The 141,204-nt window shown below is 52.0% G+C and overlaps 3 protein-coding genes and 2 long non-coding RNA genes across 5 annotated transcripts in view; all 5 read right to left on the bottom strand.

The window, feature by feature from the left end:
* The window catches only part of LOC142823743 (uncharacterized), a 12,016-nt gene extending 4,451 nt beyond the window's left edge, over positions 1–7,565 (bottom strand). The window contains exons 1-5 of the mRNA XM_075915060.1: positions 7,349–7,565; positions 5,842–5,886; positions 3,724–3,921; positions 2,749–2,817; positions 1,330–1,379 (exon numbers count right to left, since the gene is read on the bottom strand). Coding sequence (XP_075771175.1) covers positions 1,330–1,379; positions 2,749–2,817; positions 3,724–3,921; positions 5,842–5,886; positions 7,349–7,565 — 579 coding nt within the window. The remainder of the gene's footprint in view (positions 1–1,329; positions 1,380–2,748; positions 2,818–3,723; positions 3,922–5,841; positions 5,887–7,348) is intronic.
* A 6,553-nt stretch (positions 7,566–14,118) lies between these two features.
* On the bottom strand, positions 14,119–18,660 carry LOC112546744 (uncharacterized). The gene is made up of 4 exons (XR_012898906.1): positions 18,554–18,660; positions 17,596–17,642; positions 16,750–16,781; positions 14,119–14,362 (listed from the first exon to the last, which is right to left on the bottom strand). It is a non-coding gene; the product is annotated as an uncharacterized LOC112546744 (long non-coding RNA).
* A 25,629-nt stretch (positions 18,661–44,289) lies between these two features.
* LOC112545205 (uncharacterized) lies at positions 44,290–76,096 on the bottom strand. Its single transcript, XM_075915472.1, has 10 exons — positions 75,966–76,096; positions 70,487–70,850; positions 70,070–70,108; positions 69,344–69,637; positions 67,041–67,091; positions 63,510–63,593; positions 62,274–62,298; positions 45,910–45,959; positions 44,919–44,950; positions 44,290–44,510 (listed from the first exon to the last, which is right to left on the bottom strand). Exons 2-10 carry the CDS (start codon positions 70,515–70,517, stop codon positions 44,442–44,444), a joined length of 675 nt encoding a protein of 224 aa, XP_075771587.1. The 5' UTR covers positions 70,518–70,850; positions 75,966–76,096; the 3' UTR covers positions 44,290–44,441.
* On the bottom strand, positions 49,715–51,993 carry LOC142823823 (uncharacterized). The gene is made up of 3 exons (XR_012898933.1): positions 51,856–51,993; positions 50,931–51,224; positions 49,715–49,760 (listed from the first exon to the last, which is right to left on the bottom strand). It is a non-coding gene; the product is annotated as an uncharacterized LOC142823823 (long non-coding RNA).
* Positions 76,097–79,798: 3,702 nt separating the features above from the next.
* On the bottom strand, positions 79,799–111,056 carry LOC102462465 (butyrophilin subfamily 3 member A2-like). Its single transcript, XM_075915467.1, has 14 exons — positions 109,739–111,056; positions 104,316–104,406; positions 102,472–102,819; positions 99,935–100,219; positions 96,339–96,440; positions 96,061–96,117; positions 94,170–94,196; positions 92,089–92,115; positions 90,980–91,006; positions 88,958–88,984; positions 88,051–88,086; positions 86,383–86,409; positions 85,276–85,731; positions 79,799–80,666 (listed from the first exon to the last, which is right to left on the bottom strand). The coding sequence occupies exons 2-13, from the start codon at positions 104,383–104,385 to the stop codon at positions 85,283–85,285; spliced, it is 1,482 nt and encodes a 493-aa protein (XP_075771582.1). The 5' UTR covers positions 104,386–104,406; positions 109,739–111,056; the 3' UTR covers positions 79,799–80,666; positions 85,276–85,282.
* Positions 111,057–141,204: the final 30,148 nt, after the last annotated feature.

Here is a 141,204-nt window from a genome sequence, read left to right as displayed (position 1 = left end):
GCCTCCCCTAGCTAGGGCTGATCTGGGACACTCGAGGATACTTTACAGAAGGATTTAATTCAGCTTTTGAAGATGCCCAATGAAAACTGCCTGTCTGAGTTTTCAACAGAGCTATTTTGTCACGGGCAGAATCGGCTTTTGACAGAAAAGGTCAATGTTTTATTTAAAAAATGAGCAGCCCAAAAATGAAATATTTTGGACAGGCCCCAAAAATATTCTGATCAATAATACCACCATGGTGTCTCATGGGACTTGTAGTTCAATGGCCTTGTGTTGATAGTCTCTTCTACAGGCTGTCTGGACTTCAGTTCCCAGAATGCACTGCAACCCGGAACTCCTTATACTGCCTACTGAGACCACGTTGGGCGCATTCTGGGAGAGCTAGAGAGCCCAGCTCAAATAGAAGACCAGGAGTAGGAGGTAGCTTTATGACAGCTCCCATGAGGCCCTCTTGCACCCAATTCAAATCTAAATATTTTATTTTACAGTTGAAATATTTCAATGTTTGATATTCCATGGAAAAGTTGAAATTTCCCACAGAAATTTTTGAGAAAAACCAATAGATATATATATATCTAAATGTTTCACAGGAAAACCCCTGTTTTCCCACCAGGCTGAGCATTGAATAATTCATTGAGTTAGTTTATAATACAGTGGAACAGAGCCCAGCCAGTTGTGTGTGACTTTGCTTCCCAAGGACAAAATTTCTCTCTGGGATGTGACACTAATTGCTCAGGGCTTCCAAAAACCTTAGACATTTCCGGGAGTATCGAACAAGGTATATTGCCAGCTTCACACACTCTGGGACAACCATATCTCCCACATGCATATCTCAGCCTTCATCATTGGGCCTCACAATTGAGCAAATGGATGGGCACCAATTCCTTGTCAAGGCCCAGTCTGTAGGACTTATAGCAGTACTGTCATATCCTAGTGCATTAGCACAGGGCACATGGATTGGACAGCCCCCAGGCAGCTCCAGCTCCCAGTGACAGGGATGGACACTTTCCATGGGAGCTTTCCCTGGGATGTGACCTTTCCAAGAGGGAGAAGTGGTAACATCCCGGGCAATGCAGGGCTGGGGATCATGGGCAAAGGGTGGAACAAAGGAACCTCAGGGAAACAGCTGTCTGAGCCCTGGGACCCCTGAGGACTCTTTATCCTCATTCACTTTTATCACAGGCAGTTTGTTGTTGTAACTCTCAGCCAGACACACTGATCTGGGATCTGCCCATCCCCCACCAGTTACCACATTTACCGCCAACCCCCATATTTCTATGCCATGTGCTGGTGCCCCTGGTGACCCCAGTGCTCTACAAAGGCTCTTACATTCATGCTCGTCTTCAGGAGCGCTGCAGGGGTCACGCTGGACTCGTTCCCTGTGGAGAGTAAGAAGGACAGAGGGTGTCAGTGACGCATATTGGTGAGAAGCTGTGAGAAGCTTTCTTCCCATGGCTGGTTCTCCTGCCAGGACCGTACAGCTCCCTTCAGCTCATACGCAGTTTCTTTGCATATTTTTCACCCAAATGACACTGGATTTCTGGCTCAGGCCTGCTCACACTGTCAGGGCTGGAAGCTGAACATTGATCCCTGAGGCCGAGCTGTACAGCCGAGAGTCAGGGAGAGGGTCCCAGGACTGAGCGGCTCTGTGTCCTGTCCCCTGCCACCAGTCCCCACTGGCTTTACAGGCAGAGTCGTTGCACTGGGAACCCAGGCTGGGCCGGACACTGGCAGAACCTGGAAACTGCCTCTTGCCTCCCCACACCCGGTTCTCTCTGTGCTCAGACCCCATGGACTCCCTGGCTGTCCCCGCATCACGCCCATCTAGACTGGGCCTGTAGATTTCCTGGTCTCCCTCTTAGGGCATCATGCAATTGATTAATTGGCTTGGGCCCCGTGGCCCTCAGAGGAGCTGCGGCTGGCCTCCCAGGCGGCAAAGGGTCAAAGTGGGGGAGGGAGCAGGAGTCTGGGGGAGCCCTGAGTGGAGGACGTTGGCTGCAGAGCAATGGGGAGTGGCCCTTAGGCAAGGTCTGAGGGGGTCCCCGGCAGGTCTCTGTGATGGGAGGGTGGGGAGGGGCCCCTCTGAGCCCTCTGACTGGGTGGGGCAGACAGCGAGCCAGTAGCAATTAGCAGCTCCCCTGGCACTGGGGGCAGCTGGGGCCCAATGAGCTGGTCTCCCAGGCTAGGTCGTTTGGTGCCATTTTGTGGCCGACCAAGTGCCGCCTATGGGGGGGAGGGGAGGGCAAACATGGCAGCCACTCTGGGGCCTGGCGATTTGGCCCCTGTTGCTGCAGTTGAGCCCCACACCCCTTAAATCACTGCTGAAGTGCTGGGTGGTGCAGGCCGGGCACGTCTCGCCCAGCAGCCTGGCAATTCTGTCTTCAGCCCGGCCGACCAGCCCCAAACCCTGAGCAACCAGTCACTTTCCTTCCTTCACACCCCTGGGGCAACTACAACCTGCGCCCGCTGCTGCCGGCGAATGGGACGGGAACATGTCTCTGGCAAACCCCTTCCTGAAAGCGTCTCCTTGTAACCCCCAGACCCCACTTCCACCGGAGACTTCCAGCTGCCTTGGGCTTTTTGAAAACTGCTCCAGAACAAAAACACACCCCTCTCCCCTCACCTCGCCCTTCTCCTCTCCCCACACACACACAGCAGGACAGCAGGAGACAGACAGACAGCCCTTCTGCGGGGCAGAGAGAAGGGACCCTGACTGGAAAGGAGATGGGAGAGGGAACAATCTCCTACCTTTGATCCCTTCGCAGAGACCCAGCTGGAAGCAGCGAGACAGAGTGATCAGAGACGGGGCCACATTTCCTCGCGGGCAGAGGGAGAGAGATACTGAGTGACATGGCTCCAGCCCCTCATTGTACTGACACAGAGCCCCAGCCCCACGGCGTGTCCCAGCGGTCTCCCGCACCGGACCCACTGACTGGCCCTGGAAACAGCGTCCCCAAATCTCACAATGTTAGTTCCACCCTCCCAGTGTTTCGTATTCTACTCAAAGCCCCAGGTCTGAGAGTTGGGAAGTCAGTCAGAAACTCGGCTTTTATTTAAAAAGAGTAGACGTATAACCCTATTGCTTAGGGGGAAAAGCCTGAAAATGTGACTTCCAAAGTCCCCACATTGGTGACTAGTTGGCAATCCCATAAGCTCTGAGCCAATTGTGAGCTGGTCAGGGTGACTGGAGGCTGTGAGAGCTGGGGGCTGGGGCCCTGTGAGGAAAGGCTGTAGGGCAGAGCTGTGCGCAGAGTTGTTAGGGTCTGATGCAGGAAAGCCTTAGAGACCTGCGTGTTGATAGTCCATCCACCTGGCTGAGTCATAGTTTGTGACCATCTATGGGGCAGAGACTCTCCCCTTCATTGCTGATCTGTGCAGCTCTGGATACAGGGGGGTCCTGACTCCAGACTGGGGCTCCAGGGCACGACAGTAACGTACCTAATAAATATTGTACAGCACCTAGCACAGTGGGGCTCTCACCCCTGATTGGGGCTCCAGGGTGCTACTGTAACACAAATTACTAATCACAAGGACAAACTCTTTCATTGTCTCTTTGATCTGTGCATCCACCCAGCCTCCCCAAACCAAATGATCATTTCACTGGGTCTATCTCATCTCTCTCCCCTCATCCCAGGCACACTGGGAACAGGGGATCTCAGGGGTGTCTCTGCCACGACTGACTGTACATTTGCTAACACGGCTCGGCCTCACTCTCATACCCACCTTTCTTCCTCAGCAAACAAAGCGCCACAGCCAGCACCAGGACAGCAGGGACTGCAATTCCCAACAGGAGCTTTAGATCCAGCCCTAGGAAAGAACCTCGCTGTGAATGGCCCCTCCAAGCAGCCACCGGCCAGTTCCCACTGGCTGGACCTGGCTGAGTCCTGTGGTAAGTGACCCCTGACGTTTCCATGAGTAAACCTGGAAGCTCACCTCACGGTTACCTGCAGGTCAACATTATCTGCTGTTCTTAGGGAGTAAAAGTTCACTGAAGCTTTACAACCAATTTTTCTTGCCAAAGTTTATTTTTATCCAAACATCGATTACAGGAAAACAAAATTTCCCCCCAAGCAGTTCATGTGCAAGGACCTTCTTTGTCTTTCCCTAAAATAATTTGGATACGGAAGACACCGTTTTGCTTGGTTTAGAACCAACAGGCTTGTTCCATTTTAGATTTCCAAATGCAGAAGTGGAAGACAAACGTCCCTTGGAAAGGAAACAAAGCCAAACCCTCTGTGTTTCCAGCTGACATTTTAGGTCATGTTCTGAACAAAGAAACTGCTAAGTCAAAGTAAGACCAAAGGAAAATGTTTGTTCAGTTTCATGATTTTTTTCCCCCATCAAAACACTGACATTATCCATGGCAAGTTTTGTTCATAATTTTTTCTAGAAATAAATCTGGTTCTACCTTCCCGCCAGGGCAAGTTCCTCAAGCAGGAAACATTCCTGTGGGAACTGCCCTGCTTCCAGGAAGCATCACGATTCAGCGCAGCACAAATAACTTTCCACAGGTGCTTAAAATGAACCACATACCTAGGTGCTGTCCTGGATAGGGCTGGACTTGAGCTCATACTTGAGAGCTTCCTGGGCATCCAGCAGACACGAGTGGGGCTGATCTACCTGAAAGTCACACACCTACTGGGTGTGGATCCCTGTCCCATGTAGCAGCACTTAAATACTTAGAGATTCCATGAGTCTGCTCTACAACTGACTTTTAGCTCAAGTTGTAGAGCTGGGGTGGGGAACCTCAGACCCGGGGCCCGCATCCAGCTACTGGCTTGACTGGATCCAGCCTCAAGGCTCAGGCTCCCCACAGCCCCGCCCCACAGCCCCTGCTGTCCTACTGCAAGGAGCACACAAAATCTACTAGGCTGCTCCGCTCCCCCCACCCCCTGTCCCTGGACTCTGGAGTATGAAGGGAATATTGGCAGTGTCTGTCTTCTCATTTGGGGGCCAGGTCAGTGTTTTTGGTGGGGGTTTTTATTTGCTTGTCACTTGCACTAAGCTCCAGCGCTCCCAGGTTTGGGTCTGCTTGTCGGTGCTACATACCCAGCGGAGCAGTTTTCTGTGGAAAATGCTGTTTCTTCAAAATAAAAACTTTTCAACGAGGTCACTTCAGTGTTGCTAAATTTCTGTTCCATGGAAAAATCTGAATGTTTGACTATTTCTCCTGATTCAGGATGAAAATACAGTTCAGGAAGGTCAGAATTTCTCAGGTAGGGGTTGGTTTGCTGATGCGGACACTTTGCAGGGATTTGGGGCAAACAGCCAGGTTTGGGCTCTGATCAGTTCAGTTCCTGGGGCTCAGTTTTTCCCTGGGAACCAGACACTGGTGCTGGGCTGAGGTTCCTGGCAGAGGCGTTTGCCCACAGGCCGGGTGTGACACTCTGGGCCAGGCCTGGAGCACAAAGCGAAACCAGCTAATGACACGGAGACAGAACCTGGGATGGGAGCCCTGGTGGGATGATGTGTCTGGTGCCAGAGCAACCTCCCACCCAGTGAGCGCAGGGAAAGGCAATAACTCACTGGCTGCTGGGTTAGCAGAGGGGACAGGGAACTCCGGAGGAAACTTGCCCATCCCATGAATTTAGATGCCCCCTCTGAAAGAGCCATTTTCCTTCCCTGTGAAGATATTGCCTGGCTCAGCCATGCTGGGTAAAGCCTAGGAGAGCTGCAGGGAGAATGTTCTGCGTTGGAAGATCCCATCACCCTGTTGCATGTGGTGTATTTCCTACATCCATCGCCATGGCAATCACACGCACAGTGGGGGCTGCCCAGGCCAGGACCTACTTTGCCCTAAATAAAGACCCCACAACACAGAAACACTTCAGGAGCATTTACCTGGGGGGAATGAATCACCATCACTGTCACTGCTGGAGCTGTCACCTGGGCCATAAACACACAGGGTGAGTCACAAATTGGATCAGAGTCAGCAATGGGAGTGTGTGTAAGACAGGGGAGGTGTCAGCTGACAGCCCAGTGCAGCATCAGAAGCAGCCCATGGTGTGGGGGCCGCTCCAAGCCAGCCATGGAGAGAAAGGGGAGGGAGGTGCTGCAGCCCGGCCTTCTTTAACTGGTTAAACTTAATGTTTCAGCAGGTAACTAATTAAACAGGATTTTACATCCTTAGCAGGTTTAGTCTTGAGAGAAGAAGCCGGGGAACATGGTAACAGTCTCTAAAGCTGCTCAGGGCTGTTACACAGGGGCCGGGGATCAGTGGTTCTAAGGGCCCACGGAGGGCAGGGCTAGAGGCGATGGGGCTAATCTGCAGCAAGGGAGGGTTCGGTTCAGTAGCAGGGAGGAGAAGCTCTGGAACCGGCCTCCAGGGCAGGGTCTGGAGTCCCCGTGGTCAGAGCTTAGTAACAGGCTGCACAAGCCCCGTGTCAGGGCTGGTCAAGGTTCACTCTGTCCTGCAGGCCTTGGCGGCATCTCAAGGTCCCTTCCAGCCTGACATTTCTATGATGATCCCGTCACCCTGCTGCCAGGGCTGGGCCAGCCGAGATGAGCTGTGTGAAACATGGGACGGGGTGAAACACACAGCAGGGGTGGGGTGAAACAGGGCTGGCCTTACCATGAGGCAAACTGAGATGACTGCCTCAGGTGCCAGACTGTGGGACGGAGGGGAAGCGCCACTAGGACCCAGAGTATAGAAAATTGTGTCTGCTGCTGGTGCATATGTAGGCAGCAGAGCAGCACCCTGAGAGGAGTAGAATAGGAAGGAGGCAGAATTGAGACCTTTCAAAATTTTGGCCCAAGTGAGGAATCATGGGGGTGTCATTTGAGCTTCCCACCTCAGGTGCCAAAATGTTGTCGGCCAGCCCTGGGGTAAAACCCAGGATGGGGTGAAACCCAGGACAGGGTGAGGGTGAAACACGGGACGGGGTGAAACACACAGCAGGTGTGAGGGTGAAATACGAGATGGGGTGAAACACACAGGAAGGGGTGAGGGTGAAACACGGGACAGGGTGAAACACACAGGAAGGGGTGAGGGTGAAACACGGGATGGGGTGAAACACACAGGAAGGGGTGAGGGTGAAACACGGGACAGGGTGAAACACACAGGAAGGGGTGAGGGTGAAACACGGGATGGGGTGAAACACATAGGAAGCGGAGGGGGGGAAGGGGGGGTTGCCTGGGACACACTTTGCACAAAGACGTTTTATGAGATATTTTGTTTCAGATTTTGGAAATTGATGAATGTCAGTTTGGATGGGGAGGGGGGTGTCATTTAATTGCTGTTCTCACACTGTCATTAACCCCATTCCCAGGATGCTGAGTTTCTGCTGGGCAGGGCTAAGATAGGATATGTCACCCACAGACACGCACGGACGCACAGCTCACACCTTACCAGTGACACTGAGGCGCTGGGTGTGGCTGAGCTGGGATCTGGTCACCTGATTGTCGCTGTCCTTGATCTCGTACCCGCAGGAGAAATTCCCAGAACTGCCCCCGGACACCACATGCTCATAGTCGTAGGTGGCCTTCTCCTTTGAGCCCGTCTGGACTGAAACCTCCTCCCCGTCCTTGCAGAAGACGATGCGGGTGGCCAGGTGCCAGGAGGACATGAAGCACCTGACCCGCACAGAGTCCCCCGGCCGGGCCGACGTTTGGTTCAGGTAGAGGGTGGGGGCAGGGAGAGCACCTGGGGAGGGGAAGGGGTCAGAGCTGTCAGTGGGGTGTTGCTGGTGCCTGGTGCTGTCAGTGGGGCAGGAGGTAAGTAGAAGAGGGTCTGGGCCGTGTCTCAGATGGAGGCTTTGTCCCCAACCCAGCTGGGCAGATGGGGGACGAGCTCTCTCTGCTGACCGGAGGCTTTACCCCAGGAGCTAATGGGCTGTGTACAGGCCTCAGGGCTCGGTCGGGCTGGGTGCCAATGCCTGGTGCTGTGCACTGTGCTAGAGCAGGCCCTGCTGAGGTCACTGACGGATGCAGCTGGGGCAGGACGGCCGGGAGTGAGGCCAAGGGCTGGGAGCTGGTGCTGAGGGAAGGTAAATCCTTGGGTCAGAGCTGGGAGGCAGCAGGGAAGGGAGAGGTCAGTTGGGAGGCCTCTGCACCTTGCTCAGACTCCCACCCAGGCCTGCCCGTCTTCCCAAGCCATTGCTGTTGGCACCGCATTCAGCAGCGAGAAGCCAAAGGGGTGGTGGCTGGAGTGCCCGGTGGGGGAGAGGTAAAGGCCCTGGGTGCATTGAGGACAGACAGACAGATGGACTCACCGGGAGCTGAGCAGATCTTCTGGCTGCTGGGGCTCAGCGCTGGGAACAGAAAGGAGACGTGGGGTCAGTGCCAGGCTGGAATCTCCCCTGCGGTGAGATACCGGGGACAGCTTCTGGGGTCTCTGTTCCCCACACTGATTACAGGCTCCATTTTCTGCCCTGCCTGTCCCACCAGGGGCACCCCTGCCTGTTCCATGAGGCTGTGCCAGGCACCGTGCAGAGCCCTGACCCCCAGGTTCCCTCCTGAAAAGAGCTGAAGTGACTTGGGCCCAGCCCTATAATGAGTCTGACCCCAAGACCCAGAACCCCTGAATTCTGGGTGAACTCATAACTGGAGCCCAGCCTCGAACCCATCTCAGTGTCTCTGGCCGTCAGTAACAGGGAACCCTGGGGCTGGACTCTGATAACCCCCTGTGGTGGATAGGAGGAGTGCTGGCCAGCATTTGGTGACTAAAGGGTGAAAGTCAGATAGCTATGGGGGTGTTGGCAGGGAGCCAGAAGAGCCAACAACAGAGGGTGTTGAAATTTGAATTGAATAGATCTACCTGCCTGCTGTTCTCTTTGTGTGAGTTTAAGGCTGTGTCTACACTACACCCTAAACTAGAAATAAGATAGGAAATTTATGCTGCACAAATTGCATTTCTTATTTCAATTTTATTTTGATATAGCTTATTTTGAAATTCAGCGAACCTACATGGTGCCAAATTTTTTAAAATAAAGTGCTATTTTGAGCCATTCCTTATCCCTCGTGCAATGAGGTTTACCAGGATGGCAAAATAGCGCGCCCGTTATTTAAAAAAATATTTTGAAATGACGGGCAGCTTGTGTAGACACAGGGTAGCTGTTTGGGCTCTCTCCAGTATCCCAAAATAGCCTTGCAGTGTAGACATACCCTAAGGTAGGAGCTGGGGGAAGCAAGGTGAATTGAACCTACAAAGAGTACTGGGCATGGAAATGGACTGGGCTTCGAAGTATGGATCACTACAGATCATGAGTAGATTGAAAAATGTATATTTAGTTGCGATTAGGTTATTTTTCTTTGTTTTGTTGTTTGGTTAAACTCTGTGCTAAGCCCATGTGCCTCCCTCCTCCCCCTCCCCCCGACACACACACACACACACACACACACACACACACACACACACGCTATATCTAAGCTGCCCCCAGAGATATTATTTTTCTCTATGTTTTATTTTGTTTTTCTCAGTTGCTCTGTAACATCTAGCAACCAAGTAGTCTTTATTAGTATATCTTTTAGTTTTGTTAATAAAAACATCTTTTTTAAGGCGACGCTATGATTCTTGTATCCTAGAAAGCAGCAGGAGGTCTGTGTACGCAAGCCTAGACTGAGAGGTCATCTAGCAGAGATTACAGTTTGTTTTCTGTTTTTCTTTTCCAAGCTCTCTTGGGGGAAAAGAGTTTGGGGATACCCCCTTGGAAGAACTCAAAGCCTAAGAAGAAAGGTGGGTTTTTTATTCACTTGGCAGAGGCAGCTACCTCCCAAGGTGAAGGGATCTGTGACCTCAAGGAAGCTGGTTTTTATTTTTAAGCAGAATGCTGTTAAGGCAAGGTCTTTAAGGTCTCTGGCAGGTCTGTACCTTCTGCACACAGAATGCCAGAGTGGGGAAACAGATTTGACCACCCTCCCCCTCCAATGGCAACAGCCTCCCTGCTCTCTGCCTCCAGGCTGCGCTGACACCCCAGAAGCATCTGAGCCCAGCCCGGCCTGACCCCATGGGCCTGGCGTGGGGAGCTGGGCCCAGTGACACCCCAGGGGTGGGATCCAGCCAAGTGCCAGGTCCCAGCTCCCCAGGGAACGCCGCCGCCCTGCAGCCTGGGGCCTGGGTGGGGAAACAGGGACCCGGGGAAGGATTTAGGTCCCAGGGGACAGTAACTGGCCATGAGCTCCCAGGGCACCGCGGGGCAGCCGGGCTGATGGGCCCCTGGGCTGTGTAACGAAGGGGCAGGGAGCTGGCGGGGAGGGGGGGGGATTTCCCCGGCCTGAGGCCTTGGGGAGGCCGATCCTGTATCCTGCGCCCGGCTCTGGCCCCGTTTCAAAGGCTGCTGGCAAAGTGCAGGGCAGGGCCAGAAAACGCTGCTGGGGGGGGGGGGTTAAAGGCCTCCCAGATGGGGCTGGGGCAGCTCCGTGGGGGCGGGTCAGGCAGCCGGGCTGTCACGGTGTCTAAGCTCCTTCCCGGGTGCCGACGGGCCCTTCAGTGCGGCAGGGACAGGCCGAGCCAGAGCCAGGGCCGGACGCTGAGTCTGGCCCAAGGCCAGCAAGGAAGGAGGCAGCAGGTTCTCCCCGTGCGGGGGATTCACCCGGCGCCGGCTCCCCGGGGCAGTGGGGGAGTCACCGCCCGGCCGGGGCCTTTCCGGGGATGCTTGAGTCTCACACCAGTGACTGGGCTGGGGGCAGGGAGCTGGGGGAAGGTCTCTGCTCTGGGCTGTCGGGTCAGACTGGACGGGACAATGGTCCCTCCTGGCCTGAAACTCAGTGAAGCCGGGACTGTCACCCCAGCCTGGGCCGACTGGTGAACCTGGCCCAGCCCTGAGCGCTGGTCCTGATCTGAGCTGACACAGTCAACATAAGAACACACGAAAGGCCACCCTGGGTCAGACCAAAGGCCCCTCTAGCCCAGTATCCTCCCGTCTGACAGCGGCCCCAGAGGGCGGGAACCGAACAGGGAACCACCCACCAGTGATCCTGCCCTGTCATCGCTTTCCTGCCTCTGACAAAGAGAGACTAGGGACACCAGCCCTCCTCCCCCCGACAGCGCAGCCACCTCTGCTGCTAGAGGGGATTTGCCGACTCCCTGGGCTTTCTTGGCTCCATTTTCTCCCACCCCCTGCGAGTTAGCCCAGGCTCTCACACACTCACCGAGCAGCAAGAGGAACAGAGACAGGAGCATCAGGGCTGCGGCAGGAACCGAGAGGGTGGAAATGGCCAAACGACGTCGGCTTCTGACGGGGCTTGGAAGGGACAATCTGCAGTCGCTGTCTGCTCCGACCTGCCCCCCGCTGCCCCTCTGGGCTCACAGCAGAAAGCCCCCCTCCCCGTGCAGAGTCTCTGCCAGCCCCTCAGGGCTGGGCTGGGAACCCAGATGCTGTCGCTGCTCTGATCCTCGTCAGGGCATGTGGCTGAGGGAGCAGAGACACCGCGGCCCTTTTACTCTGCCCCGTCCTCTCCTCGTGTCTGATCGTCAATGTTCTTCATTTCCTGTCCTCTACATACCCGACCACCAACAACGTCTTTATTTAGCGCCGGAAGCCTGAGAATTAAACACACGTAGTTACAGGACTCAGTGAAACCTACCATGTTAGATGTAGTCCTGGCCTCGCGGGAAGGTTTAACATGAACTACACTGAGCTCATGTATAGGGCTCAAAGTGCTGTATCCGGGAAACAGGAGGGGAAACTGAGGCACAGGAAGGTGGGATAGAATTGGCCTGAAGTCACCCAGCAGGACAGAGCCAAGAATAGATGTCAAGTCTTTGTCTATACATTCAGCATTAAAATACTGAGCTCAAATGTTCCCTCTAATTATTTCCATCCATGTGTGCCATAAATGTTGTTATGTGCACCGAGGCATGTGTCAATGTGCACCACTAGTAGAAATACCTGTTACCAGCTATGGACCCTGTGTTCCTCAGCTGGGCTGTGTGTGAAACTCTTCTTTGTGAGCCTCCAAGCACACAGCTTACAGGGAACTGCCAGGGACCTGGAGGTCTGGCCTGATTTGCATCCCTGTTCGGGAACCTTTGGGGCATTTTGGTCACTGAGGCATCAGAAAATGTTGTGATCCCTGTGTGGACAGGAAAGGGAAGGAGACTGGAAGTGTTGTTGCCTTGCACTGAGTGGACAGTGGTAGGAAAGGTTGTTGGGGTCCAGGTTCACCTGGGAGATGAGTGAAAGAGAGGGATGTGAGGTGGATTTAGAGTCCAGGAGGTTGGGGGGTCGCTGTGGGTTTTTTCTCTTGCTCTGTCTGGAGGGGCACATGAGCTATGCTAGGTATTTAAAAAAATTGAGAGGGAAACCTAACTTCTTTCATACAAATTGTAGGCCTGAAATGTTTATCATTTTTAGTCAAATTGTCTGAACCAATCTGACTCACCAAATCTCTTTTCATTTAATTTTGGTAATAAAGAAAAAGTCATCCATATTTCACTGTTCCTGATTTTTGTATTTGTAACAAGATTTATCTTATATATATGTAGTCCTAATTAATTAGTTAATTAGCTAACAAAGTAATTCTTCAGTCCAGAGAAAAACCTCCCATGGATTACTCTTAAAAAGCAAAAGAAGACAATATTTTTACTGTGCTTTTCACTGGACAAACAATGTAAAATTAATTAACAAACACTCTTACTAAAACTCATGAAGGAAATTTAAGATACTTCTCTCCGTGAACACTATCTGGTTAAATTTAATTTTTTATTTGTACTTATATGTTACAAAAATAATACAGTACCTGTAAAGTATGAAATAGTTTTGTAATTCAGTAAAAAGTAGGCTACAGAGCATCCTTGCTATAAGTCATCTCGGTTGGTGTACATCCATTCCGCACAAAAGTCATTGAAGTTTATAGGAACTGATGCATTATAAGATCTTCCATTTCCCACTCTTAAATCATGAAAAAAAAAAACCAGAACAATTTGCGCAAATGGAAGCCAGCCATTGGAAAAAATTCCTTGGTTTATGTTGTTTTTCTATGACTATGTTGACACTACAGAGTTTTTGCACAAAAACAATTGTTTTTGCGCAAAAACTCATGGCGCATTCACACCTCAAGCATGTTTTGTGCAAAAAATCGAAAGAACAGAGGAGGTTTTGCACAATTATTATTCCACTTTCTATGAGGAATAACTCCTTTTTGTGCAAAAGTTCTTGCACAAAAAGGTGTGTGGATGGGGAAGAGTTTTTTTTTTTTTGCTTTTGCAAAAGGAGCCAACTGAAAAAAGCATAGGTGCCCTGGTGGCCATTCTGTGCATAGCAATCAGAGTTTCCTTTTGAGAGAGCATCCATGCAGCCTGGATGCTCTCTTGCGCAAAAGTGCATCGCTTTTTCAGTGCGCTTTTGCAGTGTGGACACTCTTTTCCACAAAAAGCTTCTTGCACAAGAAGCCTGCAGTCTACATGTAGCCTATAAGTCCAAGTTTTTTGGAACATATCTTGGACTTACAGCAAGGATGGCTTGTATTGTTATTATTTGTATTGTTACTAAATTTTATAAAGTGAATTCCTAAGCTCATACCTTTTATTCTTTTTAAGCTTCATTGTAAAAAGATAAGCCCTCTGCAATCCTTGCAGAAAATCCTCAGGTTACTAAATTGTGGCTCTCCACAGGCTTTTTTATAATACCTGTGTGAAAGCACTAGCCAAGGGGAGGTACTTTTGCCCACCCAAAAGTTACCTGAGCAGTTTTGGGGAGGAACTGTAATTTGCTCTTTGTTTGTACCACTCCTGGCACAATGAGGATACAACCCAGACAGTCTCGAGGTCCTATCACAATAGAAATGGTAAATCACAGTCATGCAGAGTGTTTCAGTGAAAGGTCCCATCTGCTGTTCATTATTTGGGTTTCTGTTGTTAGCTTCCCCGGATTTTAATCTCCCCTCAGTATAAGGCTCCAGTCAGGTGAGTAACAAAATGACTGGCTGGAGAACAGAGACAGGGGCTAATCCGTGTGGGGTACAAGGATGTTTCCCACTACTGGAGGGACACCCCCTTGGATGTCTCACATGTACATAGGTTGTTAAGCAACACACACTCTGGGTATTGTGGGGGTCCTTCCTCATGATTTTATGCACTTGGGTTGGCAATGCAATCACAGCATGGAGCAGACCCGGGAGCTGAGCCGTCCATACAAAGAGTCAGAGGGTAGGACACAGAGTTTGGGCATTTCCCCCTGTTTTATTGAGAAGGAACATTGTTTCCTGCACCACGCCGGGTGCTGCACATTGTCCAGTTGTGGCCCCAGACAAAGTCCCCCACCTCCTTGCTGCACAGCCTCTGATTTTGGGGGGGGGGGGCTCTGTGATGCTGCTGTGCACTGGCCAGCCCTGTATGTTAGCAATAGGAGCGCTAATGATATCTGCTTCGCTGCAAAGTGACGTTCACATATGTCGGATTCTCTTCTGTCAGGGGCCATAGACACTGTAAGGTAAAACACGGAAACATTACTGTTCTGCTCAGCTAGTCAAAAGCCAGAGAAATGAAGCTAGAAAATGCCCCTCAAAAATGTGTACATCGGGGCATTTCTAATGGTATCTTGTCTGGAAAACACCAGTGACCCCACTTCCTAGATAAACCCTCTGAGGCAGGCTTCACCCTCTGCAGCCTTGGCCTGGCCTTTTCCTGCTCCCCAGAGTTCCTGTGACACCTACCAGCTGGGCAAAAGAGCCCTTCTCTCTTCCCTTTCTTCACGCCAGCCGCCCCATAAGGAGGTGGTGCTGGGTTCTCCCAGCGATGGGGTGTTATTAAGTGAAATAAGGATTCTTCTGTGCTGTAGGCAGTGTTGTTTGTCCTGCCTAGTTTTGTATTTTGATCACCGATGTTGTTAATGGGAATATTTAAAACGATTATTGACACCTGTTGTTATAATATTGTTACGCTGGATATTGGGTGGCTCCCAACAAGCCTGACTCTGATCTCTGGGCAATCATAGCACGTTGCTCATGCTGGTGGCTCTGATGAGTACCTGCCATTCAGGCTGCACAAGGCAACCATTAAATGCCTCTTTGTTTAGTGTCTGCTGAAGCACTGGGCAGCCACCAAAAACACCTCAGAAGTCCATAGATTAAGCAACAAGAAAGCCAGTCCTGACCAGAAGAGCACTTGGAGCAGGACCCTGAGAAAAAGCTGAGAGAAAGAGAGAGGCTACGTCTAGACAGCAGCTCTTTTCTGGACGCGTTCTTTCGCCATCCCTGTAAATCTCGATTTACAAGAAAGAAGGGATGGCTCAAAAGAGCAGGTTTTTCCGAAATGTGGTGCCGTGTAGATGCCCTGAATTTTGGAAAAGCCTCTTTCGAAAGAAAAGTGGGAGAAGACACACAGATTGCAGTTCAGGTATCTTTTTCCAACTTTTCTTTGTAGTCTAGATGTAGCCAGAGACAGAGACCGAGTGTGCGCGCGTTTGGGAAGAGTGCTGGCGGGACAAAGATTCTGCCTCCCGGTGTTTGATTCCTGTTGCGTCCCAGGAACCAGCACTTTGTAGGTTCACTGTAAAGCAAAGGGGTTGCATCCAAGCCCAAACCTCTCCTCTCACCAGAGCTACCCTGGAATCAAACTACCGACTCGCTGCTTGGATCAGAAGGGAGACCAGTCTGTACCATTTTAATAGCAGTTAACCAACTTGTGAATTCACACGGCGCATAAACAGCTCTGCCTGTCGCACCCTGTCCCAGAGACACGCCTGAAAAGCCCTAAGGGCTAAATCCGTGTGTATTAGTGTAAGAGAAGCCACAGCCACACCAGGGGAATCTCTGCAAAGTGAATGACACTCCATCCCTGAGACCATTTATGTTCTCTGCCCCAGGCTTTTAGAACAAAACTGTACCAAGAATGACGTGGTGATGAAACCTTCCTATTGACCTGATTGGTCTGGACGTCTGTGGGGACCAAGGTGTAGTGGAAGTGTGGAAGATAATTATGATATCAAGGAGATTAGGTGATATACAGCAATCGTTCCTTTTATGCCTGCATCTCCCTTCAGGCCTGGATGCCCTAGGCAGCTCCATTTGTGCTTTTTACCTCTCATTATTTTCTTATTATTCGCAAAGGGTCAGCTGCTTGCTCAAGATGGTACAGGTAGGAACGCACTGTTTACTTTCAACAAGTTCTGGGATGGGTGCCAAGGCCATCCACATGGTACAGGAATCCGGGAGAGTCTGGGATTATCACATAGTTATCTGTGTTGAAGGTTTGCCACCCGATAAAGCTAATTTTTTGACTTAGGAAAATATGCAATGTATCAACAATTTTGTCAGGATCTCAAAGCAACAGGTGTGAGTAATGTAAATCCAATAGTATATAAATGCCAGGGATATTTCTAATATTCGAACCTGAAGCTGCAGGAGGTGCTATGTACCGGCCACTGGGGTCTGTCTGTTGTCCTTCTTCAGGGGGTTCCCGACAACAGAAGGGACGTAAGCATTGCATTTTATCCTGAAATTTGCTTAGGCTTAATAAGCATTGTACTTTCTTAATAAGCATTGCATTTTATTCTGAGATTTGCTTAATAAAGTCTTTAAGCCGTCACCCAAGTTATGGGTTTATTGCCTCCAAATCCTTTAAGGAAAGAACCATTGCCACTTGGCAACACACAAGCCTGACTGGCCAGGCTCCAAGCAGATGATGGAGGCAGCTACCTGCTCCTGGGCAGAGATCTGGGGCAGCAGCAAGGACACCAGAGTAACAGATACAAGGACCCCTGAGTAACAGATACACATTCCGAGCCCACGGGTCCCTGCCAAGTGGGAACAAGCAATCCAATTGCTCTCCGCTCTCACCTCACTTTGTCCTTAATAAAAACCACAACTTACCCTGGCTTTTCCAGGCCGATTCTTCGAGGTATCTGGGGAGAGAAGGACAGTTAGTTGCACATGGTCACCTGGGTATAAGTGCATTTAGGGGAAGGTACCTCCTTGAGCATGAATTATAACCACAGGGCACCTGCTCCTCCCCCAGCTAGGGCAGAGCTAGCCTGGGCTCCTCTGAGCACCATGAGGCCTGATGCTGATCAGTGTCACTAGGTGGTACCCGAACAGGAGGATTGCAGGTGGCCATTGAAGATGTCCAATGGAAACTGTCTCTCTGGGTTTCTGTCCAAGCTGGTTTGTCACAAACAGATTTGGCTTTCAGAAGAACATTTCAATATTTTGTTTTAAAAAGTGCCCCCAAACTGCCATATTTTGACCGGTTACCACCAAGGGGCTGCATGGGATGTGTAGTCCAGTGTCCTCTTGCTGGTAGTCTCCTCTACAAGCTGGAGTGGCTGGGCTGCATCTCCCATGATGCACTGCAGCAAGAGAGTCTCATAATGTATCATCATCAAGAGGGGAGAAAGTGATGCATCATGAGAGAGCCCAGCTCAAAGAGGAAACCATAGTCATGAGGAATCTGAACTACAGCTCCCATGAGGCACTCTTGCCCCCGGCTCCCAATGCCACGGGTGGGGCATTTTTCCGTAGGAGCTTTCCCTGGGATGTGCCTTTCCAGGAAGAAAGGGAAGGAGTAACAGTTGACTCAGTCCCCTAAGCCCTGGCAATGCAGGGCTTGGGGTCAAAGGAACCTCCCCCCGCCAAATAACACATTTAACCCCAGTCCCCACATTTCTCCCTCTTGTGCAGGTGATCCCAGGAGCTCCAAAAGACTCCAAAAGCTCTTACACTCATGCTCCTGTGCGGCGCTGCTGGTGTCACGCTGGACGTGTTCCCTGTGGGGAGCAGTAAGGATGGGGGGGTCAGTGAGGCCATGTGCTCTCGCTCACGCTGGTGGCAATGAGTCTGTTTGCAGAGACCCAGCTGTGAGTAGGTTTCTGCCCATGGCTGGTTCTCCCACTAGGACCTTCCATCTCCATTCAGCTCACACGCAGTGGAGAAGGAGCAAGCCCTGCTCCTGGGTAGCAGGTACCACGATGGTTGCACCATTCATGGAGGGAAGGTCTGATAACAAGACTTGCACATCCTGTTCTACTCCAGCTAAGCGGCCAAGCCACCAACCACACCAAACCTGGTTAGGTCAACAGGGAGCTCAAACACCCCACGGCTTAGCTCTCCCCCGTGGGGAAGGAGGGCCGGAGCGCTATAGCTGCCCCACCACCGCACAAACCTGCATTGAAATCACAGCTGCTGTGGATGTTTCTGGTCGGATCCATGTGTGGACGTTCCGAGCCTGGCCCTGAACTCGCTGTCACTGACGGACCTAACGCTGGGTGTTACCCACCCCATCTGGAGGGACTGGAGACCTTTGGTTCCCAGCCAGGCCTGGTCACTCCCAGCCCCAGAAGAACAGGCCTGGCTCTTGCAAAGTGGCTAAATCAGTAGGTGCCATTTTGTGATGGTAAAACGGAGTCACTTTCCTTCTTTCACATCCCTGGGCAAATTTCATACATGCTCACTCTGCTGCCCCTGGTGAATGGGACAGGAACCCACTTCTGTGACAAACCTCTTCCTTAAAGCATCTCCTCGTAACCCCCCTATCCCACCCCACCAGGGAGCTCAACCTGCGCAGGGCTTTTCAAAAACTCCTCCAGAAAAAACACACACAGACCCCACAGCAGAAGAGCTGAGTTACACTGTGAGGCTGCACCAGCCCTTCAAGTAAGAGGGAATAATTTCCTCCTACCTGTGCTCCCTCCACAGAGACCCAGCTGGAAGCAGCGAGACAGAGTGATCAGAGACGGGGCCACATTTCCTCGTGGGCAGAGAGAGAGAGACAGAGACTGAGTGACACGGCCCCAAGCCCTCATTGTACAGACACAGAGCCCCCTCCCCACAGCCCGGCCCAGCGCTCTCCTGCACCAGCCCCACTGACTGGGAGTGGAGTGGTCAAATTTGATGACTTAACTGCCAGTCTCCTGCCATTTTATGTTGTAGGAAACCCCAGGGCAGAGAGTCCTGGGGATCAGAGAGTCTTGATTATCATAAAAAGAATTATAACCCTCATTCTGGGGGAAAAAAGCCTGAGGAGGTGACCCTAGAGACCCCGTTAGGATCACCCCAGCAAGAAAATTCAAAGCCCCCTGCACTGGTGACTTGTTGGCAGTCCCATGAGTTCTGAGCCAGTCTCAAGCTGGCCAGGGTGACTGGAGGCTGTGGGAGCTGGGGGCTGAGGGCGCTGTGAGGAAAGGCCTCAGAGCAGAGCTGCACCCAGAGCTCTGTGTTCAGAGTTGTTAGGGCCTGATGCAGGGAAGCTCCTACACACGGGCACAAGGGCCCTCCCTGGCTAGGGGATGCCTCCCTGACCTGCAGCCTCAGTGACCTGCATGTGGATATTCCATCCAGAGAAACGCGTCTGCTGATCCATAGACTGGGACCATCTCTGGGCAGCACTGGACATAGGGGAGTCCTAGTCCCTAATTGGACAGCACCGAGTGCAGTGGGGCTCTTATCCCGGACTGGGGCTCCCAGGCACTACTGCCACACAAATAACTAATCACATGGCCAATCCCTCCCATCGTCTGTTGATGTTTTCCCCAAGCCAGCTGCCCCAAAACATGGTTACACTGTGTCTTTGGTATCTCTCTCCCCCCATCCCAGGCATACTGGGGATAGGGATCTCAGGGGTGTCTCTGCCACGTCTGTCTGTACATTTGTTAACATAGCTCAGCCTCAATCTCACACCCACCTTTTCTTCCCAGCAGATAAAGCACCACAGCCAGGACCAGCACGGCAGGGACTGTAATTCCCAACAGGAGCTTTAGATCCAGCCCTAGGAAAGAACCTCGCTGTGAATGGCCTCTCCAAGTAGCCACTGACCAGTCTCTACTGGATGGGGCTTGCTGAGTCCTGTGGTAAGTGACTCTTTGGGTATGTCTACACTGCATCTGACGAAGTGGGTCTTTGCCCACGAAAGAAAGCTTATGCTCCAACACTTCAGTTAGTCTATGAGGTGCCACAGGACTCCTCGCCGCTTATACTCAAAATAAGAAACGCAATTTGCACTACTCAAATTACATGTCTCATTTTGAATCTATTTCAGAAGCGGTTATTTTGAAATTTAGCACATCTACACAGCACCAAATTTTGTAATAAAGCTCTATTTTGAGACATCCCTTAACCCTTGTGGAATGAGGGGAATCAGGATGCAGAAACATCCGAGGGTTATTTTAAAAAATATTTTGAACTAGCCAAGTAGCCCGTCATCAGACGGGATTTTCAGGTCTCTCCTCCACGTCGGTATTCTCTCCTAAGCCTCCAGTCTCTCGCTCCGTGTCTCTTTCTCTCTATCTCCTCCTCACTGCTTCCCTCTCTCTCTCTCTCAGCTCTCCTCTGCCTTCTGCCTCTCTCTCAGTCTCTTTCTTTCTCTTCTCCCCCTCCTGCCTCTCACTCTCTCTCCACTCTCCTCTGTCTCCATTGGGAATGCACGCTCATCCAGGCCCCATCCCCTGGGCATGTACGTCACTGCCCCACCCCCTTCTTCTCCCGCTGTGGTACTTTGGCTGACTTCTGATGATGTGTCTGGTGCCTCCTGCCAGAACAACCCCCCACCCAGTGAGTGCAGAGGAGGCAATAGCTCACTGGCTGCCGGGTCAGCAGAGGGGACAGGGAACTCCAGAGGAAACTTGCCCAGCAGAAGGGTGTGGGATTCCCCCTCTGACAGAGCCACTTTCCTGCCCTGCGAAGATACAACCCAGCTCAGCTATGCTGGGTAAAGCCCGGGAGAGCTGCAGGGAGAATGTCCTGCTTTGGATAAGCCTGACACTCTGTGTCGTGCTGGTGTGTTTCCTATATCCATCGTCATGGCGATCACACTCAGACTGGGGTTACCCAGCCTAGACCCTCCTCTGCCCTAAATACAGGCCCCAAAACACAGAGAGGCACCAGAACATTTACCTGGGGATGAGGAAATCCTAGTACCACCACTGCTGGAGTCATTACCTAGGCAATAAACACACAAGGGCCATTGTCATGACAATCACACTCAGACTGGAGACCTACTTTCCCTAAATTGAGTCCCCAGAACACAGAATCTCTTCAGAAGCATTTATCTGGGGGGAGGAGGGTGACCTCCCAGCACCAACCTCCTACAGAGAGTCCTGCGACACGGTACGCCCCACCCCTCCCTTCCTGCAAAGCCTCCGTACCTTTTTATTGGGCCCCTGTTCTGTGGGTCCCCCCGGCATCCCCACCCCTGGACTCCCAGCCGGCTGCAAAATCTGCAGCCGGTCTGTTTTCGGACAGCACCTAGGGAACAGCTGTACACGCTCGTGCCCCGCACTCTGCATTTTCCCACCCTCGTGTCCCACCCCGATTGTAAGTGGCGGGACTATTTAAGATTCGTTGAGGGTGGGAGACCCCAATGGGCCAGTGTGTACTCCACCCTAATTCCACGGCCCATCGGGGACATTAGCTGGCGGCTCCTTCATGGAGCCGTGAGCACGGGCGTGTACTTGGCTCGGTTCACCCCCATCCCGGAAGCCTGTCCCTTTTGCAGCGTGAGGGAAAACCTGGCGCACGCCTACCTCGAGTGCGCCAGGTTGCAGCCCCTATTCCGGCTCTTATTGAGGTTCTGGCTGCACTTTTCCCCTCACCTTTTCATTTATGCACAACCTATCTGTGGCCCCACAAAGTCGCAAGATCTCCTTGTCAACCTACTCCTGGCCCAAGCAAAAGGAGCCATATACAATACCAGGAGTAAGATGTTAGACGAGGGGGTTCTCTGCGACTGTGGGGCCTACTTCCCTTCCTCCCTTGCGTCACGTATCCCGGTACAGTTCCTCTGGGCGGCGTCCCCTGGCTCCATCGATAGCTTTGAGGAGCAGTGGGTGCTGTCCGGGGTTCTCTGATCAGTGTCCCCATTTGGTTCCCTTATTTTGAACCTGTGACCCGAGCTCCTTGATCCTTTCGTCATCATTTGTCCCCTGTAATCAGTTGGACCTGGGTCCAGTTGTCCCTCCCATAAGGCTGGGGAGGGGCTTTTAGAATGTAGACAGGCTTCGCCCGCCCACCTTCTCATGGTTTTCAAAGAGACCCCACTACAGTGTGATTGTTGTGACTTGCAGTTTTAATGAGGCACTTAAACTCAGAAGAACTTAGCGGCAATATAGACTCTTTGGACAAGCCTGACACTCTGTTTCGTGCTGGTGTGTTTCCTACATCCATCGTCATGGCGATCACACTCAGACTGGGGTTACCCCGCCTAGAACCTCCTCTGCCCTAAATACAGGCCCCAAAAAACAGAGACGCACCAGAACATTTACCTGGGGATGAGGAAATCCTGGTACCACCACTGCTGGAATCATTACCTAGGCAATAAACACACATGGGCCACATTAGCAAACCTGCGGGCGATTTGGAGAGTCCAAAGAAGAGCAACAAAAATGAGCAAAAGCTGAGGAAACCCGACCTGTGTGGAAAGGTTAAAGACACTGGACAGGTTCAGTCTTGGGGAAAGCAGCTGGAGGGGCTAGAAATGGCGCAACCATCTCTAATTCTGCTCAGGGCTGTTACACAGAGGATGGGGATCAATTGTTCTAAGGGCCCACAGAAGGTAGGACTAGAAGCGACGGGGCTAATCTGCAGCAAAGGAGGGTTGGGTTAGATAGGAAGAAAAACTTCCTTATTCTCAGAGTAGTGAAGCTCTGGAATAGAATTCCAGGGCAGATTCTGGAGTTCCCATCATCAGGTTATAACAGGTCGGACACTCGCCTTGACAGGGGTGCTCTAGATTTATTGTGTCCTGACTCAGTGCAAGAGGCCAGCTTTGATGACATCTCAAGCTCCCTTCCAGCCTTTCTATGATCACCCTGCTGCCAAGACTGGGACATCTGAGTGGGGACGGGTAAAACGCAGAGCAGAGGTGCTGGGTGGCGGGTGGAGGGGGGTAAAACACGGATCAGGAGCAAAGTAAACCTGTAAAGACAGTTCTGACAAACTTGGAACAAAGCTGTTTTATTCACTATTGGTTTGTTTCAGATTTTGAAAATCGATGAATTCTAGTGTTTGGATTTTAGGGGGGATTCATTTAATTGTTTTTCTCACTTTGCCATTAACGCCTCTCCTGTGATGCTGAGTTGCTGCTGGGTAGTACAGAAATAGGACACACACACACACACACACACACACATTCTCTCTCTCCTTACTAGTGACACTGAGGCGCTTGACAGTGCTGAGTTGGGATCCATTCACCCGACTGTTGCTGTCCTTGATCTCGTACCCGCAGGAGTAATTCCCAGAGCTGTTGCTGGACACTGAATGGATGTAGTCATAGGTGGCCTTCTTTGAGCCCATCTGGAATGAAACCTCCTCGCCGTCCTTGCAGAAGACGATGCGAGTGGCCAGGTGCCAGGAGGACATGAAGCACCTGACCTGCACAGAGTCCCCTGGCCGGGTCGACTTCTGGTTCAGGTAGAGGATGGGGGCAGGGAGAGCGCCTGGCAAGGAGAAGGGGTCAGAGCTCTCAGTGGGCTGTTGCGGTGGCCTGGTGCTGTCAGCGGGGCAGGAGGTAAATGGCAGGGGTCTGAGCCAAATCTCAGATGAAGCTCTGATCCTAGCCCAGCTGGGGAGATAGAAGATGAGCTCTCTTTGCTGACCAGAGGCTTTATCCCACGGGCTAACTGGCTGCGTACAAGTCTCAGGGCTCAGCCAGGCTAGGTACTGCTGCCTGGCGCTGCACATTGTGCTAGAACAGGAGGCACTGCGGTGAGCAGAGATGGACACAGCTGGGGCAGACAGCTGGGAGACAGGCCAAGGGCTGTGAGCCGGCGCTGTGGGTTGGTAAATCTCTTGGGGTCAGAGCCGCGGCATTTCCTGTTTCCCAAGGCCAGAGCCCAGGAGAGGGATGGGCCAAGGATGTCCCAGAAGAACTGGGAGGCAGCGGGGCAAGGAGAGGTCATTTGAAAGACCTGTAGGACCTGCTCAGACCCCACCCAGCCCTGTCCCCTTCGTGTGCCATTGCCGCTGGCACCGCGCTCAGCAGGGAGCAAGTCGAGGCGGGAGGGGGGAGGGAGGTCTGGATTCCCAGGACTGGGAGGAGTAAAAGCACTGGGCACATTGAGGACAGACAGACAGACAGACATTTGGACTCACCGGGAGCTGAGCAGATCTCCTGGCTGCTGGGGCTCAGCGCTGGGAACAGAAAGGGGACGTGGGGTCAGTGCCGGGCTGGAATCTCCCCTGCGGTGAGACGCCCTGAACAGCTGATGGGGGCTCTGCTCCCTCCATGAACACAGGCCCCAATTCCTGCCCTGCCCAACTCCCCAGGGCACCCTGCCTGCTCCATGGGGCTGGGCCAGGCACCGTGCAGAGCCCTGACCCCTGAGTCGCCTCCTGAAAACTACTGAGGTGATTTGGGCCCAGCCCTGTCATGAGCCTGACCCCGAGTCCCAGACCCAACCCCCTGAATCTGGGGGAATCCAGAACCAGAGCCCAGCCTGGAGCCCAGCTCAATGTCTCTGGCCCATCGGTAACAGGGATCCCAGGGACTGGACCCCGATATCCCCCCACCCTCCAATGACAACGGCCTCCCTGCTCTCTGCCTCCAGGCTGCGCTGACACCCCAGGAGCATCTGAGCCCAGCCCGGTGTTAGGCCACAGAAAATTGGGCCTAGGGCGGTTATGCTAAGACAGACCGAGAAGAGTCCAGCAAAGGGTTCTGGGTAGTCCCTGAACAAAATTTGAGACATGGGTTGAGCAAGGGCATGAAATAAGTGAACAGCTGCATTTTTGTACTTGCTGAGCTGAACAGCTTGCTTAAGAAACTCATAAGAAAACTCCCTGTCTCCTCGTTGCCTGGTACTTGCTTTCTGTCTTAATAAGAAAGTTGCTAATGTATCAAGGCCACCTTGTATAGTTGGCAAGGTATGCACCCATGCTAGAAGTTTCTCACTAACAAAGGGGGGTGGGTTGCTTAAGTAAATAGTCTATGACGCGACGGAACTGCCTATATAACCCCACTTGTTGTAGAAATCGGGGGCTGGTTCTTGGTAGAGACGGGCCGCTCTCTATTGTCGTGTGCACTCTTCAATAAAGAGCTTTGTGATTAGACCTTGCTGGTGTTGCCTGTCTCTTTGCGGTCAGACAACGAACTGAAGCCATCTGGGTTAGAAGTCCCCGACACCGGCCTGACCCCATGGGCCTGGCGTGGGGAGCTGGGCCCAGGGACACCCCAGGGCTGGGATCCAGCCAAGTGCCAGGTCCCAGCTCCCCAGGGAACGCCGCCGCCCTGCAGCCTGGGGCCTGAGCCCAAATCACCTCAGCTGTTTTCAGGAGGTGACTCAGGGAAGCAGGGACCCGGGGAAGGATTTAGGCCCCAGAGGACAGTAATTGGCCACGAGCTCCCAGGGCACCGCGGGGCAGCCGGGCTGATGGGCCCCTGGGCTGTGTAACGAGGGGCAGGGAGCTGGCGGGGGGGCCGATGCTGGCAAAGTGCAGGGGGGGGGCAGGGCAGAGCCAGAAAACGCTGCCGGGCTCCCCGGGGCAGTGGGGGAGTCACCGCCCGGCCGGGGCCTTTCCGGGGATGCTTGAGTCACACACCAGTGACTGGGCTGGGGGCAGGGAGCTGGGAGAAGGTCTCTGCTCTGGGCTGTCGGGTCAGACTGGACGGGCCAATGGTCCCTCCTGGCCTGAAACTCAGTGAAGCCGGGACAGTCACCCCAGCCTGGCCCGACTGCTGGTTCTGGCCCAGCCCCAAGTGCTGGCCCAGAGCTGGGTTGGGACAGTCCCACTCCTCCAACAGCGCAGCCCCCTCGGCTGCTCTTTGCCAACTCTCTGGGCCAGGGGCTGCTCTCGATTCTGTGTCCTCCCAGCCCCCCACGAGTTAGCCCCGGGGTCCCAGATACTCACCAGACAGCAAGAGGACCAGAGGCAGGAGCATCGGGGCTGTGGCAGGAACCGAGAGGGCTGGAAATGGCCCAGCAACGTCTTCTCCTGATGGAATGGGGGGGATGAGCTGAAGTTGCTGTCTGGGCCGACCTGCCCCCTCTGCTCCTCTGGGCTCAGCACAAAAGACCCTTTTCCCCATGCAGAGTCTCTGCCAGACCCTGAGGGCTGGGCTGTGAACCCAGACACAAGCGCTGCTCCGAGTCCTTGTCAGGGCCTATGGCTGAGGCATCAGGGACACCGCGGCCCTTCTGCTCTGACCGGTGCTACCCTCATGACTGATCGTGACTGCTACCTGTTTCCTGTCCCGTATACCCCACCACCAACAGCGTCTGTGTTTATCACCGGATGCCAGAATCAAACACAGATCAAATATATTGACAAAAACCTCTCTTCTGATTTGCTAACAGTGGACTTCGTCAAACCTACCCTGTAGGATGCAGACCTGGTCTGGCTGGAGGGTTTAGCATTAACCACACTGAGCTCATGATACCATCTACAAGTTTTGTTATTCTATATACCAGACCATTTGTTGTTGTTTTTTTTCTTTTATCCAGGAGAGAAATAGATGGGGAAACTGAGGCACAGGAAGGTGGATGCGTGAGAGGCCTGAGGACACCGAGCAGGACAGAACCAGGAATAGAAGCCAAGGCTTTTTTCATTCCCCGGAGCAATGTTCCCTCTAAGTTTTTCATCCATGACACAATTCCTTTTGTTTTGTGTACCAAGGCATGTGTGGATGTAGCAACACATGCTGCTGACTGTGGTCACTATGCTGATCAGCTTGGCGGCATTTGAATCTCTCCTGAGGGGCCACCTAAGCGCCCAGTTTACAGGGAACCCTGCTGCTGATCATTAGGGTTGCCAGAGATCCGGTTTTGAACCAGGCAGTCTGCTATTTGAGGGTTCTGTCCAGGAAACACATTGAGAAAATACCGGACATATAAAATGTCTGGTATTTCCTAATTAGGTAAGTTTTATTTTTAGGAGTATCAGTGCATAGTTGCGAACTGCCTGGCTGGTAGACACACTCGTGCTGTGTCAATGGGTATGTCTAGACTACATGCCTCTGGCGACAAAGGCATGTAGATTAGGCTACCCGGCACAGGCAAAGATCATCGGCACAGCGCAGCAGCCGTGTTTATTTTAATGAAGTGAGGATTATTTAAATCCCCATTTCTTTGTCTATGCCAGGTAGCCTGATCTACATCCCTCTGTCGCTGGAGGCAACTAGTCTAGACGTACCCAGTGTGTCTACCAGGCAGGCAGTATGCAACTATGCTACAGTGGGTGCGGGGCCGGGTGGGATGGAATCCCTGGGGCCGGATTCATTCGTGCGACTCTGGAACTGTGTGTGAGATGGACAGCGCCCCAGGATCTGTACACGCCTGGGTCAGCCCTGCTTCCCACTGGCCAATTCTCTCTTCCTGTTCCCCCTGACCATGGAAACCCTGCTCCTCCTGACCCCCTCCAGGCCAGCCCTGCTTCCTGCCAACTGGTTCTCCCACCGCCCTCCTCCTGACCCCCCTCGTCCCCCCGTTGACTCCCTCCCAGCCATCCCCACTTCCCACTGGCTGGTTCTCCCCCTGATCTCCCCTGGCTAGCCCTGCTGACCCTACACCCCCGCCGATGTCCCCCATCTAACCCCACTTCCCTGACCCTCCCTCGCCAGCCCTACTCCCCTCTCAGATGGTCCTCCCCCACATCTGAGATCAAGCATGTCCAATATTATTTTGAAGCCACCTGGTAACCCTAATGATCGGGGAGTCTGCCCTGGTTTGCATCCCTGATCGGGGACCTTTTGGGGCATCTTGGTCATTAACTTTTACTCTGGGGATCAGGAAACACTGGGATCCCTGAAGGGAAACAAGGGGGAAGCAGATAGACCCCCAATACCTGGGTTGTGGTGGGGCTCAGGGACACCTGGGCGGTAAAAATACAGAAAAACCAACATGGCTACTTTGAGGCCTTTGGGGCTTTTTTTGCTGGCAGCCATCTTGTTTTCTTCCTCCATGTCACAAGACAGCTTCCCTGTGGAACCAGGTAAGTGGAGAGAAGAGAGAAGAGGGGGGAGGAGAGGCCTGGGAGGGCTGTGAGCTGGGGCTGGCCCAGGCCTGGATCTGGGCCCATGCTTAGTTCCGGTTTCTGAGTGTGTCATAGGGTTACCTGGTGTCCACGATTTTCACCTCCTAGACAATAAAAAATCTGGATGGGACAGTCTATCACTTCTGCAAACTAAATAAGCCTAAATCCCTCAGATGCTCCTCATGGGTCATGTGCTCCATCCCCCTAGTCGTTTTCGTTGCCCTCCGCTGGACCCTCTCCCATGCGTCCACATCCTTTCTGTGCTTTTCCCACCGCAAACCACAGGAAGTTAACTAAGAAAGACTCTGACTAACACTTAGCTGGATGAGTTCTAAGATACTTCTCACTCTTGCACTGTGAAAACTCTTTCCTTTAAATTTAATATTTGTTTATATCCATATGTTATTAAAATAGCACATGTAAGTTGTTAAATAGCCTTGTAATTTAGTAAAAACTAGGATATTATTTGTATCACTACTACATTTTATAAAGTGAATTCCTAAGCTTTTACCTTTTATTCCTTTTAATTGTAAAGGGCAGCCCTCTGAAATCCTTGCAGAAAATGCTCACATTTACTAAATTGTGGTTCTCCCCATCCCCTCATATAAATATTGTGTGAAAGCACTAAGAGAGGGGCAGTACTTTTGCCCACCCAACAGTTACCTGAGCAATATGGGGCAGGCTCTGTCATTTCCTCTCTGTTTCTGCAGCTCCTGACACAATGGGGTCAGGACCCAGTCAGTCTCTAGGGCTGTGTCCAGACTCAGGGTTTTTTTCAAAAAAAGTAGCCTTTTTTCGAAAAAACCTCACCTGCGTCCAGACTCAAGCCGCGTTCTTTCAAAATTAAATCGAAAGAACGCGGCTTTTCTTTCGATGGCAGTAAACCTCATTTCATGAGGAAGAACGCCTTCTTTCGAAAGTTCCTCTTTCGAAAGAAGGCGTTCTTCAATGTAAATAGGGCTTCTTCGAAAGAGAGCATCCAGACTCACTGGATGCTTTCTTTCAAAAAAGCAAGCCGCTTTTTCGAAAGTTCAACGTGCAGTCTAGACGCTCTCTTTCGAAAGAGGCTCTTTCGAAAGTATCTTTCGAAAGAGCCTCTTTCGAAAGAGGCTTGCACTCTAGACATAGCCTAGGTGCTACCACAATAGAAACTGTGAATCACAGTAATACGGAGTGTTTCTGTGGAAGGTCCCGTCTACTGTTCATTATCTGGGTCTCTGTTGTTTGTGTCTCTGTGTCTCACTCTCCCACCAGTGTAAGGCTCAAGCCTGATGAGTCAAAGGACGACTGGCCGGAGCGCAGAGACAGGGTTAATCTGTGTGGGGTGCTGGGATATTTCCCATCACTGGCAGGACACTCACATCCTTCTATGTCTCATGTATACACAGATTACTGTGCAATACGCACTTTGGGGATTGTGAGGGACCTTCCTTGTGATTTTGTGCACTTGGGGGTTGGTGGTGCAAACTCTGCACAGCACGGAGCGGGCCCTGGAGCTGAGCCATCCATACAAAGAATCTGAGGGTAGGACACAGAGTTTGGGCATTTCCCCCAATTTTATTGAGAAAGAACATTGTTTCCTGCACCACATTGTCCAGCTGTGGCCCCAGACAAGGTCCCGCACTTCCTTGCTTATGGGATTCTGTGATGAAGTTCTGTGATGCAGCTGCGCATGGAGGAGCCCTGCATTCCAGTGCCGGAGCACTAATGATATCTGCCCTGCTACAGTGCGATGTTCTCGTATATCGGTGCCGTCTGTCTCTGGGGCTGCCCTTTCCTGCTCCCCAGGGTTGCCCTTTCCTGCTCCCCAGGGTTGCCCTGATGCCTGCCAGCTGCGCAGAGGAGCCCTTCTCCTCCTCTCCCTATGCCGGACGCCCACGGAGGCAGCGCCGGGTTCCCCCTGCAACGGGGAGCCATTATCTGAAATAAGGATTCCTCAACGTCAAAGGCAGTGTCGTTTTCCCCATCCAATGTTGTATTTTTATCACAGATGTTATTAACGGCAATAATTAAAATGATTATTTACACTTGATATAATGATATTGTGACTGGGCATCGGCATAGCCTGACTCCAATCTCTGGGCAATCACGGCATGCTGTTGAATTTGGAGGCTGTGATGAGCACCCATCACTCAGGCTAAGGAAGGGAACCATTCAATACCCCTTTGTTAGTGTCTGCTGAAGCACTGGGCAACCCCCACCCATGGACTGGACTCCAGACAGTCTGGGCATGGCAGGTACCTCGGGGTCTGCTAACAGGGCAGAGGTTGATCTGACTGTAGCTTTAGGTACATGCATGTGTGTGAGAGAGAGACAAAAGCAACAGAAACACCTTAGAAGCAACCAAACAAAACAACAAGAAAGTCAGACCTGGGCAGGACCCTGAGAAAAAAAGAGCGACAGACAGCGCATGAGAGAGGGCTTTTGGGCAGAGTGCTGGCTGGGATCAAAGACTCTGCGTCCTGCTGTTTGGTTCCTGTTTCCAGGAGACAGGCCTTAGAATCAATCTACAAAATCAATGGGGTTGTATCAACACCGAAACCCAACTCTGCCATCATTGTCTCCTCTGCAACTCCAACCATTGGCTCACTGCTTGGATCAGAAGGAAGACCAGTCTGCTGGGGTCAAAGACTCTGCCTCCTGGTATTTGGTTCCTGTTGTGTGCCAGGAACCAGCACTTCGTACGTTCACTGCAAATCAAATCCAAGCCCAAACCTCTCCTCTCACCAGAGCTACCCTGGAATCAAACTACCGGCTCGCTGCTTGGATCAGAAGGGAGACCAGTCTGTACCATTTTAATAGCATTTAACCGACTTGTGAATTCACACAGCGCATAAACAGCTCTGCCTGTCGCACCCTGTCCCAGAGGCACACCTGAAAAGCCCTAAGGGCTAAATCCTTGTGTATTAGTGTAAGAGAAGTCACAGCAACACCAGGGGAATCTCTGCAAAGTGAATGGCACTCCATCCCTGAGACCATTTATGTTCTCTGCCCCAGGCTTTTAGGACAAAACTGTACCAAGAATGACGTGGTGATGAAACCTTCCTATTGACCTGATTGGTCTGGACGTCTGTGGGGACCAAGGTGTAGTGGAAGTGTGGAAGATAATTATGATATCAAGTTGATTAGGTGGTATACAGCAATCGTTCCTTTTATGCCTGCATCTCCCTTCAGGCCTGGATGCCCTAGGCAGCTCCATTTGTGCTTTTTACCTCTCATTATTTTCTTATTATTCGCAAAGGGTCAGCTGCTTGCTGAAGATGGTACAGGTAGGAACGCACTGTTTACTTTCAACAAGTTCTGGGATGGGTCCCAAAGCCATCCACATGGTACAGGAGTACGGGAGTGTTTGGGATTATCACATAGTTATCTATGTTTAAGGTTTGCCACTGATAAAGCTAATTTTTTGACTTAGGAAAATATGCAATGTATCAACAATTTTGTCAGGTTCTCAAAGCAACAGGTGTGAGTAATGTAAATCCAATAGTATATAAAAGCCAGGGATATTTCTAATATTCGAACCTGAAGCTGCAGGAGGTGCTATGTACCGGCCACTGGGGTCTGTCTGTTGTCCTTCTTCAGGGGGTTCCCGACAGCAGAAGAGACGTAAGCATTGCATTTTATCCTGAAATTTGCTTAGGCTTAATAAGCATTGTACTTTCTTAATAAGCATTGCATTTTATTCTGAGATTTGCTTAATAAAGTCTTTAAGCCTTCACCCAAGTTATGGGTTTATTGCCTCTAAATCCTTTAAGGAAAGAACCATTGCCACTTGGCAACACACAAGCCTGACTGGCCAGGCTCCAAGCAGGTGAGGGAGGCTGCTACCTGCTCCTGGGCAGAGATCTGGGGCAGCAGCAAGGACATCGGAGTAACAGATACAAGGACCCCTGAGTAACAGATACACATTCCGAGCCCACGGGTCCCTGCCAAGTGGGAACAAGCAATCCAATTGCTCTCCGCTCTCACCTCACTTTGTCCTTAATAAAAACCACAACTTACCCTGGCTTTTCCAGGCCGATTCTTCGAGGTGTCTGGGGAGAGAAGGACAGTTAGTTGCACATGGTCACCTGGGTATAAGTGCATTTAGGGGAAGATGCCTCAGTGAACATGAATTATAACCACAGGGCACCTGCCGCTTCCCCATCCGGGGCAGGGCTCCCCTGGGCAGCACTGAGTGCCATGGGGCCTGATGCTAATCAGGATCACTAGGTGGTACCAGAACAGGAGGATTGCAAGTGGCCATTGAATATTTCCAATGGAAACTGTCTCTCTGGGTTTCTGTCCAAGCTGGTTTGTCATAAACAGAGTTGGCTTTCGGCAGAAAATTTCAATATTTTGTTCAAAAAAAGTGCCCTAAAATTGCAATATTTTGGCCCAAACTAGAAATATTCTGATTCAGTTACCACTAAGGGGCTGCATGGGATGTATAGGTCAGTGTCCTCTTGCTGGTAGTCTCCTCTATAAGCTGGACTGGCTGGGCTGCATCTCCCATGATACACTGCAGCAAGGAAGTCTCATAATGCACCATCATCAAGAGGGGAGAAAGTGATGCATCATGGGAGAGCCCGGCTCAAAGAGGAGACCACGGTCATGAGGCATTTGAACTGCAGCTCCCATGAGGCACTCTTGCCCCCAGCTCCCAATGCCACGGGTGGGGCACTTTTCCGTAGGAGCTTTCCTTGGGATGTGCCTTTCCATGAAGGAAGGGAAGGGGCAACACTTGACACAGTCCCCTAAACCCTGGCAATGCAGGTCTGGGTGTCAAAGGAACCTCCTCTCCAAAATAACACATTTACCTCCAGTCCCTACATTTCTCCCTCTTGTGCAGATGATCCCAGGAGCTCCAAAAGCTCTTACACTCATGCTCTTGTGCGGCGCTGCTGGTGTTCCCTGTGGGGAGCAGTAAGGATGGGGGGGTCAGTGAGGCCATGTGCTCTCGCTCACAAAGGTGGCACTGTTTGCAGAGACCCAGCTGTGAGTAGGTTTCTGCCCATGGCTGGTTCTCCTGCTAGGACCTTCCATCTCCATTCAGCTCACACGCAGTGGACAGAGAGCAAGCTCTGCTCCTGGGTAGCAGGTACCATGATGGTTGCACCATTCATGGAGGGAAGGTCTGATAACAAGACTTGCACATCCTGTTCTACTCCAGCTAAATGGCCAAGCCACCAACCACACCAAACCTGGCTAGGTCAGCAGGGAGCTCAGAAACCTCGCGGCTTAGCTCTCCCCAACAGGGAAGGAGGGGTAGGGCGCTATAGCTGCCCTTCCGTCCCTTCCTAAACCTGCATTGAAATCACAGCTGCTGGTAGGGAACTGCTGTGGGTGTTTCCGGGAGGGTCCATGTGTGGACGTGCCGAGCCTGGCCCTGAACTCGCTGTCACTGACGGACCTAACGCTGAGTGTTACCCACCCCATATGGATGGACTGGAGACCTTTGGTTCCAAGCGAGGCCTGGCCACTCCCAGCACCAAAAGAACAGGCCTGGCTCTTGCAAAGTGGCTAAATCAGTCAGTACCACTTTTTGTGATGGTAAAACAGGGTCACTTTCCTTCTTTCAGATCCCTGGGGCAAATTTCAGACATGTTCCCTCTGCTGCCCCTGGTGAATGGGACAGGAACCCACTTCCGTGACAAACCCCTTCCTTAAAGCATCTCCTCGTAACCCCCCTATCCCACCCCACCAGGGAGCTCAACCTGCCCTGGGCTTTTCAAAAACTCCTCCAGAACAAACAGACACAGACCCCACAGCAGAAGAGCTGAGTTACACTGTGAGGCTGCACCAGCCCTTCAAGGGAGAGGGACCCAGAATGGAAACGAGACAGGAGAGGGAATAATTTCCTCCTACCTTTGCTCCCGTTGTAGAGACCCAGCTGGAAGCAGCGAGACAGAGTGATCAGAGGCGGGGCCATGTTTCCTCGTGGGCAGAGAGAGAGACAGAGACTGAGTGACACGGCCCCAGCCCCTCATTGTACCGACACAGAGCCCCCTCCCCACAGCCCGGCCCAGCGCTCTCCTGTACCTGCCCCACTGACTGGGAGTGGAGTGGTCAAATCTGATAATTTAACTGCCAGTCTCCTGCCATTTTATGTTGTTGGAAACCCCAGGGCGGAGAGTCCTGGGGATCAGAGAATCTTGATTATCATAAAAAAAATTACAACCCTCATTCTGGGGGAGAAAAGCCTGAGGAGGTGACCCTAGAGATCCCGTCAGGATCACCCCAGCAAGAAAGTTCAAAGCCCCCTGCACTGGTGACTTTTTGGCAGTCCCATGAGTTCTGTGCCAGTCTCGAACTGGTCGGGGTGTCTGGAGGCTGTGAGAGCTGGGGGCGGGGGTGGTGTGAGGAAAGGCCTCACAGCCTTTGAGTGAGTTGTTAGGGCCTGATGCAGGAAAGCTCTTTCACACAGGCACAAGGGCCCTTCCTGGCTAGGGGATGCATCCCTGACTTGCAGCCTTTGTGACCTGCGTGTGGATATTCCTTCCAGAGGAACGGCCCTGCTGATCCATAGACAGGGACCATTTTTGCACAGCACTGGATATAGGGGGTCCTAGGCCCTAACAGGACTGCACCTAGCACAGTGGGGCTCTGATTGCTGACTGGGGCTCCAGGGTGCTACTGCTACACAAATAACTAATCACACGGCCAATCCCTTCCATCATCTCTTGATGTTTTCCCCAAGCCAGCTGTCCCAAAACATGGTTTCACTGTGTCTCTGCTCATCTCTCCCCCCCCATCCCAGGCACACTGGGGACAGGGGATATCAGGGGTGTGTCAGCCATGTCTATCAGTACATTTGCTAACACGGCTCAGTCTTACTCTCACACCCACCTTTCCTTCCCAGCAGATAAAGCGCCACAGCCAGCACCAGCACGGCAACAGGAACTTTAATCCCAACAGGAGCTTTAGATCCAGCCCTAGGAAAGAACCTCGCTGTGAATGGCCCCTCCAAGCAGCCACTGACCAATCTCTACTGGCTGGGGCTTGCTGAGTCCTGTGGTAACTGACTCCTAGGCTATGTCTACACTGAACCCTATACTCAAAATAAGATACACGATTTGCACTACACAAATTGCATGTCTCATTTCTAATCTATTTCAGAAAAATTTTGAAATTTAGCACACCTACAGAGCACCAAATTTTGTAATAAAGCACTATTTTGAGACATCCCTTAGCCCTTGTGGAATGAGGGGAATCAGGACACAGAATCTGTGCTGGTTATTTTGAAGAAATGTTTTGAAATAACAGGTGGCTTTTTAAGATTCAGGGTAGTTATTTCAGGGTACCCCAAAATAGCCACGCAGTGTAGACATCCCCCTACGATCCCCATGAACGTACCTGGCAGCGCACCCCACGGATCCCTGCAGAGCAACATAACTGGATGCTCTTTGAAAGTAACATTCATTGAAGTTTTTCAACCAATTTTTTTGCCAAACTTTATTTTAATCCAAACACGGTTTAACTGAAATCAGAAGTTTCCCCTCCAAACACTTTATGTGCACCAACCTTCTGCTTCTTTTCATAGAAAGAATTTTGAAATGAAAGGCACCATTTGGTTTTGTGTAGCTCTGATAGGTTTGTTTCATATTAGTTTTCCAAATAGAGAAGTGGAAGGCAAACGCCCCTTTGAAAGGAAACTAATAAAACTCTCTGGCTGTGTCTACACTGGACCCCTTTTCCAGAAAAGAGATGCAGATGAGACAAGTCAGAATTGCAAATGCAGCGGGGAACATGGCTGCCGCTTTTTTCTGGCTCGGGGCTTTGCTGGAAAAAAGCGCCAGTCTAGACAGGGATCTTTCAGAAAATAAAGCCTTTTCCGAAAGGTCCCTTATTCCTGATTTTAAGAGTGCGGGGCCCTAGCTAAAGCCGCCATATACAATACCAGGAGTAAGATGTTAGAGGAGGGGGTTCTCTGCGACTGTGGGGCCTACTTCCGTTCCTCCCTTGTGTCACGTATCCCGGTACAGTTCCTCTGGGCGGCATCCACTGGCTCCATCGATAGCTTTGAGGAGCAGTGGGCGCTGTCTGGGGTTCTCTGATCGGTGTCCCCATTTGGTTCCCTTATTTTGAACCTGTGACTCGAACTCCTTGATCCTTTCATCATCATTTGTTCCCCGTAATCAGTTGGACATGGGTCCAGTTGTCCCTCCCGTAAGGCTGGGGAGGGGCTTTTAGAATGTAGACAGGCTTCGCCCGCCCACCTTCTCATGGTTTTCAAATAGACCCCACTACAGTGTGATTGTTGTGACTTGCAGTTTTAATGAGGCACTGTAGCCAAACGGGCCCCCCCCCCCCCCGTCACATCAATCTTGCTTGCCCTCTAAAATGCCTATATACAGGGCAAAAAAAAAAAAAAAAAAAAAAGCAATAAAATCAGCATAGCTTTAAAAGCTTCAATGCAAAACCAAAATATGCAAGCCTCTCTAACCCCAAATAAGCTGAAAACATAAATATAAAAAAAAAAAAAACCAAGGCAATAAACTAACCTCAAGGCTGCAAAAACTGCCAGGCTGGCACCTAATGTTAATACAATCACACACAATCATCCCTAAAAAAAAAATCTCCCGCTAAAAAAAAAAAATCCTCAATACCTCCAATTTAGTTATCTCCCTTACAAATATAAATTAAGTTTGCAACTCCCTTATACAAGCTGGCGTCACAAAAAACTAACCAGCACCATTTGGCATCACAAATAAAAAAAAAAACGTAACCCCATGGATATAAAAATGGGTCCAGCAGCACGCTCACTCTCAGTGTCAATCTACCATTTACCTGCTGGTCGGGTTAGGTGTTTTAACCTCCCAAAATCCACAAAAACGCCCACCTCGTATTTTCGTCTTTCAAAAAAATTAAAAAACCAATCCTGGCCTAACACGCTAAAACCAAGCAACGCAGAAAAAAAATAAAAATTATACCCATATATGTCCTTTTGTTTTTTAATGCATGCATAAAATAAAGCTCTTTAAAAATTAAGCTGTCATTTAATACCATTATTTCTATTTTCTATCTTTATTTTCTTTATAACCATTTTTAAAATCTATATTTGCTAGCAATTGAAAAATAAAGCAATAGCCATTATAACCATATAATTTAATAAACCTATAACTATTTAAGCTTTAACCTAACTCCTTCAGTTGCTGTAACAAAACCAAGCACAATTTAAAAAAACTTCAGCCGATCATAAAAAACAGGTATAAAAAAAGCTTGGGCATTTAAATTGTGTCACTCCCAAATAACAAATCCGTTGGGGCATCTCTCAATCTTTCCTAAACTGCCCGCTGCAACAAAATCCTATATTGTAGCAGCTAAAATCTAAAATATAATAGTCTCTTCCTATAATCCCAGGGCATCTGTCAGCCTGTTGGCTGCCTTCTGCAACAAAACCCCGGTCCTAGCAGTAAAGTCACAAACGTTAAACCTTTTTCTTGGTAACACACACACACACACCCCGCCCTAGCCATCGGCTAACAGGCACTTAAACTCAGAAGAACTTAGCGGCAATATAGACTCTTTGGAGAAGCCTGACACTCTGTTTCGTGCTGGTGTGTTTCCTACATCCATCGTCATGGCGATCACACTCAGACTGGGGTTACCCAGTCTAGAACCTCCTCTGCCCTAAATACAGGCCCCAAAAAACAGAGACACACCAGAACATTTACCTGGGGATGAGGAAATCCTGGTACCACCACTGCTGGAGTCATTACCTAGGCAATAAACACACAAGGGCCATTATCATGGCTACATTATCATGGCTACTTTTTCCTAAATAGAGTCCCCAGAACACAGAATCTCTTCAGAAGCATTTATCTGGGGGGAGGAGGGTGACTTCCCAGCACCGCCGCTGTGGGAGCCGTCACCTACGCAAACAAATTCACAAGAGATGAGAGGAGCCCATAGCCCCCCTCTAGCCCCACATGTTGCTCTTGCACAAATAACCATGGGCAGTCACTGGCTGAGGGCAGACGACTACCGCCCCACTGTGGTCACAAACTGTAGGTGACTCAGCCCTGTGAGAATATGTGAGACACAGGAGATCCCTCTTCCGCTCTGATGCAGCCCAGGTGAGACACGTTAGCAAAGCTGCGGGCGATTTGGAGAGTCCAAAGAAGAGTAACAAAAATGAGCAAAAGCTGAGGAAACCCGACCCGTGCGGAAAGGTTAAAGACACTGGACAGGTTCAGTCTTGGGGAAAGCAGCCGGAGGGGCTAGAAATGGGGCAACCATCTCTAATTCTGCTCAGGGCTGTTACACAGAGGATGGGGATCAATTGTTCTAAGAGCCCACAGAAGGTAGGACTAGAAGCGACGGGGCTAATCTGCAGCAAAGGAGGGTTTGGTTCGATAGGAGGAAAAACTTCCTTATTCTCAGAGAAGTGAAGCTCTGGAATAGAATTCCAGGGCAGATTCTGGAGTTCCCAGGTTATAACAGGTCGGACACTCGCCTTGACAGGGGTGCTCTACATTTATTGTGTCTTGACTCAGTGCAAGAGGCCAGCTTTGAGGACATCTCAAGCTCCCTTTCAGCCTCTCTATGATCACCCTGCTGCCAAGACTGGGACATCTGAGTGGGGACGGGTGAGACACAGAGCAGAGGTGCTGGGTGGGGTGTGAAACACAGAGCAGGGCCTGGTTCCTTGTGACAAATCTGGAACAAAGCTGTTTTATTCATTATTTGTTTGTTGCAGATTTTGAAAATTGATGAATTCCAGGATTTAAGGGGGGCTCATTTAATTGTTCTCACTCTGCCATTAACGCCTCTCATGTGATGCTGAGTTTCTGCTGGGCAGTGCTGAAATAGGACTCTCTCTCTCTCTCTCTCTCTTCTCTCTCTCTCTCTCTCTCCTTACCAGTGACACTGAGACGCTGGGCAGTGCTGAGCTGGGATCCATTCACCCGGTGGTCACTGTCCTTGATCTCGTACCCGCAGGAGTAATTCCCAGAGCTGTTGCTGGACACCACATGGACATAGTCGTAAGTGGCCTTCTCTGAGCCCATCTGGAATGAAACCTCCTCCCCGTCCTTGCAGAAGACAATGCGGGTTGCCAGGTGCCAGGAGAACACGGAGCACTGGAGCTGCACGGAGTCGCCTGGACGGGCCGACATTGGGCTCAGGTAGAGGATGGGAGCTGGGAGAGCACCTGGGGAGGGGAAGGAGTCAGAGCAGTCAGTGGGGTGTTGCTGAGGCCTGGTGCTGTCAATGGCGCAGGAAGTAAATGGCAGGGGATATGGGCCATGTCTCAGATGTAGGTTCTGATCTCAGCCCAGCTGGAGAGCCAGGAGATGAGCTCTCTCTGCTGACTGGAGGCTTTTCCCAATGGGCCAATGGACTGCGTACAAGTCTCAGGGCTCGGCCGGGCTGGGTGGCGTTGTCTGGCGCTTTGCACAATGCAAGAATAGGCCCTGCTGCAGGCACAGATGGACACTACTAGGGCAGGATGGCTAGGAGACAGGCCAAGGCCTACAAGCCGGCGCTGTGGCCAGGTGAATCCCTTGGAGTACGAGCTGCGGCATTTCCTGTTTCCCAAGGCCAGAGCCCGGGAGAGGGATGGGCCAAGGATGTCACAGAAGAACTGAGAGGCAGCGGGGCAAGGAGAGGTCATTTGAGAGACCCGTAGGCCCTGCTCAGACCCCACCCAACCCTGCCCCCTTCCTGTGCCATTACTGCTGGCACCGCGCTCAGCAGGGAGCAAACTGAGGCTGCAGAGGCGGGGGGAAGGCTGGATTCCCAGGACTGGGAAGGGTAAAGGCCCTGGCACATTGAGGGCAGACAGACAGACAGACATTTGGACTCACCGGGAGCTGAGCAGATCTCCTGGCTGCTGGGGCTCAGCGCTGGGAACAGAAAGGGGACGTGGGGTCAGTGCCGGGCTGGAATCTCCCCTGCGGTGACACGCCCTGAACAGCTGATGGGGGCTCTGCTCCCTCCATGAACACAGGCCCCAATTCCTGCCCTGCCCAACTCCCCAGGGCACCCTGCCTGCTCCATGGGGCTGGGCCAGGCACCGTGCAGAGCCCTGACCCCTGAGTCGCCTCCTGAAAACTACTGAGCCCAGCCCTGTCATGAGCCTGACCCCGAGTCCCAGACCCAACCCCCTGAATTCTGCGGGAATTTTCAGTAGGTGACTCAGGGAAGCAGGGACCCGGGGAAGGATTCAGACCCCAGGGGACAGTAATTGGCCATGAGCTCCCAGGGTACCGCGGGGCAGCCGGGCTGATGGGCCCCTGGGCTGTGTAACGAGGGGGCAGGGAGCAGGCGGGGGGGGGGGGATTTCCCCGGCCTGAGGCCTTGGGGAGGCCGATCCTGGATCCTGCGCCCGGCTCTGGCCCCGTTTCAAAGGCTGCTGGCAAAGTGCAGGGGGGCAGGGCAGGGCCAGAAAACACTGCGGGGGGGGGGGGGGGGGGGGGGAAAGAGGCCTCCCAGATAGGGCTGGGGCAGCTCTGTGGGGGCGGGTCAGGCAGCCGGGCTGTCTCGGTGTCTAAGCTCCTTCCTGGCGGGAAGCCCCAGGTGCCGACGGGCCCTTCAGTGAAGCAGGGACAGGCCGAGCCAGAGCCAGGGCCGGACGCTGAGTCTGGGCCAAGGCCAGCGAGGAAGGAGGCAGCAGGTTCTCCCCGTGCGGGGGATTCACCTGGCGCCGGCTCCCCGGGGCAGTGGGGGGTCACCGCCTGGCCGGGGCCTTTCTGGGGATGCTTGAGTCACACACCAGTGACTGGGCTGGGGGCAGGGAGCTGGGGGAAGGTCTCTGCTCTGGGCTGTTGGGGGTCAGACTGGACGGGACAATGGTCCCCCCGGCCTGAAACTCAGTGAAGCTGGGACAGTCACCCCAGCCTGGGCCGACTGCTGGTCCCAGACCGGCACTAAGTCCTGTCCCTGAGCTGGGTTGGGACAGTCCCACTCCTCCAACAGCCCAGCCCTCTCTGCTGCTCTTTGCCAACTCCTTGGGCCAGGGGCCACTCTCGATTCTGTGTCCTCCCAGCCCTTCACGAGTTAGCCCCGGGATCCCAGATACTCACCAGGCAGCAAGAGGACCAGAGGCAGGAGCATCGGGGCTGTGGCAGGAACCGAGAGGGCTGGAAATGGCCCAACAATGTCTTCTCCTGATGGACTGGGGGGGGACAAGCTGCAGTTGCTGTTTGGGCTGACCTGCTCCTCTGCTCCTCTGGGCTCAGCCCAAAAGACCCTTTTCCCCGTGCAGAGTCTCTGCCAGACCCAGAGGGCTGGGCTGTGAACCCAGACACGGTCGCTGCTCCGAGTCCTTGTCAGGGCCTATGGCTGAGGCAGAAGAGACACCGCAGCCCTTCTGCTCTGACCGGTGCTACCCTCATAACTGATCATGACTGCTACCTGTTTCCTGTCCCGTACACCCCACCACCAACAGCGTCTGTATTTATCTCCGGATGCCAGAGTCTAACACACATCAAATATATCGACAAAAACCTCTCTTCTGATTTGCTAACAGAGGACTTCATCAAATCTACTCTGTTAGATGCAGACCTGGTCTGGCTGGAGGGTTTAGCATTAACCGCACTAAGCTCATGATACCATCTACATGTTTTGTTAGTCTATAAAGTGCTACCAGACCATTTATTGTTGTTGTTTTCTTTTATCCGGGAGAGAAATAGATGGGGAAACTGAGGCACAGAAAGGTGGAGGCGTGAGTGGCTTGAGGTCACCCAGCAGGACAGAACCAGCAATAGAAGCCAAGGCTTTTTTCATAACCTGGAGCAATGTTCCCTGTAAGTTTTTCATCCATGACACAATTCCTTTCGTTTTGTGTACCAAGGCATGTGTGGATGTGTGCCACCAGGAGCAACACATGCTGCTGACTGTGGGCACTGGGCTGATCAGCTGGGCGGCATTTGAATCTCTCCTGAGGTGCCATCTAAGCGCCCAGTTTACAGGGAACCCTGCTGCTGACCATTATGGTAGCCAGCTGTGCGGTTTTGAACCAGGCAGTCCGCTAGTTGAGGCTTCTGTCCAGGAAACAAATTGAGAAAATACCGGACATATAAAATGTCTGGTATTTCCTAATTAGGTAAGTTTTATTTTTAGGAGTATCAGTACATAGTTGTGAACTGCCTGGCTGGTTAACACACCCATGCTGCTTCAGTGTGTCTCCCATCCAGGCAGTATGCAACTATGCAACGGTGGGTGCGGGCCCAGGCCTGGTTCCACTTGCTGAGTGTCTCATAGGGTTACCTAGTGTCCAGTATTTTCACCTTCTGGAAAGGAAAAAATCTGGATGGGACATTCTATCACTTCTGCAAACTAAATAGACCCAAATCCTTCAGATGCTCCTCGTAGGTCATGTGCTCAAGCCCTCTAGTCATTTTCATTGCCCTCCACTGGACCCTGTCCAATGTGTCCACATCCTTTCTATAGTGGGGGGCCCAGAACTGGACACAAATCTCCAGATGCGGCCTTATCAGTGCCGAATAAAATGGAATAATCACTTCTTTGGATCTGCTGGCAATGCTCCTCCTAATGCACCCTAATATGCCGTTATCCTTCTTGGCTACAAGGGCACCCTGTTTACTCCTATCCAGCTTCTTATCCACTGTAACCCCCAGGTCCTTTTCTACAGAACTGCTACTTAGCCATTTGGTCCACAGTCTGTAACAATGCTTGGGATTCCTCCGTCCCAAGTGTAGGACTCTGCACGTATCCTTGATGAACCTCATCAGATTTCTTGTGGCCCAATCCTCCAATTTGTCTAGATCACTCTGGACCCTATCCCTGCCCGCCAGCATATCTACCTCTCCCCCTAGCTTAGTGTCATCTGCAAACTCGCTGAGGGTTCAATCCATCCCTTCATCCAGGTTATGAATAAAGATGTTGAACAAAACCAGTCGTAGAACTGATCCTTGGGGCACTCCGCTAGAAACTGACCACCATCCTGACATCAAGCCGGTTGAGCTTCACAATCTAGCCAACTTTTTATCCACCTTACAGTCCATTTATCCAATCCACACTTCCTTAATTTGCTGTCAAGTATACTTATAATTGTAGGCCTGAAAGTTTCTTCAGTTTTAGTCGACTCATCCAAACCAGTCTGCTGGGTATCCATATTTCACTATTTGGGATTTTGTATGTGTTTGTAAAAGGATTTATTATTTATATACATCACTAATTACTTAAAGAAGTAATTCTGCAGTCCACTAAAGGAGAAAAAGCTCCCATGGATTACTCTTAAAAAGCAAGCGAAGAAAATATTTGTACAGTAATTCCTCCTTTAACACGGTAGATACGTTTCAGAAAATGATCGTGCTAAGTAAAAACATGTGATGCGGGGTCAATTTTCCCAGTGAAAATAATGGAAAAGGTGGGGGTTGTGTTTTAAGCACATGTGTACTCGCAGCTCCAGCCTGCACTTGTTTGTAGCTGGGACTCGGACATACGGTTGGGGGCGAAAGGGGACTGGGTTATAGCAGGGAGGGGAGGTGTTTGGCTCTGGAGAAGGAAAGAGAAGGATGGGGGAGGGGCTTTCAGCCGGCGGCTGGGTTTCCCCAGCTGGCCAGTCGCTGGCAGCTGCGCAGGACTTCCCCTTCCTCCTTGCAAATTGGCAGAAGTTCGCCGCTCACTGCGCCGTACTCTGGCGACCCCCTCTGGGGATGCTTCCCTCCTTTTCCTTTGCCCCCTGCTTGCAACCACAGCTGGGTTTCCCCAGCTGGCCGGTCACCGACAGCTGCGCGGGGCTTCCCCCTGCCTTCAGAGGTTCACCGCTCACTGCGCCATTCCCTGGCAACCCCTTCTGGGGATGCTTCGCTCCTTCTCCTCCGCTCCCCCTTTACAGCCAGCGACTGGGTTTCCCCAGCTGGTGGGTTGCCGGCAGCTGTGCGAGGCTTCCCCTGCCTCCCTGCAAAGTGGCAGAGGTTCACTGTTCACCGTGCCATTCCCCAGCAACCTCCTCTGGCCGGATGCCTTGCGTCCGGTGAGGAAGGGTTGCCGGGGAACAGCGCAGTAAGTGGCGAACCTCCGCCACTTTGTAAGGTCGTGCAGCTGCCGGCGACCAGCCAGCTGGGGAAACCCAGCTGCCGGCCGTAAAAGGGGGGCGGAGGAGAGGGAGTGAAACATCCCAGAGTGGGTCCCCAGGGAATGGCACGGCGAGCAGCGAACCTCCAGCTGCCAGCGACCTGCCAGCCCATAGGGGAAATCATGTTATTGCAGGGACGGATTGTGTTGTTCGAAAAATGTTTCATAAAAAATAAATCGTGCTATCGCGAAAGCGTGTTAAGGGGACACATGTTAAGCGAGGAATTACTGTACTGTGCTTTTCACACCACAAACCACAGGAAGTTAATTAAGAAAGACTCTTACTAACACTTAGGTGGCTGTGTTCTAAGATACTTCTCACTCTCACACTGTGAAAACTTGCTTTAAATGTAATTTTTTGGGAGCTGAGCTGCCCGTACAAAGAATCAGAGGGTAGTACACAGAGTTTGGGAATTTCACAACATTTTATTGAGAAGGAACATTGTTTCCTGAACCACATTGAGTGCTGCAAATTGTCCAGTTGTGGCCACAGACAAAGTTCCCCACCTCCTTGCTGCACGGCCCCTGCGGTTGCCTCTGATTTGGGGGGGTTCTCTGATGCAGCTGCGCATAGAGGAGCGCTAATTATATCTGCCCCGCTGCAGAGCGACGTTCATATACGTTGGATTCTCTTCTGCCTGGAGCGGAAGCTTTAAGGTAAAATACGGAAACATTACTGTTCTGCTCAGCCAGCCCAGAGTGGAAGAAATGAAGCAAGAAAATTCCCCTCGGACTGTCTCACTGTGCGTACATCGGGGGCATTTCATCTGGAAAACACCAGTTACCCCACTTCCTAGGTAAACCCCTCTGAGGTGGGCAGCTCAGATCCACCCTCCCCAGCCTTAGCCTGGCCTTTTCCTGTGACACCTGCCAGCTGGGCAGAAGAGCCCTTCTCCCTTCCCCCTCTCCACACCAGCCGCCCCATGGTGGTGGTTCCGGGTTTCCTCCGTGATGGGATGTCCACGTTCCAAGTCCAGAGGTTCCTGGCGAGTGGAAACAAGCAAACCAATCGCTTTCCACTCTCGTCTCCTTTGTCCTTAATAAAAACCGCGACTCACCGTGACTTTTCCAGGCCAATTCTTTGAGGTGTCTGGGGAGAGAAGGACAGTTCGTTGCAGATGCTCACTTGGCTGTAAGTGTCTTTAGGGGAAGGTGCCTCAGTGAACATGAATTATAACCACAGGGCACTTGCCCCTCCCCCAGCCAGGCCAGGGCTCCTCTGGGCAACTCTGAGCACCATGGGGCCTGATGCTGATCAGGGTCACTAGGTGGTACCGGAACAGGAGGATTGCAGGTGGCCATTGAAGATGTCCAATGGAAACTGTCTCTCTGGGTTTCTGCCCAAGCTGGCTGGTCACAAACAGAGTTGGCTTTCGGCAGAAAATTTCATCATTTTGTGCAAAAAACGAATGCCCCAAAATTGCAATATTTTGGCCCTAACTAGAACTATTCTGATTCAGTTACCACCAAGGTACCGCATGGGAGGGGTAGTTCAGTGTCCTCATGCTGATATTCTCCTCTACAAGCTGGACTGACTGGACTGCATCTCCCATGATGCACTGCAACCAGGGATTCTCATAATAAACCATCACCAAGAGGGGAGACAGTGATGCATCACCAGAGAGCCTGCTCAAAGAGGAGACCAGGAGCATGAGGCACCAGAACTACAGCTCCCATGAGGCACTCTTGCCCCCAGCTCCCAGTGACGGGGGTGGGGCACTTTCCAGTGGGGACTTTCCCTGGGATGTGCCTTTCCATGAAGGAAGGAAGGGAAGGGGCAACACTTGACTCAGCCCCCTAAGTCCTGGCAATGCAGGGCTGGGGATCACAGGCAGAGGAGAGGGGCAGGACAAAGGAACCTCAGGAACTCAGATGCACCAGCCCTGGGACCCCGAGAATTTTTTCTCCTCATTCATTTTGATCACAGGCAGTTTGTTGTAACTCTCAACCAGACACAAACCCCCATTAACACATTTCTCCCCTGGCCCCACATTTCTCCCGTATGTGCAGGTGACCCCTGTAGCTCCAAAAGACTCCAAGAGCTCTTACACTCCGTATGCTTTTCCAGGGCACTGCTGGTGTCATGCTGGACGCGTTCCCTGTACGGAGAAGTAAGGACAGGAGGGGTCAGTGAGGCCATGCTCTTGCTCACACTGGTGACACTGAGTATTTTCAGAGATCCACCTGTGAGTAGGTTTCTGCCCATGGCTAATTCTCCCGCTAGGACCTTCCATCTCCATTCAGCTCACACTCAGTGGAGAGGCAGCAAGCCCTGCGCCTGGGTAGCAGGGACCGTGGCAGCTGCACAGTTTGTGGAGGGAAGGTCTGATAACGATGAGAGTTGCACACCCTGTTCTACTCCAGCTAAATGGCCAAACCATCAACCACACAACCCACTAGGTCAGCAGGGAGCCCAGACCCCCTCCTGCTTAGCTTTTCCCAGTGGAGAAGGAGGGGCTACTTCTGCCTCCCTCCTGCTCCCACCCCAAACCTGTACTGAAATCACAGCTGTGGGGGTTTTGGGGTGGGTCCCTCTGTGGACGCGCTGAGCCTGGCCCTCAATCAGCTGACTCTGATGGCGCTAATATTGCCTGTTACCCAATTCAGCTGGATGGACGGGAGCCCCTTGGTTCCCAGCCAGGCCTGGCCACTCTCAGCCCCAGAAGAACAGGCCTGGATCTTGCAAACTGGCTGGATCAGTCGGTGCCACTTTGTGATGGTAAAACAGGGTCACTTTCCTTCTTTCACATCCCTGGGGCAAATTTCAAACATGCTCACTCTGCTGCCCCCGGTGAATTGGATGGGAACGTGCCACTGTGACAAACCCCTTCCTTAAAGCATCTCCTCGTAACGTCCCCCGCTCCCACCCCACCAGAGAGCTCAACTTGCCCTGGGCTTTTCAAAAACTCCTCCAGAACAAACAGACCCCACAGCAGAAGAGCTGAGTTACACTGTGAGGCTGCACCAGGCCTCCCATGAGGCAGAGGGACCCAGAATGGAAACGAAATGGGAGAGGGAATAATTTCCTCCTACCTGTGCTCCCGTTGTAGAGACACAGCTGGAAGCAGCGAGACAGAGTGATCAGAGACGGGGCCACGTTTCCTCGTGGGCAGAGAGAGAGACAGAGACTGAGTGACACGGCCCCAAGCCCTCATTGTACAGACACAGAGCCCCCTCCCCACAGCCCGGCCCAGCGCTCTCCTGCACCTGCCCCACTGACTGGGAGTGGAGTGGTCACATCTGATAATTTAACTGCCAGTCTCCTGCCATTTTATGTTGTAAGAAACCCCAGGGTGGAAAATCTGGGGATGAGAGTCTTGATTTTCATTTAAAAAATTATAACCCTCATTCTGGGGGAGAAAAGCCTGAAGAGTTGACCTTAGAGACCAGGGAGATACGAAAACCCACACTGGTGATTTGTTGACAGTCCCATGAGTTCTGAGCCAGTCTCGAGCTGGTCGGGGTGGCTGGAGGCTGTGGGAGCTGGGGGCTGGGGCGCTATGAGGAAAGGCTGCAGGGCAGAGCTGCACCCAGAGCTCTGTGTTCAGAGTTGTTAGGGCCTGATGCAGGGAAGCTCCTACACACGAGCACAAGGGCCCTTCTTGGCTAGGGGATGCCTCCCTGATCTGCAGCCTCAGTGACCTGCATGTTGATATTCCATCCAGAGGAATGCCTCAGCTGACTCATAGACTGGGACCATCTCTGGGCAGTGCTGGACACAGGTGTGTCCTAGGCCCTGATTGGGGCTCCAGGGCATGACAGTAAGGTACCTAATAAATAATGTACAGCACTTAGTACAGTGGGGCTCTGATCGCTGACTGAGGCTCCAGGGTCCTACTGCAACACAAATGACTAATCACACGGCCAATCCCTTTCTTCATTGTTTGATATTTTCCCCAAGCCAGCTGTCCCAAAACATAATTTCATTGTGTCTTTGGGCATCTCTCTCTCACCCCTCCCAGGCGCCCTGGGGACAGGAGATCTCAGAGGGGTCTCTGTAAGGTCTGTCTGTACACTTGCTAAACGGCTTGGCTTCACTCTCACACCCACCTTTCCTTCCCAGAAGATAAAGCGCCACAGCCAGCACCAGGAAGGTGGGGATTGTAATTCCCAACAGGAGCTTTAGATCCAGCCCTAGGAAAGAATTACTACCTGCAGGGTAATGTTATTGGCTGATCTTTGTAAGTAGAGTTCACTGAAGCTTTTCAACCAATTTTTTTTCCAAACTTTATTTTCATCACCCCTAATCGGCTTCTGCACCCCCTCTCCTGCCCAGATCCCCCACCCTTAGTCCACTCCTGAATCCTACCTCCCCCCAGACATTCTACCCCAATGTACTCCTGCACCTTCCCTCCCGTCCGGACACCACATGCCAACTTCGCTCTTGCACCTGCCACCTGCCCAGACTTCACACCCCATGCCTGCTTCCTGGCAGCCCCCTTCCACACACTGAACCCCTCATTTTTGGTGTCTTTCTACTTCTCAGTCAGGGGCCACGTCAGTGAGTTTGGGGAGTTTTCTTCTCACTTTTTCTTCTCACTCGTGTGCAGTCCCAAACTGATTTTTCTATGGGGCAGTTGCCCAGAACCCAAAAAAGTTTCCTGACCCCTGACTTACATAGATGGACAGGGTTCAACTGAGGCACATGCTTGAGAACTTTCCTAACTCAGGGCCAGAGGTGTGGGCAGCCTGCAGAACTCTGTGTAGGGCTGGATTACACATGCTCCCTGTAGCCATTTTCTGCAGAAAATGCTGTTTCTTCCTAATGAAAACTTTTCAGCAAAATCACTTCAATGTTGCTGAATTTCTGTTCCAGTAAAAATCTGAATTTTTGAATTTTTCTCCCAATTCAGGATGAAAATATGAGAAATGTCAGAATTTCTCCTGGGATAGAAATGCGAGAAGTACATGTATCATTAGTAGGAGTCACTAGGTAGTGCTGATACACACAGCCCAACTCCGTCATTTCCTTGACTTGAGTCCTATACACAAAGGCTACGTCTACACTGGCTGCTTCTCGCACAAGAACTCTTTTGCAGAAGGGTTCTTGTGGAAAAACTCTTCCAGAAGAGAGCATCTACACTGCCATGTGCCTTTGCGCAAGAGCATCCCTGCCAGTGTAGACGCTCTCTTGCGCAAGAAAGCTCTGATGGCCATTTTAACCATAGGGGCTTCTTGTGCAAGAAATTCATGTTGCCTGTCTACGCTGGCCTCTTCTGGAAGAGCTCTTGCACAAGAGGGCTTATCTCTGAGAGAGAGCGTCAGTGTTCTCACGCAAGAAGCCCTGATTTTCTACAGTACAACGTCAGTTTACTTGCGCAAGAACACGTGGCCAGTGTAGACAGGCGACATGTTTTTGCACAAGAGCATCCATTTTCGCGCAAGAACGTGCCAGTGTAGACACAGCCAAAGTTTGCTGACATGCTGGGAAGGGGTTGGTTTGATGAGGCAGATGCTTTAGAGGCAGTTGGGGCAAACAGACAGGTTTGGGCTCTGACCAGTTCTGTCTCTGGTACTTGGTTGCTGCCTGGGAACTGGACACTGGTGCTGGGCTGAGGTTCCTGGCAGAGGGATTTGCCCATGTTCTGGGTGTGACACTCTGGGCCAGGCCTGGAGCACAGAGCATAACCAGCTAGTGACAGAGACACAGAACCTGTGAGTCCAGCTGGGAAGCTGCATATGGTGCCTCCTGCCAGAGCAACCCCCCACCCAGTGAGTGCAGAAAGGGGCAATAACTCACTGGCTGCCGGGTTCGCAGAGGGGGCAGGGAACGCCAGAGGAAACTTGCTCAGCCTAGAAGCTACTCTGCCCTAAGTACAGACCTCAGAACACAAAAACTTGCCGGAAGCACTTACCTGGGGATGAGGAAATCCTGGTACCTCCACTGCTAGAGTCATTGCCTAGGCAATAAACACACAAAGGCCATTGTCATGTCTACTTTTCCCTAAATAGAGTCCCCAGAACACAGAATCTCTTCAGGAGCATTTATCTGGGGCGGCGGAGGAGGGGGGCCTCCCAGAACTGCTGCTGTGGGAGCCGTCACCTAGGCAATAAATTCACATGAGATGAGAGGAGACCATGGCCCCACTCTAGCCCCACATGTTGCCCTTGCACAACTAACCATGGGCAGTCACTGGCTGAGAGCAGATGACTACCGCCCCACTGCGGTCACAAACTGGAGGTGAGTAGGCCCTGTGAGCATATGTGAGACGTGGGAGGTCTCTCTTCCGCTCTGAGGCAGTCCGGGTGAGACACGTTAGCAAAGCTGCGGGTGATTTGGAGAGAGCCCAAAGAAGAGCAACAAAAATGAGCAAAAGCTGAGGAAACCCGACCTGTGCGGAAAGGTTAAAGACATTGGACAGGCTTAGTCTTGAGGAAAGCAGCCGGAGGGGCTAGAAATGGGGCAACGGTCTCTAATTCTGCTCAGGGCTGTTACACAGAGGATGGGGATCAATTGTTCTAAGGGCCCACAGAAGGTAGGACCAGAAGTGAGAGGGCTAATCTGCAGCAAAGGAGGGTTCGGTTCAATAGGAGGAAAATCTTCCTCACGCTCAGAGAAGTGAAGCTCCAGATTGCAATTCCAGGGCAGATTCTGGAGTCCCCGTCATCAGGTTATACGAGGTCGGACACACGCTCCGTCAGGGGTGTTCTAGATTTATTGTGTCCTGACTCAGTGCAAGGGGCCAGCTTTGATGACATCTCAAACACCCTTCCAGCCTGTCCATGATCACCCTGCTGCCAAGACTGGGACATCTGAGTGGGGACGGGTGAGACACAGGGCAGAGGTGCTGGGCGGGGGGTGAAACACAGAGCAGGGGCTGGTTCCCTGTGACAAATCTGGAACAAGGCTGTTTTATTCCTTATTTGTTTGTTTCAGATTTTGAAAATCAATGAATTCCAGTGTTTGGATTTAGGGGGCGTGTCATTTAATTGTTCTTCTCACTCTGCCATTAACGCCTCTTCTGCAGTGCTGAGTTTCTGCTGGGCAGAGCTAAGATAGGACACACACACACACACACACACACACACACACACACACACACACACACACACACACACACACCTCTTACCAGTGACACTGAGGCGCTGGGCAGTGCTGAGCTGGGATCCATTCACCCGACTGTTGCTGTCCGTGATCTCGTACCCACAGGTGTAATTCCCAGAGCTGTTGCTGGACACCACATGGACATAGTCATAGGTGGCCTTCTCCTCTGAGCCTGTCTGGAATGAAACCTCCTCCCCGTCCTTGCAGAAGATGATGCGGGTGGCCAGGTGCCAGGAGGACATGAAGCACCTGACCCGCACGGTGTTCCCTAGCTGGGCCGACGTCTGGCTCAGGTAGAGGATGGGGGCAGGGAGAGCGCCTGGGGAGGGGAAGGGGTCAGAGCTGTCAGTGGGGCATTGGTGTTGGCTGGTGCTGTCAGTGGGGCAGGAGGTAAATTGCAGGGGTCTGGGCCATGTCTCAGATGGGGGCTCTGATCCCAGCCCAGCTGGGCAGACGGGGGACGAGCTCTATCTGCTGACCGGAGGCTTTACCCCAGGGGCTAATGGGCTGAGTAGGAGTCTCAGGGCTTGCCATTGCCAGGCACCACACACTGTGCTAGCACAGTCCCTGCTGTGGGCACTGATTGATGCAGCTTGGACAGGATGGCAGGGACAGAGGCCAAGGGCTGGGAGCCGGCGCTGTGGGCAGGTAAATCTCTTGGGGTCAGAGATGCAGCTTCTGCTGCTTCCCAAGGCCAGAGCCCGGGAGAGGGATGAGCCAAGGATGTCCCAGAAGAGCTGGGAGGCAGCGGGGCAAGGAGAGGTCATTTGAAAGACCCGTAGGACCTGCTCAGACCCCACCCAGCCCTGCCCCCTTCCTGTGCCATTGCCGCTGGCACCGCGCTCAGCAGGGAGTTGCTCTGTGGGGGGGAGGTCTGGATTCCCAGGACAGGGAAGGGTAAAGTCCCTGGCACATTGAGGACAGACAGACAGACAGACATTTGGACTCACCGGGAGCTGAGCAGATCTCCTGGCTGCTGGGGCTCAGCGCTGGGAACAGAAAGGGGACGTGGGGTCAGTGCCGGGCTGGAATCTCCCCTGCGGTGAGACGCCCTGAGCAGCTGATGGGGGCTCTGCTCACTCCATGAACACAGGCCCCAATTCCTGCCCTGCCCAACTCCCCAGGGCACCCTGCCTGCTCCATGGGGCTGGGCCAGGCACCGTGCAGAGCCCTGACCCCTGAGTCGCCTCCTGAAAACTACTGAGGTGATTTGGGCCCAGCCCTGTCATGAGCCTGACCCCGAGTCCCAGACCCAACCCCCAGAACCAGAGCCCAGCCTGGAGCCCAGCTCAATGTCTCTGGCCCATCGGTAACAGGGAGCCCAGGGACTGGACCCCGATATCCCCCCACCCTCCAATGGCAACAGCCTCCCTGCTCTCTGCCTCCAGGCTGCGCTGACACCCCAGGAGCATCTGAGCCCAGCCCGGCCTGACCCCAAGGACCTGGCATGGGGAGCTGGGCCCAGGGACACCCCAGGGCTGGGATCCAGCCAAGTGCCAGGTGCCAGCTCCCCAGGGAACGCCACCGCCCTGCAGCCTGCGGCCTGGGTGGGGAAGCAGGGACCCGGGGAAGGATTCAGGCCCCCAGAGACAGTAACTGGCCATGAGCTCCCAGGGCACCGCGGGGCAGCCGGGCTGATGGGCCCCTGGGCTGTGTAACGAGGGGGCAGGGAGCAGGCGGGGGGGGGGGATTTCCCCGGCCTGAGGCCTTGGGGAGGCCGATCCTGGATCCTGCGCCCGGCTCTGGCCCCGTTTCAAAGGCTGCTGGCAAAGTGCAGGGCAGGGCCAGAAAACGCTGCGGGGGGGAGGCCTCCCAGGCGGGGCCGGGGCAGCTCCGTGGGGGCTGGTCAGGCAGCCGGGCTGTCTCGGTGTCTAAGCTCCTTCCCGGGGAGAAGCCCCAGGTGCCGACGGGCCCTTCAGTGCAGCAGGGACAGGCTGAGCCAGAGCCAGGGCTGGACGCTGAGTCTGGCCCAAGGCCAGTGAGGAAGGAGGCAGCAGGTTCTCCCCGTGCGGGGGATTCACCCGGCGCCGGCTCCCCGGGGCAGTGGGGGAGTCACCGCCCGGCCGGGGCCTTTCCGGGGATGCTTGAGTCTCACACCAGTGACTGGGCTGGGGGCAGGGAGCTGGGGGAAGGTCTCTGCTCTGGGCTGTCGGGTCAGACTGGACGGGACAATGGTCCCTCCTGGCCTGAAACTCAGTGAAGCCGGGACTGTCACCCCAGCCTGGCCCGACTGCTGGTCCCAGCCCGGCACTACGTCCTGTCCCTGAGCTGGGTTGGGACAGTCCCACTCCTCCAACCTCGCAGCCCCCTCTGCTGCTCTGCCAACTCTCTGGGCCAGGGGCTGCTCTCGATTCTGTGTCCTCCCAGCCCCCCACGAGTTAGCCCCGGGGTCCCAGATACTCACCAGGCAGCAAGAGGACCAGAGGCAGGAGCATCGGGGCTGTGGCAGGAACCAAGAGGGCTGGAAATGGCCCAGTGATGACTGGTCCAGATGCAGTGGAGGGGCGGGGGATGAGCTGCAGTCTCTGTCTGCTCCGACCTGCCCCCTCTGCCCCTCGGGGCTTAACACAAAAGACCCTTTTCCCTGCGCAGAGTCTCTGCCAGACCCTGAGGGCTGGGCTGTGAACCCAGACACAAGCGCTGCTCCGAGTCCTTGTCAGGGCCTATGGCTGAGGCATCAGGGACACCATGGCCGTTCTGCTCTGGCCGTGCTACCCTCCATGACTAATCGTGACTGCTACCTGTTTCCTGTCCCGTACACCCCACCACCAACAGCGTCTTTATTTATCTCCGGATGCCAGAGAGTCTAACACACATCAAATATATCGACAAAAACCTCTCTTCTGATTTGCTAACAGAGAACTTCGTCAAACCTACCCAGTAGGATGCAGACCTGGCCTGGCTGGAGGGTTTAGCATTAACCACACTGAGCTCATCTGTAGAACTCAGAATGCTTTATCCAAGAGGGAAAGAGATGGGGAAACTGAGGCATGGGATGATGGAAGTGTGAGTGGCTTGAGGTCACCCAGCAGGACAGAACCAGGAATAGAAGCCAAGGCTTTTTTCATACCCCGGAGCAATGTTCCCTGTAAGTTTTTCATCCATGACACAATTCCTTTTGTTATGTGTACCAAGGCATGTGTGGATGTGTGCCACCAGTAGCAACACATGCTGCTGACTGTGGGCACTGGGATGATCAGCTGGACGGCATTTAAATCTCTTCTGGGGGGGCCACGTAAGCGCCCAGTTTACAGGGAACCCCGCTGTTGCCAGATGGTAGGGTTGCCAGATGTCCGGTTTTGAACCAGACAGTTCGGTATTTGAGGGTTCTATCAAGGAAACAAATTGAGAAAATAGCGGACATATAAAATATCAGGTATTTCCTAATTAGGGAAGGTTTATTATTAGGAGTACATAGTTGCAAACTGCCTGGCTGGTAGACACACCCATGCTGTGTCAGTGTGTCTACCAGCCAGGCAGTATGCAACTATGCGACAGTGGGTGCGGGGCCAGGGTGGGATGGAGTCTCTGGGGCCGGATTCACTCGTGCATCTCTGGGACTGTGTGTGAGATGGACAGCGCCCCAGGATCTGAATCCAGGTCAGCCCCACTTCCTGCTGACTGATTCTCTCCTCCCTTTCTTCCCGCCCAGGTCAGCCCTGCTCCCCTCGACTCCCTCCTGGGCTGCCTTGCTTCCCGCTGGCCAGTCTCACACCCCCCCATCTCCCCTGGCCAGCTCTGCTCCCCCCTAACCTCCTCCTGGCCAGCCCTGCTTCCCACTGGCCAGTCCCACCTCCCCATCTCCCCTGTCCAGCCCCGCTCCCACGACCCCATCCTGGCCAGCCCTGCTTCCCGCCAGCTGGTCCCCCCTCATCTCCCCCTGCCAGCCCTGCTCCCTTGACTGACCTCCTGTCTACTCCTGTTCCCGCCAGCTGGTTCTCCCACCCTACCTCCTCCTGATCTCCCACAGCCAGCTCCACTCCCCCTGACCCACTCCCAGCCAGCCCTGCTCCCCTGACCCTCCACCTCCGCTCTACTCTCTGCCGGTTCCTCCCATCCACCCCCCCGCATCTGAGATCCAGTGTATCCAGTATTTTTTGTGAAGCCACCTGGTAACCCTAGTGACCCGGGGCTCTGGCCTGATTTGCATCCCTGTTTGGGGACCTTTTGGGGCATTTTGGTCATTGACTTTTACGCTGGGGGCCAGAAAAAGCTGGGATAGGAGGGACAGAAGGGGGAAGCAGATAGACACCCCCCCCCAATACCTGGGTTATGCGGTTGGCCTGGGTTGAGTTGAGCATGGCAGGGAATGGTGGTGGGGCTCAGGGACACCTGGGGAGTAAAAATTTTTAAAAAACAGCATGGCCCCTTTGAGGCCTTAGGGTCTTTTTTTGGTGGCAGCCATCTTGTTTTCTTCCTCCATGCCACATGACGACTTCCCTGTGGAACCAGGTAAGCAGAGAGAAGAGGTAGCCTGGGGTTGGGAGGGTGTGGTCTGGAAGTAGCTGAGGGCTGGGGCTGTGGGCTGGGGCTGGCCAGGGGCTGGGTCCGGGCCCAGGCCTGGTTCCGGTTGCTGAGTGTGTCATAGGGTTGCCAGATGTACAGTATTTTCACCTCCTGGACATTCTATTACTTCTGCAAACTAAATAAGCCCAAATCCCTCAGATGCTCCTCATAAGTAATGTGTTCCAGCCCCCTAGTCATTTTCGCTGCCCTCCGCTGGACCCTCTCCCCTGCATCCACATCCTTTCTATAGTGGGGGGCCAGAACTGGACACAAATCTCCAGATGCGGCCTTATCGGTGCCGAATAAAATGGAATAATCACTTCTCTAGATCTTCTGGCAATGCTCTTCCTAATGCACCCTAATATGCCATTAACCTTCTTGGCTACAAGGGCACCCTGTTGACTCCTATCGAGCTTCTCATTCACTTGTAATTCCCAGGTCCTTTTTTACAGAAGTGTTACTTAGACATTCGGTCCCCAGCCTGTAACAATACTAGGGATTCTTCCATCCCAAGTGCAGGATTCCGCACTTATCCTTGTTGAACCTCATCAGATTTCTTTTGGCCCAAATCTCCAATTTGTCCTGGTCACTCTGGACCCTAACCCTATGTATCTATCCAATGTATCTACCTCGCCCCCTAGCTTAGTCTTATCCGCAAACTTGCTGAGGGTGCAATCCATCTCCTCATCCAGGTCATTAATAAAGATGTTGAACAAAACCAGTTCTAGAACCGATCCTTGGGACACTCCACTAGAAACCGACCGCCAACCTGACACTGAGCCGGTTGATTCTTAGCAACAACCACAGGACATACCACACTACTACCAACCCTGGAACTTTCCCTTGCAACAAACCCCGGTGCCAGCTTTGTCCACATATTTATTCTGCTGACACCATTATTGGACCTAAACATGCCAGTTACAAGATCAAGGACACATAGTCCTCTTCATCTAGAAATATAATTTATGCCATCATGTGCCTAACGTGTCCATCTGCTGTGTATATTGGACAAATTTCTCAGACTCTTCACCAAAGAATCAATGCACATAAAATAGACATCAGGCTCTCTCACAGATGGAAAACTGTTGCTTGCCATTTTAACCAGACTGACCATTCTCTCAATGACCTTAAAACTTGCATATTGCTTCAAAGACATTTTAACTCCAGACTTCAAAGAGAAGCCTCAGAACTGTCATTTTTGCTTAAATTTAACACTTTACATCTGGGTCTTAACAAAGATGCTAATTATCTCACCCATTACAAAGTTAGCTTCTCCAATTATCACCCCTAATGTCATTACCTCACAGACACTAACTTTCCCCCCTCACCCCTCCCCTTCTGTTCTAAAATCTGATTTGCCAATTTTATGTGTGTTCACTTTTTTTGATTGTATCACTTTGGTCTATATGGTCATGCCTATTTTCTTCCACAAATTGATCCGAGAAAGTGGGTCTGGCCCACGAAAGCTCATCACCTAATAAACCATATTGTTAGTCTTTAAAGTGCTGCATAGTCCTGTCTTTTGTTTTAGTTAAAGAAGTAATTCTGCAGTCCACTAAAGGAGAAAAAGCTCCTATGGATTACTCTTAAAAAGCAAGCGAAGAAAATATTTGTACTGTGCTTTTCCCACCGCAAACCACAGGAAGTTAATGAAGAAAGATTCTGACTAACACTTCGCTGGATGTGTTTTAAGATACTTCTCACTCTCACATTGTGAAAACTCTTTGCTTTAAATGTATTTTTTGTTTATATTAAACATAAACATTATTAAAATAGCACATGTAAATTGTTAAATAGCCTTGTAATTTAGTAAAAACTAGGATATTATTTGTATCACTACTACATTTTCTAAAGTGAATTCCTAAGCTTATACCTTTTATTCGTTTCAATTGTAAAGGGCAGCCCTCTGCAATCCTTGCAGAAAATGCTCACATTTACTAAATTGTGGCTCTCCATATCCCCTCATATAAATATTGTGTGAAAGCACTAAGAGAGGGGCAGTACTTTTGCCCATTCAACAGTTACCTGAGCAATATGGGGCAGGTTCTATCATTTCCTCTCTGTTTCTGCAGCTCCTGACACAATGGGGTCAGGACCCAGTCGGTCTCTAGGTGCTACCACAATAGAAACTGTGAATCACAGTAATACGGAGTGTTTCTGTGGAAGGTCCCGTCTACTCTTCATTATCTGGGTCTCTGTTGTTTGTGTCTCTGTGTCTCACTCTCCCACCAGTGTAAGGCTCAAGCCTGATGAGTCAAAGGACGACTGGCCGGAGCGCAGAGACAGGGTTAATCTGTGTGGGGTGCTGGGATGGTTCCCACCACTGGCAGGACACTCACATCTTTGCATGTCTCATGTATACACACGTTACTGCGCAATACGCACTTTGGGGATTGTGAGGGACCTTCCTTGTGATTTTGTGCACTTGGGTTGGTGGTGCAAACCCTGCACAGCACGGAGCGGGCCCTGGAGCTGAGCCGTCCATACAAAGAATCTGAGGGTAGGACACAGAGTTTGGGCATTTCCCCCAATTTTATTGAGAAAGAACATTGTTTCCTGCACCACGTTGTCCAGCTGTGGCCCCAGACAAGGTCCCGCACTTCCTTGCTGAAAGGACCTTACGGGATTCTGTGATGCGGTTCTGTGATGAGGCTGCGCACGGAGGAGCCCTGCATTCCAGTGCCGGAGCACTAATGATTTCTGCCCTGCTACAGGGCAATGTTCTCGTATATCGGCGCCGTCTGTCTCTGGGGTTGCCAATCCTTTAAGGTAAAACATGGAAATGTTACTATTCTGCTCAGCCAGCAGAAAGCCAGAGAAAGGAACCTAGAAGATATCCCCTCAGACAGCCCCACTGTGCATACAACAGGAGCAGCTCTAGTGGGCATCTCCTCTGGGAAACATCACATCAGCTTCCGACACCAGCCCCTCTGACGTAGGCAGCTCAGATTCCCCTTCCCCCAGCCTCGGTCTAGCCCTTTCCTGCTCCCCAGGGTTGCCCTGATGCCTGCCAGCTGGGCAGAGGAGCCCTTCTCCCCCTCTCCCTCTGCCAGATGCCCACGGAGGCAGTGCCGGGTTCCCCCTGCAACGGGGAGCCATTATCTGAAATAAGGATTCCTCTGCCCCAATGGCAGTGTCGTTTTCAACCATCCAGAGTTGTATTTTAATCACCAATGTTATTAACTGCGATATTGAAAATGATTATTTGCACTTGATATAATGATATTGTGACTGGGCATCGGCATAGCCTGACTCCAATCTCCGGGCAATCACGGCATACTGTTGAATTTGGGGGCTGTGATGGGCACCCATCACTCAGGCTAAAGAAGGGAACCATTCAATGACCCTTTGTTAGTGTCTGCTGAAGCACAGGGCAACCCTCGCCCATGGACTGGACCCTAGACAGTCTGGGCATGGCAGGTACCTCGGGGTCTGCTAACAGGGCAGGGGTTGATATGACTGCAGCTTTCCGTACATGCGTGTGTGTGAGAGAGAGACAAAAGCAACAGAAACACCTTAGAAGCAACTACAGAAAACAACAAGAAAATCAGCATGGCCAGAGGAGCAGGACCCTGATAAAAAGCTGAGAAAAAAAGCAGGCTTTGGGGCAGAGTGCTGGCTGGGAACAGACTTGGAGCTAGGATCAAAGACAGCCTCCTGCTGTTTGGTTCCTGTAATGTCCCGGGAACCAGTAGTTAGAGTGAATCTACAAAATCAATGGGGTTGTATCAACGCCCAAAACCAACCCTGTCATCACTGTCTCCTCTGGACATGCAACTCCAACCACCGACTCACTGCTTGGATCAGAAGCATTTAACTGACTTGTGAATTCACTTGGGGCATAAGTAGCTCTGCCTGCCGCCCTCCATCCCAGAGACATGCATGAAAATCCCTACGGGGTAAATCCGTGCTTAGTGTAAGAGCAGCCACAGCGACACCAAGGGAATCTCTGGAAAGCGAGTGACTCTCCATCTCTGAGATCATTTACGTTCTCTGCCCCAAGCCTTTAGGACAGAATCGTCCCAGGGATGAGACATGGCGATGAAAGTTTCCTATTTGCCAGATTGGTCTGGACGGGGGCATGTCCATGGATGCAGGGCATGACTAGCCAGGCTAACAGCAGGTGTGTGAGGAAGCTACCTGCTCCTGGGCAGAGATATGGGGCAGCTGCAGGGAGAAGGGGGTGACAGATACAATCCCAACGTGAGAATCCTGAGCAAATCCACGTTCCAAGCCCACAGGTCCCTGCCGAGCAGGAACAGGCAAACAATCTCTCTCACCTCACTTCGTTGCTAATAAAACCTGTGACTTACCCTGTCACTTTCTGGCCAATTCTTTGAGGGACCTGGGAACAGAAGGACAATTACCCATGGTCACGTGGTATGAATGTCTTTAGGGAAAGGCACCTCCTTGAGCATGAATTATAACCCCAGGATACCTGCCCCTCCTCCAGCCAGGGCAGGGCTCCCCTGGGCCTGATGCTGATCAGGGTCACCAGAGGGATTTCAGGTGGCTACTGTAGATGCTCTGTGGGACTGTCTGTCTGGGTTTCTGGAACAGTTTTTCTGTTACAGGCACCACCACCTTTTGGCAGGAAATTTCCACATTTTGTAAAAAACAAGTGCCCCCAAACCGCAGTATTTTGCCCCAAAACTGCAATATTCTATTCACATACCACCAAGATGCCTCATTGGACATGTGTTCAGTGGCCTCCTGCTGATAGTCTCCTCCACAGGCTGGACTGGCTGGGTTTCATCCCCCATGATGCACTGCAACCAGGGACACCCATGACGAGGAGAGAAAGTGATGCATCGTAGGAGAGCCAGAGAGCCCGGCTCAAAGAGGAGACCAGGAGCAGGAGGCATCAGAACTACAGCTCCCATGAGGCACTCTTGCCCCCAGCTCCCAATGACAGGAGTGGGGCACTTTCCAATGGGAGCTTTCCCTGGGATGTGCCTTTCCATGAAGGAAGGGAAGGGCCAACACTTGACTCAGCCCCCTAAATCCTGGCAATGCAGGGCTGGGGATCACAGGCAGAGGAGAGGGGCAGGACAAAGGAACCTCAGGGACTCAGATGCACCAGCCCTGGGGCCCAGAGAATTTTTTCTCCTCATTCATTTTGATCACTTTGGGCTGTGTCAAGACTGGCTAGTTTTTCCAGGAAATCAGCTCCTTTTCCGGAAAAACTTGCGAGCTGTCTACACTGGCCGCTTGAATTTCCGAAAAAGCACTGTTGATCTTATGTCAGTGTTCTTGCGGAAATACTATGCTGCTCCCATTCGGGCAAAAGTCCTTTAGCTCAAAACTTTTGCGCAAAAGGGCCAGCTGAGATTTGTTTTCCGCAAAAAAGCCCCGATCGCGAAAATGGCGATCGGGGCTTTTTTGCGGAAAAGCGCGTCTAGATTGGCATGGATGCTTTACCGCAAAAAGTGCTTTTGTGGAAAAGCGTCCGTGCCAATCTAGACACTCTGTTCCGAAAATGCTTTTAACGGAAAACTTTTCCATTAAAAGCATTTCCGGAAAATCATGCCAGTCTAGATGTAGCCAGGCAGTTTGTTATTGTAATTCTCCCCCAGACACACTGATCTGGGATCTGCCCATCCCCCACCAATTACCACATTCACCCCGACCCCACATTTCTCCCCCATGTGAAGGTGACCCCGGTAACTACAAAAGCTCTTACACTCAATATGATCTTGCAGGGCGCTGTTGGTGTCACACTGGACACGTTCTCTGTGGGGAGCAACAGGGACAGGGATGTCATTGAAGCCGTGTGCTCTGTGTGTGTCTGCTTGGTAGCACTGAGTCTGTTTGCAGAGACCCAGCTGTGAGTAGGTTTCTGCCCATGGCTGGTTCTCCCGCTAGGACCTTCCAACTCCATTCAGCTCACACACAGTGGAGAGGCAGCAAGCCCTGCTCCTGGGTAGCAGGGACCATGGCAGCCGCACCATTTATGGAGGGAAAGTCTGAGATGAGAGTTTCACACCCTGTTCTACTCCAGCTAAATGACCAAACCACCAACGACACAAACCGGTAGGTCGGCAGGGAGCTCTGATCGGTGGCACGGAGAATCCCCGATGTCTCAGGGGAGAGGCTGACAAGAGCAGCGGCATTCCTCACACGTTTGTATCATTTCTCAGAGGCTTTTCCAGGGACAATAGTGTAACCCAAATGAAATGTTTCGGCAAATAATGGATTACTGGGGGGGGGGGGGGCAGAGCGGGGGCCCAACAACACTTATGCAGCTTTCTAAACTCCTGTGGGTGTCCTTGCTGCTAGCAGGGATGAGGCGAAAGTGGCACCACTGGCCCTTTCCTCGGAGCTGCATTGAAATGACTGGGAGGGAATCTTCTGGGGGTGTTTGGAGGCAAGTCTATGCTGATGTTGGGTGCTGCCTGCACATCTGGATGGACTTGGCTCCGAGTAAGGCCTGGCCACTCCCAGCCCCATCCCAGGAGAAGAGAGGTGGTTTAAGGGAAATGGCTGGGTCCCTCTGTGCTGCTTTGTTGTTGCCAATTACCCTGACAGCCCCCCCTAGGATAAAACACAGTCACTCGCCTTCTTTCAGATCCCTGGGGCCCATTTCAAACACATCCCCCCTGCTGCCGGGCAACGGGATGGGAACAGGACGGTGCCAAAACTCTTCCTCAGAGTGTCTCCTCCTCCCTTCCTCCCAGGGCCCACCCCGACCAGGGAGCTCGTCCAGCCCGGGGCTTTCCCAAAACTCCTCCAGCGCATGCACGCACCCCCACCCCGGCAGCAGGAGAGCTGAGCTCTGCCGTGAGGTTGCAGCAGCACTTCTGTGAGGTGGAGAGAAGGGACCCAGCAGGGAAAGGAGAGGGGAGAGGGAACAATCTCCTACCTGTGCTCCCTCCACAGAGACCCAGCTGGAAGCAGCGAGACAGAGTGATCAGAGACGGGGCCACGTTTCCTCGTGGGCAGAGAGAGAGACAGAGACTGAGTGACATGGCTCCAGCCCCTCGTTGTACCGACACAGAGCCCCCTCCCCACAGCCCGGCCCAGCGCTCTCCTGCACCTGCCCCACTGACTGGAGTCATGTGGCCACATCTGGTGATTTAACATCCAATCTCCTGCAAATTCATCTTCTATGTAAAGGCCGGTCTAAGAGTCGGGGTGTTCGGTGATTTTTTTAAAATTGAAAACGAAGACACAGTCTGTAATCCTCAGTTTGGGGGAGAAAAGCCTGAAGATGTGACCCTAGAGACGCCACAAACAACAAATCCCCCTGTAAATACAAGGACCCACACTGGTGACTTGTTGGCAGTCCCATGAGTTATGAGCCAGTCTCGAGCTGGTCGGGGTGGCTGGAGGCTGTGGGAGCCGGGGGCTGGGGCGCTGTGAGGAAAGGCTGCAGGGCAGAGCTGTGCCCAGAGCTCTGTGGCCAGAGCTGTTAGCGCTCACTGCAGGAAAGCTCCTACATACATGGGCAAGGGCATGAGGGCCTCTTCTAACTAGGGGATGCCCCCCTGATCTGCACTTAAAGGAGCAGGTGACCTTTTTTTCCGCTCAATAACTTCCCCCTCCCCCCCAATCCTATTTCCCCAGCCTCTCAATAAAAAAAAATTCTTGGTGTTCTTCATTAAAAAAAAATCATTGTTTGGTGTTCCTCTGTCTTAAAAAGTTTAAGAAACACTGCTCTGTAGTGTAGACGTGCCCTTAGTGACCTGTGTGTGGCTATTCCATCCAGACATACTCCTGTCTGAGCCCTAGACTGGGACCATCTATCTGTGGTGCCGAACACGGGGTGGGGGGCCCTGGTCCCTGACTGGAGCTCCAGGGCATTACAGTAGCTTTCCTGAAAAGTAATACACATTGCCTAGCACAATGGGGCTCCGATCCCCAAGCTGGGCTCCAGAGTGCTACCGCAATACAAATACCTAATCAAAGAGACAAGGAAGGGGATTATTGTTGTGATCTATGCCTCCTGCCAGGCTTCCCCAAAACACAACTTCACTGTGTCTTAGCTCATCTCTCTCCCCCCATGCCAGGCACACTGGGGACAGGAGATCTAAGGGGTGTCTCTGCCCTGTCTGTCTGTACATTTGCTAACACAGCTCAGCCTCACTCTCACACCCACCTTTCTTCCCCAGAAGATAAAGCACCACAGCCAGCAGCAGGAAGGTGGGGACTGTAATTCCCAACAGGAGCTTTAGATCCAGCCCTAGGAAAGAATTATTACCCACGGGGCAATGTTATTGGCTGATCTTTGTAAGTAAAGTTCACTGAAGCTTTTCAACCAATTTTTTTTTTTTTTACCAAACTTTTTTTTCATCCCGTTTGATTTCAAAAGCTTCAGGGGCATGGCCAACTTAGTCTGTAACTGGAGCATTAAAAATCCAGATCCAAAAATAAATAAGGGAAGGGGAAGGAAGGGAGAAGAAAACAAAAGTGAATTAGAATGTTCAAGTTACATGAAGCTGATAAGAAAAATGTGCACCTTGTCCAAGTACCCATTGGTTAGTTGGCAACACACAGAAACCTGTTGAAGACTTTAACCTGCCCCAGTGCTCATAAATCGATCTCAAAGTCACTGGTCTGGTTTTAGGCCAATTCCACAACCTTCCACATCCGAATGATTTAACCAACTTTAAAAGGAAACAAAGGAAAACTCTCAAAATAAGACCATCTGTCAGGGATGGTCTAGCTCAGGGGTGGGGAACTTCAGGCCTGGGGGCTGGATGCAGCCCCCAAATCTCAGGGATCTCCCGCATCAGGGAGCCCACACTGGTGCTCCAGCCTCACTGCCACCCACCCAGAGGGCTGGACCGCATAAAATCTACAAAATCTAGCCTGGTCCCCACTAGGCGCTGGTGCACGAGGGGAATGTGAGGAGTATCTTCTTCCTTGTCAGCCAGGGGCTTTGCACTTGTGTTCAGCCCTCGACTGATTTTTTTTTGTGGGTCAGCGGCCCGTGACCTATAAAATGTTCCCTGCCCCATTTAGCTGGTGCTTGGACCTGCTGGAGGGCAGGGGACTGGACTTGATGACCTCTAAGTCCTTTCCAGTTCTAGTGTTTATGATTCTATGACCAGAGGAACATGCTTGTTGAGTTTGATGAACATTTTCTCATCCAAACACTGATATTGTCCATTGCAAGTTTTGAACTAAATAGTTTTGTCCATAGTTTTTTTTTCCAGAAAAGTCTGGATTTCCCTCCATCTCTAAGGAAAAGTTCAAGGCAGGAAACATCCCTGTGGGAACAGCCCTGCTTCAGCGAAGCCTCGCAATTCCAGACAGTGCCCAGATACAAACGACAAACAGGTATTTTTGCTTCATCAGTGGTACTTTAGCAAGTGCTTAAAGTTAAGCACATACCTAGTGTATATACTTGATCATAAGCCTGTTCATTCATAAGCCCCACCCAAGTTAAAAAAATATTGTAAAAAAGGTAGTGACCCATTCATAAGCTGAGCCCTGCTCCTTATGGTATCATTCTTACCAAAAAAAATTAGCTTATGATCAAGCATGTATGGTAGATTCTGTCCTGGATAGGGCTAGATTGGAGCACAAACTTGAGATCAGGGTCAGAGATCTGGACAGCATGAAGAGATCCGTGCGGGGCTGGTCTACACATGCCCAGTGGAGCAGTTTTCTACAGAAAATACTGCTTCTTCCAAATGAAATCAGTAAGGGGGCACTGTTACAGTCTGACTCCTTCCTTTCCTGGCCATGGGTTGGGGCGCAGAGCCATTGCAGTCATGCTTTGTAGGGGGTGGTTTGCTGTAGCAGATGCTTTGGGAGGTGCTGGACAAACAGGCAGGTTTAGGCCCTGCTAGAGTCCATTCCTGGTGCTTGGTTGCTCCCTGGGAACCTGACACTAGTGGTGGGCTGCGTAGGGTTGCCAGGAGTCCAGTTTTGAACCGGACAGTCTGGTATTTGAGGGTTCTGTCCAGGAAACAAAGTGAGAAAATATTGGACATACAAAATATTTGGTATTTCCTAATTAGGTAAGTCCTATTATTATTAGGAGTATCAGGACGTGGTTGCGAACTGCCTGGCTGGTAGACACACTCATGCTGTGTGAGTGTGTCTACCAGCCAGGCAGCACACAGCTATGCGAGGGGTGAGGGGGCAGAGCCAGGGCAGGATGGAATCCCTGGGGCCGGACTTGCTTGTTCTTTGCCAGGACTGCGCGCGGGATGGGCAGCACCCCGGGATCTGCGTGCGCTCGGGTCAGTCCCACTTCCCACCGGTCAATTCTGTCCCCATGACCCTCTCCCAGACAGCTCCACTTCCCCTGACCCCCTCCTGGCCAGCCCTGCTTCCTGCCGGCTGGCGTCCTGCCCCCCCAATCTCCCCAGCCAGCCCTGCTGCCCTGACCCCACCCCGCCGGCCTGTTCCCCCTGCACACATGCACCTCCTCCCGGCCAGCCCTGTCCCCTCCCGCCTGGTCCCCCCCAAATCTGAGATCAAGTGTGTCTGGTATTTTTTTTGAAGCCACCTAGTAACCCTAGGGCAGAGATTCCTGGCACATGGGTTTGCCCACATGACAAGTGTGACACTTTGGCTATGTCTACGCTATGGGTTTTTTTCCGGGATACTGGAGATATCCCAGTAAAAACTCAGCTGCTTTTTTTTTTTTTTTGAGGAAGTGCAAACACGTCCCATGAGGCTTTTCCAAAATTTGGCCCGCTGTAGATGGGTCAAATTTCAGAAAAGCCTGTTTTGAAAAAACTATCAGAAAAGGTACACAAATTACGGAGTGCAATTTGCCTACCTTTTTCTGATACATCAGTGTAGTGTAGACATAGCCTCTGTGACAGGACTGGAGCACAGAGCACAACTAGCTTATGACACAGAGACAGAACCTGCCCTGGTCTACACTAGGGAGTTACTTTGAGACAGCAAGCAGAGCGTCCACACTACAAGCCTGTTATTTCGAAATAAGGGGCTGTTTTTTTTTTAAATCCACACTCCAGCTTTCCTCGGGGAATAACACTTATTTTGAAATAGCTATTTTGAACTAGCAGTATTGTGGATGCTCCACTGCTCCTTTTTCAAAACAACTACTCCCCAGAGCCATTGGAGTTACACCCCAGTGCTTCCTAGGGCGCTAATCGAGGTAGCACATCCACAATAACAGAGCCTGCCTTGGACTGATTTTGGGCTCCCCCACAGCGGGGACACGCTATTTTGATTGCCATTTTGGGAGTTCTTATTTCAGATGTAGTTAATTCAAAATCAGTTCCTAGTGTACACATGCTCCCTGGGAGCCCAGGTGGGATGATGCGTCTGGTGCCTCCTGCCAGAGCAACCCCCCACCCAGTGAGTGCAGGGGGAGGCGACAACTCACTGGCTGCAGGGTTAGCAGAGGGGCAGGGAACTCCAGAGGAAACTTGCCCAGCAGAAGGGTTTGGGATTCCCCCTCTGACAGAGCCACTTTCCAGCCCTGCAGAGACATTTCCAGGCTCAGCCATGCTGGGCAAAGCCTGGGAGAGGGGCAGGGAGAATGTGCCGCATTGGAAGAGCCCATCCCCCTGTTGCATGGTGGTACATTTCCTACATTCATCATCACGGCGATCACACTCAGACTGGGGCTGCCCAGCACAGGACCCACCGTTCCCTAACCAGAGTCCCCACCACACAGAAACACTTCAGAAGCATTTACCTGGGGGCAAGGAACCATCGGCACCACCACTGCCGCTGCTGGAGTCATCGCCTAGGCAACAAACACACAAGGGATCAGATCAGGCCATGGCCCAGTCCAGGCCCACACACGGCCCCAGCACAACTGATCATGGGCAGCCACTGGCTGGGGGCAGGGCTGCTGGGCATTAGCGTTGCCAGGTGTCCAGTTTTAAACCGTATAGTCCAGTATTTCAGATTTCTGTTCAGGAAACAAATGGAGAAAATAGAGCTGTCTGCTATTTTCTAGATAAGATGTAATGTAGATTGTGATGGAATGTGAGGGGTGCCCGATATTTTTGTTGAAACCATCTGGCAACCCTACCTCTGGGCCCTGGGCTTAGAATAGCTCACTGCAATGGGGCTAACTCACTGGTGCAGCGCCTCCTGCTGGTCTCCTGGGGAATTAGCCCTTCCAGCCCTGGAGTGCCCCTGTTGGCCAGTGTCTCACCCTCAGTTACCTGTTTTCTGCTCTGGTCCAGGCCCCATGTCGCTTCCTATCCATGGTGCCCTTTCTTCACAGTAGTGCTCTGTGGCAGCAGCAGCACTTCCCCTGCCCCAAACACACACACGCTGGGAAATCCCAACCCCCTACACCCGCCTTGCTTTAATGACCCATTGCCAGTCATCAGCTAGCCCCGCCTTAGAGGCAATCTGCAATCTGAAATGGCCACTTATCAAGGGAAGAGGGGTATTCAGACTTGCTGCTTTCTCCTGCCCTAGCTGCCTCCCTAGGACTCCTCAGGCCCCTGTACCCATCTGCAGCCTGGGAGTGGGGTCAAGACAGAGCTCCCCAGGCCTTTCCCTAGCGCAGCTCAGTCTCAGGTACCCTCTGTAGCTTCCCAGGTAGTTAGATCCTTTCAGCTCAACAGGAGCAAGAAGAAGCACTGCTCAGACCTTGCAGCCTTTTATAGGGCCCAACCTGGGCCTGATTGGCTGACTGCAGGCTCCCTAATTGACTAGGGTTGCACAAGCCCCCTCAGGCTTGTCTGTAACCCTCTTCCTGCTGGAGGGGTCCAAGACACTATCAGAGTCAGCCATGCGATTGTATGTAAGGAAGGGAAGGTCACTGTTCCACCCTGAGACAGCCTCAGCTGCAATACAGGGGCCAGTTCTGGATGTGACACATTAGCGGGAACCAAAGAAGAGCAACAGAAATGGTCAAAAGCTGAGGAAACCTGAGCTAAGCGGAAAGGTTAAATGCACGGGGGCTACATCTAGACGGGCATGATTTTCCGCAAATGCTTTTAATGGAAAAGTTTTCTGTGAAAAGCATTTGCGGAAAAGAACATCTAGATTGTCACAGACACTTTTCCGCAAAAGCACTTTTTGCGAAAAAGCGTCCATGCCAATCCAGACGCGCTTTTGCGCAAAAAAGCCCCGATCGCCATTTTAGCCATCGGGGCTTTCTTGCACAAAACAGTACTGTGCTGTCTACGCTGGCCCTCTTGCGCAAATGATTTGCACAAGAGGGCTTTTGCCCGAACGGGAGTAGCACAGTATTTCCGCAAGAACACTGATGATCTTACATGAGATCGTCAGTGCTTTTGTGGAAATTCAAGTGGCCAGTGTAGACAGCTGGCAAGTTTTTCCGCAAAAGCAGCTGATTTTGCGGAAAAACTGGACAGTCTAGACACAGCTGGGGAGTGTTTAGTGTTGAGAACAGAAGCCCGAGGGAGATAGAAATATGGTAACAGTCTCCAAATTGGCTCAGGGATGTTGCACAGGGACCGGGGATCAACTGTTTTAAGGGCCCATGGAAGGTAGGACGAGAAGCAATGGGGTTAATCTGCAGCAAGGGAGGGTTTGTTTCAAAAGTTGGAAAAACTTTCTAATGATCAGGGAAGTGAACAGGTTGGACAAACCCCCTGCCATAGTGCTCTAGATTGATTGTGCCCTGTGGGCAGCCTTGATGACGCCTTAAGCTCCCTTCCAGCCTAACATTTCTAGGATGATCCCATCTCCCTGCTGCCAGGGCTGGGCCAGTTGAACTGAGCTGGGTGGAACAGGGAGTGAGGGAGGTATGAAGCACAGGATAGGGGTGGGCGGGGTTGGTTCCTTGTTACAAACTTTGCACAAGGATGTTTGATGAGAAGTTTTTTGTTTCAGATTTTGAAAAATCGATGTCTTTCTGGGTTTGGAATTTCTGAGGGGTTTCATTGAATTGTTCTCATCCTGTCATTATACCCTCCCTCTCAGGATGTGGACTTTCCACTGAGATAGGAAATGCACATGCACGCACGCGCACACACACACACACACACGCACACATACACACACCCTTACCAGTGATGCTGAGGTGCTTGGCAGGGCTGAGCTGGGATCTGGTCACCTGGTTGTTTTTGTCCTTCATCTCATACCCACAGGAGTAATTCCCAGAGCTTTCCCTGGACACCACGTGGTCATAGTCGTAGGTGGCCTTTTCCTTTGAGCCCCTCTGAGATGAAACCTCCTCTCTCTCCTTGCAGAAGAAAACACGGGTGACCTGGTCCTGAGAGAGCATGAAGCACTTGACCCGCACGGAGTCCCCTGGCTGGGCCGACGTCTGGTTCAGGTGGAGAATGGGGGCAAGGAGAGCACCTGGGAAGGGAAGGGGTCAGAGCGGTCAGTGGGGTGTTGCTGCTGTCAGTGGGGCAGGAGGTAAATGGCAGGGGATCTGGGCCATGTCTCTGATCCCAGCCCAGCTGGACAGATGGGGGACGAGCTCTCTCTGCTGACCGGAGGCTTTACTTCATGGTCTAATGGGTTGTGTAAGAGCCTCAGGGCTTGGCCGGGCTGAGTGCCATTGCCTGGTGCTGTGTGCTGTCCTAGAACAGGAAGCCCTGCTGCAGGCAGAGATGGACGCAGCAGGGGCAGGATGGCTGGGAGACAGGCCAAGGGCTGGGAGCCGGCGCTGTGGGCAGGTAAATCCCTTGGGGTCAGAGCGCTCAGCCCAAGGGTCCTCTGGATTCCCTGGTTGGGGAAGGATAAAGGCCCTGGGCAGGCTGGGGACAGACAGACATTTGGACTCACCAGGAGCAGAGCAGATCTCCTGGCTGCTGGGGATCAGCGCTGGGAACAGAAAGGGGATGTGGGGTCAGTACGAGGGTTGCTTGAGTCTCACACCAGTGACTGGGCTGGGGGCAGGGAGCTGGGGGAAGGTCTCTGCTCTGGGCTGTCGGGTCAGACTGGACGGGCCAATGGTCCCTCCTGAACTGAAACCCTGGTAATCTGGGATTGTCGCCCCAGAAGTCCCCTGTAGCCCCGACTGCTGGCCCCAGCCCAGCTCTGAGTGTTGGCCCTGGGCTGGGTTGGGACAGTCCCACTCCTCCAACAGCACAGCCCCCCCACCACTAGAAGGGATTTGCCAACCCCCAGGACCAGCGGCTGCTCTCGGTTCCGTGTCCTCCCATCCCCCTATGCATTAGCGCCAGGGTGCCACCTACTCACCAGGCAGCAAGAGCCACAACGACAGGCGCATCGGGGCAGCGAGGGGGACCAAGAGACCTGGAAAAGGCCTCGTGATGACTGCTCCGGATGGAGTCAGGGGGACAATCTGCAGCCGCTGTCTGCTCCGACCTGCCCCTCAGGGCTCAGTGTGGAAGGCGTCTCCTCCTGCCCCTCAGGGCTGGGCTGTGAACCCAGAAGCTGTCTCTGCTTTGAGTCCCCGTCAGGGCCCCATGGCTGAGGCAGCAGGGTCACTGCAGCCCCTCTCTTCACGGCCCATCCTGTCCTCTCATCTGATGCTCACCGCTTTCCGTTTCCTGTCCCACACGCTCTCCTGGCCACAGCAGCTTTATTTAGTACCGGAGGCCTGAGACTGAAACACCCAAATACATCAATAACATCTCTTTGCTGATTTAGTAACAGGACACGCAGGCCTGGCCTGGCTAGAGGGTTTAACATTAACCACACTGAGATCATCCATAGAGCTCCGAGTGCTTCACACGGCAGGGAAACAGATGGGGAAACTGAGTCATGGGAATGTGGGCGTGTTACTAGCCCAACATCCCTCGGGATGGACAGAGCCAGGAACAGGAGACAGGACTCTGATTTCCAGGCCAGAGCTCTGTCCACTAGGCCATGCTGCCTCTCTTTGCATGAGGCGCGAATGTGACCAAGGTATTTAGGAACCTAGCAGAGCAGTCAGGCACATGATGGGAATCACTAGAGTTCCTAGGCTGGCCAGACACCTGACTCCTGTAGGCAGCCAATGAGAGTTAGGCAAGTCATTCCCTTGGGCACTCTGTCAGTCACACAAAGTACCCGTCTGCATCTCTGGGTTCCTGAATCTGGCCCAGGTACTGAAGCAGTTGGAGCAGTTGGGAAAGGGCAGATCCTTCTCCATGCAGAAGGGGCCAGTCAGCCCCCAAATTCCCAACCCTGGTTTGTGAGCCAGGCTCTGCCTTGGCACTAGGGTTACCAGGTAGACCCCACCACAAAAAATACTGGACACACTTGATTGTGGGCGGGGGGGGACCGGCCAGGAGGGGCGCGGGTCTGGCTGGGAGGAAGGGGGGTGGGAAACAGAGCTGGGAGGGAGTATCTGGGGTTGGGTGGGCTGGACAGGAGGAGGGAGGCACGGAGGAAGGGGAGCAAGAAGCAGAGCTGGTGGGAGGTGGGGGGTGGAGTTACTGAATCATAGAACCATAGAGCTGGAAGAGACCTCAGAAGGTCATCAAGTCCAGCCCCCTGCTCTAGGCAGGACCAATCCCAACTAAATCAACCCGGCCAGGGCTTTGTCAAGCCGAGACTTCACTACTTCCCTAGGGAACCCATCCCAGTGCTTCACCACCCTCCTAGGGAAATAGTTTTTCCTAATATCCAACCTGGACCTCCCCCACTGTAACTTCAGACCATTGCTCCTTGTTCTGCCATCTGTCACTACTGAGAACAGCCTCTCTCCATCCTCTTTGGAACCTCCCTTCAGGAAGTTGAAGGCTGCTATCAAATCCCCCCTCACTCTTCACTTCTGCAGACTAAACAGACCCAACTCCCTCAGCCTCTCCTCATAGGTCATGTGCTCCAGCCCCCTAATCATTTTGGTTGCCCTCCGCTGGACTTTCTCCAATGCGTCCACATCCTTTTTGTAGTGGGGGGCCCAGAACAGGACACAATACTCCAGATGTGGCCTCACCAGAGCCGAATAAAAGGGGAATAATGACATCTCTGGATCTGCTAGCAATAGTCCTCTTAATGCAACCTAATATGCCATTAGCCTTCTTGGCTACAAGGGCACACTGCTAACTTCCAGCTTCTCATCCACTGTAACCTGCAGGTCCCTTTCTGTAGAACTACTACTTAGCTGGTTGGTCCCCAGCCTGTAACAATGCTTGGGATTCTTCCATCCCAAGTGCAGGACTCTGCATTTGTCCTTGTTGAACCTTATCAGATTTCTTGTGGCCCAATCCTCCAATTTGTCTCAGTCACTCTGGACCCTATCTCTGCCCTCAAAAGTATCTTCCTCTTCTCTTAGCTTAGAGTCATCTTCAGACTTGCTGAGGGCGCAATCCATCCCCTCATCCAGGTCATTAAAAAAGATACTGAACAAAACCAGTCCTAGAACTGAACCTTGGGGCACTCCGCTAGAAACTGACCGCCAACCTAACAGCGAGCCGTTGATCACTACCCGCTAGAGCCGGCCTTCTAGCCAGCATCTTTCTATCCATCTTACTGTCCATTTATCCAATCCATATTCCCATAACTTTCTGGCAAGAATATTGTGGGAGATTGTATCAAAAGCATTGCTAAAGTCAAGGTATATCACATCCACTGACTTTCCCATGTCCACAGAGCCAGTTACCTCATCATAGAAGCTAATCAGATTGGTCAGGCATGTCTTGCCCTTTGTGAATCCATGCTGACTATTCCTAATCACTTTCCTCTCTTCCAAGTGCCTCAAAATAGATTCTTTAAGGATCCCTTCCATGATTTTTCCAGGGACTGAGGTAAGACTGACCGGCCTACAGTTCCCTAGATCGTCCTTCTTCCCTTTTTTGATGATGGGCACTACATTTGCCTTTTTCCAATCATCTGGAATCTCTCCTGATCTCTACGACTTTTCAAAGATAATGGCCAAAGGCTCCTCAATGACATTTGCCAACTCCCTCAGTACCCTCGGATGCATTAAGTCCGGACCCATGGATTTGTGTACGTTTAGCTTTTCTAAATAGTTCTTAACCTGTTCTTTACCCACCAAGGGCTGTCCATCTTCATCCCATCTTGCATCACTTAGCACATTAGTCCAGGAGTCAACCTTGTCCGTGAATACAGAGGCAAAGAAAGCATTGAGTACTTCAGCTTTCCCCACATCATCTGACACTAGGTTACCTCCTTTATCCAGTATGGGTCCCATACCCTCTCTGATCACTTTCTTCTTGTTAACATGCCTGTAGAAACCTTTCTTGTTATCCTTCACATCCTTTGCCAGTCGCTATTCCAATTGAGCTTTCTCCTTCCTGATAACCCCCCGGCACTCTCGAGCTATACATTTAAACCCCTCCCTGGTCGTTTGTCCAAGTTTCCACTTTTTGTAAGCTTCCATTTTGTGCTTAAGTTCACCAATGATTTCCCCTGTAAGCCAATCCCTTCTCCTCCTGTATTTGCTTCTCTTGCTACGCGTCGGGATGGTTTCTTTCAGTGCCTTCAATAAGGCTTCTTTAAAATACTGCCAGCTCTCCTGGACTCCTTTCCCCTTCATGTTAACATCCCAGGGGATTTTGCCCATCAGATCTCTGAGGGAGTCAAAATCTGCTTTTTTGAAGTCCAAGGTGTGTATTTTACTACTCTCTTTTCTTCCTTTGCTCAGGATCCTGAAATCTACCATCTCATGATCCCTGCTTCCCAGGTTGTCACCCACCTCCACTTCCCCTATTAGTTCCTCCCTGTTTGTGAGAAGAAGGTCAAGCTGCATTCGACCCCTGGTTGGATCCTTCAGCACTTGTGTCAAGAAGTTATCCCCAACATTCTCCAAAAACTTCCTGGATTGCCTGTGTACTGCCGTACTGGTTTCCCAACAGATGTCAGGGTGATTAAAGTCCCCCATGAGAACCAGGGCCTAGGATCTGGAAGCTTCTCTCAGTTGTCCGAAGAAAGCCTCATCTACCTCATCCATCTGATTCGGTGGCCTGTAGCAGACACCAACCACAACATCACTGCTGTTGTTTGCACCTCTAATCTTAACCCATAGACTCTCAACAGGTTTTTCTTCTTTTTCTCTTACATATAGTGCAACACCTCCTCCTTTTCTCCCCTGCCTGTTCTTCCTGAATCGTCTATACCCTTCCATGACAGCGCTCCAGTCATGCGAGTCATCCCACCAAGTCTCTGTTATCCCAATTAAATCATATTTCTTGGACTGAACCAGGGCCTCTAGTTCTTCCTGTTTGTTGCCCAGGCTTCTTGCAATAGTGTACAAACACCTCAGATAACCAGTTGATCACCCTATCTTCTCCATTTGAATCAGGGGTCCTCCTTTCTTGCTCGTTCCTCTTTGCATTTCTTCCCGGTATCCAACTTTCCTACTCCCCTCAGGGTTTTGGTCACTGTCCCCCAACGAACCTAATTTAAAGCCCTCCTCACTAGGTTTGCAAGCCTGCCCATGAAGATGCTCCTTCCTCTCTTCATTAGGTGGATCCCATCTCTTCCTAATAATCCTTGTGCTGGAACAGAGTCCCATGGTCGAAGAAACCAAAGCCCTCTCTGCGACACCATCTGCGCAACCACGCATTTACGTCCTCAGTTCGACGATCCCTGCCCAGTCCTTTCCCTTCAACAGGGAGGATGGACGAGAACACCACTTGTGCTCCAAATTCTTGGATCCTTCTTCCCAGCACTACATAATCCGCAGTAACTCGCTCAAGGTCATTCTTGGCCGTATCGTTAGTTCTCATGTGGAGAAGCAGGAAAGGGTAGTGATCTGAAGGTTTGATCAGTTTGGTAAGCCTCTCAGTGACATCCTGAATGCGAGCTCCCGGTAAGCAGCATACCTCTCAAGATTCCAGGTCCGGACGGCAGAGGGATGGCTCAGTCCCTCTTAGGAGGGAGTCCCCAACCACCACCACCCGTTGTCTTCTTTTGGGGGTGGTGGTGACTTCCATGACTTCCAGTAAATGGTGTTCCCTTGCGGTTTCCTTCTTGTGAAGTCCCTTCCAAAGCATTCTCCACTGCAGAGCCTGTGGAGAGAGCCTGAAAGCCATTACTTACCTCTATAGTATTGGGGGATTCCTGTGCTGGCCTTTTTCCTCTTCTAGAAGTTACATGCTGCCAGTTCTCTTCCTGGTCCCATACTGCCCTTTCCAGCTCTTCCTGCCATGCTTGCAGGATTAAACACTGCCTTCTATCAAGGAAGTCTTCATCCTCTCTGATTCAGCGTAGGGTCGACACTTGGGACTCCAGTCCTCTAATTTTTTCTTCCAAAATGGTGACCAGCTTGCACTTAGTGCAGATGAAATCCTTTCTTTCTTCCAGGAGGAAGACAAACATGGCACAAGCTGTGCAGGTAACAACAGCAGACCTATCACCATCCATACCTGCTGTCCTGGAGAAAGGATTTAAAAGAAAGGCAAGAGAACCTTGTGCCCTTCCAAACTCTTTCTCTAAACTCCCTGTTAGCACTCACCTGTTTGCAAGCTCCTTGGTCACTTGCTCACTGCTTTATAATTCCCTGGACAGCCTGAAAGTCCCTCCCCCTACCAAGGCTCAGCCAATCAGCAGAGGCTTCTAGAATTCAAATGTTAATATTCAGCCAACAATATCCATCTGTCAGTCACAGCACACAGTCCACCCGTCAGTCACAGCACACACTCCATGAAGGGGAGGGGAAAGGGGAAGTGGAAAAAAAAAGTCTCACTCACAAGCACAGGGGGAAAAAAGCCTCACTCACAAACACAAGCTCATCACACTCTCTAAACTCCCCGTTAGCACTCACCTGTTTGCACTGGCTGCAGCCGGAGTCCAACTGGCCACACCCTCTAAATGCTAGTAGAAGCCAAGCGGGGGCGGGAAAGTGGCTGGGAGCCACTCCCCCTGCCTGGCTTCTGCACACAACCAGAGCCTCTGGTCACGTGCAGAAGTCCGGCAGGGAGAGTGGCTGGGAGTCCCAGACACTGCCCCAGCCCCGCCCGGCTTTTGCACACGACCACAGGGCCTCCAGCGCCAATCACGGCCCCACCTCTCAGTCGCTCCCCCGCCCCCGCCAGGCTTCCATCTGGCGCCCAACCGGAAATTCAGAAAATACCAGATATTGCACATGGCACATTGCATGTGTCAGACATTTTCTGAATTTTTCTACTGGACAGACGGTGCAAATACTGGACTGTCCGGTAGAAAACCGGACCCCTGGCAACCTTCCATTGGCACAGGCCAGTCACTGCCAGCGGCTGTGACTGAGTGTCACCAGAGGAGCTCTCAGCTGTCCCCTCAGGGCCACTTGCTGCTGACGCTGGGGATACGGTGCTGTCCAGTTCCCAGGTACTAGGAGAGCTGGATGCATCCCCCTCTGCTGCTCCCTCCTGGGAGTGTTTGGGGCAGCCAGTCCCCACCTGCGCAGCCCCCTGGGTGATGGGCTGTGAGCTCCAGGGCTGACAATGCTACATCAGAGCTGAGCCCACAGCCCAAGGCTCCAGGGTCTTGGGGCAATTCACCCAAAGCTCCCACCTCCCCCAGGCCCACCCCATTACACCCCTCCCCCTCCAATGCTAGAAACAGGCTGGGCCTTGGGGTGCCTGGATCCTGCTGACACCAGACAAGGCCCAGTGAGAAACAGGCTCCAGTTTCTATCCGGGCGGGGGATTAGCCCTGGGACAAACCACCCAGGTCAGGGGGATTCTCATCATCTGACAGCATCAGAGCCAGGCTGGAGGCCTCCTGGGAGCGGCTTTAGCCCCACACAAGCCATTGGCTCAATGCAGGGTCCTGGGGGAGTCGCTGAGCTGGCCAGGTCAGACGGGCTGAGCTAAAGGTCCCTCCTGGGCCTGGAAGCCAACGCTCAGGGGCTGTTTGTGTTTCTCTTGCCCAGCAGGGGAGTTGGATGGAGCCAGACGCTGCAGGGTCAGAGAGCGAGCAGCTGCTGCTCAGCGGGGGAAGGAAGGAGCGTCGGTGCGGTAGCAGTGACTCTGTACACACAGTCCAGCTGCACTTGCAGAGGAGCCGACAGCGCCCTGAGCATTTACAGAGATGCCTGGGCGGACACCTGCCCCCCAGCAGTGAGCACTCCCCAGCCTGACCCTGGCACACTGGGGTGTGTCTGGCCCTGCCGGGGTCACTGTGCTTGGCACTTTTGGGAGCAGAACCTGCCTCTTGCTCACCGCTCCCCTTTGCTTGGGACCAGCAAAGCTCTGACTGCATCAGCCCAGGCCTCACTCCAGGCCCCCAGAAGCAGCAGCTCCCCCGAAAGAGGAAGCCCGGGGAGGCCTGGCTGTGTGCTCGGCAGCCCCTTGCCTGCTTGCCCATTTGGTCAGCCTGGGGTGAGAGTGGCTCGCTGCCTGCTGGGGAAGGGGGAGGCACTATTGTGCTGTGTTCATTGATAGTGGGGGGTGGGCACAATGTCGAGATTCAGGTGCCCCCCAAACATCTCCAGCCACTCTCAACCCCCACGGGGCAGGCCCCCATCTTGCACTCAGTTTCCCCTCCCAGAAAGCAGAGCCCCCTCCCTGCAGTGTCCAGCTGTTGATCCTGACTTTCCCCGCAGGGCGCAGCTAGCCCGGTCTCCGAGGTCACTAGACTATCTTGGCTCTGCCGGTTGCCCGGCAGGGAGGAACTCCAGTGGTACCAGCCGGTGACCATGTGTGGGGCCGGCTGTGAGTCAACAGGAAACACACTCGCAGGAATGGGGCAGGCCTAGCCCAGCCACATGGCCCTGCATACCAAGGCCCCCCAACTGGGGGCTTCTGAGCAATAGCCGCCCCTTGGTCTGTGTTCCCTGTAAGCTGAGTGCTTGGCCAGCCACCCAGCAGAGGTTCAAATGCTGCCCAGCTGATTAACAGAGCACCCACAGCAGGCAGCCTGTGTTTCTGCCTGTGGTGCACATCTACATATGCCTTGGTGCACATCACAACATTTATTCTGCTCATAGATGGAAAAATTAGAAGGAAAACTGTCCATGGCCCTGGTTAAATCCCCCTGGTCCCTCTGCAAGGCCTGAACAAACTCCAGGGCAGACACCCATCCCCATGGGCCAGCGCTCACCACTCGGAAGTTGGCAGGTGCAGAATTTGTCTGGCTCTGTTGACTTGGCTGAGCTACCTCTCCAAATATAGGTGTCAAATATAGAAGTGTTTGCCAGTGGCAGCTGGGATTGATCCTGTGGGAGATTCCCAAGTGTGAGCCTGTGCGGGACACAAACTCTGCCACTCTTCTCCCCGAGACATCAGGAAACCAGCACCAAAGTGTGGGAAAATCGTTATCCCCCCCTTCCCCCCCCCATACACTCACTCCCTGGGGAAACGTGAAGAGTCCAGTGGGAACCTGTCACATCAGGACTATTTCTGAGAAAATTCTCCCAGGAAAATCCCCTTTCCCAGCAGCTGTAGTGGGGCTATTGCATAAGCCTTGTGTCAAAGTAACATGGCTGGGTGCTCCTCTGTGCCCCCTCTGGGTGATCTTTCGGGCCTTCCCCTCTCTCAGACCAGCCCTGTGAACTGGCTGAATTGACCCCCAGCAGCTCTGTCTGGACTCGGTGCCTCTAGTTCCACCCATGGGAGCTGTGACCAATTGTGACTGCAGTGACCCAGACAGCTTCCCACCCGAAGGTTTGTCTGAGCTCAGCAGCAGGCACCAGGCCCAGCCAGAGAACAGGGCTTCAACAGTCCCCACGTCTGTCACACCCCTGAACCTAGGCAGCCTGTCCTGCTCCAGGCCCTCCCCTCTGGAGCTGGGGCCATCTGTGCTCCACAGAGTCTGCCAGGCAGGCCCCCTCCCCAGCCTTCAGAGCATCTGTCAATACAGCCCAAGGTCTCTGTTTCCTCACATGCCTGAGGCTGTACTTGTCCTCGGTGCTCTGCCCCTACCCCCAGGCCTTTGCCCCATCCCTCTGCCCATCCCTGTCCCAGTCCCTCCTCCCCTTTCACCACCCCTTCCTCTCCGCAGGTCCCACTGCTTGTCCTAGACCTCCCCTTCTCCACCCTCCTGCCCCAAGACACTGGCCAGGCCCCTTCTAGATGCCCCTCCTGCCCCTTTCCTCAAAGGGGGGTGTGGTGGCTTGAGGAGAGCAGGGACATGGGGATCAGCAGGCGGGGACTGAGAGGGATGGGGACTGAGCAGGGGAGGGGTGTGGATGGTGCTGTGGGTGGGTGGCAGAGGGGGGACAGGCAACTACCATCCGCCAGCTTCACTCCCTGCTGTGCCTTGTGGTCATGCAGTGACCCCCGCACAACTGCCAGAGCAGACAAAGTTCCGAGGTTATTACAGGGCAGCTTCAGTGATTGTTGATTGCACCGTGATTGTAGTTTGTTCCCCGAATACCCACCTGCCCCCCTACACTGGGACTCCGATTGCCGGCTGCTGCCGGGTGAAAATGGTAACGGTGGGTTGGGTGGTATCTGCATCAGGGGAAAGGTGTTTCACACCGTAACTCCTCCCTGGGGTTCACCTCCATGTACAACAGGGAGGTAAAATGCCCGCGGCCCCAAGACAGCTTTGTCTCCACGGGGATTTGACACTGAGAGCGCTGCCTGGCCCAGCCAGCTCATCTCACACAGGGCTTCTCCCCCTCCCACTCCCACCATTTGCTGTCACATCCCTAAACATGAACTAAACCAGCAGCCAGGCCTAGGGTTTTAATGCTGCACCCCCCGCAGTGAACCCAGCACGGCTCACAAGAGCCCTGGGGTCACACGTTACAGCTCCACACCACAATCACAGGATACAAATTTCATTTCACTCTCGAATCCAGAGCTGAGACTCCCCCCAATCCCAGGAGTCCAGAAGCTGGGGCTTTAAGGGAACAGCAAACACCATGAGACCTGGCAACACTGATCCCCTCCTGGACCCCACTGCCCGCTACAATTTCCAACAACGTCTGAACTTCCCCACGTCCTTGTTCCAAGAAGCTTCAAGTAACGTCCCTGCTCCCAAGGGAGCTGTGGAGTGGATGACACACAGGGGGGCTGATCCTGCAGCCCACTCGCACCGCCTGAGGCTGGCAGGGGCAATGTGTGTCCGTCTGCAATGGGAGAGTGTCAGTGTCACTGCGAGACCCTTCCCCTCTGCATCCCCGACCGGTGTGAGTGGAATTTCCTTCACTGAACAGTCACCTAGATGCAGTTCTCTCCAGTTAGCACATTGTGAAATAGGAAGCGGCGAGGCAAAGCATTATAACCAATCACTGCTGTTTTCCTTCGCCTTCTGCGGGGGAAACTGCTGGCATGTCGCCATTTCCCCACTTTCCCCGTGGGACGAGGCTCTTCCCAGGTGTCAGTATTTGGATCCAATTCCCCTGTTGTACTTCAGGTCCAAAGATCCCTCAGGAATCAGGTTTTGGGGGGTGTTCTCACACGATTCTCTTTGCCACAGGAGGGTCCAGCAAGGGGCGATTCAGACCTGCAGGTTCTGGGGGTCGTGTTGGACTTTTTTGCCATCCTCAGACATGGTGAGTTCCGGGTGTTTCCAGCCTCGTTCAGAGTGAAAGGACCTGGGGAGAGAAACCAAAATAATCCCTTTAGCCTCTGGTCAGTGGGGAAACCCCTGCTCCCATGGGACACGGATCCCAGCCAGAGGGAAGGGCTGAGCACTACGCATTGGGTGGCCAGTGGCCCAGCTAGCCTGGATCCAGGTGTGGCCTCCAGGAAACTCCTGGGCTGTGAGTTGGCCTGGCCCCTGAGCTGGTGGAGGAGGAGGGAGGGAAACTGGGAGTGGGGCACTGGGCTCCTTGCAGCCTCTCACTCCCCCCTGCACAGGATCTGTCCCTGAGCGGCGTTAAGGGTCCCAGGGCCCACGGAGGTGAAGACTCTGCAGGCTGCGGGGGGGGGGGGGGGAGAGGCAGATGATGGGGCGGGGATGGGTCACTGCTGAAGGGCCAAAGGGAGATGGGGGGGCATCAGGACTGAGTGGGGTTGTGAGATGTGCGCCCTGTAAGCTGTGGGCTTGTGTGGTCTCTCCAGGGAGACTCCAATGCTGCTCATGTGATTAGCAGAGCACCCCCTGCTAGGGCTTTTGTTTCTAGTGGTGGTGCACAGTCACACATGTATCAATGCGCACACAAATATTATTCCACATGAGCAGAACAATCTACATGTGGATAGTAAAGATCAGAGGGAACATTGGGGCTATGTCTAGACTGCAGGCTTCAGAAGAAGCTTTTCCAGAAGAGATCTTCTGAAAAAGCTTCTTCCGAAAGAGCATCCACATCGAAAAGCAATCTGCTTTTCTGAAAGAGAGTGTCCGCACTGAATGGACGCTTTCTCCCTGTAAGCTGTGATTGCTCTGGACAGAGTGTCCACCAGGCACCTGTTCTTTTTCCTCTTCCCTCTTCTGCTGAAAGAACTCTCTTTCCCTGTCCGCACGTGGCTTTTTCCAAAGAGCTTTCAGAAAAAGGCTTCTTCCTCACAGAATGGGGATTACCAATGCCGGAAAACCCCGCTGTTCTTTCGATTTCCTTTCAAAAGAACGGGATTAGAGTGTGGACCATAACTCGAGTTTTGTCAGAAAAAGGGTCATTTTTCCAAAAAAATTCTGTAGTGCAGACATGCCTGGGTTGAGGGAGCTACCTGGGGGTGGGATTTACAGCTCAGGGCAGCATGCTCAGGACCATTCACAGCATCCAGCCCCCGCACTGCAGCCAGTGCCCGTCCTGCCTCCAGAGCCATGCCAGCCATAGGATGGTTCAGGACAGCCACCCCTCAGCCCACGCTCTAAGGGGTCTTGCAGTGGCTACCTCAATCATCCAATAGGCTAGTCTGGGGGATTACCTGCAGGGGGAGAGACCTGGCACGGTGCAGTAGTAGGGGTTGCCCATCCCCCCCCCCCCCCACTCACCATGGCAGTGGGATCCAGAGCATCTGGCAGCCTGCTTTGCTCCATTCCCCCCACCCCACCCCACCCCACCCCACTCTCTGCACTTGGCTTCACTGTGGCAGAGGGAGTGGGGGGTTGGCTAGCCCAGCTGGGAAGCTTCCTTCTAGCTGCAGGGCAGATGCACCCAATGAGCCAAGGGTTCCAGAACTGACAGCACAGGTCAGACTAACCGGCTATTAATGAACAGCAGCAAGGTCCCAGCTCAGCCCCAAAAGAGAGAGTCCATTTCCCCTGCCCCTGGCCCAGCTGCTGGCACTGCTGGGAATGAGGGAAGGGAGTGTCACACCAGCCTTCAGCTTCCTGAAGGGAAGTTCCAAAGAGGATGGAGAAAGGCTGTTCTCAGTAGTGACAGATGCAGAACAAGGAGCAATGGTCTCAAGTTGTGGTGTGAGAGGTCCAGGTTGGATATTAGGAAAAACTATTTCCCTAGGAGGGTGGTGAAGCACTGGAATGGGTTACCTAGGGAAGTAGTGGAGTCTCCATCCCTAGAGGTGTTTAAGTCTTGGGTTGACAAAGCCCTGGCTGTGTTGATTTAATTGGGATTGGTCCTGCCTAGAGCAGGGGGCTGGACTTGATGACCTTCTGAGGTCTCTTCCAGCTCTATGGTTCTATGATTCTAGAACAGGTATCTCACAGAGAGCCCTGTGCTGCTGTGCCCATCACCCAGCCTCAGATCTCCTATTACTGGGCTGTGTGGTCCCTTTGCGGCACTGATGCACAAGTGCGTTCCTTTCGGGGGAGGGGTTGGCTGGGGCACAGATGCTCTGTTCAGACGAGGACCAGGTTTAGAGTAGAAGGCGGGAAAATATGCCAGGAGTGAGGATCTGAGAGAGCTGTGGATTGGGACTGAAGGATGCAACAGAGCTGGGACTGGGGGAGGAAGCCCAAGCTGGGACAGCAGGAGCTGCAGGCAGTGGTGGTGTTTGTCCCATGGGTACTGAGCCCACACAGCTCAGTTCTGGGGTCCCTACCAGTGCCGTGACATGCATGGTGTGGGCCAGGACACCTCATAGAGCCCTGGGCAGTGCTGAGTCAGACGGAGCAGCTGATACCTGGCCGGTAAGATCTGGTTCTCAGCATCAGTACCAGATTAAGGGTTTGTGGGCCCAAAGGAGGGCAATGGTGCTAGGAGGCTGGCCCTTAGAGCAAGGGTTCCCCCAAGGGCAGTGGGGCTCAACAGGGGCAGCCCCACTCCGTCCAGTATGAGAGCACTGTTCATAAACTGGCAATTGCCTGGTGTGCGCTGGACCATCCAGCCCTGTGCTGCCAGCATGCTCCTTCCCTGTGGGGGTGGGTCCATGCTGTGCCACACAGAACCCTCACCCAACACCCCATCCAGCACCCCCTGGACCCGTTATGCCCAGCACCCACTCACAAATGTACAGGGCTCTAGACACCACCACCCCTGTCCCTCGAGACCCCAGCCAGCTACCCGCTTGGTGCTGATGGTGCTTGCAGTGAAGGAGGCATTTCCTTGCATGAGATGGGGAGGCATCCTCCAACTTCACTAGCTTGCTGCTTCTGCGGGGTCAGGGGGAGGCAGGCTCTGCCCCAGAAGAGACCCCGAAGCAGACAGTTATCAGACAGGAGCAGCAGCCCCTAAGGGCTCCTCTCCACCCCTGGCTCCACTGGCAGCTGAGGCCAAAAGGAGCAAGCAGTGGGCAGGGGAGGAGCTGGCACATGGGCACAGGGCAGAGAGAAGCCTGGGCCAGGCAACTGAGAGGAGCTGGTGGTTGCAGAGGGATGCAGCTGCTGGGGAGGGGGGTTAGTAAGGACCCATCCCTAGAGGAGTGAGCTAGGCTGGGCCCTGTAGAAGCCCAGTGCCATGGCGCAGTGGTGCCATTGTAGACCTGGTACCACCCTGAGATTGTGGGGGTTCAGGTGCCTCATGTGAGCACTGGCTGCAGGTGAGGACACAGGCAGAGCTGTAGGTCTGGAGAGCACAGGGTTGGGCTATCCGGGTGCTGCAGGTGGGCACTGAGGGGCCCAGCAGAGCTGTGGGCATGCAAGGAGCCCAGCATAGAGCGGTGGGGATTTTGCAAGTCAGCATCAGGACACGGCCCCAGAACGGCCTGGAGGAAGTTTGCCCTGCCCTAGTCCCTGCTGTTTCTCAGGCACATGGTCCCTTTCTGCTAGTAGGGAGCATAATGAAACCTGAGCTGCAGCCCTGACCTTGATTGTTCCCCGGGGATGGGGGATGATCATGAAAGTTCTGATGTCCACACGCAGAACATGTGGTGATTTGCCCATCGCATTATAGTGTGAAAGCCCAGGCACACGGTTACTAGGGACTGACCAAGTCCCTGATGCCAAGAAAGAATTGGTCACTCACCCTTGTGCAGTAATTGGCTCTTCAGGAGTGTTCCTACAGGTGCCCCACGATCCACCCTCCATCCCTGCTGTGTTAGGGTTCTCTGTTCGGAAGCCAAGGAACAGATAGGCTATGTCTACACTGCAGGCTTCTTGCACAAGAATGGTTGTTCTTGAGCAAAAAAAGAGCTCTTGCACGAAATAGCTAGTGAGGGCAGGAATAGGGGTTTCTTGCGCAAGAAACTCCTATGGCTAAAATGGCCATCAGAGCTTTCTTGCGCAAGAGAGCGTCCACACTGCTATGGATGCTCTTGCTCAAAAGCGCATGGCAATGTGGACATGATCTTGCGCAAAACGTTCTTTCGCAAGAAGCCTGTGGTGTAGACGTAGCCATACGCTATGTCTACGTTGTGCATTGTTGTGCAATAAGATATGCAAATGAGGTAGGGGGATGAATATCACTGCGACTCATTTGTATAGCTAATGAGCCGCCATGTTTGCGGCACAGGCTTTTGCGCAAGAAGGAGCTGTCTACACTGCCCCTTTTTGCGCAAAAACACCCCTCTGGTGCAGGAGCCCTTCTTCCTGAAAATAAGCAGCAGAACGGCTCTGCGCAAGAAGGTTTTTTTGGTGCAAGAAGGAGCAGTGTAGACACTCCTTCTTGCACAGAAGCCTGTGCTTCAAAAATGGAGGCTCATTTGGTATGCAAATGAGGTGCAACGATATTCATCCCCATGCCTCATGTGCATCTCTTATTGCACAACAATGCACAGTGTAGACATAGCCATACTGTTTCACACAAGCAGTGCTAACAATGGCAGAGGGCATGAGGTTCACTAGCATGCATGGGCTGAACACACAGTGCTAGCCTTCTAGGAGAAATTTTCCACCCCTGGAGAACCAATAGGGACACTAACACAAGAACTACTTCTCTTTCGTCTTCTTCTCCTGCTCCTTCTTCTTCTCTAGCTCCTTCTTCTTCTCCTCCTCCTTCTTCTTCTTCTCCTCCTCCTTCTTCTTCTTCTCCTCCTCCTTCTTCTTCTCTTTCTCTTTCTCTTTCTTCCCCTCCTCCTTCTTCTTCTTCTCCTCCTCCTTCTTCTTCTCTAGCTCCTTCTTCTCCTCCTCCTTCTTCTTCTCTAGCTCCTTCTTCTCCTCCTCCTTCTTCTTCTCTTGCTCCTTCTTCTCTTTCTCCCTCTTTTCCTGCTCCTTCTTTTCTTTTTCCTTCTTCTCCTTCTCCTTCTTCTTCTCCTCTTTCTCTTGCTTCTCCTCTTTCTTATTCTCCTCCTGCTTCTCCACTTTCACCTTGTTCTCCTCCTGCTTTTTCTCCTCTTTCTTCTTGTCCTGCTTCTTCTCTTTCTCCTTCTTCTGAGAATCTGAAATGGGGAACAGAAAAGAATTAGACCCAGAGACATGCTCACTGATGCCTGTGCCCCAGAATGACTGCAGTTAATGACAGACACTCACAGCCACACTCACAGCCCCAGGAACCAGCATCTTTCACAGCAAGGGGCTGGCAGTTTGTGATAGACACCAACAGGCAGGAGCCCTGGGATTTGCAGAGCATCTCACCTTGCTGGAAACAGGGGTCTGGATCAGGACACAGCTCTGACATTCTCAACCCTTCTGTCTACGGGGAATTCCTTGTCTGTGTAACTAGCAGCTCTACAGCCCCCTGGAGCATCAACGCTCCACACTCCAGGGCTAAGTAGGAGATGGATGTGGTGATGACTGGAGCTCACAGCTGGGATCTGCCCTTGGCTACAAAGCATGGAAACATGAACCATGTTCTGGACATGGCCCAGAAGAGTCTGCAGTGCCGCAGTCACCTAGAGAAAGTGGCTGTTTCTACTGCAGGGAACTCCCAGTGCTGCTGTGGGACTGGGGTGTCTGTAAAGTGACTCTGATTTCCACCTGAACTCTACACTCAGCCCAGCCCTGTGGTGCAGGGGCTGCTGGATCCGCTCAGCACCGTGTGGCTGGGAGCTTCGGCTCAGATGCTCTACTGGGGAGGTGGATGAACTTACCAAGTATCTCACGTAGCCTCTGGCACTCTGGGGAGAGAGGAAAAGGGGACAATCATGAATTCAGCCTGGGCCAGTCCAAACACAGTCACGGGGGGCTTTTCTACATTGTGAGTACAGCTACACTGCCACTGGGATGGAGCTTCCCAGGTTGGGCAGGCAGACGTGAGCTGGAGACACTGTGCTAAAAGCCACAGAGCAGCCAGGGGTAGCAGATGCTGCAGATTGGGCTGGATGCTCAAGTCCAAACCACCTGGGCCCCAAGGCATGTACCTGAGCAGCCAGACTCAGGCACTGTCCCTGCTGCCTCCTCCCCCCTCAGCCTCCACACACACATGGCCATTTCTCATGTGCTACTGTAACACAGCTAGTGCATCTTGCTGACTATGCTGGCACATTCACTCCCAGCTCTAGCGTATGAGCCAAGGGTCTCAGATCTGACAGCACGGCAGGGAAAACTGTTGTTAATGAAAAACAGACGAGGCCTCAGCTCAGCCCCTAAGCAGAGCCCATGGGGCAGCACCCCCCAAATTCACTAACAGCACTGCTGGGAATGCGGGACAGGAGCGTCACACCAGGACATGTATCCCACACAGGCCTGCACTGATGCGCCTGTGACCCAGTCTCAGGCCTCCTATTTCTGCGCCGTGCAATCCCGCTGCGACGCTGGTCTGCACACGTGTGTGGCTCTAGGGTCCGTGGCTGGCAGGAGCTGAGCTGGGGAAGGGCTTTGTGGGGCCGTAGGGCCTTGGACTGACTCTCCACACTAAGTGCTGTGGGGTCGGGTCTCCTCTGAGCTCCTAGTGTAGCCATGTGGGTGGGCCCGTCAGTGTGCACCTCACAAAGCCCACACAGGCCTGGGTAGAGTGTACTGTGTGCCTGACAATGCTCTGCCCCAGCCCAGACCCATCCTACCTTCAGCTACCCCCAGCCCAGGCAGGCTTCTTTTTAGGGAGCCTGCTGGGCCTGTGCCCACCCAGCAGGGGGAGGGCCCTGGCATGGAGACCGTGGGCAGTGAGGTGGGGTGGCCAGGCACTGGGGCTGATCAAGGGGGCTTTCAGGGGTGAGGGGTCAGCTGGGGGTCTGACTGCATGGCACAACCCGGGGAGACTGGGACTTGCCGACTGGGAGTCAAGTCCAGCAGCACAATCTGAGCTGAGATATGCCAGCTGGGGGATGGGCTTGGCACCGCAGCCTGGCGTGACTGGGAACTGTCTGCCAGGGGCTGAGTCTAGCAGCACAGCTGGGCAGATGAGAAATGCTGGAAATGCCAGCAGGGGATTGCACTGAGACAGAGCTGTGCGTGTGGCAGCCCAGGGCTGGGCAGGGCTCGGCCCTGAGGGGAGCAGCAGAGCTGGGTGTATGCAGGAAGCCCAGCCTTGGGGTAGCAGGGACTCTGAAGGTCACAGGGTAGATATATTCACAGAAGTGCATGGAGGACGTTTGTCCAGACCTTGAGAAAGTCCCCCTGATACATTTCAACTAATCCCCCTCATGAAGTATGACACTGAACTGAGAGCCGCAAACGTTGCAGAGCTGGGTTATTCCAGGGCTGGGGGGAGTTGATCATGTAGGTGAGTTAAGTTTACACGGTGCATGTGGTGAATTTTCTATTTGCTACAGCAGGGAAGCCCAGCGTGGGCTCACGTCTAGTACGGATTGTCCAATTACCTAATTGCAGGTCCTCCTTCTCTTTATCCCGAGACTCTGTAATAGGGAGGAGAAAAATGTTAGAGGTAGAGACAGGCTCTGTGCCCCATAACAACTGGGGTTAGCTACAGACCCCACAGCCACACTGCTGCCCCAGTGCGGGTTTGATAGGAGTGGGGCTGGCAGTTAGAGATAAGCACCAACACACAGGAAACTCGGGATTGGCAAAGCATCTAACCGTGATAGCAGACGTGGGTCTGAATTCCCATGCAGCTCTGACATTCCCGGCCCTTCTGTCTCAGGGGAATTGTCTGTGTTACTAACAGCCCTTCGGAGCATCAGAGTTCTGCACTCCGGGTGTGACGGGGGGGTGAAAGGGCTGATGACTGGAGTTCAGAGCTGGGATCTGACCTTGGTAACACAGCACGGAAACAAGAGTCAGGGTCCAGTCTCATGCTCTGCTCAGTGTTCTGGGGAGTGGCCCAGCAGTGGCCGCAGTGCCGCAGGCATCTATAGAAAGCGACTGGCCCCTTCTCCTGCAGCAGAGCACTGTGGCTGGTGCTGGATTGACAAAGGCCAGATGACACCGGGCTGTCTATCCAGACACAGGGGAGTGGAACCATTTTATAGTGGGGGTGCTGAGTGCTACTGAACCCAGCTGTAAACTCTGTGTATAACGGAAACCAGTTCTAGTCAAGGGGTGCTGCAGCAGCCCCCACACTCCTAGTTCCAGCGCCTATGCAGACAGAAGAGCAGGTAGCCCTGTGGCTGCTGCAGAGACCTCCCGGTGCTGCCGTGGGACTGAGTGACTACTGTGACTGATTTCAGCCTGCTCTGATCAGCCCAGCCCTGTGGTCTCAGTGCTCCTGGATCTGCTCGGCAGCATGTGTGGCTGGGAACCTCTGCCCAGGGGGGCAGCTGGACTTACCCAGCTTCTGTTGCAGCTCCTGGCACTCTGGGGAGAGAAGAAAAGGAGACCCACATGGGTTCGATGCGGGTTGTTGTGAGGAGAGTAGGTGCAGCTGTTCCAAACCCTGGTACATCAGTACTGCAGCTGGGCGGGAGCTTCCAGTCAGGGAGGCAGGTAGGTGCCAGGTCTGCGCGAGTCAGGGAGCCAGAAGCAGCAGCTTGGGCAAGTGGCTCCAGGACCAACCCACTCACACACCTTGGGTAGATATTCACGTGGCTGCCCTGAGCCCCGCCACACTCCTGCTGTAAGTGCACCAGCTCACGCAGAGCGAGGTGTGTCTAGCTCCCCGAGATCAGATGCTCGCTCCCAGCTGCAGGGCAGACGTGCCAATGAGGGTGTCAGGAATGACAGGAAGGCCCACCGACCTGGAAGCACATGATCCTAAACCACACCCCAAAGCCCACACTTCAGCCAGACCCTGCACCTCCTCCCGCACTCTGAATACCTCAGCCCCAGCCCAGTGAAAGTGAGTTCAGTTGGGGGAGGGGGAGACTGGAGATGGGGCCTCAGAGGAAGGATGGCAAAGGGGGCAGGCCCTCAGGGAAGGGGTGGGGTACGGGTGCTTGGTTTTGTGCAGCTGAAAATTGGCAGTCCTGCTCAAAGGAGCCCACTAATTACCACTGGGACAGCACCCCCACCCCTATTGATGGCACTGCTAGGAATGAGGGAGGGGAGCATCACACCAGAACATGTAGCAAGCACATAGAGAGAGGGCTGCCCTGCTACAGCCTGTCAACAGCCTCAGCCCTCCTATTTCGGTGCTCTGCAGTCTCTGTGTGGTGCTGATCTGCATGGGTGTGTGATTCTACTGTTGAGATATGTAAAACAAAGAAGGGTCTGGGATGATGGTAGAGTTCAGCCACACTAAGCATTACCCTGGAACATGCTCTGCCCTTCGTTTTTACATCCTAGAAAAATACATAAGCATGCAACTGCTCTATTTGGTTGTGTCTTTTGCTTATCCTCATTGGCTCTGTATAAAATGTCCTCAGGGTTACATTTCTTGTAATTTCTGTAACCTGCTGATTTAGAAAGTTTGTGGTGTTTGTAGAAAAGTGTTTCTTTAAATAGAAATTCTGTAAATAGTAATTAGGGGTGGGTATAATTGTATTCAGTATTTGCATATTAATATTCACTTATTTAAAATGAATATTAACATAAGTACTAAATAAGGTTTTAGGGAAAGTAGTGATAGACGTGTGAATTAACACACTAAAATAGACAAAAGGGTGTAATTGGTGCCAGGTTGTTACCACTCAGATGCTGTGTTGAATGTCCGAGGTAAATGTGAATGGGCAGTAAAGCAGTTTCATTGACCCCATCCACTCTGGGGTTGCCTGTTTCTTCTCTAACATCTACAGTCAGTGGTTGGTAGGGGCTCTGCTGGGAAAAGGCCCCTGGGGCTGGGTGATCCTGAATTTAATGTGCACCCCTTGAGACAAGGGGTCAGATCCTGTCCTGGGTCTCATGGGAACTCTGTGGGTTGTGGGGCCCATCAGAATGTGCTTCACTGAGCAGATACAGAGTGCACCAGGGTTTGTGTCTAAGTTCTTTTGAAGCCCTGGACTAGGGCAGGAGGATGGAGGCTGGGAAGGAACAGAACTGGAGAGTTTAGGATTGGGATAGCAGGGAGGGCTGGGGAGTGACGGACACCAATACGGGGAGTGACGGACACCAGGGCTGGGGAGTGACGGACAGCCAGGGACTGATGTGACCACCAGAGCTGAGCACGCAGGGTGCTCAGAATGTGGGTACTTCACAGGTGAGAATTGCGATGCATCCCCAGAGCTGCCTGGAGGAAGTTTTCCCAGCCCCTGATGCAGGGCTTCTTTATCCAGCCCCCTTTTTCACACTAGAAGGGGTGTGAGCTGCAACACTCAGCAAAGTGCTGCTCTATAACTGGCCTGTGTGAATGAAGCTGGTGCGCACTAAATGGTGCCTTGTTCACATGAACTACATTAACTAGGCTTAGCCAAGTACCTGATTCCAATGTCAACCTCTTAGCATCTGAAATAGGGAGGAGAAAAGTGTTAGAGACAGAAACAGCTGTCGTGTGATGTTCTGGGCATCGTAGCTCCTGGGGTTAGTTGCAGACACTCCACAGCCCCAGTGCAGGAACCAGCAGCTTTGTCATGAGCCAGGCAGTCATTTACTAAAGTCACCAACATGCAAACCATCTAACCGTGATGGCAGCCGTGGGTCTGGATCCTGATACAGCGCTGCCATTCTCAGCCCTTCCATCTCAGGGGAATTACTGGCCTTTGTTCCTAACAGCTCTTTGGACATCGGAGCTCCACACTCCATGGCTACGTCTACACTGGCATGATTTTCCAGAAATGCTTTTAATGGAAAAGGTTTCCGTTAAAAGTATTTTCGGAAAAAGCGCGTCTAGATTGGCACGGACGCTTTTCCGCAAAAAAGCCCCGATCGTCATTTACGCGATTGGGGCTTTTTTGCGGAAAAGAAATCTCTGCTGTCTACACTGGCCCTTTTCTGGAACAGTTGTCCGGAAAAAGACTTTTGCCCGAACGGGAGCAGCATAGTTTTTCCGGAAAAGCACTGATGATTTTACATGAGATCGTCAGTGCTTTCCGGAAATTCAAGCGGCCAGTGTAGACAGCTGGCAAGTTATTCCGGAAAAGTGGCTGATTTTACGGAATAACTGGCCAGTGTAGACACAGCCCACATGTAACTAGGGATCGACGTGCAGACGATGGGAGTTCTGGCCTTGGCAGCCCAGCATGGAAATGTGAGTCTGATCCCGGTCTCTTGGTCATCTCCTTGCACTGCCGCAGCCATCGAGAGAAAGCGACTAGCCCCTTTCTCCTGCATCGAACAATGTGACTCACACTGGACTGTCAAAAGCCAGGTCACCTCTGTGGTCTAACCAGACCGGAGAGCAGGTAACCCCGTGGCTGCTGCAGAGAGCTCACAGCGCTGCTGTGACTGGGGGAAGTAACAACTCAGATTTTGGCTGAAACATTTCACTCAGCCCTGCCCTGCAGTGTTGGTGCTTCTGTCTCTACTCTGCACCATGTGTGGATGGGAGCCTCTGCCCAGGGGCTCTCCTGGACAGTTGATGAACTTACCGAGCAACTGCTGCAGATTCTGGCAATCTGGGGAGAGAAGAAAAGGAGACCATTGTGAGTTCAATATGGGCCGTTCCAAACTCTGGGTGCATTTACACTGTCCCTGGGAGCAAGTGTCCCAGTTTGGGCAGGAAGACACATGCGAGCTCTGCTAGAGCTAATGAGCACTTTGTAGCAGGGTAGCCGATGGTGGCAGGTGCAGCAGCTTGAACTATCTTCTCAACTACAAACCTACTCACAGCTCCTGGGTAGGTTCTTAGGCAGCTGCCCTGAGCCACTGCCCCTGCTATTCCAGCCACAGTGCTACTGTCAGTGCACAAGCAGAGCTAGCCTGTGTCAGGCTACCCCTGGTGGGAAGCTCGCTCCCAGTTGCAGTTTAGATGCACCCAATCAGCCCAGGGTCTCAGAACCACCAGCACAAGTCATACATATTGCTGGGGCTAGGGCAGTCGAGTCCTCATTTTGCTAGGGTCAGGGTAGCTGGGGTATGACCCCAACTTTGTCCCAACTGTGGTGGTCTGGCTCCATAGCTGCCATGGTGGCCCAAGAGCTGCTGTGAGGAGAGAGAGCTGGGGGAGCTTTCTCCCTTGTAGTAGTCCTGGAGCATGTTCCTTCACCCCATTTCCTCCAAACCCAGCCCACTCCATAGCCTGTTTCCCCAGTCAGTGCCCTCTCACCCCTGCCCTCCAACCTTTTGTTCCAGCCCTGAGACTGTCACACCAGACCCCACCCCAGAGCCTGCTACATATCACCTCTATACTGGTGCACATAATGAAATTCGTTCCACACAGGTGTAGGAAAAATTAGAGGGAACACTGATGGTGACCCCCTGGAAAGCTCAGTTCCAGGACCCTTCCATGGACCTTGCATACATGGTGGGATGGGCAATAATTTTTGATGGGTGGTGGCCACTCCAAGAATTGGTAAGTGGTCAAGGGCTGTATTCTTGCATGGTATTAATGGAGGAGGTGTGGTATCTGAGATGGAGGCTGGGTGCAGAAGGGAGATCAGTGAAGAAGACGAGGGTGCAGGATGGGGTGTGGAGTCTGGGAGGGAGTTTGGGTAAGGAGGGGCTTGTGAATCTGGGGCAGGGGATGGGCTACAGGAGGGGATGCAGGGTCCAGGAGAGGGGTTGAGTGCAAGAGAGGATTCTGACCTGGAAGAAGGGGTGCAGGGTCTGGGATGGGGTTGTGACCTGGGGCAGGGGATTAGGGTGCAGGGGCTGGGAAAGGATATGGGTTCAGGAGAAGGGTGCAGAGGGTTTGGGTTATGTGGGCTAAGGGGGGAGGAGGGAGACAGAGGGTTGGGGGAGGGAGGGGCTTGAGTGCCAGAGGGAGGCTACGTCTAGCAGCCCAGCGTATCTGAGGCTCCCAATGGGCCACAGTCCAGATCCAGTGGCTTGGAGAGCTGGATCCAGCCCAGGGGCCATATTTTGCCTGCCCAGCTGGATGGTGTGTGAGGCTGGCGGTGGGGGTAACAGGAGAGGACAGGACTGAGGAGTTCATGGCTGGAGCAGCAGGGATGCAGTGGGTGAGCTCTGAGGGGCCCTGTCAGAGCTGTGTGCAAGTTACAATAGTGGCCATTTTGCAGGTCAGAACTCAGATGTAACCACAGAGCTGCATGGAGGAAATGTGCCCAGCCCCTGACTCAGGGCTTATTTAAACAGCCCTGCAGGTCAGCCTATGAGGACAGGCGTGATTTGCAGCACACACGGAAGTGCGACTCTCTAGCTGCCCAATTGCTCCTCATCAAATACAACTGTGGAAATATCAAGTAGGAACTTTTTAGTTTGCACTCAGAGCATCCACACTGTGTTGTTACAGTGCAGCGCTGTGGCACATAGGACTATTCACGCCCCTGTATGCTGGACTTGGGGCAGAGCAGAATCCACCCACCCATCTGCTTTACATTCACTCTCTGTAGTTAAGGCTGAAATGTGAGCTGCCAATGCTGCAGGGTTTGTTTGTTTCTCGGGCCGGGGGAGATGATCATAAAGGTGATGAAGGTCCACACAGAGCTTGTTCAATCTCATTATAGCATGAAACCAAAGATACTCATTAACTGGGGGTTTAGCCAGGTACCTCCTTCCAAGGTCTTCTTCTCAGTAACTAAAATGGGGAAGAGAAATGTGTTAGACTCAGAGACATACTGTGCGGTGCTGCACATTCCCCAACAACTGGGGTGAGTAGTACACACTTCCCAGAGCTGCCCTCCCAGCCCCAGTGCAGGAGCTCAAAAGTTTGACAGGAGCAGGGCTGGCAGGCACCAACACACAGGAGTCCTGAAAGAGTTTCTCACTCCTTAGCCCTTGTGTACACACACACACTGGCACCAGTTTAACTACTTTGGTTATAAAACATGCCTTGAGTTAAACTGGGGCAGGGTTGTGCTTAGCACAGGCCATGGGCTGGTACTCCACAGCTCCCTCTCTGGCTGATTCTAGCACAGCACTGAGAGCTAGGGGTGCCCCATCCAGCCTTCCCCAGCTACTGGAATAGTGGCCACAAGAGGTCATGGCAGAAGGCAAAGGAAACAAAAGAGGGGGGTCCTTGGGGCTCTTGCTGAGGGAATCCCAAAATAAGGATGCTAAGGACTAGTCAACTAGCTGACTATCCAATAAGCAAATGTTTATTGGATAATTGAGTTGACTACTCGATTCCCCCCACTTGCTGCCTCTATCAGATAGAGGCAGCAAAGGCGGGGGGAAGAAGGGGTACTTTAAAGCAGCAGCACCACACAGAGCCCAGGGTACAAGCTCCATGCGGGGCTGCCACTTTGAAATGCCGTGGCAGCGTATCAAAGGGGCAGCGCAGCATGGAGCTGACCCTGGGCTCCGCTTGGCACCGCCCCTTGGAAATGTCAATGCAGCGTGGAACCCGGGGTTAGCTAGGGATTTCCCAGCTGACCCCAGGCTCAGGGCTGCATTTCAAAGTTCCACACTAGCATTTGAAAGCGGGAGTATCACATGGAGCCCAGGGTCAACCCCAGGCTCCAGGAGGGCATTTCTGCTTTGAAATGCACAAGAGCCCGCTGGGGCTCTTGTACATTTCAAAGGAGGAATGTGGAAGTGCCAATTGACTAGTTGATGGAAATTCCATTGACTCCCTGACTAGTAAATGACTCGATATTTAACATCCTTCCCCCAGACACAGCGCTGGCATGTTGTATCCATTCTCCCTCCCTTTCATCTGTATTTCCCTGCATGTGTGCCCAGTGCCCAGCAGAACAGGCCAGCACCACTCGGCACTATCCCAACTCAAACTAATATTGTTACTAAATATTGAAAAGTTCACAGTGGAATAAATTAGATGTGTGGACTTAAAAAAGTTGCTGCTCTGTCTATTAGCTGAGCTCAGGAGAGTGAAGGTCACAGATTCACAGTTTCAAGCCAGACGGGACCATCAGATCTTCTGCTCTGACCATCTGTACCTCACAGGCCAGAGAATCTCACCCTGTTCCCCCTGCACTGAGCCCAGTAACTCAGGCTGGGCTGCAGCAGCTCCCAGAAAGGTGCCCAGTCTCATCTGATGCCATCAGGAGATGGAGAATTCACCCCGGCCCTGAGAACTTGAGCCAGTGGCTATTCACCCCCTGTACCCTGGGCATTCTACAGTCACAGGGATGGAATCAGCTCACAGCATCACCGGCCTGGCTGTGTCCTCTCCTTTAAGAAGATAGAGCCATGGAGCAATTGCCCAGGGCTAGTGGGACAGAATCTGGCCCAGAGTTGTCACTGCCAGACCATATGCCTGCTGCACCCACATGCAGGGAATCCCACAAGCACGGACCCTTCAGTATCCACTGCAAAACACACACGTGCCAACCTGTCATCATCAATGTGTGTAAGAATGTGGAAACATGAAGAATCACTGCACAGAGACCACCTGGCTCCATCCCCTTCATTGCCCTCAGCCCACCGATAGCACCGGGCACAGAGCTCACACATCTCAACAGACAGAGCAGCAGACCCACCAAGAGTTAACAGAGCCTCCTCTTCAGAGCGTTTCTTCTGAGAGACCTTTCGCTTGGCTGCGGGACAGAGAATCAGACATTGCCGTGAAACAGGGAGGGAAGGGGTCACACTGAGGAATTCATTAATATGGGTAGAGCTGGGACTCCAGTGTGTATGTTCATTTGGTTTATTTTTCCAAACCAACATAGATTAAAGATCTGAATAAGAAGCTCCCATGTCCCAGCCCAGTGCCTGCAAGCACCAGCCTCTAAACATGCCAGTGACACAGCCCCATTACCTGTGTATCCAAGATATGCACAAGCTCCGACAGCAATGAGAACCAGAGTGAACAATACCCAGAACGCAGCCAGCCAGGGAGACTTCTGGGGGAAGACGTCACCTGCCAAAGAGAGAGCGCAGGGTGTGAGGAGCATGGGCCATCCTGGAGAGAACAGGATCTGCCACTTGGCCTGATAGTTGCCCCCGGGTACCCCAAAACTTCATGGGAATGAAGGAACGTCCCCTGCAGGCTCTAATCACAGAAAAATGGGAGCTGTTGAAACCAGAGAAGCCAGCGCAGCATCAGCCCCAAGAACCGATTCTGCCCTGCCAAAAACCCTCCTGTTGCTACAAGCCAACAGCCAGCGGCTCCATGCTCAGCCTGCCCAACCCTGCCTGACCAGCTGGCAGCTGGGATGGTCACTGACACATGGTTCCCAGCTCTCAGTCACCATGTCCAGTCCAGAGAAGTTCAGCAGAGACCAGAGACCAGCTGTTTTCCCAGCTGGCCCAGTGTGTTATGAATCCGTGGAGTCATAGATGTTAAAGCCAGAAGGGGCCATTGCAATCACCTAGTTTGACCTCCTGTAGAACTCAGGCCACAGACCCTCACCCAGTGATCCCTGCACACAGCCCAGACCTGTTCCAGCCCAAGTGGAGCTTACAGAAAGAGACACCCGGTTTGGGTTGAAAGATTCCAAGTGATAGAGACTCCACCATGTCCCTAGGGCAGTTGTTCCAAGGGAACTTGCACCTTGTTTCTAGTCTGAATTTGTCCAGCTTCAACTTCCAGCCACCAGCTCATATTCTGCCTTTGTGGGCTAGATTAGAGAGGTACTGAGTCTGTGATTAAGTCTCCTTTTAATCTTCCCTTGGAGAAGCTCTATAAGGGTATGTCTACACTACAGCGCTAATTCGAACTAACTTAGTTCGAATTAGTTAATTCGAACTAAGCTAATTCGAACTAACGGATCTAGACTAAAAAACTAGTTCGAATTAGCGTTTTGCTAATTCGAACTAGCATGTCCACATTAAGTGGACCCTGAACCGAGGTTAAGGCTGGCCGGAAGCAGTGCCGGCAGGGCATCAGATGAGGACTTAGAGCGTGGAGCTGCTGCCTCAGGCTAGCCGAGGGCTGTGCTTAAAGGGACCCGACCCCCACCCCGGACAGACAGTTCTCAGGGGTGCCCCGCTTGCAAAGCAGTCCTGGCTTGGAGTGCCCTGAGAGCCTACACTGGGCACATCACAGCACTCGGCCATCAGCCCGGCTGCACTTGCCGCAGGCTGCCATCTGGGGAGAGGGGACAATTGGGGGGCTGCAGGAGAGCTTCCACCCCAGAAGCCCGCAGAGCCAGCCCAGTCCTCCCCATCAGGGGCTCGTACCCCATTCCTCCCTCACCTCCTTCCACTTACCCTTCCCTAGCCCCCCTTCCTGATGTAGAAAATAAAGAAAACGTGTGGTCAAAAATAGAATCTCTCTTTATTGGACAAAACTCGGGGAAACTGGGAAAAGGAGGTGGGAGAGGGGAAGAGAGAGGGTGGGAGAGGGGAGGGCAACTAAAATGATCAGAGGTTTGGAACAGGTCCCATATGAAGAGAGGCTAAAGAGACTGGGACTTCTCAGCTTAGAAAAGAGGAGACTGAGGGGGGACAGGATAGAGGTCTATAAAAGCATGAGTGGGGTGGAGAGGGTGCATAAAGAAAAGTTCTTCATTAGTTCCCATAATGGAAGGACTAGAGGGGTACGTCTAAACTACATGCCTCTGTCGGCAGAGGCATGTAGATTTGTTTGTTCAGCAAAGGTAAATGAAGCCGCGATTTAAATGATCGCGGCTTAATTTACGTTTACATGGCTGCCGCTCTGAGCCGACAAACAGCTGATCAGCTGTTTGTCGGCTCGCCGCTAGTCTGGACGTTCCCCCTGTCGACATCAAAGCCCTTTGTCGGCAGCCCCGGTAAACCTCATTCCACGAGGAATAACGGGGCTGCCGACAAAGGGCTTTGATGTCGACAGGGGGAACGTCCAGACTAGCGGCGAGCCGACAAACAGCTGATCAACTATTTGTCGGCTCAGCGCAGCAGCCATGTAAATGTAAATGAAGCCGCGATCATTTAAATCGCGGCTTCATTTGCCTTTGCTGATCTGTCTAATCTACATGCCTCTGCCGACAGAGGCATGTAGTCTAGACACAGCTGAGGACACCAAAGGAAAGGAATGGGTAGCAGGCTTCAAACTAGTAACAGAAAGTTCTTCTTCACAAAGCAAAGAGTCAACCTGTGGAACTCCTTGCTGCAGGAGGCTGTGAAGGCTAGAACTAGAACAGAGTTTAAAGAGAAGTGAGATCAAGTCATGGAAGTTGGGTCCATGGAGTGGTATTAGCCAGGGGGTAGGAGTGGTGTCCCTGCCCGAAGTTTGTGGAAGTCTGGAGAGGGATGGCACGAGACAAATGGCTTGGTCACTGTCTTTGGTCCATCCCCTCCAGGGTCCCTAGGGTTGGCCACTGTCGGCAGACAGGCTACTAGGCTAGATGGACCTTTGGTCTGACCCAGGACGGCCATTGTAAGCTCAGGGCTCAGGGTCTGGGGTCTCAGTGGACCACCTTGATTTTCATGCACACCTGCTCCTGGGTGGCCAGGCTGGCAGCTCTCCTGCCCTAGACGGCCACTTTCCTGTGCCTAGTGCGGAGGTCGAGGACGAGGTCCATGATGTCCGCACTAGACCAGGCGGGTGCCCGCCTCTTGTGGTCCTGGGCAAGCTCCTGGGAGCCACCAGCCTGGTCCTGGGAAGAGGGGGAGGGCTGGGGGGCATCGGGTGGCTGGCTCGAGCCGTGCCAGGTGCAGGGTCTGCTGGCTGGGTGCTAGCAGGCTTGCACCTGGCACGGGCATCGTAGCCAGCCCGTGCCCCTTTAAGGGATCCGGGGCCGGGAGAGGGGCAATAGAGTTTCCCTGGTGTTGGCCAGAGTGGCCACCAGGGCAAGCTGGGGAGGGCTAGCCTCCCACTAGTTCGAATTAAGGGGCTACACACCCCTTAATTCGAACTAGTAAGTTCGAACTAGGCTTAGTCCTCATGGAATGAGGTTTACCTAGTTCGAACTAAACGCTCCGCTAGTTCGAATTAAGTTCGAACTAGCAGAGCGCTAGTGTAGCGCCTATCAAAGTTAATTAGAACTAACAGACGTTAGTTCGAATTAACTTTGCAGTGTAGACATCCCCTAACTTAAGTTCCCTGTTTCTGACTGGGGGGGAGGCTTCCAGACCTGTAATCCTTCATGCGCCTGGTTCCTGAGCACTTTCCAATCTGCCAACATCCCATTTCAAAGTGTGTACACCAGAACCGAACACTGTATCTCATGGTGGTGTTGCTAACACCACACACAGCGGTGATCTCAGCTCCCTTCTCCTGCCAGAATAGTCACTATTAGTGAGAACCCACCTTAACAAGCGCTGTCACCACTCAACCAGGTCTGTGCTCTTTCTTATGAGTAGCACCACGGTCTGCTGGTGCAGCTGACGCTGGAGCTCCAAGATCAGCAAAAATGGCAGCAGTAAAAACTTTGCAGCTTTAATAACTCTCTGCAGCACTAACAACCACTCCTTCTGCATGGGGACACTCACCGGAGAGGTGAACGGCCGATTGTTGCTGGGTTTCCACCAGGCCATTCCGCACGATGCAGCTGATGTCTCCACTATTTTCCCTTTCGGTGACGGTGACGTGACTCACAACACGGTACAGGCTCTCCCTGTCCTGAGTCACGTCAGTCGCAGTCTCCGTTGCCAGTTTCTGCTGGTTCTTCCCAACCCACTGGAGTTCGGGTTTGGGGAACCAGCCTGCAGATCGACAGGCCAGCCCAATGCCCTCTCCCCGGGGACCCAGCACGTCAATGAACACCGGAGCCACAGCTGCAGGGAGAGACAGAGAGTGTGTGTGTCAGGGAATCAGGACTTTAGACTCATAGACTCGTGGACTTTAAGGTCGGAAGGGACCATTATGATCATCTAGTCCGACCCCCTGCACAGTGCAGGCCACAGAATCTCACCCACCCCTCCCAGAATAATCCTCTCACCTATATCTCAGATATTGAAGCCTTCAAATACTTTGAAGACCCCAAGATGCAGTGAATCCTCTAGCTGTGATCTGTGCCCAATGCTACAGAGGAAGGCGAAAAACCTCCAGGGCCTCTGCCAATCTACCCTGGAAGAAAATTCCTTCCCGGCCCCAAATATGGCGATCAGCTAAACCCTGAGCATGTGGGCAAGACTCATCAGCCAGACACCCAGAAAGTTCTCTATAGTAACTCCTATCATCCTCCAGTGACCTATTTCCCACTGATAATGAATGGTCAATTAGTTACCAAGATCATGTTATCTCATCACGCCATCCCCTTCATAAACCCATCTAGTTTAATCTTGAAGCCAGATAGATCTTTTGCCCCCACTATTTCCCTTGGAAGGCCGTTCCAGAACCTCACTCCTCTAATGGTTAGAAACCTTCATCTAATCTCAAGTCTAAACTTCCTACTAGCCAGCTTCTATCCATTTGTTCTTGTGTCCACATTGGTATTAAGCTTAAATAATTCCTCTCCCTCCCTGGTATTTATCCCTCTAATATATTTAAAGAGAGCAATCATGTCCCCCCTCAGCCTTCTTTTGGTTAAGGTAAACAAGCCAAGCTCCTTGAGTCTCCTTTCATAAGACAGATTTTCCATTCCTCAGATCATCCTAGTGGCCCTTCTTTGTACCTGCTCTAGTTTGAATTCATCCTTCTTAAACATGGGAGACCAGAACTGTACACAGTATTCCAAATGGGGTCTCACCAATGCCTTGTATAATGGCACTAACACCTCCTTATCCCTACACTTTGGTATGGGGTGAAGTGTGGCAGGGGCACTTAGGGTCACATGCTCCTCCAAACTCTGTGGGAGGGAGGGGCAATGGACTAGCAGCTGGCACAGAGCCATCTTGTCCATTGGACAGTTTGGGGCAACCACCTCAGACGCTGCACTTTGAGGGGGTCCTAAGAGGCCTAGGGCAGCCCCTGTGACTAGTGGGGTGGCCTGGCACCAGAAGCATGGACTGGGTCCACCACTGAACTCACTAGTTGCGGTAGGAAATGTCCAACCTGGCCCCAGGTGCATCGCTAGGGGAGGAGGGAAGGAAGAAGGGGTGGAACCGCCAATCACGCTCACCGAAGGTGGGAAGAGGAGTGACACGGCCGAGAGCTAGCAAAGCGTATGAGACAGAGTCAGCTCGCTCCTCTTTCTGCCACCGCCAGTGAGTGTGGGGATGGGCCATGCCACACTCACATTGGATTTCTCTCTCCCTATGCTGCACACAGACACCCTCCCCTCATTTGAATCTCTCCCTAAAAGCACCTGTCTCCTGTGGAGCCTTTGGACTAGGAGCCACCAAACACAGGAGAGGATTTCAAACTACCTCAGGGCTCTGCTTTATCACGGAGGGGTGGCCCTAATCTAGAGCCAGATGTGTCTGAACTGCCATGTCAGGGACAAGACTTCTCAGGCCATGTCTTCATTAAGTAGAACATCGATGTGCCACAATCAATCTTCCGGAGTTTGATTTAGCGGGTCTAACGTTTGCTGCCATCGGCCTCCCACTGGGGGGGCAGCAGGGAAACTCGATTCAAGGAACAGTGACTCCAGCCATGTAACTAATACAATTGGAGTTGCGTATCTTGATTTGACCTTCCCTTTAGTGTATACCTGGCCTTAGGGAGTCCAATGGGAGGAGACCGTCCCTTCCACTGCCCTTGTGCAGCACTGAATGCGGGGCTAGCGCCCAGGGAATAACCAACAATATCCCAGCCCTTGGACACTGCAGGGGAGGTTCCAGGGAGGCCAAATATAATCATCTCCTGAGCTGGGATTTGGGCAGAATGGGGACAAAAGTCCCCCCCTTCCCACAGCACTGCCATGAGGGCCCCAGCTTTATGGCTCATTGAAAAGAGGGCATTTAATGCAGCACTGAGCCTGTAAGCACCCCAATGGGGTTAGTTGAGTGTGAAGGGAGAGCGCCCCCTACTGAGTCCTGCAGCACAGGACCATGCTGCCATGGGGGGTTCAGTCTGGGAACATCCTCCATGGTACACGAGGCTCTGGCTGCCATCACAGCACCCTCTAGTGGCTCCATCTCACCTGCAACCTGTAGCTCAGTGATAGCTTCCTGTGTCCAGGCTGGGTTCTTCACAAGACACTGATATTTCCCAGCATCTGCCACTCGGAGCTGTTTCAGCTTCAGGGAGACGTTCCCCCTGCTGAATTCCTGCAAAAACAGCTCTGTCCGGGTCTGGTAACCCTGCCCCGGCTGGTCCTTGCGACCCTCATCCAAGTACTCATGAACTGATGTTAATCCTGTGTCAATTTTCTTCCACAGCACTTCCATGTTTGGCACACGGGCCGGAGGTGAGAGCTGACAGGGTAACACCACATCCCGGCCAAATACTCCCACCACGGGGTGTGAGGAGTCAGCCAGGGAGAATATCTCTGGAACAGACAAACCCAGGAGCAGATTGAGTGAGAGGGAAAAGGAGCTGGGGCCCACCCATACACGCACAGTGAGTGAGACGAGGGAGTGTTATTAGCTAAACAAAATTCTTTCACTCATGAGTCATGTGTAGATCAACTGTTACCCGCTGGGCAAGCCTACCCTACGTCGGCATAGCTGCACCGGTGCATCTGGGGAGTTTGCATTATGCCGACAGAGAGCAACATGAGTTATATTGATTTAGTGTAGACCTGCCTTCAGTGTGGACACAGGGCAACATAGCTAGGCCAGAGCTGTCACAAGTTAGCCCTCCAGTGCTGTCCTACGATCCCCAGAAACTCCTCCAAAGGTGCTTGTCTTGCAACCTACCTCTTATTGGGCCTCCACTGAAAGCTGCCTACTGCACAGCCCCAGGGCACCGTTACAAGCTCTTTCCACTGCAAGCAACGTCTTTGATAAACCGATTTCAAAGCCACGTAGCCCTGCCATGGCTGCCGAGAGGCCACCTCAGAGGGCTGTTGCCTGGCCAAGGTATCAAGTCTTTGATGGACCTTTGAGGTCGACACGTGGCCCTCTCAATAGTCCAAACAGAAACTGACTCAAATGGGCAGACAATGTTCTGGGCATGGGTGACTGGAGGAAATGAAGCATCTGAAGGTGCTGTACAGAACTGCTGTGTCTGAAGGGTCTCCAGGCTCATCTGTCCCACTATGGGGCATGTAGAGTAATTACTGCCAAGCTGCAGCACCTGACACTCTCTGGGAAGCTACAGGTAGAAAGTGATAAGAGTGTGATGTTCAAAGCCAACAAGGAGATTTTGCTGTCAGTGTTACCAACCCTTGGGCTCTTGTGTTTTCTGTAAATCCCCAGTTCCTGGAGGCAGGTGATTCTGTGAGGATCTCAGCTTCCTTTTCTTAAGTTAATTTCTAGCTCTAGTGGTTGCAAAGTAAACCTTGAAAAAGTGACGTGAATGGGGACGAAAGCTCAAAAAACAAGGCAAATTAGAAGAACTCTACAGGTGGTTTGGTGTTGTAGTTTTCTAAATCTAATTGTTTTAGGGCTGGCTCATGTTGGATGGCTCGGGATGCTGTAGCTCCCATTCATCCTAATGGGAACTGGGCGCCCCCATCCCTCAGGCAGGTGTGAAGAGCTCAGCCTTGAAGGACATGAGAATCTAGGTCCTGGGGTTGGGGAGGGGGCAGGTTTAGAAGTGCGGGGCCTTTGGGTGCTAGGGCAGGACTGGAAGAGATCAGCACTGGAGGTTACGGAAGCCTTTCCTAGGGCCGCAGGTGCTAGACAACTTGCTACAAGATGCAACAATCCTGCTACTCAGAGCTAAGACACGCCCCAGCCACCCTAATGTCATCCCTCCCCACATCCCTTTTTCGCTGCACGTCTAAGGATTTCTGGGGGTGTCTTGAGTCATCTCTTCCAGCCCAGCAGGGGGCAGTGCACATGGGGACAGACAGGGACATAATAGGGATTCAAACTTTACCAGAAAGAGCACATGGCTCCAGGAGGAGGATCCCCAGGCTACACACACAGAGCCACCACCGCGTTGCCATAGGAACTTCCCAGGCAGGGACCTGTGAGGAAAGAGCAGGGATGGTTAACACCCCCCAGCCTGTGTGAGGGGCCGGCAGGGCAGGGAACATGCCTCATCCATCAGCTAACTTGACCCCCTCTGCTCCCAGGCAGAGCATCTCCTCAGGATGGGAGAAGATTCCATCACTTCCAGGCTGTTCTGCCCCCTGTCCCAGCCTGGCACCAGGAATTTACACCCCAGGCTGTGCTGTGTATCCACCCCCATTTTCTCCCCTCGTCTGGTCTCTGACCACTTCCCATGCGGGTTGAGCAGGGCCACTTCTGAGGGAACCCCAGTGGTACCCACACCACTGTCCCAATGCCTGCCTCTGTGCCTGCCACCACAGTGAGCAACACAGACAGTGAAATCAGTCCCTGCCTGCCTTTTCAAAAGGCCTTTATAGAACTAGATGAGTTCTTAGTGGATCTGCCTCTTGCCAGGGTTTCTATTGCAAGTGGCTTCCCACAGCATTAGTAATCTAGTGATAGATCCATGGCCAATGCCTCTCCTCTCATGCTCACTGTTTGCACTTCTCAATTCCGAAATGATCCTCCTGGATCTTCTATTGCAATTGTTTCTGAAGGCTTGTTGGCATTACGGCCATGCTGCCCTTGAAAACTTCCCCCTCGCAATAGGTTCATTACCCGTAGGAGAATTCTGCCCCATTGCACACATGCATAATTCAGGAGTTGAGATTTTTTTTCCCTGCAGATGACAAATCCTGCTGGAAAGTTGCCTTTTACCCACCGGGGCACTGGACACTGGGCACTAGAACACAGCAGCTGCTTCCAGGCGAGCCCCAGTTGCTGACAGGGAAGAGAAGAGGCTGCCTTCCTCATGGTGGTGGGTGAGGACAGGAGACAGGAAATATGAGGGCACAGGCAGCATGGAGTATATGGGAGGTCACATAATGAGGTTCACAAAGACTAAGGACAGACTGGGATGAATGGGAGAGGAGGTGCAAGGCCACATGGGAGAAGGGGATGGCTGAGTGGGGGCCACAGACACATGGGGATGAGAAAGGAGTGCAGGTATACATGGGGACAGAGGGGAGGCGGAGCAGAAACACACAGCAGAAAGGGGGTGGTTGAGTGGGGACAGAGGGACACATGGGAATGAGGCCACAGGGACACATGGGGGTGTCTCAGTGGGAGTTCACGGACACATGGGGCACGGGGCAGAGGGTGGGGAGACACATAGAGGAAGGAGAAGTAGGTGCAGGGATACATAAGGATGAGAAGCAGAGATGGCTGAGTGAGGGTGCAAGGACCTATGGGGGTGGGGTTGTTCTGCAAATTCAGTCAGAATTTTAACTTCATGCTTTCACCTTCTTCAAAGTTGAAGTTGTTATAAATATCCAGCGTTTCCTTCCCAACAAGCAGCAAAGAGAGTGATTTCAACGTGATCATGGCTGCTAAATACAATTTAAATCTTTTGGAATTTCTTCCAGTTTTCTGCTACATTGCCTGGTAGTTGAAAGCTGGTTTGAGCTTGCAAAACATTCAGGTTTGGCTTTCTTCCCTTCATGATCCACTCAAGCTATCGCTGTGATCATATAACAAATAGAAAAGCTTTTGCTCTTCTCTGCTTTCTGTTCCACCAGCTCCCTTGCCTCTGCTTTCAGTTTCTAACACAAGAGTTAACCTCAAAATGACTTGCCCATTCTCTTTGTCACTCAGCACTTCTGACACCATGGTGTGATCTTGGGTTTCATTAAGCAACAACCGAGTGAGTGAGAAATCAATAAACTTTTAGTCAAACAAACTAGACAGCATCTGTGCCAAACAGCCATGAACAGCTACATTGTGTTCTCCACTGTAGTGGGGTTCGACTCACCACCACGGCACAGCCTGTTGGTCACATTGGGAATTAGCTCTGACCTTCCACAAGGTTCCCTATTCTGGCTGGTGTCTTGATTGTCGCTTTGCCCTCTACTGTCTTTAGACCCACGTTGCTCTTGGGACCGCAGCGTCCTCTTCAGGATACTGCTCTCTGGTAGTGTCTGCTACTCCGATCTCATACCCTTTCAGGGGTGTCAGCAGTCCCCAGTCCCACCTGCCAGCGTGGCCAGCTGCTGCCCCAAAGTCTAGCCCCTTGCCTCTGGAGCAAGCCATAGTTTATACAGGCCATGCTCCTTGGTGGCATGGTTTAGCGCAGCGGTCCTTGACGCAGTGCCTGTGGATGCCATGGTGCCTGGTAGGGCATTTATGTGCACCTGCCGAATGATCTGGGACGGCCCCACCCCCGGCGCCCGGACCATGCGTAGTGCTGGCCCTAGGTGCATGGCGCATGGGCAGCCCCATCCCCGGGCATGCGGCGCATGCGCAGCCCCACCCCCACACACACTGCAGCCCCAAAAGGTTGGGGACCACTGGTTTAGTGCAAAGAGGAATGGGGGGGACCCAGGACCTCCTACTACTCTGGGTCCCAGCTCAGAGACTCTCTGGTGGAAGACTTGTCCTGTCCTCCTTTACTCCCTTTTTCTGCTCACATTCCCTTCCCCTGGGCTACTTCACCATGACCCCTTGCACCTTCTTGGCCCTTGTCTCAAGGTCACAGCCTGGCAGGTATCAGGTTGAAGCCTCTCTGCCTGCCCAGAGCTCTTCTCTCCAGGTGCTTCTCCCTCTCTGCAGGAGCTAGTCTTTCAGCCTTGCCAGTTAGGACCCAACTGCCCATTGCTCTGCTGAGCAGCTCCTTATATACAGGGCCGCCCCAGCAAGCTGCCTTCTGGTTGACTTCTTATAAGGCCTTTCTTAATTGGTCAAGGCTTTGCTAGGCTCCCTCCAGCCTACTTTAACTTCTTCTGGCCAGAGTGGGGCAGCCACCTCACTACGGCCACCTTGTTCCCAGGCATGGCTTAAAATTCCTTTATCCATAATACTGTGAGGGAACCTCTCTCAGCTGTAACCTTGCACAAACCCATCTCTACAACTGACACCCCATGCTCTGGGAAGCAGTAGAGGTGAGGCTGAGGGGGCCCATGTGCTGGCCCTGTCTTCCTAGGAGGGGGAGACAGGGCCCAGCCACTGACCTGGGCAGCGGGTGAACCTGCAACTGGCCCCATTCCTCTCCCTCCCCTTCTTTCTTCCGGCCCCCTCCCCAGCCAAGAGCCCTCCCCCCCCACACTGCGGGCCTCGCTGACCCAAGCCAGTGTACCCCTCCCCCAGTCCTGGTCAGGGCCTGCAGTGCCCCCAGCCTCAGCCCCAGAGTGGGCGCCACCCCAAACCCCAGCCCTGGAACGGCATCAGGCAGGTGGTGCTGATGCAGCGCCCCCAACTGGAGCACAAGGGCAGGCACCAGTTCTAGCCTCCCCCTGTCCTGGCAGCAGCCCAGCCCAGCCCTGCCCTGCTGCATCATGAAAGAGCAGGAACTCAGGGCTCTCCTAGGAGTGGAGCATGGGCAGGGCCACACTGGGCTGTTTGGGGAGCTCAGCCTCCCCCTGCCTAGTACACCCACTACCCATGTCACTGTCACCCCAATGAGTAGGGGGGAGGGCTCCCTGTCAGAGAGCCCCTGAGCGCCTGTAACGACATTAATTTAACCCCACCCTCTGCAGAGCTCCCAGCCCTTGCTGGCATGGGAAGAAGGAACTGGAGTCTGGCCCACAGCCAGCTGCTTTGTGTTATCAGTACATTTCCTGCCCAGCCCCAGAGCAAAGGGTGAATGTAGGTTTCTGGGACATTTTATTATCTGTATGCCCTTGTGCAAAGCGGGACTCCGAGAGTAAAGGAGCTGGGCTTTCTGGGAGGCGGGTGAAAATGTGGAATTTTTTCTGAGATTATTTTTCTTTTCATTGAAAAGTTTTCCTGAGATCTCCCAATATTCCAAAACAAAATGACTTAAACCCAAACAATAATGGAATAAAACAGATTGGAAAATCCATTAAAAGCAAATGGAATCAAACTGACTTTGTAAAAGTTCAGTTCTTACTCCTTAACAGCCACATTATTTTCATTTTGATTCTAGTAAGCGTGGAATCAAAATAAACATTTTTATGTGAATCGTTTTATTTAAAAATTTTGACTGAAATGAAATTGTTGGGTGAAGTTGTTCATAAAATTGTGAAAGCTGTTTTTCATTACACCCTTTTTTCCATGGAACATTCTTTACCAGGTCTGGTTTCCAGCTTCTTTACAAGGCTCATGTTCAGCCTAAAATAATGCAGGGTAAAATATTGAAAAAACACCTAACTCCCAATGGCTTTCAATAGGAGTGAAGGCCCAGGTCTACAAAGGAACATGGACATATCACGGTCTAGTGGCTTGGAGAGAATTTAACAGTTCAGATGCTGCTCTAAACACAGCAGGGCGTGGGCGAAAAAACAGAGAGTGACCAAAGAGACTCTAGCCGTAAGCTCCTAAATCACTTGAGTGTGGGTGAGAGAAACTACAGACCAGTCATTCTTACCTCAGTCCCCCAAAAATCATGGAGGAGATCCTCAAGGAATCCATTTTGAAGCACTTGGAAGAGGGGAAAGTGATCAGGAATAGCCAACATGGGGGGTTAGTGTGGGGGAAGCGTGGGGGTGCTGGAGAGGACAGGCCGACATTCCAGGCTGCCGTGGCTGGCAGAGCAACAGCTGCTGGCTTGAGGCACTTCTGGGTCTGACAGAAGATACAGGATCAAAACCCCACACATCTCTCTCTGGCACAGACCAGGCCTGTGCGCTCTGTGGTCCTGTGCCGGGTGCACACCTGTTCTACCACAGCACCATGTCCCACCAGGCACGGCTTGGAAGGTCTGAGCCCAGCTAGGCCCAGTGCCAGGCTGAGAGCTCTGAGGGGCAGGGACGGTCTCTCACAGACTGTGCCACACCCAGCACAGCGGGACCCTGATCTCAGTCAGAGCATAGTGGGGCTCTGATTTCAGTTGTTACCTTGGCAGGACTCAGCAAATGGGGACCCAGAGCTCAGCTGGGGACTCTAGGTGCTACAGTAGTACTACTGCAACCACTACTACTATTGCTACTACTACCACTGAGCACCTTCCATTCAGATCTCTGAGCCACAGCCCCCGTCTCCTCCCCTCCTCCATGCATACTTTGGACCTGGCAGCACCTTCTCCACGAGGCATTGGCAGGGCAGGGCTGCGTAAGGCTCTTCTGAAGAGGCACCAAATCACCCTCCAGGGAACCGCAAGGAATCTCTCTGGCCACGCCGGGCAGTGAGGGGATAACGGGCTGAGCAGTGACTCACACCCATTAGCGTTTGCCCAGCAGTGATGGGAGGTGGCAAGAGGCCCTGGCGAGGGTGGTGAGGACGTGCTCCCTAGGACAGGAGTGTGAGCAGCTCCTAAGAATGAAGAAAAGGGGGCAATAATGGAGAGGGACCTACCTTAAGGACCCAGCATGTCCCAGGAGTTGCCAGACAGCGAGTCAGGGGTGCCAGTCCCACGCTGGGTGCCCAAGGAACTGAACCGACAGGTTGTGGCCAATACAGAAACAGACCCAGGAGCTGTGAATGGACTTTGAACGTGGAAAGTGAAAGCACCAGGGCACCAGTCACACAATAACAGGGTGAAGCGGTATCTTTTTGAGGCAAGCCCTGGAGCACTGGGACTCTGCAACCAGCTTATCAGCCTGGCAGAGAGATTGTCCAGCAGGTGTGTGGAGTCTAGATGGTGATGGGTTCCTGTTCTTCCTCCCATCCCCTTGGAGGCCCATTGCAGATCAGCCTGAGCACTGTTACTTGCCTGCCCTCAATCTACCCCATTCTTATCCTCTCATCAACCCCTCCCAGCCTTCCCCTCCTGCTCCCATAGGTGTGGGAATTAGAGGAGTGGGGGGTGCTGCAATTCCCCCTGGAGTTGGGGATCCCAGCCACAGGCTCCTGCTGCCCTGGGTCCCAGCTGCCAGGCCCGCTCATCTCCGGGGGCTTTGCTTCCAGCCCTTGGTCCTGTTTGGTGGCTGTGCCCATAAAAACAGTCTTGGTGGCTGGCCCGGGTGCCACCCAGCCGCGGGACCTGCCACCAGGTCCTGCATGCAGGGCCCCACTCAGCCACCAGACCAGGTAAGGGGGGGCTGAGCAGACATTCTGACTATTGGTCCCTTACTCTGACTCATTGGTCCCTTCTGGCCTTTAAACACACACGTATATGAAAATAAACTGTCCTGCAAACCTCATGAGAGAGAGGGAGAACGAGGCAGGTTAACGTGTGGGGATAAAAATAACATTGAGAGAGCGGGTTCTCCAATCCCACATCACAGCAGAGCTGCTAAGGGCTGCTCGCTTGGGGTCGGGCCTGGGGAGAGCTCGCTGCTGGGCAGGGGAGGAGGTGTCTGCACAAGGGACTCTGCAGATGCTCAGGGCGCTTTCGGCATGTCCTGTGGTTCCCGCCCTGAGCGGCTGCACGGAGGAGCCGGATTGTGTGTGCAGAGTTGCTGAGCAGGGCCATTGCTCACGACATCAGCTCTCCTCTCCCTTCCCTCTTCTGAGCAGCAGCTGGTCCTAGCTAGTCCTGCAGGATGTGGCTCCATCACTGTCCCCACCAGGACTGGATAGATGGTGCTAATTCTGCTCTGGCTGCCCCAGGTTGTGAGCCAGGGGAAGAGGCAGCACTAGGGCTGAAGCAATAGCACTCTGAGATCAATTAAATGCTCTGTAGCACATTTCCCAGCTTGTGTCTCTCATTTTTGCCCTGTCCTGCCCCATGCAGGCTCTTGAGCTGAAATAGCCCAGGGTCCTGGCAGGCAGGTACAAAGCTAGTATTTGTTACCCAGGCTTTTGGAAGAGTTGGAGGCCAAGGGGAGGAAGGACAATCTAGTTGATAGGGCAGCAGATTGGGAATCAATTCATTCTCTGACTCAGATGGAGACTCCTGTGTGTCCTGGGTTCAGTCAGTCTCACTCACTCTAGGGTATGTCTACACTACAGAGTTAGTTTGAACTAACTTTAATAGGCGCTACATTAGCGCTCCGCTAGTTCGAACTTAATTCGAACTAGCGGAGCGCTTAGTTCGAACTACGTAAACCTCATTTTACGAGGATTAAGCCTAGTTCGAACTAGCTAGTTCGAATTAAGGGCTGTGTATACCCTTAATTCGAACTAGTGGGAGGCTAGCCCTCCCCAGCTTTCCCTGGTGGCCACTCTGGCAAACACCAGGGAAACTCGTCTGCACCCCTCCCGGCCCCGGAGCCCTTAAAGGGGCACGGGCTGGCTACGGTGCCCGTGCCAGGTGCAAGCCTGCCAGCACCCAGCCAGCAGACCCTGCACCTGGCACGGATCGAGCCACCCACCCGATGCCCCCCAGCCCTCCCCCTCTTCCCGGGACCAGGCTGGCGGCTCCCGGGAGCTTGCCCGGGACCGCAAGAGGCGGGCACCCGCCTGAGCTAGTGCGGACATCGTGGATCTCGTCCACGACCTCCGCACTAGGCACAGGAAAGTGGCCGGCTTGGGCAGGAGAGCTGCCAGCCTGGCCACCCAGGAGCAGGTGTGCATGAAAATCAAGGGGGTCCAGTGAGACCCCCGACCCTGAGCCCTGAGCTTACAATGGCCGTCCTGGGTCAGACCAAAGGTCCATCTAGCCCAGTAGCCTGTCTGCTGACAGCGGCCAACCCTAGGGACCAAGCCATTTGTTTCATGCCATCCCTCTCCAGCCTTCCACAAACCTTGGGCAGGGACACCACTCCTACCCCCTGGCTAATACCACTCCATGGACCCAACCTCCATGACTTGATCTCACTTCCCTTTAAACTCTGTTCTAGTTCTAGCCTTCACAGCCTCCTGCAGCAAGGAGTTCCACAGGTTGACTCTTTGCTTTGTGAAGAAGAACTTTCTGTTACTAGTTTGAAGCCTGCTACCCATTCATTTCCTTTGGTGTCCTCTAGTCCTTCTTTATCGGAACTAATGAAGAACTTTTCTGTATGCACCCTGTCCACCCAACTCCTGCTTTTAGAGACCTCTATCCTGTCCCCCCTCCGTCTCCTCTTTTCTAAGCTGAGAAGTCCCAGTCTCTTTAGCCTCTCTTCATATGGGACCTGTTCCCAACCCATGATCATTGTAGTTGCCTTCCCCTTTCCCAGCCTCGCTCTTCCCCTCTCCCACCTCCTTTTCCCAGTCTCCCTCAGTTATGTTCAATAAAGACAGATTCCATTTTTGAACACAATTGTCCTTTATTTTGTACATCAAGAAAAGGGGCTAGGGAAGGGTAAGTGGAAGGAGGTGAGGGAGGAATGGGGTACGAGCCCCTGATGGGGAGGACTGGGCTGGCTCTGCGGGCTTCTGGGGGTGGAAGCTCTCCTGCAGCCCCCAATTGCCCCCTCTCCCCAGATGGCAGCCTGCGGCAAGTGCAGCCGGGCTGATGGCCGAGTGGTGTGATGTGCCCAGTGTGGGCACTCCGGGCACTCCAAGCCAGGACTGGTTTTCAAGCGGGGCACCCCTGAGAACTGTCTGTCCGGGGTGGGGGTCGGGTCCCTTTAAGCGCAGCCCTCGGCTAGCCTGAGACAGCATCTCCACGCTCTAAGTCCTCCTCTGATGCCCTGCCGGCACTGCTTCCGGCCATCCTTAAGCCCTGTTCAGGGTCCACTTAATGTGGACATGCTAGTTCGAATTAGCAAAACGCTAATTCGAACTAGTTTTTAGTTCTAGACGCATTAGTTCGAATTAGCTTAGTTCGAATTAAGTAATTCAAACGAAGTTAGTTCGAACTAACTCTGTAGTGTAGACATACCCCTAGTGCCTCAGTTTCCCCATAAGCATAATGAGGATGAATTTCCCTACTTCATGGGAGCATGTGAGGATAAACCTCATTAACAGCTGGGAGAGATTCAGATACTCCAGTGACACAGGCTGTACAAGGGCAGGCAGACCACTGATGGGAAGAGCTGTGTCTCTCAGGGTTCTCTGTACACCGGGAAATTTGTCATTATAATTAAACAACTAAAGCTTTGCTCTCACAGGGGCACTCTTATGGGGATCAGAGCCTGAGTCAGGTTTATTCATACAGTCTAAGGCCAGAGGGAACCACTGGGATCACTTTATCTGATCTCTTGCTCAGCACAGGCCGTAAATAATTGCCCCCAAATCATTTCTTTTTGAACTAGAGCAGTCATGAGCAACCTGCTGCCCGCAGGTCACATGTGGACAGGGACGGCCCATCCATTAGGCAAACTAGGCGGTCCCACCTAGATTTTCCCCCCTACCTGCATTACTAACATCACACACACGTAAAGCAAGGGCACATGAAGTGGGGGTGGGTGCTGATTACACACAACACTGTGCGAGCCGTGTGCCCCTCTACGTCCATTCAAAGTACTGCTACAGTTCCATCCATACCCCCACAAAGTCTAGGCACGTAAGTGCAGTGAGCAAAACTACCCTATCGCGGGAGACTGTTCTTGGTTATGACAATTTTGCTGCCCACTGAGATGAAGGAGGCCACTCATGTGACCCACTCACTAGCCTAGATTGCCCGTCACTGAACTAGCACATCTCTTTTGGAAAATCATCCACACTTGATTTAAAAATTGCCAGTGATGAAGAATCTACCACGGCCCTTGGTGTGTCCCAGGGTTAATTATCCTCACTGTTGAAAATTTACACCTCAGAGCTTAATCTGCTTCCAAAACAATGTAAGAGAAACCAGATAAAGGGTCTCAGATACCAAAACCCAGTTGTGCACAAGGACTTACACTGTTATATCTGGAGCAGTATGAATTCACCCCTTAGCTGAGATCAGATAACTTCCTGCAAACTGTTATAGCGGTGGGAGCTGTGTGGTTCATGGGGGTAGGTGCTGGGTCTAGTGTCCATCTGCTCTGGGAACAGGTGAGCGGTGCCCACAGCTGCCCCTGTTGCCGCATCAGGAAATGATCCGTGTTCACCCTACCAGAAAGGCTGGGGCAGCTGAGAACTGGCCAGGCCGCTCAGTGTCCACGCAGGGTGATTGGGCCAGAGGAACTTTCTCACAACATCCCCCACAGCTGGCTCTGAGCGCCTTGGGTTACAGTCTCATATGAGGGCCAAGAGCAGACTGGGCCTTGGAGATGCAGCCCCTCCCACCCCCACAGCTGGTCTCACACACAAGTTTGGTACATGCATCATTGGCACATGCACTTTTGGCCAGACAAATGATTTTGGGAACCCAACTTGGGGCAATTTGAGGGGTGACAGACACTGAGCCCCACCTGCTGGAAATCAGCCCCTTTATGGTGGTTAAATGGGGCCCTAAGATCATTTTTTAAAGTCTTGGTCTCTGTGTTTTTCTGTCTGCATATACATCTGGGCTATGTCTACACTGGGCCACTTATTCCGGAAAATCAGCCGCTTTTCCGGAATAAGCTGCGAGCCGTCTACACTGGCCCTTTAAATTTCCGGAAAAGCACTGACGATCTACTGTACGAAATCAGCTGCTTTTCCGGAAAAGCTATGCTGCTCCCGCTCGGGCAAAAGTCCTTTTTCCGGAAAACTGTTCCGGAAAAGGGCCAGTGTAGACAGCACAGTAGTCTTTTCCGCAAAAAAGCCCCAATCGCGAAAATGACGATCGGGGCTTTTTTGCGGAAAAGCGCGTCTAGATTGGCACGGACACTTTTCCGGAAAAGCATCCTGCCAATGTAGACACGCTTTTTCCGGAAATACTTATAACAGAAAACTGTTCCGTTTTAAGCATTTCCGGAAAATCATGCCAGTGTAGACATAGCCCTTCTGTCTATACCTCTGGCCCCATACAGCATCCTCTAACTAGCTATCCATCTGATCCGTCTATCTCTCTGTGCAGCTGGCTCCTTCTAGCCTCTGTTCAAGCACTAGCCTAGAGGGGTCATTTCTTCCCCCTTTGCAGCTGTGTCTCTGCCCCTTTCAGGGTCTGTGAGAGTGAGGCCGATGCAGGGTCTGTGCAGCAAGAACTCTCTGCAGATGCTTTGGCTTCACATATTAGCTGCATATGCAGCACTGACTGAGGTGGGGGTGAGGGGATTCCCCTCTTCACATCCTACTGTTCATGATCCCATCTTCAGCCTCCCATTCACCCGCCCATTGTGGGGATTTTCCATGTTCCTGTTGATTGGCTGAGCTGCAAACAGTGCACAGGTGTAATCCAAGGGTGCCAGCTGCTCAGCCTGAACCACAATCCTGGGGATTGCTCAGGAGCAAGGCCACCAAAGTGGTATGATCTAAAACTGACCATGTTTAAAAACTGAGAAATTCTGTCAAACTTCTTTTCCCAATGTTTCCATTTTTTCAAAGAAAAAATTAAAATGTTTTTGTTTTGCTTCTAAAAAAATAACAATTGGGAAATTAAAAACGTGATGAAAGTTTTTCAGAGAATATTTTTGAAAAGATTTCACATTTTGGATTCCATCTCCCTCTCTTTTTCCCATCTTCCCACCGAGAAAAGAGAAAAATGGGGAAAATGATAAAAACAAATAATTTTCAAGAAAGAATTTGAAAAAAAATGATTTACAAACAATGGCAAAAATATGTACCTCTTTTTCTCACTTCTGTCTTCTGGGCACTATGTCTAACAGATAGTTTCTAAGGCTACATCTACACTGCGGAGCTATTTCAGAATACCTCTGGTATCTGGAAATAGCTATTCTGCATTGGAGCAAGCCTGTTATATCAAAATATAATGTGCTCGCTATTCTGATGTCCCTTTAAATCTCATTGCATGAGAGTTAAGGGATATTCATAATAGCACCTCATTTTGAAATTAAGGATGCCATGTAGGTGCATCCTAACTGTGCTCCACTGACCATCCTCTGTACATCTTAACTCCCACAACCATCTTCAAACATCTGAGCTCCCTCAAAACCTCTCCTGTCCAGCTGCTGTGCAGAGCTAACTCCATTCCAGAGGTGACATGTGCCCATCCTCTATCCCAGGATAATTCACTTCTGCATCAATTCTGCAAAATCGATCTCCAAAACCGCTGTGCCCTCTGCTCCTGACAGATTTCCCCTGAGGTCCTCAGCTGTTTGGCTTCCCACAAAGCTGTTAACTTCTACTCACAAGACTTTCCTTTTCTCTCACACATTTCTTCAGTTGTTTGCCCTGCTTCCCCCACTTGCTTAGTCAAAGATTCCAGCTCTCGCCTGCTCAGAGATCACTTCGGGATGCTGCCTCTCAACTGCCATCTGTGAGTGCCCTGGGCCTCTCCCTCAGCAGGGACTGGTGAATTGAGCAGGAATGCAGAATGGACCAGAATAGGGAGAAGGGACCTGGGACCTATACCTCAGTGGGGACAGCAGACTCCTCAGAAGCCCAGAAGGCCGGGGCAGTCCGAGCAGGCTTTAGCCAGGGGCTGTCTCAGTCCCCAGGTGGTGAGATAGGATGGGTGGGGGGTATTTCCTCTGAGATACGTTTAGACTCAAACAAGCCAACCAGGCCCCTGGGTTCTCAATCCTCCAGCCCTAAACAGAGAGGCTGCGGTCACGGCAAGGAAGGGGGAAGGCGCAGGGGCAGGAAACAGGGACCAATGACGAGTATCACATGCAAGGAGGGGACAGAGAAGGTCAGAGAGAGGCTGCAGCATCTTTGCTGCCTGAGCCCTGCAGACCCAGGAGGCCTGAGAGCAGGGAGAGGGGCTGGCTGGAGCATCTAACCCCAGAGAGCAGACGGCGCAGGTTGGAGCCCAGAGACAGGACAGAGTTTCCGTTCTGCTGCGGTCAGACAGGGCAACGTGCACAGGTGGGAGTAGGGAGTGACTGCGGAGTCTCCCCACCAACCCCGTCTGGAGCAGACACCACTGTGTCATTTCCACCCGGATCGGTTCCCTTCACTTTCCCAATGCTCCTGTCTCTCTGCCTCTTGCTTCCTGGTGAGTCTCTGGGACCCTGCTGTGCAAATGCTTAGGAGGCTGGGAGGAAACAAAGCTGAGGGCATGTCTTCACTACGGGTTGGATCAATAGGCAGTGACTGAGTTAGAGGGTCGACTTATTGTGATAAATCAGCCACCAAGCACTCTCCTGCCAACTCTGGCCTTCCACCAGAAGAAGAGTAAGCAGAGCTGATGGGGGAACAGCACTGATGTCATTCATGGAGCTGCCATTGTGTAACTTAGGTCAATGGTCTGTGGCAATGGAAACAAGGCTGAGCAGAGCACCTGGCCAGGACTATGGAGGCAGAGAGAGAAAAGGGAGCCAGTGTAAACAGCACATGTGAGAGCTACTGGGCCAGAACACCGGCCGGTGTGAATAGGTGTTGCTCCACTAGAGACGATGAGGGCACATTCCCAGCTGGTGTAAATCAGTGTCGCCCCACTAGAAGTCAGTGCCAGTTTTACACCAACAGAGGATCTGATGCTCTAGCAAGCTCGAGGGAAAGGCAGCCTCAGGTCAGCCGAGATCTGTGTGTGCGAGGAGCCTGCCCTACCCCAGATCAAATGTCCTGCCTGGTTCACTTCTTTAGCAGCACACAGAGCAGGAAAGTATCGCCCTGTCTAGTACAGGCAGGTTTTGACCTTCAAGAGGGACCTCAGAAAAAGATTTTATCTCCAGCACTGACCCCACGTCCCCTTTCTGTTCCCAGCGCTGAGCCCCAGCAGCCAGGAGATCTGCTCAGCTCCCGGTGAGTCCAAATGTCTGTCTGTCTGTCCCCAGACACACTCATGCCTTGATAGAAAAGGGTTCCTGCCACAGAAGTTTATTATTCTTTATTATTGTTACAGAGGCCCCGAGATGCCCCTCTCAGGGATCAGGGCCCCATTGTGCCAAGTGACAAACCCCACTATGTGAGGCTCTGGTCCCTGCCCCCGCAGAGCTGACAGTCTCTGATCTGACATTATCTCCCCATTACCCAGCTGAGCTGCAGTAACAGCCTGCTCCAGAGCCAGGGCAGGGAGAGCCCCTCCTGCCCTGCGCCACGGAGCCGTGTCAGCACCTCGGAGCCACCCGCACTGTGCTCCATGCACGTGGGATTTACTTGCCTTTGATAATGCATCCCACACACGTTCACGTCTCACTCAGCACGGTCCCCGTTACACCCTCCTGCTCTCAGTCCCTTCCCGGAGCTCCCTGGCTCTGCTCCAGGGATTGTGGGTGGCTGCCAGTGACCTCGCAGGTGCCCAGGGGGATTATGGGAAGGGACCAAACTCTCCAGACTCCCACAATCCCCACAATAAACATCCCAGCTCCCCAGAGGTTATCCCATAACTCCTCCATAGCCTGTGAACCACCTAACGACAGCGAACTTCCTTCAGCAAACCGCTCCCTGGGCTGCCTCTGAAACAGGCCCTATTGAACAATTTCACCTGTTCCCTTCCCAGGGTTTCTCCCTGCCCCTATCCTCTACCTGAGTCTGACGTCCACTCAGGAGGGGGGCTCCATGCTGCTCCAGTGCTCCGTTATCTCTAAGGCTCTGGCCACCCGCATCATCTTCTGTCAGGATGGGGAGGAGATCTCAAGCCAGCAGGCCCTGGCGAGGAAGGCCATCTACAACTATGTCCATGGGGTGTCCAGGGGGAGCTCTGGGAATTTCTCCTGTGGGTACGAGATCAAGGACAGCAAGAATCAAGTGAACAGATCTCAGCTCAGCCCTGCCCAGCACCTCAGCAGCACTGGTAAGGGGGGGGTGAATGGGAGAGCGATCTGAGTTCTCCATGCAGGGATAGAGAGACTACAAAGACAGTTATGGGATGGGGACGTTGGCAGAAGTGGGTTGTTATCCTCCATGTGTGCACGACACGACAACTGGAGACACGACAACTGTATTGTTGGGGGGGGGGGGTCACACAACTGTTAGTGAGACAGAGTGGGGAGTGGAGCAGAGCTCAGTACATAAAACTGGCACAATCCCTCTGAGAGGCAAGGAGACAATGTGGATGAAACGGGAGTTTGCCGCTTTGTTCCAAGCTCTACTTCAGATGCACTTGTCCAACCGTTTGTTGTCCAGACAAAGGGCGAATGACGCTTGTCACCCACCGCGCAGGAACGGGGGCTCTTGGCTGGCATCTGGGGCAGTGAAATGCTCAGGGGATGCAAGAGCTGGGCCCAGAGCGCCAGGTGAGACGTGCATGACCCCACCCCCAGCTTCGACATGGAGTGACAGGGCTGCTAGATGCGGGTGGAGTGTGCAACTCTCGATAGGTCTAAGGGAGCCGGAGGGAGCCCCTTTGGGGAGGTTCCACCCAGGGCAGAGCCCTGTCCCATGGGACTTGTGCAGGGCTGGGCTCAGCCATCGCAGCCGCGTCTCTCACACACTGATTGTCACCTGGTGGCGCCGATGGGCCCAGATTCCCCTTATCTCCTGGCACAGGCAGGCGAGCAGCAGAGCCGAGGAGTCAGACCCCCCAGCTCTGACAGCTCCTGGGCCAGACCCTGGGATCCAAGCCCAGCTCTGCCCTCTCCCACCCAGCTCTCCCCTCGCTGCATAGAGACTCTGGGCCAGACGCACCCCTGGGGTAACTCTGCCTGCAGCACTTACACCAGGACAGCCCCAGCTCTCTGCGGGGAACCCATCCTGTGCAGAGGGGCAGCCCCAGGGCCAGGCAGCACGTAACTCCCCTGAGCCCTCAGCGCTGGTACCAGTGCCCAGCTCTGAGCACACTATGGTCAGTGCTGCACAATAGGGCCCTGCAGTGACCATCTTTGTCCAGGTAACTCCAGCAGCCTCCTTCAGTCCCCTTCCCTTCCCCTGTCAGGATCACTGTCTGTTGCTCTGCCCTTCAGCCTGCAGCCCTATGCTCACTGCCAGCCAGGCCAGGGCCATATTGACCTCTGTCAGAGCTTGGCCCTACCACAAACTGTGTCAACCAGCCAGCCAGCCCAGCCTTGCTCCTTCCCATCTGTACAAATAATCCAGAGATGCCACAAGTTTAGACAAGCTGAGATCCTGGTTAAACTGCTAAGTTAAGACTTCTGGGCTTCTCACTTCATTTCTCCTGACCTCAGTTCCCCATCTGTGAAATGGGAACAATAATTCTGCCTTTCTAAAGGGTGAATTTTCAAAGCCCCACAGGGATTTGGAAACAAAAGTCTGTGACTGTTCTCTGTGACCACTGGCTTATGCACTTAAATCCCTCAGGTGATTCTGATAATCTCCTCCTTAGATTGTGAGTTCTTCCGGGTGGGGACTGTCTCTCACTAAAGCTCTGTCTACAATACAGCCCTTTTAGGGAAAAAGCTCCGCAAATTGTGTTGCACAATTTGTGTAGCTTTTTCCGATTGCTTTTCCAGAAGGGGCTTTTCTGACATTTGGCTCAATGTAGACGGGGCAAAATGGCGGAAAAGCCTCCTCTTTCAGAAGAGCCCTTATTCCTTGTAGAGCGAGGTGTGAGGTAGTGTTGGTACCTTGCTGGTTGCTAGGCTTGGGCTGTGGGAGACCCACACTGGTTGCTGTCTGTACCACAGCCCAGCAGAGTAGCTGATGGGTCAGGGAGGTAACCTGTTCTACTGGTTACCTCCCAGGGAGAGGAACAAAGGACGGAAGATGGAGTGCAGCCCCTGGCTGGGGGGCAGAGCTGGAAATTGGGTGGTTTCTTTCTGGTATCATGGAGGAAGCAGCCTAAGCACGGGGCTGGGATTTAGGGGCCCAGTCTCCCCTATCTCAAGAGGGGCTGAGGCATCCTAGGCCTGGCCCTGTAACCAGATTACATGTGTGCTATGCTGTATCCTGGAAAAGCAATAAACTCCCTCTATTCTACTGGCTGGTGGAGTCTGTTCATGCCACTACAGGGGTGCAGGAGTTGGGAAACCCAGACGCGATGTCCCACGAGGTATACAGGGCTCCCTGAAAGAGCACATCTGCTCTTCCACAAAACAAAGTGGAGGAGTAGACACATTCCCTGGACATGGCAGTGCAGACATAGCCTAAAGCTTTGTTTATCCCAAGCATTCAACCTGTAAACTGGTTTAATTGAACAACTACAGTTATCCTGGGATAAGGGGGGCTCTCTTATTCCAAATCAGAGAGCCTTGGCAGGGTTACACCACTTTCAAAGTGATGTAAGTGTGACATTCTGTACCTCCATGAAGCACCCCTTCTTCACCACTGTCATGACATTTTGTTACTGTTGTACACAGCCTGCCTTGTGAGCTATCGTTTTAGATTGTGATCTGTTGAATATTAATCTCCTGTTGGACTGGTGTCACTGCTATCACTGTGTGTGAGGTTATGAGGCATTGCTTTATGCTACTGAAATATGTAGGGAGGGAGATGCCCAAAGCCAGCCATTTAGTAAGGACAGAGGAACAGCCACCAATGTCTTGACAGACATTAATGGCTCATCAAGACCCTGACTTCTTAGAGAAGGCACCTGTACCATAGAGGTGAACCAACCCAGGCCACCACAAGAACCTTTCTAACAGCTGAAAGAAAATATCAAGAAGGGAGAGGGACCTCCTCACTTGTCCTCTCCCTCCTCCCCCACACCTCCACACCTGGAAGACAAAGACTTTGCACTGGGGAAGAATGAGCCTAGGCTGGAGGGAGGCGCAATCTGTGAACTGACGAACCACAAGATGCTTGTACGATTGTTAGGCTGAGACTGTTTGATTCAAATCTTGTTTAGTCTGATCAGGCTAGAATTTAGACTGTGATCATGTTTGTGTTGTAGGTAACCCTCTTTGATCTCTGCACATGCTACTTAAAAGCTAACTTTCTGGAGTTAGTAAATCTGTTTCATATTTTACCTACAACTGTGTGGTTTGGTTGGAGTGCTTGGCAAATCTCAGCTCAGATTGCAAAGCTTGGGGCATTCCACTTTCCTACGAAGAGGTGTCAAACTTATTAAAAGTTACACTGTCCAATAAAACCTTGAGCAATGTAAAATGATATATTGCTGGGGCGTAGGGGCTGGGAGCCAGGGGGAAATGGGTGAAGCCTCCCCACTCAGGGTACATGAGTGCCTGGCCCTGACCCTTGGCAACCGAGGTTGGTGGGTTTGGAAGGTTCAGAGATCCCATAATCCAAGTTGCACCCTGGGGTCCCTGTCACTATAAGCTAAACTGGACAAAGCCCCTCATACACTGGAATAAGAGTATCCCCATGGGAAGTCTTTGGTGGGTTATCTAGATCAGTAGCATTCGGTTGGTCAATTTTCCCACGCCAACCAGCTCCTAGTGTCTGTGCAGCACCTGCACAAAGGAGTCTGACCTTGGCTGGGGTCCTCTGGTGGTTCCAGTTATATAAATAATAATAGCAAAATGCAATTGGGCTCAGTGGGCAGGTGTTGAACAAGGAGTTAAGGTCTCTGCTCCTGCTTTGATATTCCATATCCTAGTTGGGTATTCTTCTGTCTCCAGTTGAACCTTGGGATTCAGGTGTTAGACTGTTAGTGTAAGTGTAACACATTTGCCTAAGAGAGAGCTATCTCTGTAGATGATCTAGAGAAAAGGAATTGTGTCTGGGGCATTTGTATTAAGCAGATGAACAATTGACACTGCAGACCCAGAAGTTTTTGAAACTGAATTAGTAGTTTTGGGCATGCTCCGCAGACCACAGGGTCCCTGTAGCGGAACTCACGAACTCCATTGAAAGCAAGTAGTCAGGGCAGCTGTTTTACTAAAAACCACATGATCTGCATGGGCTGGGACAAGCTCTGTCACAGGAACAAAAAGCAACAAGCTCTTTTCTTCTTGGTCTGACTTACTTTGCGCAGGGTAGTGCAGCTGTTAACTTCCTAACAGAGATTCATGAGCAGCATTAGTCATAAAAAAGAGAGGGAGAGGACAGAGAGCAAACTAACTTCTTTCATTTTAAATTCTATACCTTAAATATTATTTAATCTTTGTCAAATTTTCTTAACAACTCTGGTTTACCAGCTCTGGTCTTATTTACATCTAATAATAAAGAAAAATCATCTATATGTTGGTGTTATTAGTTGTGTATTTTTTCTCATTTATGAACTTAGTACTCATTGATTAGTTAATTAGATAACTAAGTAAAGTACAGCAGAGCAGAAAAAGTCTGCATGAGTTCTATTTAAAAACCACTGTCAGCAAGAGAAAAAATATTTGCGAAGTTGTGATGGTGCGTTGGGGTTTTCCTGTCTCCTGCACCCCCATAGTGGCACGAACAGACTCCACCAGCCAGTAGAATAGAGGGAGTTTATTGCCTCTCCAGGATACAGCACAGCACAGATATAATCTGGTTACAGGGCAGGCCTAGGATGCCTCAGCCCCCCTTGAGATGGGGGAGCCTGGGCCCTTAAATCCCAGTCCATTGCCTCAGCTGCTTCCTCCATGATACCAGCCAGAAACCTACCTAACTCACTTCCCGTCCTGCCCCCTCCCACTCCCCTTCTTCCCATTGTTCCGCTCCCTGGGAGATAACTGGTCAGACAGGTTCAAAGCCCCCTTGCATAATGACTCATCCCTGCCCTGCTGGGCTGTGCTGCAGCCAGCAGCCAGTGGAGGTCACCCACAACCAAAGCCTAGCCACCAGCAAGGTACCCCACACTACATCACAGAAGTGCTTTTCATTCAACAAACTATATAAAGTTAATACACAAAAGCTGTGTCTACACTGGCCACTTATTCCGGAAAATCAGCTGCTTTTCTGGAATAATTTGCCAGCTGTCTACACTGGCTCCTTGAATTTCCAGAAAAGCACTGATAATCTAATGTAAAATCGTCAGTGTTTTTCCGGAAAAACTATGCTGCTCCCATTCGGCCAAAGGCCTTTTCTGGAAAACTGTTCCGGAAAAGGGCCAGTGTAGACAGCAGAGATTTCTTTTCCGCAAAAAAGCCCCGATCGCGAAAATGACGATCGGGGATTTTTTGCGGAAAAGCGCGTCTATATTTGCCACGGACGCTTTTCCGCAAAAAGTGCTCTTCTGGAAAAGCATCCTGCCAATGTAGATGCGCTTTTTCCGAAAATGCTTATAACGGAAAAGTTTTCCGTTATAAGCATTTCCAGAAAAGGGTGCCAGTGTAGACATAGCCAAAGATTGTAACTAAAACACGAGTGAATGCGATCCAAGCTTTTAGAACTATAAGTAACTTCTCACTGAAAACTAGCCTATTTCAATTTTTTTTATTCATATGCAACTAAAATATCTAAATTATAGCCTTGTTATTTAGCAAACACTAAGCTATTACTATTATCAGTACAAAATTTACAAATTTAATTCCTTAAAAGTTATAGTTATCCTTTTGTTCTTTTTAAACTTAATTGTAAAAAAAAAAAAAAAAAATTAACCCATTGCAATTCTTGCAAACCCATTGCAAATCTTTTTGACACTCCATGTTCTCTTACTCCATCTTGCTGATTTTTTGTGCATATGTTTTCATGTCCAGACCTGGAGAACAGCTCTGAGAAATCTCTGACACTTGTCTCCCCCACCAATAGAAACTGGTGCAATAAAGGTGTTACTGTCACATGGTCCCCATCTATTTATTCAAGGTACACATCAATGCTGCCATCTAATGACCAAAGCTATAATTGCAACTCTGCAAAACCAGACTGCAGGGAGCCACTGCTGAGCTGAACGTTGTACTTCTGTATTCTGTACCTCAGTGGTCTGAACTGTCAGTGGCAGCGTCATCTGGTCCGAATAGTCCTGGTGTGCTCCTGACAGGACCTCTACTCCGTCAGTGATGATAAACTTTCGGCTGCGTAACAATCGGTACTCCCTTTATCTAGAGTGTTAGACTGTGTACTTCGGTCAACACAAGAGATCTCTAAGAGGACTTGGAAACGACAGATGCAGACAAGCTTTGAAATCAATCTACCAGTTGGTAACAGAGATCAGTACAATGTGACACCACTGGACACTATGGCCTGCGTTGAAAAGGTACCAACACCGGGCAGGCCTATTGCCATAAAACAGATATTAACAGCAGTTAGTCAAAATTAAGCTATTGCGCACTCTGTAAGTTTAGGCAATGACACCTGCCGTTCAGGCACCTAGTGCCCCCCCTAAGGTCGGCCGGAGAGCAACCTTTGTGGTGCTTTTTATAGGCAGGTACAAACAACTTACATCATTTCTTTACGTACCAGGTTACCACCCTCTGTTGCCTAGATACCACCCTTCACCTTATGCAAGGGGGACTTGCCTTCTATTTGTCATCCTGTTAGTTCTGACCTGGTCCTGAACCTAGGTTGGTATGTATCTAACTCCTAGGGAGTTCTTGTACCAGGACATTCCTTAAGATGTTCCGTTATTACCTTTTGGCGTACAGTCTGTACTTGGGGCCTCCCTGTGTCCTTCCCAACTTACACAATTACACAGTTATCAGCAGGGCCTCTTTATTGGCTCCTGTGTTCCTGAACCAAAGTCTTGCTCACTAAATTTCAGGCCTGTTGCTGTTTGTAGGTCACAGGCCTCTATTCAGGCCTGCTGATTCCATGTTACCGACCCTCAAATTACTACATATTGTCATATGCAAATTTGACACCCTGAAACAAGGTTTCAATGGATGGCGCTCACATTACAATAAGTAGTTTCCCTTTCAGGTACTTTCACTTACTCATCACTGTTGGAGATTAGCCACGTCTACTCTGATTTAATTGCACTGTTGTTGTACTCCCATCTCTGCATTCCTTCCTTCTCTGTTTTCTTCTCTCTTAAGCATCTGAGGAAATGAATTGTAGCTCATGAAAACTTATGCCTTAATGCCCTAATAAAATTGCTAGTCTTTGAAGTGCCACCAGAGACTCCTTGTTGTTTTAATAAAGGTGATTAATAAAGATATTGAACAAAACAGGTCCTAGAACGGAACCTTGACGCACTCCGCTAGAAACTGACCGCCATCCTGACATCAAGTCGTTGATCACTACCCACTGGGCCTGACCTTCTAGCCAGCTTTCTATCCATCTTATCGTCCATTTATCTAATCCACATTCCCTTAACTTGCTGGCAAGAATATTGTGGGACACCGTATCAAAAGCCTTGCTAAAGTCAAGGTATATCACATCCACTGACTTTCCCCTATTCACAGAGCCTCATCATAGAAGCTAATCAGATTGGTCAGGCATGACTTGCCCTTCGTGAATCCATGCTGACTATTCCTGATAACTTTTCCCTCTTCCAAGTGCCTCAAAATGGATTCCTTAAGGATCCCTTCCATGACTTTTCCAGGGACTGAGGTAAGACTGACTGGCCTATAGCTCCCTGGATCGTCCTTCTTCCCTTTTTTAAAGATGGGCACTACATTTGCCTTTTTCCAATCATCTGGGATCTCTCCCGATCTCCACTACTTTTCAAAGATAATGGCTAAAGGCTCCTCAATGACATTTGCCAAATCCCTCAGTACCCTTGGATGCATTAAATCTGGACCCATGGATTTATGTACGTTTAGGTTTTTTTAATAATTCCTAACCTGTTCCTTATCCACCAAGGGCTGTCCATCTTCATCCCATATCTTGCATCGCTTAGCTCATTAGTCTGGGAGCTGACATTGTCTGTGAATACAGAGGCAAAGAAAGCATTGAGTAATTCAGCTTTCCCCACATCATCTGTCACTAGGTTACCTCCTTCATTCAGTAGGGGCCGCACACCCTCTCTGATCACCTTCTTCTTGCTAACATGCCTGTAGAAACCTTTCCTGTTACCCTTCACATCCCTTGCCAGTCGCAATTCCAATTGCTGCTTTTGTCTTCCTGATAACCCTCTGGCATTCTCGAGCTACACATTTATACCCTCCTTGGTCATTTGTCCAAGTTTCCACTTTTTGTAAGCTCCCTTTTTATGCTTCCTTGTAGTTGTCTACCTTTTGCATTCCTGGCTGATCCCAGGTTGTCCTCAGTGTTGCAAGGCTGTGTCTCCTTAGTGGAGTAGCACAAGCAGACAGAGAATCTGGAAGGATCTGGATCAGGCACAAGTTCCTACTTTGAAGTAGGAATAAGAGATCCTCCGGAAAAGGGCTTTATTCCGGAGGATCGCGCCAGTCTAGATGCTTTTTTCCGGCTTTTCCCCAAGCCGGAAAAAAGCGGCGGCCATGTTTATTTAAATCCCACGGGGGATATTTAAATACCCCGCGGATTTCCCTATTCTGAAGTTGGAAATTAGCATGCCTCTTCCGGAGAAGGGGCCAGTCTAGACGTAGCCGTTATGTTTTAGTAAAAACCACTGACAACACACAATATGTTTTCCACTGTATAAACACAAATGTCTTTAACACAATTGTAACTAAGGGTATATCTACAGAGTGGTGTCTTAACAGCACACCCGTTATTTCAAAATAGTTTTTAAATAACAGGAGTCTTATTCTGGTTTCCAGTAAATCTCATTGCATGAGGAATAAGGAATATGCTGGAATAGCATCAGATTTTGAAACAGGACATCTTGAATTAAGCTGTATAGCTCAAATTGTGTAGCTTATTTTAAGCTACACGTGATTGTGTAGATGTACCCCATGTCTCAGAGGTGTAGCCATGTTAGTCTGTAACTTTAAAAAAATGAGTAGTCCTGTAGCACCTTAGAGACTAATAATAATAATAAACTAATATATAAAGGAGAATGTTTGTAAGTTTGTGCTCTAATAACTTGGACACTATGGGTACGTCTAGACTACAGGCTTTTGTCGACAGAATTTTTGTCGACAGATACTGTCGACAAAACTTCTGTCGACAAAGAGCGTCTACACTACATTCAGTTCTGTCGACAAAGCAAGCTGCTTTGTCGACATGGTAGTGTAGACGCAAAGGACAGTTTACATGCAATAACACCTTCTGTCGACAGAAGGCGTTATGCCTCGTAAAATGAGGTTTACCAGCGTCGACAAAACTGCTGAGTTCTGTCGACGTTATGTCGACAGAACTCAGCGGTAGTGTAGACGCAGGTATAGTTTTGTCGACAAAAGTCCACTTTTGTTGACAAAACTCTGTAGTCTAGACACACCCTATAAGAGCTACCACAACCAAACTTTTCATGGGATTAACTTTTCCTCCAAGTTTCCAAGGTTTTAAGGTACTGTGGGAGGGCACCCTGCTCCTCCCCACCCTTCCCCCGCCACCTCTCTCACTGCCTGCCTGTGCCCCACACAGACAACACCCTGCTCCTCCCCACCCTTCCCTTGCCAATTCCAAAACTGCCAGCCTGTCCCACACACAGACAGCACCCCGATCCATCCCCTTCCCCCTCCACCTTCCTCACAGCAGCCTGTGCCCCACACAGATAGTGCCCCACCCCTCCCCACCCTTCACCCACCATAATAATAATATATAGAGATATACCATCTCATAGAGCTGGAAGGGACTTTGAGAGGTCATTGAGTCTAATCCAGTCCCCTGCCCTCATGGCAGGGCCAAGTGCCAGCCCTGTCAGATTTGCCCTAGATCCCTAAATGGCCCACTCAAGGATTGAGCTCACAACTCTGGGTTTAGCAGGTCAGTGCTCAAGCCGCCATCTCCCTAAGGGTGTGTCTAAACTACATGGCTCCATCGATGGCAAAGGGAAATGAAGCCGCAATTTAAATAATCGCAGCTTTATTTAAATTTAAATGGCTGCCGCGCTGAGCCGACAAATAGCTGATCAGCTGTTTGTCGGCTCAGCGCGCTAGTCTGGACACTCCTGCACTGACTTGAAAGCCCTTTATCGACCTCCCCGTTATGCCTCGTAGGATGAGGTTTACCGGGGAGGTCGATAAAGGGCTTTCATGTCGACAGGGGAGCATCCAGACTGCCCCGATCTACCGACAAACAGCTGATTGGCAGAGTGGGGCAGTCATTTAAATTTAAATGAAGCCGCGATTATTTAAATCACGGCTTCATTTCCCTTTGCCGAACAAACAAATCTACATGGCTCCGTCGACGGAGCCATGTAGTTTAGACGTACCCTAACTGTCAGCCTGTGCCCTACATAGACAGAGCATCTGATTTTCTTCCACCACAGCTGTGTAAGCACCACCCTATCTAATCTTATATATAAAGGAGACTGTTTGTGTGCTAATAACTTGGACACTATAAGAGCTACCACAACCAAACTTTCCATGGGATAACCTTTCTTCCAGGAGTAGGTTTTAAAGTACTTTTTGGACCCAATCAACACCCCCAGCATTGGCGCTCCAAGGGGAAGCTGCCCCAGTCACCTCTACTAGGCCGTTCCACTGAGCAAGTGCGTCTGAAGCGTGGGAGCCCCCTCCTCTCTCCCCTCTGTGATGTCAAATGTAATATAAGTGGGGGCTGGCCTTGCACATAAATTGAGCCACTGGAGCTGGGTTGGTTCGGGACGGGGGGTGGGGGGAAGCACCAGCCAGGAGAGGAGCGTGATTGGGAGGAAGTGGTAGGGGGCGGGAAGCAGAGTTGGTGGGGGGAGGGTTGGGGGCAGTGGGGCTGGCCAGGGGAGACCATGGTAGGGGGTGGCCAGTGGGAAGCAGGGATGATCGAGGGGGCGGGAGCGAGGCAGCAGGGCTGGCTGGGGGAGATTGGGGAGGGGCAGCTGGCGGGAAACAGAGCTGGTTGGGGGCGAGAGTTGGGGGCAGTGGAGCTGGCTGAGGGAAGATCGGGGTGGGGGGGGGGCGGCCGACGGGAGTGGGGTTGGCCGGGGGAGATCGGGAGGAGGAAAATGGACTGATTTGTCCGGTTTCCTGAGAAACGCTGGGTAACTCCAGCTAGTAATTAATATAATGTGTGTGTGTGTGTGTGTGTGTGTGTATCGTGCTTTTTGTGGGGAAAACCCACTTCCTCAGATGAGACTGTAATTGTAATTATCGTATAACTACCAGTGCACCCTAATCCAGGCAGATTCCAGCCCTCATGTATGTTTTGCATCCGTGACCAAAGATGTCTAGAGGACTACAATCTCTTCCCAGTGAGGAGGCTGAGGTGGGCTAGACAGAGCTTGGGAGGATGTACTGTATATCTTGTAGTCACACATAATTGCTTTTTTTTTTTAACAATAAGGGTGTGTGGAATGTATTGGGAGTGTGGCTGAGGCAGGACAGAGAATGGTGATTACTAGGCAGGAAGTACCCTCTTGCCTGAGTGCCTCAGTTTCCCCCATAAAGCCTGGGCAAATAACACCTGTGGGAGCAGAGCCAATATCTGCCCTAATAATAACAAAGCAGCATGTGCAGCCCCAGCACCTGAAAGACAACGACAAATTATACATGCCAATGTACAGGAGAAGCAACAAAAAAACCCCACAAAATTTACCTCACTACCGCTGCGCCTGCTCACTGCATCCTCCAGGACCTGGGTCACTGCTCCCACGTGTTCCTTGGTGTCTCAAGTTCAAGGGGCTCGGCTTCAGATACAGGCACAGACACAGGGATGAGGGGCAGCCTCCTTTCCTCCAACAGCACATTCAGGGTGTGTTTGCCACTGTGACTGCCCCCAATCCCCTCAGTCACATGTCAGTGTTTTCAGTGTGGTGCACCAAGGATGAGGAGGCAAACGGTCTAATCACAGAAATGTGGTGAGGTCACCCTCATATAGAGCGAGTGGTGGGGGATTTCTGAGGTGACGTCAGTTATAAGGCAGCTCAACTGGCTTGAACCAGCTTTTCACGCCTTGCCTCTGATGCTCTAATTTTTCAGAACAAAATGGAGTCCTGTGGTAAACACCATTTTGAATACTCGACTCCATATTGTACAAGCATCATGATCAGGAGCCATGGGGGGTAAAAGGCAAACAACACAAACTCCCACAGGCACTGACAATAATAAACACACAAAACCTCCAACAGGGGTCCAGACATGAGGGGAACCCCAACTTCAGCTGCTCACTCACTCTGGACTAGAAGAAAAAGGCAGGTATTTGGGGGAAAGGCCCCAAATCCACAGACCTTCCCCATCCCAGCAGTGGGGTTTATAAAAAAACAATTCCCAAGATTTGAATTTGGGGGAGACAGGGAATTTCTGCTCCAGGCAGAGTTGAGAAAATGAAGCAGAGAAATAAAGGGTATGTCTGGAGAGCGGGGTTTTGGGGATACCAGAAGTCTCCTGGAAACCCCTCCACTGTGTCCAGGGACTGCATTTGCTCTTCTGCTTTTTTCTCAGAAGAGCAGACATGCTCTTTCGGGGAGCCCTGTATATCTTGTTCTAAAGAGGAGGCTTTTCTGCCATTTAGCCCCATCTCCACCCCCTTCCCTTTTCCTCCCTCTCCCCATTTCTACCCCCTTTTCCTCTGCTCTAGCCCCATCCCCTCCCTCCTCCCACTAGCTGGCTCTTGCCTGAGAGCTGTGCCTGATCCCCACCCCCACTCTGGCCCACTGAGATATTCCCTCAGGTGACAGTTGAGCTCCCCATGTCCCCTCAGGTGACAGTTGGGCTCCCCATGTCCCCTCAGGTGACAGTTGGGCTCCTCCCATCCCCCCTCCAGGTGGCAGTTGGTCATTTCCCTCCTATTGAGGAGTCCATCACTGACTCTGCTCGCCACATCCAGAGCTGGGGGGTCCAGCCTATCCCCACAGGGCCCCCCAGGCTCCAGCCAGTCTCCAGCCCACGGAGCAAAGGGCCACGGAGCCCCTGGCTGTTTGCTCCCCTAGTGACATCCCCTCACCCTGCAATGCAACACGCGGGTGACGCTGGCAGTGCCCAGACACAGGCAGATGCCCAAGAAAGTGCGGGGACCAGACGGGCTCTGCCTGCTGAGGCGCCCGCACTGAAGAGGCCCCAAACAAACTCCCCAGCTCTGGGAGTCGGCCTGGAGCCCAGCTGGCCCAGGGGCTGCTGAGCCCAGACTGTGGGTGTCTCTGGGTTTTATTATCCAGGCAGGGCGGGTGAGGCCAAAGTTTCTATTGAACCAACATCTGCTGGGGAGAGAGATGCTTTCCAGCCACATGGCTCTGCTGTCCTACACCTCTGCAAGCAACATTTTTAATAAGTCATACTGTGGTAGCGAGGGCCTGAAGAGGAAAGAGCCATTGTTCGCCTTTGCCAAATGACAGGCTGACCAACCACAAATGTGGGATTCAACCCACCCATACCAAATACAAATATTCAGCCTTAATTCCTCAGCTGCCGCTATCCCAATGGGGCATCTTTCACACAGTGACACTTAGTCACCCAAGAGTAGGCACCCACATCAACCTACAGAAGGAAAAAAATAGAGCTGGCCTAGAGGGATACAGATCCCAGAACCACATCATGCAAGACAGCTGAGTGAGTTTGGCGATAGACTATTAATCTACTGTCTGCTACACATGTGTTTGAATTCCCCCTTGGTTGTTGGCTGCCCCCTCCTCTTTGGGTAGAGGCAGCCACTTGCTTGCTTTTCTGTGACTCTTTTCTGAGCTAAGCCTTACAATTGTCAATCCCCACAAATTGAATGTCACAGCACTTCCCATACCAGGTAGCCTGGGCAAAGGGGAATAGGTCCCAGGAAAGCTGAGTAGCCTACGGGGCAGAGCACAAGGCCTGGGCATGCTGGGGGTAGGGTGAGAGTGTGGCCGGGGGGAGATGACAGGTCCTGGGTGAGTTGTGAGAGTTGTCTGAGGGGAGACAGAATAGGCTGAGCTGGGGGGTGGCCTGGTGGGGGAAGAGTACAGGCCCTGGGCAGAGGGGTTGATTAGCAGGGGAGATAAAACAGCTCTGGCCTCCAGCCTCCTGTAATCCCCACCCCATCCCCAAGGCCCTGCCATAAAGGACCTGAGCAATGCTGGATAAGTCTGCTAGTAGAGACATAAAATAAAATATTTAAGGAAAAATTTAGTTTTCTAATGGGAAAAATGTCTTAATGAGTAAGCAGGGTCTGAATCAATGCACCTGATGAAACCATCTGGAATGGGAAAGGAATCCGAGGTGTGGTCATGTAAATACACTTCAAGCAGGTTGCTCAGGCCTGCTAGATGTTCAGTTAGAAGCTGCTTTGCCCATTGTAACCAATTTTCCTGTTGTGCGAATCACAAACGGTGTTAAAACTAAATGCAAGAATTGTAAGATATGATCACCAATGCTTGCAGTTATTGTGGGAATGCACAATGCAGAAAAGTCCAACTGTGTTTAATTCAGTTAAAAGAAGAGCCTCTGCCGTGTAAATATACTTGGATGGACAGAAACTGGTCTTTTAGAGATTGAGCTGGGGAGGGCGGTGAGTCAGCAGGCTGTCTGGCCTCCAGGGTGTGCTGTAAGACTGCTTCAACCAGTTTGTCCCCACTGGTTCAATGACAGTGTTATAAAAAGGTTCCATAAGGAGTCCCTTTTATATGTAGCTGTGTGTTCCAGTGGATACTGCAATCCCCTGTGGCTGGACTGTGCTTTGGCCCAGAGTTGAGTCCACCATAAGCCAGCAGAGAGGGTGAGATGACTCCTACCCTCCCCCAGGATGGGAGGTGAACTCTGTGTGTCACCTCTGAATTCTGGTCTGCACTGAACAAGGGCCATGACCGAGTGGGGTGCAGAGAAGGGTTGAGCATGTGAACGAGACACTTACATTGCCAGACTGGAGAGATTCAGAGGAAACGGTCATTGCCCAACCTCCTCGAGCTGGGACGTTTACTCATGGGTTTGTTTGAACTCTGTGGTGTTTTCCAAAATTAATGCCATGTTACTCCTTTCCCGTTTTATTAAATGCTTCTCTTCTACACAGGCTACGTGTACACGGCTTCTTGTGCAAGAACTGTTTGGTGGAAGAGTTCTTGTACAAAAAATCTTCCACAAGAGCGCGTCCACACTGCCATGTGCTTTTGCACAAGAGCGTCCATGGCAGTGTAAACACTCTCTTCCGCCAAGAAAGCTCTGATGGCCATTTTAACCATAGGGGCTTCTTGTGCAAGAAATTCATGTTGCCTGTCTACACAGCCCTCTTGTGAAAGAGCTCTTGCGCAAGAGGGCTTATTCCTCATAGGGAGAGAAATAACTCTTCTGGAAGAAGCCCTGTTTTCCAACGCTATACTGTAAATTTACTTGTGCAAGAACGTGCGTGAAGTGTAGACAGCTGGCAAGTTTCTGCGTAAGAACAGCTGTTCTTGCACAAGAAGTATGCAATGTAGACACAGTCTCAGGCTCTGTGCATGCAAGTGGGGAAGCCTTGCCTCCCAGAGGTGCCCAGGGATGGGATACAGATTTCTCAGGTTACAGAGTGGGGACTCGAGCCAGTTCTGTGTTGGAGGGAAGGAGAGGAACCCCTAGATATTGAACCTGGCCCTGGCTGCTGCTAGTGCTACCCGGCAGAAGGGTTACAAATGTAAAATTCCCAGCCAGCCCTGTTGCAGTCATCATTGACTGTGTTGTTTCCTCTGTGCCTTTTGTGTACATGGTGCTGTACTGTTAGGCCACATACAACACAGTCCCTGCCCTGACATCCAGCTGTGTGTCACACTTTTCACTAGAATGTTACACCTCCCAGAATCCTTTGCCAAAGTCCTTGGTATGTCTGTGGCCTGGGCTGGCTGCTCAGTCAGTTAGTGTTAGGTCTTGGATATACACCAGATCTGGGTGCGCCACAAAGCTTCCTGAAATCCAAGACCACCAGCTCCATCTTGTTCTGCTTGCCCATCACCCTCATTAGTCAGGTTCTGGATCATCTTTTCTAGTACCTGTTGCAGGTACTAGAAAAGATGATCCAGAACCTGACCAATGAGGGTGATGGGCAAGCAGAACAAGATGGAGCTGGTGGTCTTGGATTTCAGGAAGCTTTTCACTGGAATGTTACACCTCCCAGAATCCTTTGCCAAAGTCCTTGGTATGTCTCCCTACACCCAGATTTTTAGGGAGTTTAGATTCTAACTTTGTGGCCTGGAGCTGTCTGTATCATAGGCCCAAACCACAGCCAAAGTCCACATGCCCAAACTCTGGAGATAGACAGAATAGAACCCACAGAGGAGTCTCCAGTTGCTCTGTTCCCGTCCCACATCACTTTCTCCCATTTCACAACCATTGTTGTGTTTAGAAATGTGAGCCAGTTTGGAGTCTATAAACTGATGGGGGATGCGTCTTTCTACCAGGCAGGCTCTAGCTTGGAAGTTAGCAGCTTAGTGCAGGGATCCCGGTGAGGCCTGGGTTGTGCAGATGCTCTAAGTAGATGGTCCCATTGGTCCCTTCTAGCCTTTAAATGTACAGCTATGAAAACAAACCGCTCTAGAGACCGCATGAGAACAGACTAAATGGAAAGAGAGAGAATGAGTCAGGTTAACGTGTGAGGACAAAAATAGCATTACAAAAGCAGGTTAGTCAATCCCACATCACAGTGTGTGACACACCACCATTGTGCTGGGCTGCTGATTCGGGACCAGGCCTCACGAGAGCTCACTGCTGGGTGGTGGAGGAGGTATCTGCACAGGACTCTCTGCAGACTCTGCAAGATGCTCAAGTCACTGTCGGTTCCTCCTGTGGTTGCCTCCCTGTGCAGCTGCACGGAGCAGCTGGACTGGGTGGGCAGAATGTTTCTGAGCAGGGGCCATTGTTCATGGCACCAGCTCTTCTCTCTTCTCTTCTGAGCAGCAGCTGATCACTCTGCAGTCCTGCAGCATATGACTGTATCAGTATGAAGGGCTGGGGAATTTTGTCCTGGAGGTTGAGCCATGGGAGGGAGCCAGGATCAAGCCCACACAGAGTAGGAGATGGGACTCTGTGAGATCAATTCAATCCCCTGTAGCAGATTTCCCAGCTTGTGTCTCTGATATATTCCTTGTTTCCCAGTCTTGTCCCATCCAGGCTTTTCCCCTCTTTAGCTGAAATAGTTCAGGGTCACTGGCCTTCCAGGCATGTACCCAGTTAGACAAGGCTGGGATGGAAGGAAGATCTAGTGCACTGAGGATCAAGGACCCTGTGTTCACTCACTGACTCAGCTGTGGACTCCTGTATGTCTTGGTCACTCTGGCCTCAGTTTCCCTATCTGTGAAATGAGGGTACTTCTCTACCTCTCAGGTATCTATGAGGAGATAATCTATTAGGGTGCATCTACACAGCACCCTAAAATCAAAATCAGATACTCAATTTTCACCATGCAAATTGTATATCTTATTTTGATTATATTTCAAAATAGTGTATTTTGAAATTTGACATGTCTACACAGCACCAAATTTCAAAATAATGAACTATTTTGAGACATTCCTTAACCCTCATGGAATGAGGATTATGGGGATACTGAACTAGAGTGCATGTTATTTTGAAAAATATTTGGAGATAATGGGCACCTTTAAAAGACACAGGGTAGCTATTTTGGGATACCTCCCTTATTAATGACAGTGAGGGCTTCACATACGTACTCTGACTAGACGGTCCCATTGGTCACTTCTGGCCTTTAAATGTATGACTGTGAAAATAAACTGGGCTGGGAACCTCACAAGAGCAGACTAAATAGAGAGAGAGGGTGAGAATGAGGCAGGTTAACATGTGAGGGCAAAAATAACAGTATGAGAGCAGGTTATTCGGTCTCACATGTGCAAAGACATGGTGAGCACTGACAGGAAGAGCTGTTTATCTTAGAACTTCTCTACAGATTGGAAAGTTTACCGCTGTAATTAAATCTCTCTAGCCTTGCTGGTGTAACTCCCATGGGGACACTTTTATTGTGGAATCAAAGCCTTTTGTCAGGTTTATTAAGATATTAAGGCAGGACGGAACCCCTTTGCTCACGCAGTCTGAGCTCTTGTATAGCTCAGCCCAGAGAACTCCCCCAAAATAATTCCTGATTGAACTAGAGCATCTCAGAGAAAAACATCCACACTTGATTTCAAAATTGCCAGTGATGAAGACTGTACTATGGCCCTTGGTTTGTCCCAGCGTTAATTACCCTAACTTTGGAAAAATTACACCTTAGATCTCAAAGTGCTTCCAAAACAACATAAAGATAAACCAGGAAAAGACTCTTGCACCACACTTGGGATGTGCACAGGGACTGACACTGGTGTAACTGGAGTAGGATAAACTCTCCCCTTAGCTGATACCAGACAACTTGCGGTAAAGCACTAGAGTGGCAGGGGCTGCGTGGTTCCTGGGGGTAGGTGCTGGGTCCAGTGTCCATCTTCTCTGGGAACAGGTGAGTGGTGCCCACAATTGCCTCTGTGGCCTCAGCAGGAAATGATCCATGTTCACCCTGCCGGGAAGGCTGGGGCAGCTGAGAACTGGCCTGGCCACTCAGTGACTGTGCTGGGTGGTTGTGCCACCCCTCACAGCTGGCTTTGAGAACCCTGGGTTGCATCTCACCCGGGGCTAAGGGCAGACTGGGCCGTGGGAATGCAGCCCCTCCCATCCCTACAGCTGGGCTAACATCCAGATTTGGCACCTGCATCAACAGTGCAAGGGCTAGGGGAAGGATAGCTCAGTGGTTTGTGCTTTAGTCTACTTAAACTTCAGGTGGTGAGTTTGGCCCTTGAAGGGGCCATTTAGGGATCTGGGGAAAATCTGTCAGGGATGGTCTGGACAGTATTTGGTCCTGCCATGAGGGCAGTGGACTGGACTTGAAGACCTCTTGAGGTCTCTTCCAGTCCTAGTATTCTATGATTCTAGCCAAACCTTCCAAAATGGTTGGTGATTTTGGGAGTCCCTGTAAGGGGTGACGGTCTGTGGTGCCCCCTTCTCCTTGCAGGAAATCTGCCCCTTCAAGGTGGCTTAACTTACACACCCCAAATCATTCATAATTTTGAAAGTTTCTATTAAAGCACTGGTGTCATGCTCATCTCTCTCCTGGGCGAGCCATCTCCCTGCTCCTGTCAGGGTCTGAGTGATGCAGTGGCAGCAGGAGAAGCACTGGGGATGTTCTTGCTTCATTTCAGCTACACTTGCAGTTCTGGCTAGGAAGCAAGTGAGTTCCCTTCTTCACACTCCGCTTTGCACAGTTCATGGTCCCACCATCAACCTCCGCTGCACCTGCCCAAGGTGAGACTTTCCCTGTTGGGCTGGGCTGGGGTCACTCCAGGTAAAAGCTCTGGGGCCATTTCTCTATCATAAGAGAGCCGACTCCCTTATATGGGGGCTTGATCCCAAGGCCAGTGATGTTAGTGGGTTCTTTCCATTGACCCCAAGGAGCTTTGGATCAGGCCCTTTGTGGACAGCATTGCCTGAGTTACAAACAGCACCCGGCCACCAAAGGGGAGGGAGGATGGGGACAAAATGGGAAATGTTTTCACAGAAACATGTGAAACAATGATTAAAAATAATTGCTAAATAATATTTGCCCTTTTTCACCCTGTTGGTTTTTGGTCATTGCTTATAACAAGCAGTTTCCAAGTGCCCTGATCTTAGTCCCACCTGGATATCGGTGGGTGCATCTACGCAGCACTCTAAACTCGAAATAAGATATTCAATTTGCACTATGCAAATTGTGGGTCTTATTTCAAAGCTATTTTGACATTGCTTATTTTGAAATTTGGCATGTCTACACAGTGCAAATGTTGAAATAACAAGCTCATTCGAAACATCCCTTAACCCTCATGGAATCTGTCCAGCTGCTCTGCAGAGCTGACTCAAGCCTAAGGGTGAAAAGTGCTCAGCCTCCATCCCAGGACAAATCCCCTCTGCATCAATTGCTCTGCAAAACTGCTCTGCTTTGTACTCTCAAGGCATTTCCCTTGGGGCACTGGGCTATTTGGATTCCCACGGAGGAGTCTTTCTTTCTTTCTTTCGTTCTTTCTTTCTTTCGTTCTTTCTTTCTTTCTTTCTTTCTTTCTTTCTTTCTTTCTTTCTTTCTTTCTTTCTTTCTTTCTTTCTTTCTTTCTTTCTTTTATTCTGGTTCCCCCGCTTGCTTAGTTACACTGATTCTGGCTCCCCACCTGTTCAGAGGTCACTTCTGCATGTTCTTTCTCTCTTGCCTTGTGTTCTTCCCCACCAGGCAGTGCCCTGGTACCCCACAGCCAGTGCAGCAGACCCCAAAGGAGCTGGCATGCAGAGCAGGGGCAAAGTGGGTGTAGGGGCAGGACAGACAGACTGGGGCTTGGTGTGGAGCATGGGGGCTGGTGGACGCTAAGCCGGTGGGGACGCCTGTGCAGACCTGTGGTTGGTATTCTCTCTGAGGGTACATCTAGACTACATGCCTCTGACGACGTATTAGGCTACCCAGCATAGGAAAAGGAAGCGGTGATTTAAATAATCGCCGCTTCATTTAAATTTAAATGGCTGCTGCGCTGTGCCGCTCAGCTGTTTGTCGGCTCAGCGTGGTAGTCTGTGGCATGGAAAGGGAAGCCCTGCTTGGCCACCTCCCCCCAGACAAAGCCCCTCCCACAGTGTAGCCCCAGCCCTGCTTGGCCCACTCCCGAGAGAGCCCCCGCCTACCTCTCATGCCTCTTCTCTTGAGAGCCCATTGCCCATGCTTGCGTCTCTTCCCCAAAACCCTCCCATCACAACTCTTCTCCTGAGGCCTCCCCTCCTGGCTCTTGCACCACTTTGCCCCCTTTCCTATGTCCGCCTGCCCACCCCTCGTGTCTCTTCCCCCGCAAGGCCCTGTGAGCAGAGCAGGGATGGGTAGAGCAAGGATGGAGCCTTGGGGGGAGAGGACAAGTGAAGCACAGGCAGGGCCAGCATTGCCGTGATCCAGAGGTGGTGGGCTGCCTGTTTGGGGAGGAGCCTCCCCGGCCTCTTATACCCACCATCACACCCCACAGCTTTTCCACATCCCACCTTCAACCTCACCTGAGGGCACGGCTGGAGCAGAGGCCTCGTGCTTCCCACTGGTGGCCAGGCTGGCAGCTGCCATAGACAGCCACATTCCTCCATCTAGTGTAGAGATCATGGACATTGGGGGCATCCCCCCAAACCTGAATAAGGTCCATGATCTCCACCCTGGACCAGGAAGGTGCCCACCTCCTCCAGCCCCTGTCAGGCTCCTGGGAGCTGGCAGACTGCTCCTGGGAAGTGGTGGATGGCTGGCTGCCAGTGGCTTGCTGGCTCATGTTTTGGGATCACTGGATCGGGGCCCCAGTTGCCACTGCAGGCTCTGGGCTGTCAGGGTTGGAGCTGGCACAGGCACTGTGGCCAGGGTTTACCCCTTTTAATGGCTCCGGGGCTAGGGGAGAGGAGAGTAAGTTTTCCAGGTTGTGCCTAGAGTGGCCACCAGGGCTCCCTAGGAAGGGTTGGAGGCCCCCTATTTCGAATGAGGTGTCTACACGGCACTTATTTCAAAATAGCTATTTCAAATTTGGCGTTATTCCTTGTAGAATGAAGTTTACCCAAATTCGAATTAAGCGCTCCGCTATTTCGAATTAATTTCGAAATAGCGGTTTGCGTGTATAGACGCTATTAAAGTTAATTTGAACTAACAGCTGTTATTTTGAATTAACTTTGCAGTGTAGACCTACCCTTAGATACGCTACTCACTGTAATTAACATTGTTTGTTCAATCTTTAATTTACGCCATTATCCTAAGTTGTTTACCACTTTGGCGGTTAGCACTTTCGTAAAATACAGGGTGTGCCCATTGTGTCGCCCCTTATTCCTATAAGCCACGTCATCATAATTCTGGACATTTGGATGACACTTGTTTTTAATGATATACACTTGAATGATTTAAGCAACTCAGTAGACCTTGCTCAGTGACCAAGGGCATAAACAGCAGTTTCAACACTTTATGCAGTTTACGGTAAAGCCTTTACCCCATGACTGAGGGCAAAAGGTTATATTGCCACATACTTGCTTCAGCCTGAGGCTCACCTGCATGCTTGCTAGCACCAGACTTAACAGGGCCCTGCTTCTTAGCCAGACCTCATGTCAAGCCAGAGAAGGCCACGCAGAGGCCCTCGCAGCTAGAGAAGGCCCTATGTGTCACATCACAAGCCATGCATGGCAGCAGAAAGACATAGGGTGGCTCCAGTGAAGAGGAAACAGGCTAGGAGATGTGTATTGGGTTTGGAGGACTGGGTAGGTCTGTGTCAGACATCTGGGTTGCACCGCCCAAGTGAGTGAGTGACAAGGGACCCCTCAGGGCTCCCACCTTTGGGTGAAGCTCCTCTAGAAGGGTGTTTAAGCTATAGGAGAGTCTGAGGGCTTTCCCCTAGTTGTAGGATGCTGTATGTCTATGTAATCACTACCAGGCAGATTTGAACCTGGGACTTTAGGAGCCTCTACAGCTTGAGCTATAAAGCCATATTGTTCTGAATAGGGGCTGTG

This window comes from Pelodiscus sinensis, unplaced genomic scaffold (assembly GCF_049634645.1).
Source record: "Pelodiscus sinensis isolate JC-2024 unplaced genomic scaffold, ASM4963464v1 ctg34, whole genome shotgun sequence".
Lineage (NCBI taxonomy): Eukaryota > Metazoa > Chordata > Testudines > Trionychidae > Pelodiscus > Pelodiscus sinensis.
This window is presented reverse-complemented; position numbering and strand designations above follow the sequence as displayed.

Bases quoted from the DNA above. Each gene is read 5' to 3' on its own strand.
- LOC112545205 (XM_075915472.1), bottom strand. From the start codon at position 70,517: ATGCGCCTGTCGTTGTGGCTCTTGCTGCCTG. The intron at 70,109-70,486 runs GTGAGTAGGTGG...TTCTGTTCCCAG, and splicing joins GTTGTGGCTCTTGCTGCCTG to CGCTGATCCCCAGCAGCCAG. The intron at 45,960-62,273 runs GTAGGAGATTGT...TTCTCCGTACAG, and splicing joins TCTCTGTGGAGGGAGCACAG to GGAACGCGTCCAGCATGACA.
- LOC102462465 (XM_075915467.1), bottom strand. From the start codon at position 104,385: ATGGCAACGCGGTGGTGGCTCTGTGTGTGTAGCCTGGGGATCCTCCTC. The intron at 94,197-96,060 runs GTGGGTCTGCTG...TCCCCATTTTAG, and splicing joins GGAGGCTCTGTTAACTCTTG to TTACTGAGAAGAAGACCTTG. The intron at 91,007-92,088 runs GTAAGTTCATCA...TCCCTATTTCAG, and splicing joins GAATCTGCAGCAGTTGCTCG to ATGCTAAGAGGTTGACATTG.